Source organism: Perognathus longimembris, chromosome 9 (assembly GCF_023159225.1).
Source record: "Perognathus longimembris pacificus isolate PPM17 chromosome 9, ASM2315922v1, whole genome shotgun sequence".
Lineage (NCBI taxonomy): Eukaryota > Metazoa > Chordata > Mammalia > Rodentia > Heteromyidae > Perognathus > Perognathus longimembris.
The window spans coordinates 61386928-61531106 of NC_063169.1; positions in this window are offsets into that span (position 1 = coordinate 61386928).

Below are 144179 nucleotides of genomic sequence, written 5' to 3' on the forward strand. Positions count from 1 at the left end.
AGGTTCTTACCATATTCTAAACACTCTAAAAAAGATGGCGTCCTTCGAGACTCTACAGTCTCTTAAGCTCTTTCCAAGATGGCCTCGTGTCCCCCTGGGTGTGTCATCTGATTGCTTATTCAGGTTTTCAACCTGAAAGTTCTTTTAAGTCACATGGTGCTGGTGAGGCCTGGCACAATCAGAATGCTTACTCACAATGCCAATGTCCTCTTTCCAGCCAACGTGCTGAATAAGGAGTTGCCATTGGTTACCTGTTCACTTACTGTACCTTAGGCGTGGTATGCATCAGGTCATAATTGCATGTGGAAACAGCCTTTCTATTTTCAGATCTTCTATTGCTGGTCCTGTAATAGCAGTTTTTTTTTTTCTTTTCATATAAAGAGTGAGTCAGAAGCAGATAAAAAGAGAAGCATTTGATTGCCCTCATTCAGGCTCTGGCTTTGGCTTGTCATTAAATCGAAGGCTTATTTGAGATTCGTTCCATTATTGGCAGTAACCCATTCTTACCCTGCTTCTGTGAGAATCGAGTTTGCGTGTAATTTCGTGTTTTATTTGTTCTTCATGCACGACTTCCAAGATGTGCTTATTGTTATGCACTGTTCCTGGGGAGTCTCACCTTGAAGCATGCTTCAAAAGCTGGCAGAAAACGTTGATTCAGTCTGTGGGTTAGCCATGTGGAAATGACAGTATGAAAATCAAATTGGATTTAGAAGCTAAGTTCTTTATTCCTTGCCTAAGATAGTGACTGCAATTTAATGTTAAAATGGCATCATTTTAACAGTTTTTACTTTCTTTACATGTGAAGTAAGTAATGCTCTGAGCCAGTTGAATCATTAAAAACCTTTTCTTATTTCTATCCAATTTTTCTTTGGACTAAGAAAATGTGACTACCTCAGACAGTCTTCTGGTGAGAGCTTAGAGGAGTATATATTTCACTTCTATAATGTTTGATGGTTCCTCAAGAATATATCTTATAAATGTATATTTGTGTGCCCATGAATGTGCATGTACTTTCCTATTGAATTATTTCTCTATGCCCAGTCTCTAGTGCCTGCTAAATCTCTCTCCACCCATGCTATTCATGTTATGTATTATCGTAAGTAAATAAGTGTATATGTTAAGATCATTTCTTACTCATATGTCACCTCTAACCTTTGTGTAAAATGTCCTTTGCATTAGCATAAATATTAAGAAGATGCCATTTCTGCTATATATAGGGCTGCCTTCAGCTAATCAGTTTTTCATGCATTTAAATAGGAATATTAGAATGATGGTAATTACTTTAGTTTTCCATGAATGACCCATCAAGACATTGCATTTCACTAGATGGGTATTGCTCAGGGTTGGGAGGACAGGATCAGTGGTTTCCTGGGTGAGAATATCTTCACTGTTCTGATGGTGACTTGAAATAAATTCATTCTTAAGTCTATTATTTTTTTTTCCTAAGAGTAAATGCATGAGGAAGATTAGGATAATCTGAAGTGCCTAGAGACCAAGGGGAATTGTAATTAATTATAAAATATGACCTATTTATTAAATCTCTGAGAGACAAAAGATTTTTGAAGAAGATAAAACCACACACACACACACACACACACACACACACACACACACACACACACACACACACGGTGGGGGGAGGAATGTGAGAGAATTCCTATGATTTTTGAAAATGTGCCTTATAGATTTCTTCCTTTGCACAGGCACATGTAATTTTATAATTTTCACACACAAGCCAACCTTAAAAGGGTGAATTTTAAATGCCCTGAACTTCTGCATGACATCTGCATATCCTCTAACTAGCTTTACTCTGCTGCAGTTAGATGCTACTCAGGACAGAATATTTTAAACCATGGCTGCTTAGCACTACCTAGAGGCTGATGACTGGGTTTTCACTGGGTTTTCTGTGATGCAGAGCAATGTTTGTTTACATCAAGATATGGAAATAATTGCATACTTTGCTTCATTGTCTTACAAAAATTAGTAGGAAATTGGAGAAAATGATTGTTTTGGTACTGCAAAAAGCATAGTCTTTTAAACCTACAATCCAGAAAAGGGAAGAAATCTCAAAACATCTTGTAAGTAGCAAATATTTAGCTCAATGAGATAATTGTTGGACTAAAAGAAGACAAATAGGTATTCAATGAGTAAGAAGAGCAAAAGTGAGACCATATTTTCAGATTATAGAAAGTCATACACAAATTCGTATGTGTAATGCTTATATATAGAAATAAAGGTTTATTCTTATAAATACATAAAATAGAATAAACTAGAATGATAACTGATTACCCCTGAGGATGGGGTGAGATTTGTGTAGACTGTACAGAAACTTTTCCCTTCAGTATTGACTCTTTTTGTAATGCTTCTTTATATGCTACTTGAATAGTTTAAAAACAGTAACAAGTAAATAACTAAAAGGACATGTATTTAGATAAAGCTTTCAAATATATCCACAGTTTCCGTCTGTCTGTCTGTCTGTCTATCCATCATTTGTGTGTGTGCTGGTCCTGGGGCTTGAACTTAAGGCCTGAGCACTGTCAGTGAGCTTTTTCATGCATGGCTAGTGCTCTACCACTTGAGCCACAGCTCCACTTTCAGATTATTAGAGATAAGAGTCTCAAAGAGTTTCTTGCTGGGCTGGCTTTGAAATGCAATCCTCACATCTCAGCCTCCTGAATAGCTAGCTTTACAGCCGTGAGTCACGAGTGCTTGGCAAGATTTTATATTATTTACAATTTTACTTATTTTATTTGGATATACTGAATTTGAACTCAGCCCTTGTGCTTGTTTGGCTTGCTTGCTTAGCTGGTGTTCTATCACTTGAACCATGCCTCCAGCCTGATTAAAATTTTTAGAATACTTTCCATAGGTCATAAAACACTCCAATCTCTGAGTTATTAATCTCTTACTTTTCTCAGGAATGGTCAATGCACAGAACACCTAAACTCCCTACACATGAAACAAAGTCGGGTCCTCTTCACATTCTTATGGGTCCAGTGCAAAGTGTAGTGATTTTTTTTTGTCTTTTGGGGAAGTGATGACATTGAGGCTTACCAGGATTGTCCCCAAATTCATAGGTAGATGAGCTCAAAGTGAACCCATGAAGGCATAGAAACATAACAAGAGCATGATCTTAAAAATTAGATAGACCTGGATTCAAATTCCAGCTCTTCCAACTTAAAACTGTGGAACCCCTTCCTTAGCTCAGACCTCAGTTGCCTATGAATTACAGTTGTGCTTTTCTAATGGCTTCCACCTGATAGCACCTGATAACATGAGACTGGAGATAATGCACAACACATTGTTATGGCTTGGAAATGAAGTGCCTGCCCCCCAGTAGGCTCATCGATAACAGCTTGCTTGCCTGCTTATGAGAACCAAGTGAATGGATAGTGAGTTGATGGATGGATTCATCCACTGATGGATTCATAATTGAATGGAAGTAGTAGCAACTGTAGAAGGAAGTGGGTCACTGGAGGTGTGCCTCTTGTCCCCAGCCTCTTCCTCCATCCCTCTTTCTCCTCCCAGCTGTGATGTGAAGAGCTTTCTTCCCCACCCAATTCTACCAAGGTGCTTCAGTCTCACCCAGAGCCTGCAGCCGGGGAGCCTGCCCATCATGAATGTACTCTTTAAGCAACAAGCCAAACCAAACTCTTCCACCTTGCTGTTTTTCTTTGTTCTTATTTACTTGCTTATTCTGAAGTGGGGATGCTGGATCTAACTGGCGCCATCTTGGCCACATGGTGGGTAGGGAATTGGGTTACACTGACACCAGTGGGTTTAACTGACACCATCTTCATAGTGGAGGAAGGGGACGTCCCACCTCCCAGGTACTAGGCCTGCCTGAATTCCTAGAGGCAGAGCCAGGGACTTGAACAATAGATTACTGGACCTGCCAATCTTGGGTCAGGAACTCTCAAGATATCTGTGTCCCTGCCCTCTGACCTGACCTATTTAGGCCCAGACCAGCTCAGACGCCATTACACCATGCCTCGTGACTCCTGTGTCTCCTGTCTTCTGTCTCTCCTCTAGTCACCACGGTGTTCCACTCCAGCTCTGCACTGAGGTTGACTTGGTTTGTTGGTATTGTTTTTCTTCTCTTTCTTTGCTTTACTACTGTCACGTCTCAGTTTTCTAACAGTGTTAACGGTATTCAGGGGGCTACAGGTCTGTGTGACAAGAGTCTCCCTATAGTCATTGGCTTCCCAATAGAGACTCCCAATTTGACCACTCAGAATTTGGCGCTGTAACAATTCTGTCCTCTGTAGTTTTGTTTTCATCAACAACTTTTACATAGTAAAAAGCTATTTGATGAATCATATCCCAGTGGCTCATGTCTGTAATCCGAGCTACTCAAAAGGCTGTGACTGGAAGATCCCAGTTAGATGCAAACTCCAGGCCTAAAGTCTGTGAGATTCATATCTCCAATTAACCACCCCAAAAATTCAGAAGTGGAACTATGGCTCAGATGGAAGAACTCCCAACTTTCAGCAAGAGAAGTTTGAGTGAACACCACTGACACCCAAGTACAATCCCTAATCCCTACACAAAAAGAAAAGGGAAAAAAGGAAAGCTAAGTAATGCACATCTCAAATGGCATGTTACCCAATAAAATGGTACGTCACTATCCTTTTCCCTTTCAAATTCATATATTTTTGCTTGATTTTTTTCCCTCTTATCTTGTTCCTTTGTATGTTTTCCCTTTTCATGGAAGTTGCTCTGTTATAGTTCACATTTCTGAACTGGTTTGATTTTAACAAAGTATTTTTACCTAGGCTCCTTGTATTTGCTCTTCTGACAAATGGATCATTAATTACCAGTCCTTGTTATTAACTTTCCTGTTGATCTCCAGTTGCTCCTCTGTCACTGGGATCTAGAATATTTACTCAGAGATACAAATTTAGTGTCAACATAAAGCTCAAGAGACCATGTTTTATGTTCTCTTGGGTTTCATGTCATCAGCACATTATATCAACACTTGGAAAAAAGTTTAAGTAGCTATTGGCTTTTGTTGCTGATACCAAGATTTATTGGCTCAAGAATTATCGATCATGGGCAAATCTCAGCCATTATTATACCTTCAGGACAAATAAATCTTTATCAGCTGAACATGAATCGATATAATTATGCTTCACTTAGGCATATCTTTTTCCTAACCATATTGGGTTTTCAACCAAATCATGAAATATGGGAGAAACTATTTAGGGAGGCAGTTGTGAGAAATTATGCCAAGAATACCCAGCAGTGCCCACACTAGCTCAAGCCAAGCCTTGCCAACTCTGGCTGACAGAATTGCAGTATTCATTACAAAATGTCTAGCTAATTTTTGAAGATAGTAACTCAGAGATGCAAAAGCATCATAGAACAGAATAGGAGACTTCCACAATGAGAAGCAAACACATATGGCAAACACATCGTATGCTAGGAGAGACAGCCAAGAGATGTCTACAATAGGAAGTCAGAGAAACTGTGTAAAGCTAGAGGATCTGAATTTTATTCTAATCCTTCCTGGGTGACTCTAACATGTAGCCTTCAAGGAACGACTTACCCATTATTAGATGCAAGAAATAACCTTCAACATTTCCTTATGTTAGCATAGGAGGCTTTGATGTCTGGTGGGGCTAATGCAACAATATGTCCTTGGATGAAATGGAACTTTCCTCTCTTCATTATATGATCTCTACCCAAGCTAGCTAATCGTAGCTAGGTAACTAGTAACCTACTGCATGCACATGTGCACTAAAGGCTAGATTGCTTTTCTGTCATATTTCAACTTGACTTTGGTCTGATGTTTAAGCTGTGAAAATTCTTTTGTGTTTTATTGTCAGGATAATTCATTATCCTTCCCAGCCTCATGCCACTTAAGCATTTGGTTATCTTCTCTCTCTGTCTCTCTGTCTCTATCTCTCTGTCTCTGTCTCTCTGTCTCTGTCTCTGTCTCTGTCTCTCTGTCTCTGTCTCTCTGTCTCTGTTTCTCTCTCTCTCTCGCTCACTCTCGCTTTTGCTCACTATCAATCCAGTTACTGATAGAAGAAGTTGGAAATGTTAGCAGCAAAGTCTTGGGTTTGTTGTTGGTGGTGGTTTTTGTGCTGGTCTTGAGGCCTGAACTTAGGCCTGGGCACTATCCCTCAGCGTTTTTTGCTCAATGCAAGCACTCTGCCACTAGAGCCACAGCTCTACTTCCAGCTTTTTGGTGTTATTGGTAGGTAAGAATCTCATGGACTTTCTCTGCCTGGGATTGGCTCCTGACTTCCTTCTTCAGATCCCAGTCTCCTAAGTAACTAGGATTACAGGCGTAAGTCACTGGTACCTGACAAATTTAACATAATTGTTTAGGAACTGATAGGGACTTCTAGCCTGATTCTCCACTCTGTGTAGATGTTAAGTTTTATAAATTGCCATACTGAAACTTAAAAAAAAAATTAATAGGGTTGATGGTTTTCGAGTTAGCATCAAACTGCTTGCCAAAACTTGCACATAACATTAACTGCATAGAAGTGTGATTAATATTAGGCAAGCAATGCTGACTTCTTACATACAACAAATCTCTTTACTTTTCTACATATCCTACTGTCAAGTTCAAACTGGCTTTGTTGTCAGTGTCTTCTGATCTCTAGTTGACCATTGACCCCACAGATAACTTTGAAACCAAAGCTAACTGGCCCAGAATTACAAATGGAGGCTGGAAAGGCTTTGTTATGTAGAAGTCTGTTCTTAATCATTTGCCTTGCCCATGATGTAGAGCCGTCTACAAATGGCACAGTAACCTTATGGGGTGTAATGTCCAGTTCCTGGGATTCTAAGTAAAGAAAATGAAGAGACAAGAGGATTAGCCATGTCTTTACTTTTATCTCTTTTTTTTTTTATCGAAGATGTTCTTTTTGTGATGCTTAGAAATCAAAGAATACATTGTACTGCAAATGTGGATGGCCACAACGCTCAGCTGCGGGTTACTGTCTACTTAGCCAAAACATACAAACATACTCAGTGGAGCCGGAAAAAGGCACAAACCACAACTCCACCATTTCTGTAGCACCTGGCATTGGCCACAGAGCTTTATGAACTGGTACAACAGTGAGAGAGAAACCAAGGAAGGTTCTAGAAAGCCCAAGACATCTTAGGACGACTGCTTTAGTAGTCATCGGTACCATCATAGTAAAACCCACGGTCAAGTTTTACATTCATATACATCCAATCTGTCTTCCTTACCTTGCTCATTGCTTTATGGCAGGCGTAGTCCTTTTGTACACATTCACTTCCTTTTTTGAAACTTTTCTTGAGTTATCATTTCACTCTTACAGAGCATGCTGACGTTCATGAAACCTGGAGAAGAGCCCCAAGACTCTCCGGGGCTGACCATATACCCTAGATTGAGATTTCTAGTTCTCTCATTCCTGAAATGCAGCTAGCTCTCGGCTTCTCTAAGTGATGTTTTTCTCTACTTATTCTTCAAATATTTCTGAATATTTCAAAAGCCATTCAGACATCCTGCATCCCTTTGTCTCCTTTTGGGACAATGGCAACCTGGAATCCAATATTCTCTCAAACATACTCACTGTCTCTCCATCTCTGTCAGGCCCTTGTGAGAAAGAGCCTGTGCGACCGGCTGGGTACACTCAGTGGGCATTTGATCCATTCTCTTGATGCCCTGTGAAGTCTTGATGCCCTGTGGTGCTAGACTGTGTGCAGACATTGCTTTCACCAATCTTAGTCATTTTGTGGTGTGTTTATCTGTTTGCCTACTTAAATAAATGCATAGGAGGTAATTAGTGTGCTTAGAAAGGAATATTTATGTAATGTAGGGTCAGAGAAAGCCCCGTACCAGAGATTAGATTTGTAATGTAAAATTGGGTGATCATTTATGGATCTTGGTGAGAGAAAGGAAAACATAACACACACACACACACACACACACACACACACACACACACACACACACACACACACACACCATAAGGATTAGAAGGGAGGGAGCTTCTGGGACTTCTGGTGTTACAGAGCACTGGATTGACTGTCAGGCACTCAGGTTTTAGAATATGCCAGTGCTGAGCCTATATGCTGGGGCTTGGTGAAAAATCACTCCCTTCAGTACTGTAGAAATTTAAGATAAACTTGTTATACAGTATAAATGTTCTGGAACCATAATGATACATTTCTGTTGTAAATACTGAATCCACTTTTTAAAAACCCCATGAAACATCTTTTAAGGTAAACTTATAATATTCCCTTTGAGTGCTGTTAACCATTCTCACACTGGAAAAATAAGGGGATGTACCATCTTCCACACAGCATTTATCTTAGGTAGACCTAGGGATGGGATGTGTTTTCCTATGCTGATCTCTGCTTGATTCCTTTTCTCTCTGCTGGGGTGGTAAGCCTGGGCTTCATTAATAATCACAGCTCATGTGAGAATGAAGAATCAGCATAAACCCATCCAACCTCCACTGAGCAGCCCCCAAAGTTAATTCAGAGGTAGAGCGTTTCCTTCACTCCTGGTCATGTCCAAGCCATTGAATCCATATTTCCTAGCTTGGATTAAAGGAATTGCTTCACGAGATTTCTGAGGCAGAAAGTAAAAACATGTCTCTGTCTTAAAAGCGAGTAAGTGCTATCAAACCACTTTAGTAAGGACAGTGCCATGGCTCTGAAAAGGCTGAACACTGTCATAGAGAAATTACTTGGATGGGAGAAAGAGCAAATGAGTGATGATGGTTCATGATAAGATCATGTCGCCACTGCTTTATAAACAAAAGCTTTTCCACACACAAAAAAAGAAAAAAAAACAATGTCAGCAAAAGCTTCACGTCTTCTTGCTTTACTGAGCATGAAATGGGATTTAAAGATGGCACTAAATGGATTATTAAACTGAAGAAATGATGTCCTGTGATCTTTCACACAAAGCCCCCCCTCTGAAAAAAAAAACAAAAAACAAAAAACAACTTCAGATCATTGTATGAGGAACCAGAGCAAACCTTTCAGTGGGCAAATGGGAAGTTCTATTTCTCACCTCCACCCTAGAACTGTGACTGTTTGCAGGAGTTGACTATTGTGCCAGTTATTGCTATGTATGCATTCCCTAGAAAACAAATATTTATGACTACTTCTACACTTCAGACATACAAAAAAACTTCTCCTTTCCTGTACTGAAAAGGAAATATTTTTAAATTCATGACTATTTGTTTTTATTTGTACCATTTTCTTTACTATTTTTTTTACTTCCAAAGGTCCCAGGTGAAAACATAAGCAATGTGTATAAAACTTTGGTTCACTCGGGCATCTGTAAATGAGTTACACAATGAAGTTCCACATAATAAACATACAAAAAAAACTAAAAGGATAGAATTATTATTATCTCCTACAGTTCTACAGCAAAAATTGCATTAATATGTATCAAGGATCCAGACTACAAAATGAGGTTAGCAGCAACTACATACTTTCCTGAATTGTTTCTGAAAGTTGTAATCATTTTAATATGATGAGTTCGTTAAACACAAATGCCAACCCCTATGGAACTGGGAATGTGGCCTAGTGGTAGAGTGCTTGCCTTAGCATGCATGAAGCCCTGGGTACGATTCCTCAGTACCACATACACAGAAAATGCCAGAAGTGGCACTGTGGGTCAAGTGGTAGAGTTGCTAGCCTTGAGCTAAAAGAGCTCAGGGAAAGTGCCCAGGCCCTGAGTTCAAGTTCCAGGACTGGCAAAGAAAAAAAATCAACCCCTAAAATGGTTTCCTAAGTCTGAAAACTTAATGTGTGTGTGTGCACACACGCATGCATGCACACACATATATGTATGTGTATACACATATATTGAGTCCTTTATAAGACTTAGGAAACCATTTTGGGGATACATATATACAGGACTTGTAGTTTTTTGGATGATATCATAATAATAAACTGCACAATTTGAATAGATACTCCCTCTGAAAAAGAACTAAAATTAATAGAATTTCTAAAACACTTGAAAATGCTATTTAAAAATTGACAAAGATCCAAAAGTACTTGAAGTAGAAAACAGAGATGCAGACTAATTACTGAAATCAACAGCTAATGGGAGGATGTTTGTTGAAGCTGACCATGGTATGCAAGTGAACAAGAGTTACAGATAAGGAAGGGCATCTCCTCTATGCCAGTATTACCCGTTGGAATTCCTCTTAGATTAAAATGTAAAGACAGGGGTGCTGGTGGCCATGCCTTTAAACCTAGCTACTCAGGAAGCTAAGATCTGAGGACCATGGTTCAAAGCCAGCCAGGCTAGGAAAGTCCCCGAAATTCTTTCCAAAAATGTACTGAAATAAAAAGCCAGAAATGAAGCTGTGGTTCAAGTGGTAGAGTGCTAGCCTACAGCAGAAGAAGTTCAAGGACAATGCCCAGACTCTGAGTTCAAGCCCCAGAACTGGCACAAAAATAAATAAAAAATAATAATACCGATCTTAATCCAGCAGTGCATAAGAGATATTGGTAAAAAAATGTTTGCATTAAATAAACTAAGTTTATTTAACAATATTATATCAATTATCATGTAAGTGATTTTAAGAATAGTATTATTAATTCAAAAGATATAGAAAAAACATAGTTTCTAAGAATCTTAACAAAACATGGAATTTTCTTTAGAATGCAAAGGACACTGCCCTATTATGTAACTGTACCCCTTTTACACAACACTTTGTCAAAAAATTAATTAATAAATAAATTTTAAAAAAAAGAAAAGGACAGAGATCTTAGTTTTTTGGCTGTGCAGGAAGGAATTGAAAATTTAAGAATATGGAAATATTTATTTAGTAATAGAAATATTATCTCCCATCCCCATAGCTTGGCAATAGTTATAAAGTTTTATTTACCAATCAACTACTTTAAAGTTTTTTTTTAATGGCCATAATGTAAGGGGGTTATTTCTTAAAAAAAAATAAACTAAAATAAACCCCAGAGTCTCACACATTTTATCAAGGATATCTTTATTAAAACGGTTTACATGGGCTGCGTGCTGATGGTTCACACCTAAAAATCCAAACTACTCAAGGGGCTGAGATGTGAGGATCACACTTCAAAGCCAGCTGGGGCAGGAAAATCCATAAGACACTTATCTCCAGTTAACAGTTAACCACTAAAAATGCCAGAAGTGGCGTTGTAAGTGGTAGGGCACAAAAGCTCAGAGACAGCCCCTAGGTCCTAAGTTCAAGACCCAGGACCAGCACACACACACACACACACACACACACACTCACACACACAATTTTAATGGCTTATGTATGGGCCATAGGTAAGCTCTCTCTCTCAGATAGATAGATAGATAGATAGATAGATAGATAGATAGATAGATGTTAGGTAGGTAGATGATAGATAGATAGATAGATAGATAGATAGATAGATAGATAGATAGATAGATATGCACACACATATACATGCACATATACATATGATTATATGTAGGTAGATTATATATGATACAGATGATAGATAGATAAATAGACAGACAGACAGGACAGATAGATCATATCTAATCTGGACAAAGCTCTTTAGGGCCCAAATTCATTGGATAGGCTTCAGCTCTGTCTTTTACTTGTTCTCTGGTTGAGGTGAATAAGCCCACTTTCCACCAGCCCAAGTCTTTCTTCTTGATCCAATTCTGAGCACTTGCATTGAGCCTGTATAGGACTTTGTGTCTTTATATCAAATAAGTTGAAGGCACTGTTCAAAATCTGCTTCTATGGAGAGGGGGCTGGAACGTGGGTCAAGTATACCTTTGATGTACTGCTAATTATATTCGGATAATTTATTGAAAGAAGAGAGAATAATTTGGGGAGCTTTGGCAACCTGCATGAATAGAATTGATGATGGGGAAAAAGGCTTATTATAAATAGCCTTGGAAGTGGAATATATTTGAATGGGATTAAAGATATTTATCAGCAGGAAGGGCGACAGTTCACAGAGTGATTTGCTTGGCTATTCAGCTACTGAATGTGATGAGATCCCTCTAACTCGACTTCCACAGCTCCTCTCAAATTTCATAGCTTAAATGCCCACAAGCAGTACGATTATCATTAAAAAACCAACTTCAGCAAAGAGAGAGAGGGAGAGAGAGAGAGAAACAAGAATGTCAGCAGAAATGCAAAGTTCTAAATTATGTTTGAGAAATTATTATGTAGGATTTGGAACTATATGAAGTGTACTTTCAGATTGTCTTGCTCTCTCTTTCCCTTCTTCCTTTCCTCCCCCCTCTCTTCCTCCTTCTCCCCTCTCCTTTCCTTCCTCTCTCTCCCTTCCTGCCCCCCATCCCTGCTCCATGATTATGGGTGCTGTGTTTGTTATGTTGTTTCTGACCTACACCATGCACCTAGGCCTACCGTGGCTGCATCTGACCCGAATGACGAAATATACACACATTTGCTCTTGTCACAATTCCCTAAGCAATACAGTGCAATACATGCACAATACATGGTGCATATGATGTAGAAGGTATTATAAATAGAGATTGAAGCATATGGGAGGATGTGAGTAGGTTCTATGTAAATACTATGCCCTTTTTAGAAACAAACTTGAGCAACTGGGGTCCTGGATTCAACCTCTCTCAGATACCAAGGGAACACCATACATTATAACTAAATATACATATATCTATGTAGATTTTTTACCTCGATATTTTATGTTGTATATACATATATATAAATAACATAAGCAGTTCAACAATTTTTTAGAAACTTTACCCATCACTAAAACAGTTCTGACTTTGATTGGCTTCAGTTAGGATTCATCTAGGATCCATGAATTTAGTTGGTGAGTGGCTGGGTCTAAAGTCCCTTCAAAGAAATTCCAGACCCTAGGCGGTGTCCCCCGATCCTAGTGAAACTTCACTCATGTGTCTGATTAATATCGGCTCACCTTTGGGATCTGCTTTCAGTGGGTCACCTAGAGGTGCTCTCCGCTCCTTCCTGTCCCAAAGCCTGGGTTCAGAGCTCCAGCATCCCAGGAGAGATGAGGGCGAAGCTCAGTCTTTTGACATGACATTTCTTGGAAGTTTCACCGCTTACCTCCAAGCTCAGAGAACCACAAGTAAGAAGGGCACAGATGATGGAAGACTCTGTGGTGTACCTCTGGGACTACACCCAATATGGCCCAGGTCTAGTAATTCTGTACCTTACCTATATGCTAAGGAGCATATAGTCCTAAAGGACCATCCCTTTCTTCTTGAAAAACCTTGACTACAGAGAAAGTTGTCTTTCCATGCACACACCATGACTGCCATCACTACCACCACCACCCCCTTCCTTCCTGTACCAATCCACAGTAATGACATAGACTTGATCACCATTATTCTTGTTCTTAATGTAAAAGGCAGAAGCTGGAAGTGCCCACTAACTGTTTCATAGCAATTGTGACATCGCTAAACACACATCATCATTCATACTTTTTTTTTCAGTGCCACTGCCTTGTTCTCCCTGGCTTTTGGGTCTGTACTCTAAGCCATAAAGTAGTAACTAAGTAGATTTCTCATAACCTGTAAAAGATGGTGACTTTCATTCACTGCTGGTGACTCACCTCTGCAGTCAGTGACTCAGAAGGATCATGGGTCCAAGCTAGCCAGATACCACAAATCCAAAAGACTCCTATCTCCATTGAATCAAAACGCCAGAAGCTGGGGTATGGTTCAAGTGGTATAGCACCAGCCAAGATCAGAAAAGACCCAGTGAGAGCATTAAGGTCTGGAGTTGAACCCATAGTACACACACACACACACACACACACACACACACACACACACACACACATAATTGAAGTTCCAGCAGCTCCTCTTCATTTATTAAAGTCTCTATCCTCTTGGTACAACTCAGTGGTATTTTTGCCAGACAGTTCTCTTGATAACTTTGTGTATATGTGTGTGTGTGTGTGTGTGCGTGCGTGTGTGTGTGTGTGCTTGTGTGTTCATTTGTGTTCCACTCCATTACGAATGGTTGTAGCTATAAATGTCAGAGATAAGCCTTTGTCCTATTTGGGATCCTGGTAAGAATGAGAAGGGACAGGGCCTTAATGTGCCAGAGAGAAGTGGTTTTTAAGATCTTAGCAAAGACTTTTTATAGTCACACTTTCAGCCTTGCTCACAGGCTACTTTTCACTGAAACCTTTTGCATTTTCAACCCTGGATTTGATCTCTTGAAAGGCATTCCTTAGATCTATAATCAAATGCTATCTAGGCAGGTAAAGGAGAAAGAATATCATCTCAAACCCAGCAAATCGGAGTCCTTTCAATGAAACCATGCTTTCGGTCGCCGTTCTCTTTCCTTTTGTGTTTTGTCCTAGACCATGAGAAGCCAGATGGGGGTTTCAGCAATTTTCCTGGGAATCTTCTTCCTCCAGTGTCGGGCCATTGAGTCTGCCTCTGGGCTGGAGCCTCATGTAAGCTGCTGCCAGGAGCACCGCCCTGTACCCTCTCCTCCTGGCCTGGACTTCTCACAGGCTGGGACCAGGATTCTAAGACCAAGTAACATCAGAGTCACCTCTCTCCCTGTGTACATTCAGTCCTGCTCAGATTTGAGGTGGGGAGCCCAGACCTCCTCTTCTGCTGTAGCATTGTAAAGAAAGCTTGTAGAATGGCATATCTTGGGAAATCAGATCTGCCACCCAAGTGATAGCCACAAAGCCCTTATGATAATTCTTGGTTGTCTATTTATAATCCTTTAGAAACTTGTCAACAGAATTCCAGATGATATTCAAGGGGCTGGAGGCCTCGCTCCACTGCTAAAGCACTAGCCAATGAGCAAAAGCACCAGGCACTAAGTCAGAGTCCCAGTCTCAGACAAACAAAAAGAAAGAAATGCAAATTTTTCCTGATTCTCTGCCTTGTATACACATTGTAGTATAAAATAAGTAGCATTTTCCACATATCAGAATAAACAGAAAGGAATGGATGAAACTGAAGGAACTGATTTGCCTTTTATGTTTTAAGGTATAAAATAAATCCAAGGAAACTCTGTGTGTATGTGTGTGTGTGTGTGTGGTATGTGTGTGTATGTATGTCTGTGATGGTATTGGGGCTTGAACTCAGGGCCTAGACATTGTCCCTTATCTGTTTCATTCCAGGGTGTTGGTCTACCACTTGAGCCATAGCTCTACTTGGGTCTTTTTGCTGGTAATTTGGAGCTAAGAGTCTTATGGACTTGGGCTGGTCTGACTTTGAACTGCAATCCTCAGATCTCACATTACTGAGTGACTAGGATTACAGATGTGAGCCACCAGTACCTACCCCCAAGGAACCCTTTTGATGAAGGTCATTTCCAAACTCAGGCAGTAGGGAAGTGTCCTTTATATAACTGTGTCTCCTATAATCCTTCCAAATAAGCCATGAGGAAGCACCCAAAATTGGATTTGACCTCTTGCTTAAAAACTTTCATGAAAATGTCCATCAAAATATCCTAGTCTAGTCTGGGCCAAGTACCAATGACTCACGCCTATAATCCTAGCTATTAGGGAAGCTGAGATCTGAGGATCGTGCTTTGAAGACATCCTGGGCAGAAAAGCCTGTGATACTCTTACTTCCAATAAACTACTAAAAGGAAAACAAAATGCTAGAAGTGGCGCTGTGGCTCAAGTGGTAAAGCACTCACCTTGAGCTCAGAGATAACACCTATGCCATGAGTTCAAGTGACAAGACTGGCACCCGAAAAATAAAATAAAATAAAATTCCAGTCTATAGATGGGTTTTCCACATTTAAAATTTTCAAGTATGAAACATCTTCTGTATTTGAAACCTACTCTAGAAGAACCAAAATGAAGGCAGAAAACTGTGACAGGAAGCCGTTTGTGAACTGCCAGACACACAGGTAAATCTGGAGGCCTGCTGGTATGGATGGGCTCCAGGTTGAAGCTTTCTGAATCTCCAGGCTCATGTCTTAACCAAGCCACCGGCAGCCACACTGAAATAATTTCTCCCATTTCTGAGCTAGCAAAGCTCAGCATTTCCAGAAGGTTTCATTCATTTGAAGCGTCCCCGGGGGCACACATGCTAATGAAAACTTCTTAGACTCTTGCACTGTGGCCTGAATCTGGGAAAACAGCCTCGTTGAGCAGAGAAAGGAGAACTCGGGCAGGGCGCTGCGCATTAATTCTCCCAAATAGAAAGACTATAACCATTCTTCTTTTTAAAATTAAGCTGGTTCTTTCATGCCAGGGATCATTTCATTTCTATCAATACCTCTTAAAGGAGAGAATGCCTGTGAAATAAGTCCCTGTGCTTAAAAAAAAAAAAAAGGCTCTTTATTAAACTCCACCAACAATTCTTCAAATGTGATTGTGCACTAAGCACTGCAATCTCCATCCCTCCTCCTCACACTCTCAAATTTCAGGGGACACACATGGCAGATGGTTCAGCCCTGTGAGAATTTATCCTCTAAAGGAAGATATAAGTACAGGATCTGAAATGACATTAACACACATGCTCGACTGTCAACTATCGTCTACCGTGGTACATAAAGTCAGATCTACTTTAGGCCCGGCTTAGCCTTTAAGTATTATAGTATTCTAGCGAGGCGCTAACCCCTATAATATTAGCATGGTGGTAATATTACCTTTCTCATTGATTTTTGTGTCAAAATCCTGAAGATGGTACATTTGTAAAATGCTTAGTACATGGTATGTACTAGGCTATCAATAAAAATACAAATTTCAATATGGTTTTGTCATAGTGGTTGGTACTGGGAACACTTAGAAATGCTTTGTAAACTTTGAAGCAAAAACAATACAAGGTATTTCCAGCCCTCAAAGGGATAGGGTGCAGCATTGAATAGATAGATAGGAAGCTTATCATTTGTGGCTCACCTTCCCAACTTTCCCACTTGCCTATTTCTAGAAGCCTTGAAAGGCTTCCGGGCTATAACTATGTGTCTTCCTTCCTCTTCCTGAACCCCCTTAGTCACCTTTCCACCCCATCCTCATCACTCACAGCCCAGTTCAAAGGCCAACTCAGCTTTAAGTTAACCCATGACACTGAAGTCCAGTGTCTAGCCCAGCCCTGTAACTCCCTCTGCTCTTTATCTACACCTTGAGTCTAGAGTGGCTTCTCTCTTCTTCCTTCTTGGATCCATGGTGTCTAGAATTCCAGGCTGCCCATGATGAATGCTGAGTATAGCAGATGGTAACATAGCAGGACCTATAATGAGAATCGAAGGAAAGGTATGTGTAATTCACATGCCATAAACCCTGACACTGACCCAGATCTGTTAAGAGTTCTGGGTTCTCCAGGCTTGCTCTTGGACTTCGGACCAAGGCCTTTAAATGTGTATCTGAAAAGTTACTAATGATAGAGAAAATTTCAGCAAGTTACAATATCCTCACAAGCACCAGAAAGACTCATGGCCGCCCCTCATCCATGGTTTTATCTTCCATGATTGTGATTACCCATGGCCAACTTGACCTAAAAGTATTAGATAGAAAAATTCTTAGAATAAACAAATTCTAAGTTTAAATAGCTTTGTATAAGATATTGCCATAATTTTCCTTTTTTAAAAAAGTTGTTATAGTTAATTACTATGGCTAATTTACAAATTGGACTTTTATCAAAGATAGGTATATATAGGGGGAAAACACGTATAAGATTTAGGTCTTGGACTATATCCTCAACTCCTGGCAGATAAGGTGAGAGAGTCTTTGCTCAGAGAGCTTAAGCATTTGTTTCTGTATCGCACAGCTTCTAAATGCCGCAGCCAGGACTTGTTCTATAACTCCACAGGACCTTCTTACAACCTGTCAGATCTGCTTCTTTCTGAATTCCTACACATCCTGATGTCATTTCTCTTCCCTACCTTCTTCTCTCCATTTGCCACAGGAAGACATTCTAAACCTGCACCTTCCTGTCCTGTTGTTTAGTGTTAGGAAAGCTGCCTCTATTGACTCACTGAGGTCAAAACCATTAGGCCCCCTTGTGCTTTTCTCCCCAAATGGCAGTTTCTGGGGCTCCTGCTGGGGGTGGGGTGCTTAGTAGGGATTGACAATGGGAATCAGATAAAATTCCCTATACACAACACGACCACTGTGCTTTTTTTGTGTGCTTTTCTCCTGGACACTTGTCCTGAAGCAATGTATTAGGAATTTCAGTTTCAGTGAATAATTTAAAAAGCATTCAAGATAAGCCCGTCTCTCAGTCTTAATGGCACTTGGGACTGGAAAATTCTCAATGGAGCTAGAGGGGCTGCACACGGTAGGATAACTGTGCTCCCTGGCTTCTTCCTACTAGATACACTGTCGAAGCATCACCGTGTGTTTTTGAGGATGGGGTATGGTGTGTGTGGGCGGGGCTTACTCCCATTTCCCTGCCTCCCAGCTTCCTCGCCCCCACTTGGGAAACACTGAACTGAACTGAATAGTCCAGGTGAGTGGAACTCCATGCACTATTGTGATGGACTCTCTCTCCAATAATTGTGTGTGCCTCTCTCTCCAATAATTAGTCATTGACATCTAAACCCAATGTGATGGCTGGCATGATGAGATTGTGAGGACGGAGCCTTCGTGAATGAGATTAGTGATCTTATAAGGGACAAGAGTACTAACTCTCCTTCCCTCTTCCCCCTCCCTCCTCTCGTTCCTCTCCTTTTCCCTCCTTTCTTTCCTCTCTCTCCCCTTTCTCTTCCCGCTCTCCCTCCTCTCTCCTCTTCCTCTCCCTCCTCTCATTCCGTCCGCTCTCCCTCCCGTCCTTCCTCTTCCTGGTCTCACTCCTCTCTCTCTTCCTCCTTTCTCTTTTCCTCTTTTCCCTCCCCTCCTCCTTCTCCCCTCCCTGTCCTATTCCTCTTCGTCCCCTCTTTCCCTCATCACACGCCTTCTCTCTTCTTTCCATCCCCTTCCCCATGAGTGGGTATAACCCAGAAATCGCCCCTCGTCAAACATACTTTATTGATATTTGGGTCTTAAACTTCTAGCTTCCAAAAAAGGTGACAAATCAGTGTGGTATATAAGCCTCTCCCCTCCCCCCATCTTATGGTACTTCGTTGCAGCATCCCAAGCTGATGAAGATTACTCTCATAGAACCCAGAATCCAAGGAATGCCTCTTTAACAGAAGCTAGCAAGAATGAGTCAAATGGGAAGCCAGTTCTCCTCTCTCCTGCTCTCCTCTGCCGGGAATACAACAATCTAGGGCTTTGTTTTAGGAGTGTGATACATAATCATTAAAAACCCAGAGCAACAGAAGCAATGTTCTGGTTTTGCTATGCCCACGTGTCGCTGGATTTCAAAGCTACAAGTTTATCAAGATGTATCCCGACCTGTCACCAGGGCCGCGTTGTGTTGCCTTTGACTGCGAGGAAAAGACACGGAATGATTGAGTGGAGGGGGTTCAGCTCATGGATTGTACCTGAGTTCTGTCTTAGTCTGCTTCCTAAATAGAATAATCAATGCCATTATCTCTTCCTCTCTCATCTAAATCACATCAGGACCCTACAGTAGATCGATAACTACAACAAAGAAGGCCGAGACTCTCATTCCAGGGGGACTCATTACTCTGCTGCCCAAGATCGGGGTGTGGGTTCTACGTGAGGTTATCGACTTCCATGCAGGAGTTAACAACAGCTGTCAGTTATTAATCCCGAGCTGCAACCCGCCCACTGGGATGCAGGTCCAGAACCACCGCAGCTTGCTTCCTCCTTCACCTTCTTCGCTTCCTCCCGTTTAAGACTGTCTCACCCAGCCATCTCCACTGTTGGGGAGTTCATTGAGATTCTTGGCAGGTACAGGTTGCATTTAAGCAGTCTCACATCTGCTGTAGTATTACAAAGACTAATTAAAATAAATTCAGGTCTTAAATTAGTCCTTTCAGTAACATTTATTGCCTAAGCCACTGGGCAATAAAGTATGGGATGTGGCGATGCTGGAGAGAAAGTGGAATTTTGATTGGATTTCCTGACCAGCCCCTCCCCCTCCACCCCCCCACCCACCCAAAGCGGAGGAAGGTAAAAGAATAATTCTTCTCTACCTCAGGGGGAGGCAACTCTTGCATGGCCAATTGGAACTGGTTGGTCCTTATTGGGAAACAAATGCAATGAACAGATCAGCTTCCTGGTAGAAAGGCTGCTCAGCTCGGCCTCGCGGTCCCTACCCTTCTGAGGTTCTGAGATGACCAATGTGCAGGCCCTAGATCTCGGAGATGGATCCTTGTTAGGAAAGTTCTGGAAATCACATAGGCTGAAAATTACATTGCCTCATCTTCAAACCTCTTATGTGCCTTTGGGTGTGCATCTGTGTGTCTGTCTGTGTCAGTGTGTGTGGTACGGGTATGTGAGCACTACTACTCTATTTGAGCTATACCCTGCAGTGCCTTTGGCTTTAGACATTTCTCAGATGGGTTTTCACTTTTTCTCCCGAGCCACGATCCTCCTATTCAGGCTTCTTGCAGTTAAGCATCATGCAACCTAATGCTTATGGTTCACATGTGGGCTCGTGAAATTTAGCTTCGGCTGGTCTGAAATCATGATTTTCCCAATTGACACCTCCTGGGATTACAAACATGTACCACTTCACCCCACTGGATTTCTTCACCTAAGTCTAAATGCCCCCATTCTGGTGAAATGAGTTTCCCATAGACTTCAAAGACCTAAACTTTGGTTGTTATTGTTTTCCAAGAGGAGATTCACTCTCAAGATCAAGAAAGTTTACCAGAGGTCTGCAATCTCTCAAGCGCTCCTATTCTGGCCTATGTCTATTTATTGCTCAATTGGGCTACTTTTGAAGAAAAGTATAACCCCAGAACAGACATGCCATGGCATTTTTACCTCTCTACACAATCTCCATGGAGTCCCTTTCCAGTACTGACCAGCCAAATTCCCTTACCATTCTCTGAAGCACTCTGGTAAAGGCCCCAGCAGGAGGGCTCCCCAGCAGTTGGGTGCACCCCATCTGTTGGCAGTGGTGCTGCTGTTGTTGGCTGTCTTGAGGCCCTGGTCCCCTTGGGATCCTTCTGTTCTGACACCTCAGGGAGGCACGGACCCCTGAGCCCCTGGATACACAGGGTAGAGCAGCTCTTCATCCTCTCCTACCAAGATTTTGTGGAGTGCAGAGGTCTCTAGAAGTTCAGATGTAGACACATCTCTGTCTTCAGGCCATCTGGCGAATGGCTGACCTACTGGCAAATTTGGTTAAGTGGAATTGAAGTCATTAAGAAAATATCTTAAGGTATGTCGTTTCTGCAGAAACTTTTGCCTCTTAAAAATGAGACATGTGTGCACATGTATGTACCTGTGCGCTGATCCTAAGGCTTGAACTCAGGGCCTAGGTGATGTTTCTTAGCTTTTTCACTCAAGGCTAGTAGTACCTTACTACTTGAGCCATACCTCTACTTCTGGCTTTTTAGTGGCTAATTAGAGATAAAATGTCACTGATTTTCCTGCGTGGGCACACTTTGAACCACTATCCTTAAATCTCAGCCTCCTGAGTAGCTAGGATTACAGACATGAGCCATTGGTGCCTTGCTTACGAAGAAGCAGGTCCTTTCTGCTTCATATGTCATAATGTTTTCTACCAAAAATGACTGACATCATATTAATTGTCCATTTACACTTGGCTTTAATTATTCAACAGCTGTGCTTTCTTGTGTGTCTCTCTGTTGCCTTGTATTTCTATGACAGTTATTCCAAGTTGAAGGATAATACTGTATACTATAATATTTTCCTTTGTGATTGAACCCAGGCCCTTTCCCAAAGGAAGCAACAATAGGAAACCTTCTGTCGAGTGCGTCCTGTGATCACCCCCCCACCACCACCACCATTAATCTGACTGTGAGGAAGACCTTTGGTTTCTCTCTACTGCCTGCCCCACTCTGGGAATCCTGGCATGATGATCTGCCCCCCCCCCCCGCCCGTTAATCTCTTTGCATATATGAAATATTTCCATTAGACATTTTTCTTCCTAATCACCTGTCCTGGTATTAAAAAGATGCTCCCTGCCTTCCTGTGGTGAGAAAAGAAGAGTCGTGGTGGAAGTCTTCCTTCCTGGTTACTCATTTGATTCCTATGGAAGCATTTTATTGCAAGAATTATTTATACCCATTTCTAATTTATCCTGTAGTTTTCTCCTGAGGAATAATTCTTCTTAAATTGCAATTAGAAGAAATGGAGTGCGTAAATACACACACACACACACACACACACACACACACACACATTAAACCATGCATTTAGAAGCAATTTTGGAATAAGAAGTACTTCCTGCTGTTCTGCTCTCTGTTGCTTTAGGATAATAACCAATAAGGGAACTGTTGGGATTTCCCCCCTCATGGCCTTTTAAGAAGTTCTTAATTACAGTTTATTTTTTTAAAAAAATTAAAAGCTGTCAACAATATTTATGTAGAAAATGTCCCAAAAGTTAGAAGATGAAGAAAGAAGTTGGTATCAGAAAAGCCCCTGGCCTAATCTCACCCTTTCTCCATCAACACAAATATGTGTTACCCTGACTCAGGAGTTTAAAAACGGGGAGGGGTGGCATTGGACTGGGCAAAAAGGAGAAGGTTTTCTTCCTTTCTTTTGTCTTCTCTGTTTCGTTGTTGTTGCTGTTATTGCAGGTTTCTGGCATGGTATTGACTGCGCAGTGTCTGCCCACTTCCCTCGGACCAATTCCTAATTAGAGGCTGTTTAATAAATTGGAACCGAGCTGCCTGCAGCTCTTTGACCTTTGCTCTCCTATTAGCCCCTTCCCCTCTGGTGATGGAAATCTCTAAATGTGGGGAATTCAGCGAGTCTGGTTCCATTTGTGGACCTCGGAGCTGGCTCGACCCTTTAGGAGGTTTCCTTGTGCTAATAACCATCTGTCATGGCCCTTCTTTTACTGCGTGGCGCAGGCTGCTGGAACCCCAGCTAGAGCTCTGATCCTCCCCCTGTGTGGATCTTTAAATCAAAGCATGATCGTTAAGTAACACCACCACCCCAACACCTCTGCCATATAAAGCTGCACCATTACTTGAGATGTCACGCTTTAACCTTTGCCAGGTTGTAGAGGTAATAATATCAGAATTTGGCTTCCATCCCTCAAGGGCCCATAAATACTCTGTGTGGATAGCAAGCGATACCAAGTGATAGATGGCAGGTTTGTACTTGGTACTCTGGCTTCAGATGCCTCTGGTTATGCCTTAATTCGGCACCTAGCAAATTGTACTGCTCCCTTGATGCCTTTCTGCAATTCACCTCTTCCTGTTCCTCTGACAGTGTTTGCTGTCAAAGGGAAGACAGCTGCTCAAAAACCCCAGAGTGCCAAGAGCAATCCAGGATGCTGAATGTTCCTTCCTTGCACTCTTTCCTGAAGGTTTTTTGAGTGACTTCTCAGGAAGCACTAGGGGCTGTCCATTTGGTCCCTTGTCCCATGTCCCCTTCTCAAAGGGAAGGAGTAACGAGAGCAGAATGCAAAGGTGATACTGAAAATCCTATTGCATCCATTGCTGCTAGGAAAATTGAAATAATTCCAGTCCTTCCTTGGAGGCAAAGGTGTTGGGGAACAGATTAACTGTCAAAAGGTCACATGTTCAAGAGCACTGAGAGTCACTGTAGCCCCAGGACAAGTGTCTCCGGGAATGTTATACATATAAGCAAACAAGACATAAAAAATTCTGTCAAAATCTCACCATGAACTATGTATCTCTCTCCTTTCTCGCTCTTCTTCCCTCCCTTCCTTCTTCCCTTCTTTCCTTTTTTCCTTCCTTCCTTTCTTTCTTCCTTTCTTCCTTCGTTCCTTCCTCCTTTCCTTTCCTATTCCCTCTTTTTTCTTCTCTCCCTTCCTTCCTCCCCTCTTTCTTCCTTCCTCTTTACTTCTTTTCCTTTCTCCTTCACTCCCTCCTTTCCTTCCATCCTTCTTTCCATCCCTTCTTTCTTCTTCTTATAGCTCCTACCTCTACACACTTCTGAAAACCTGCTGTTGCAACTCTGTCACCTTCTATACCACTTCTCAGTCCACAAAGGTCTGGGTTCCACTCCCAACAGCTTCTTTCCCTAAAATCACACATGGCACTGCCCTTCCCTGGGAGTTCCAGGAGATAATTTTGAGTTCTTATTGGCCTCCACATTGTTCAAACTAATAGATTATTTCTCCCTTTATAAAGCTCTGTTTCATCAAAGTTCAAAGTATCAAGTTTCTCTCAGTGCTCACTAACTACCCTCTGTCAGTTCCTCTCAAGGGCTCTGTTCATCCTTGCCTGTTGGGAAACAGCACTGTGTCGGCTCCATGGGCCCATACTGGAGTAGATCCTTGGTCTCTAGATGACACACGAAAACAAAAGCAAAACTGTGGGAGATGGAGTCAAGAGCACAGGTGAGAAGACATAGGATTCGGAGGAAGGATAGCTGGAGAGCAGGAGTTAGAATATCTCTGGACACTTAGGGGCTGAGTGTGGCGTTTGGGGTTTTCAGAGTGCCTTTGAACCCCAGCACTGACAGCAAAGTAACAGCCTTTGGCAAGTGACTTAAGCTAGGGAGCACTTTATGAGAGTAGTTATTTTGATTTCATAAGGTTGTGTTGCAGACTAGTCTTCTCAGAAACTTCTCCTATTCCTCATCGTTTTTATTGTTGCCAAATATGTACATGGTGAGCATTTGTTCATCTGCCCACTAGGTGTAGACAATAATTCTCAGAGCTTATAAGAAAGTAGTGATAAGGAAATAAACATGCAGCTTTTATTCATTTTACCTATACTAAATCTATCTTGTGCAATAAATGAATTATATATACTTACAGACCACTGATAGGTAGAAACTTCTTCCTCCTCTCTACTTCCTCCTCCTCCTCCTCCTTCTCTCCCGCTGTTCTCTCTCTTTCCCTCTACATGCTTTCCTCCCTCTCCAGAACTAAGGCTTGAACTCAGGGACTTGTGCCCATTTGACTGACTGACCTATGGCTGGTGCTATACCACTTCAGCCACATTTCCAGCCTTGCTTTTTGCTAGTTAATTGGAGACTCTTGCGTACTTTTTTTTTTTTTTTTTTTTGGCTGAGCTAGCTTTGGACTATGACCTTCCATATCTCAACTTTCTGAGCAGCTAGGCTTACAGACTTGGGCCACTGGCACCCAGCTTAACCTTTAACACATACGTTCAAGTTGTACATTAACTATAAGAAAACTTCCAATTCTTTTTTTTTTCTAAATAAAACAATAGCAAGAGAAACACCCGAGTCAATGACCTGCTCGCCTCTCCTTGAGGAACACTGGAGGCCATGCAATCTGTGGAGAGAGAGAGAGGAGTGGAACATAGTATACGGCAGGTTAAGGTTTCCGTGGGGAAACGTGTGGGACTGAATTGGAGAGAGAGACGCAAGAGTGGCAGCTTTTGAGGTCCGTTGCCAGTGAAGGGAAGATGGAATGAAGGGGAAAACATTGGTGAACAAAAATCAGTTAGAAGAGTAGGAGCAGGGGATGATGGGAAGTCAAGGGGAGGAAGGGAAGACAAGCATTTGTGATACCATCCAAAGAGAAGTGGCCAAGCCTATTAAGGTTGACATATTTAAGTCTCTCGGGGAGGCCAAGGAATACAGAAGTTTACTTACAGCTCAAGCAACAAGGATATAAAATTTAAAAGACAACTAAGACGGTTGAGCTCCTAGTAGAATCATATATGAAAGAATGGCTAAAAAAAAAAATCAGTAAAACAGATGTGTAAGAATTTTTCAGTTCCAAATTGGCAGGTGATGGGCAGATTAATCAGCTAGGCTTTCTCCTACTCTGTTCGTGAGAGGCAGAGATGCCAAGCGCGAATGCTTCCCCATACAGAGAGGTGATCACTTGAAGAGACTTGGCTTGCTGAAAAGCCTCTCTTCATAATCACACTCTTCAGTTTCAGAAAGCCTCTGGATCGGAAGCCTTGTCATAGCTGCACACGTACTGGATGCAAAGGAAAACACCTGTGAGAGAAAGTTCCAGGCCCCTTTTCTTGGTTCTCATTCAAATTTTCCAACTCAGCTTTATCCATGTAGATGACTAGTCCCTCAGCACAGAGAGAACAGTGGCTACAACTTCCCACCCTTAGTGGCAGAGAGATAAATGGCATCCCAAGGAGATTAAGAAAACTCTCCTTGTTGGAGACCAACTGTGTATGTGGGGTGTGTGTGTGTGTGTGTGTGTGTGTGTGTGTGTGTGTGTGTGTATGTGATATTAACATGGAAATAGTATTATATATTATGTCTTATTGTACATAGTATTATATATATTACATATGTGTGGGTGTATATCTATTATCTAGGTATAAAACAACACTGGATTCACTATCAGTAGTTTCTGACCCCAGGATGTCACATAGGACTTATGATTCAGGAAAAGTCCCATGATACATTTTTGCATATATTACATCTTAGAATCCCCATTGGTAATTAAGACATGTATCACTGCCTATTGGTCCTCGAAAGAGACAAAGAATAAAAGACAAACCAATGCAACAGCAATACTTACAAAACTATATGGTGTAAACCAACTGTACAACTCATGGGGGGAGGGAAATGGAGAGGAGGAAAGATGGGGGAGGGTTGGGAATGAAGGAGGAGGTAACACTGCCTTATGTATAAAAGTGTAACCCCTCTGTACATCACTGTGACAATAAATAAATTTAAAATAAAGAAGACCCATTCCTATAGCACTCTGATTCATTTTTTTAGCATAGCTGTGTAGACATGAAAATTAGAAATGACAAGGTAAAGAGTTCTGGGAGATACACTGTACATTTCACCTGGGTTTATGTAAATATAGTTGTTGTATGGCAATGAGAAGAAATCAATAGCTTCTCTTTGTCAAATCAAGGACAGAAATGACTGTGTGCTCCTAAGAAATGTGTTCTCTCTGTATGTGATTTGATTGTAATGGCTTATACGTTGCCACCCTAGTTTCGCATAATACTGTAAAGTTAATAAATTGCTTTTATTTAGCCATCCTCAGCTGAGTCTCAGAATGCCCTATCCAATCGGGAACACCAGCATTATTTGCTCTTATTTTTAAATTCAATTCAGAGGGTCTACATTAGCCCAAATCCTGCAGCTGAAAGCATCCAATGAGAACTTGGAACCTAGGTCTTGCCTGGCTCCTGAGCCCAGGGTCTTTGCAGAGCACCGAGACTCCTCCGTCTGGCAGGAACTCTTGTTGTCCTAGCCAGGCAGCAGCAATCCCAGGTGAACATCGGGCCTTAGGGAGGGATGTCAGGAAGTGCTGATGTGACATCTGAGGAAGTCAGCGGTGCCCTGTGCAGGCGTCTGCTGGCAGGGACAACACAGCCCTGGGGCCTCAGCTGAATGAAGGTGGAGGACCCCAGTGACTACATACACCCCAAAAAGGAGGCTGTGTGGCTTCTGTTTGCTGCTGCAGATGTGTTCTCCATGCTTCCATGCCCTGCTCTGAAACACAGATGCAGGATCAAAGCACCCCTGCTATCCAGCCTGCTGCTGCTTCATGCCAATGGGAAACACCCGCGGGAGGTCAGAGGTTGAAGGAAAGGAAGCGGGAGTGTGTGTTTCCTCAGATCTCTCTCTGTGGGTTGCCTGGCTGTCTGCAACCTCTATCTCCTGAAAGGCATCTTCCATTCTTTTCTTTTCTTTTTTTTCCTAGTCCTGGGGCTTGAACTCAGGGGCTGGACGCTGTCCCTGAACTTTGTGTTGAAGGCTAGCACTGTACCAGCTTGGGCCACAGCACCATTTCCAGTGCTTCCTAAGTAGTTTATTGGAGATAAGAGTCTCACGGACATTTCTACCTGGATTGGCTTTGAACCGTGATCCTCAGATCTCAGCTAGGATCCAAGTAGCTAGGATTACAGGTGTAATCCTAGCAGGTGTGCCACTGGCACCCTGCTTCCCCCTAAGTTTTGTTCCCACCTTCCTTGCTTCTCCTCGCCCTGCGCCTATACTCTTTCTCATGTCTTCCCTACACCATTCCAACACATTTGCACGTGGTCTTTATTGTGAACCTTGCATCGTTTGAGCATGTTTTCTGCTTTCCAGTTGGCCCCTGGATGGTCAGATATCATCCCAATGGGCCTAAGTCGCAGATAGGAACTGATGTCTGGATTTAAGCACATTGGTAGGAAGGGGGCCCTGCCATTAGAACTGCAATTACTGTTAGGACCTAAAACCAGAGAGGCTGAGTCAAGCATAACCTCGTGGACCTAGAGATAAGGATGAAGTAGATAGAAGTGTGGAGAAATCTGGTCTAAGACAGTGGGTCAGGATGCTACTGGAGAGGCTCATCTGCTCTCCCACGGGCTCCATGAGGGGCACGGCTCTGCACAGATGCGGGGAAGGGAAGACAAGGGAAGGGGGCAGTGAGAGCTGGAGAGATTTGAGAGGCTGAAGCCAGGGACTGTGGTCTGACATTTGATGGCTTGAGTCTCATGGGCTGCCGGCATAGATCCTGAGATGGACGCTGCAGAATGCACGGTGCATTCGGCTCTGTGTTCTAGCCTTTCTCTTCAAAGTAATCATCATGTGTCCTGAAGGCCCACTTGGCACCACGTACCCTGAGACTTTGTGCTGTGATATACATTAAGATGGGGGCTTAGATAGTGCTGTAACTAACGTAGACCTCGTGCAGCACTTAGGCAACCAGAAAGTTCTCAATAGTAGACAGGGAGTGGTTGCTGATCATAGGCACATTATCAACCCCACAGACATATTAGCTGTGTATGCTGAGCAATGGAGAAAGTGCAAAACTCCCAAGGAATTCACCTAATATCTTTATATTCATAAATATATATGCCCAGAGCACATAGATATATGCATCTATGTGGGTATATGTAAATGTGTGTGTGTGTGTGTGTGTGTGTGTGTGTGTGTGTGTGTTCTGTGTTGTATCCCATGATGATTCTTAAAAGCAGACTGGGTTTGCATGTCAGGAGATGTTTCCCAGCGTCTGCCCCTCTGACATCCTTTTATGTGCATTCTGTCTCTCAGCATGAGTCAGTTACCCAACAACTCCTGTGATCATCTGAAATCCCCTTCAAACACAGTTGTTGGTTTTGTTTTTTTTATATCCAGGATAATTTCTAAGGAAAGAAGAGAAGAAAACAAAAGCGCATGCCTCATGTATCATTATTCACGGATACCGATTACACAGCATACTGTTTCGAGTCGAACGATTGTTTGAATAGAGGTTACCTAGAGCGGAACAGTTTTGTCTTCTCCAGGCCATCCGTGGGCTTGTGCAATTTTGTATTTGTGGGAGCAAACTGTCCCCGGGGTTGGGGTCCTAATTTGAGGCCACAGTGCGACATGCTGATTTCTGGCTCCCCGTTCTGAGGGGCAGAGGAGGGGCCGGGAGGGTAGCGATGGCAGAGCGGCAGAGGCTTCTGGGTCCTGATTCTCTTGTACTAGAAATTTCATTACACATCCTTTTGCCCAGGAAATGCATTGTTGGATGGGAGTGTGGCATGTTTCCTCGCAGATGTTATTTCAGATTAAGCCACAGGCAGCAGGGAGTGGACGTGGCTGGCATTTTCTTCTCTGCTCCCCGCAGCATCCTAGCACCAACAGTCACGTCAGAGTCGCATTAGTTGCATAACAATTGAGCCGAGCTGATATTTTAGGTAATGATGTCAAGATATATTATACTGCAACCAACTGACTCTAGGACCACAACAAAAGCCAAAGAAAAAGAATGATTAGGGCCGAGTTAGGATGGAAAGGGACCTGAGGGGAAGTCATCTGTTAGGAGAATCTTAAAAGCTTCTAATGACCTGCTATTCCCAAGTGGCTCGTGCCACTGTGACTACTGAATTTATTTTTGCTAAACAAGCTTTGCATGTAATGCTATCTTGCTTTATGGTCTAAGACCCCCAGTAATTTATTTCACCTTCTTCTGAATGAAATATTTGGTTAACAATTTCATATGCCGACACTTTTTTGTTAATGCTTCCATCCCTATCTTTAATATTGTCATACATTAAGTTTTTCAGGAATTTTTCTGTAAAGAGACTTTTCTGTTTAAGAACGTTTGAGTGGCTTTATCTAACAGACCAAGTATCATCATTTTGAAAATATGTGTTACGTCCTTAAGCTGAAGATGTTGTCCTTTAATGTTTTTCATGGTATAAAATATACTGAGAAAATTACAGTATAATATTACACTAAATCTTTTTTAAAATAATGACAGTAATCTCAGCCAATCACAATTTTAAGGTAACATATCACAAGAATAATACCACCTCTCTTCTTTATAGTAGATTATGTCTATTTGATCCTTGCTCTACATAGTAGGTATTTAATAAATAATTATTGGATGGAGCGATGGATGGATGAGTGGATGGATGAGATGTGTGGATGAACGGAATGGGATAGAGTAAGTGAATGGATTGCTGAGTGGTAGTAGATGGGTATATGGATGGATGAAGATGGATAGACTAAAGAGATAGATGGATGGAATAAGATAGATTACAGAGAATGGATAGATGGAATGGTGTAGATTCGATGGATGGCAGGTGAATAGATGAATATGTAAATGTGTAACGTGGGCTAGGAGGCTGTATTTTTCTGCAAGCCCAGACTTCAGTGAGGCTGTTCACAATTCTGAGCTTCACAAACATTCACTGGAAGTCAGTGTCCTGCTGTTCATTTGAAGAAGCCAATGTGCAGTGGGCTAATGAACTCCTAGGGTGAGAACTCGGCTCTCTGTGAAGTGAAGGCACTTTTATTTTTGGCTTGTAGACTGAGTTCGAATTTGAAGTTGCTTTCTCCAAAATGGTTGCCATCTTTCCATTTTAAAGTAGCCTCCTCCTGGAAATTGGAAAACAAATAAAAATGCAGAAAAGGCCATGAATCTGATTTAACAACTGAAAATGTTCCTCCGTTTGGTGAGGAGGCCTGCAAGGATGGAACTAGGCAACAGAGGCAAAAGTAGCCTTTCCGAGGTTCCCTCAGGTGTGTGTTTCTAAGAGGACAAATCACTTCCACCTGCCTTGAAAAGACTTGGTTAGCTAACCCCAGTATGAGCTGTGAACAGAGCCAAGAAGCAGAAATCCTGTATTATTCTGCTGGACTTATTAACATCTGGGTAGGAAAGGGTGGTTTCTTCTTATAGTTAGGCAGCATTTTAACATGCACATTATAGATGGTGGCTTTTTTATTTTTTTTAACCAAAACAAATGTAGCTGTCCCCCTAGCGGGAGTAATTTCCCTTCATATTTCTTGCAGCTCTCGTCCCAAGAGGCGACAGATGAGGATGTGATAGCAATACTGATTCTGGTGCTGAGATGCCATCTGATCCACTGGGAAAGCTGGTGGATTCAAATCAATGTCAGCTCCTGCCTCCTGGGCAGCCTTCTCTCAGTGCAGGATTTGCTCTGTGGATCAGAAAAGCAGCTGGCGACTCACAATCTGTGTGGTACAAAAGGCCTTGAAAATGTTTTGTTGTTCCAAGCTGTGGTGCCCTGTGAGTCACTTCAAGTACCTTTTGTATTTTGTGCCCCTTTTTGGCAAAGTGAAATCCTATTACACAACTGGTTTAAGAAAAAATTGAACTGGAGTCTATAGAATACTGAGGTTTGTAAGTAGCTAGGAATAAGTTTCTGACTTAACACTCATTTTTAATGTAAAACTATTATCTCTTGCAAACATTCATTGAAAAGCCAAGCCTAAAGTTAGTTGAAAAACATAACTATGTACAAAACAAATCATCCTTCTGGATTATTTGGAATTCTTAGGAAGCAAGAACTCCCACCCAGTTATTTTTCTCATGTTGCAGTGTGGAGCTATTTGTTTTCAGGACATGTTGTTTGTATATGATAGAATTTTGGACTCTCTCCTCTCTTATACATCTGTTCAGTCAAAGATGTATAGAAGGTGCATATTAATATTTGAGGAAAATACTCAGTGATTCTTTTAGCTAACCTTCTTCTCCCTGCTGAATTATGTTTGGTTCTTATATTTGCATTTCTCATGCCTTTTTTAAATAAGAATTTTGTTCACTTGAAAACAAATTTCATTTCCTGTCTCTAGGCCAAGGTTCTGGTAATAATTCGTTTCCTCAGTACCAATATACTATATCTGTCTAGCAAAGGAGACAAAAAGGAAATTAGCAAGGTTCTTGGAAGTTGTAGATTGCCTAAAGGAGAAGGAATTTGAAGCCTCCTCAGTTGTTTGATCAATTTCAGACCAGCTCCTCAATATTTGGTATCAATGGGTTTCCTAAATTGGACATGCATTAGTCAAAGTATAACCCAGACATTTAGAGCTAGTAGCAATAACCTTAGATCCATCCAGTCATAGTTGCCGCTTGATAGTTCCCAATTGCTTTCTATAGCTCTCGGTTGAATGTGTTGGTGAAATAATTAAATAGATGCCAGCCATTCCAGACATCTCTGTGGCTGCAGGACTATGTGAAGTACTGCCCTATGCAATAACTGTAACAGCATGAGGGTTGGCTCTGTCAATGAGTCTCTTGATGTATTTGACTACAAGCCTACTTAGCAGTTTGTTGTTCAGTGTGCAAAGAATTTTGATTGATGATTGATTGGGCTGGGGTGTCGGCCTTGTCAACATGTATAAAAATATCCTACCAAGTTCATCCATCTTGCTGAGCGATTTTTTACATATACTTAAGTATTCCCAAAACAGTCATGTCCAGTGCAAACCATGGCTTCTGATGAATTAAGCAAGCAATTCATAAAGAAAGATGATATTTAAAGGAGGGAAAGGAATTTACCAGATGAAAGAGTCAAATTGGTTTTCCTAAAAGCTATCCAGAAATACTAATTCTTGGAAAAATTAATCAGATTTAGAGGGGGAAATGAATAGCACAGAGAAAGAAATTGGAGAAATATTGAAATTCAGCATATGTATTTTTTTAATTCTTTAAGTCAAATGTGAGATTTTAGAATGCATTGAGTATTATAGATCTCAAAGAGCAAACAGTGTTAGGCTGAGCTCTCCCAACTCTCCTGGTGGGACAGCTCCCCTGTATTCCATTCCCTGGGGTTTCTACCAACAAGTATTTGGGGAAACAGCCTTCTTGTTTGCTTGGTAAACATGGACTTGTAAGTACTACTAGAGATCATTGCATTAAATCAAGTTGCCTTTTCATTTGATTCACTTTTTAACCCATCATTTATTAAGGACCTGCTAAGTGCCAGACACTGAGCTAAATCCTTATGCATATGTCAAAATTGGCAAAAGGGCCATGAAATGGGTGGTTTTTCCCTTTAATGGAAAATGAATTAAAGCTTACAAAAGCTTAGTAACTTTCCCAAGGTTGCAGAACTAAGAAGTAGTGAAAGGGGGATCCAAACTTGGACTAAAACGGAGTCTGTTCACACTACAGTGAATAATCTAATTCAAATTTGATTCTTAGAAACAACACTAAATCTGACTCTTAGTTAGAAACCCAGAGACCCAGTGTGGTGATGTCACTTTCGCAATGACACACCACTGAGTAGTGAACAGTTGGAAGCTAGATTCATACCTGTTGGACTTTCCTTTGATGCTAAGATATTATATCATTGCTAATGGCCTTTAAACAAGTTGACTGCAGAAAATAAAGGAAGTCATTGCTTCTTTTAAATGTTTATAGCCATTTTTTTAACAGATAGTGGGATTTTCTACTGACTTCACTTACTGCTTCATAGAGAAACAGGAGACATTTCATGTCAGAAAACTAGACTGTAGATAATCTGGATAAGAGACATTTTTGCAATTATCTGTGTGTCCACATGAGTGATAACTATGGAGTCAGAGAAAAACAATATTAAGCAATGATTTTGCATAATAAATGACTGAAGTTGATACATAGACTTTTGTTTGGTGGGGGAGGGGGAAATCATACTATGAGCTTGGCTTTCCATATGGAGTGATTGTCACCTCTACAATATATGATTTGAAATGTGACAAGGCCATCTTGCTACACTTCCATAATTCCCATTTTTACATGCATCGCATTACCTTAAAGCAATATGTCTCATTGGCCATCTGCTTAACTGAAAATAACTTAAACAGAAATGCAGAAAGCAGGCTGTCCAATATGAAACCCAGAGATAGTGAGTTTGAACTCAGCATATCTCCCTTTTTTTTTTTTTTTTTTGGTGTCGAGAAATATAAAAGAATATAAATTGTAATGGGGAGGAGGCTCATGGAAATGGTCCAAGAATAAAAGAATGCTCAAGGCAGGCAACCTGAACCTGAGTCAATAGTAATGAAGAGAACATGGAGGAGAGAGGTATTAGGTGAGATTATTCAGAGGAACAATGTTCCTAGGAGGAAAGATTGGACAGTACTAAAGACCATATTTTACCATTCCATGACACACTCCAAACTCATGAATTACCTCTTAACAGTGGAGCTTTGTGTATTTTTTTTAATGGCTAACATACAAAAACACTGGGAAAGGCCAGTCTGGAGGAACAGGACGCCAGCACTGCCCTTGACCAGCAAGCGTCAGGAGTGGCAGCCGCTGGGTATATGGGAGACGTGGAGGATGACTGGGAAATAAAACATGTCGTTCCAATGTGATCTCCTGAAATAGATAGAAGCCTTGCAATTTCACACCAAGATCCACCGCCTGGCCTTGTTTTCTAGTTGCAAATCTGAAATAGCAGCAATCCATCTGTCAGGCTGACATCTTTTTATGTTCCCTTTCAATCACTCCCAGAGGAAAAGAAAAAAAAATTTCTCTAGATAGATTCTGATTTGTCAGGTTTCTTATTGCCTGACACTTTAAAGATATTACAAGAGAATAGGAAAATTTCATTTTCTCTGATCTTTTAGGTGTTTAAGGTTGGAGTGTTACCTATTTTATTTGGGTCCTAAGAACAATAAGTTACAGATAACTAGTAAAAAAAAAATGCTCAAGTGAACAACTATTTGCTTTTATAACAACTGTAAAAGATAATAGGTTTGTTCAGTCATTAAACAAACATGAACCAAGCATATCCCAGAAAATTGAAAAGTGAGATTCTTAAGAAGACATTGGGCGCTGAACAGGCTAGACAAGAAGCAGCAGTGCAGAGTCTGGAGCTGAGGATGAAGATGATGAGCGGTACCCCAGGGGTGAGGCAACAAAACAGAACAACAGAACAGGCTCTTGGTACTACAGAGATCCCACTGCAAACCCTGGTGGTGGTTTCCATACAAGTAGCTTATTGTGAAGAGGTCAAAGAGGACCACTGGATTCAGAGCACATGGAGACCAGACTGGGGGAGCTGTAGCATCGGTTTCTGAACAGCAAAGCCGGGTTCATGACCTCCCAGCCTGAGGATAAACTCTTCTCCACCCCCCTTCTCCCTTTATTTTGCCTGTTGCTTTAAGGTGATGCACCATGATCTCATGTTGCGGAAGTCCCGTTTGTACAATGCAGAAGTGCACATCAGAACGTGTGACTGAAAGTGGGCAGAAACACCGCACGTGGAAGCGGCACAAGTGCCCGTGAGCATCATGCCAGAGCCTGCTTCCGCCTGGGCGCTGAAGGTCTCAGACTGTGTCATGGTAGGGAGCAGGACTGTGCTGGGACGTGTAGGGGTGAGAATAGGAAGCCCTTAGCGAGTTCCATCTTCCTGTGCTTGCTTAGAGATGGGGAGTACTTTGGGGTTTGGCTTAGGGTTGGTTTGGGTTTGGGTGTTGACATTCTTTTTCCTTTCACCTTGTGCCATAAAAGTTACACTTTGTGATTTGGAAATCACAATCTTTTCAAAGCTGGGTTTCGTGTGTGTGTGTGTGTGTGTGTGTGTGTGTGTGTGTGTGTGTGTGTGTACTCGTTGGGTTCCTTTTTTATTAAAATTCCAGCTCCCAATCTAATTCTCTGTGCCTCTATGGCTTCCACACACACGTAACACATGCTGGCACCATGTACGAAAGGAGCCAAGTCACTGTGCTGAGACTTTGCCTTTCACTTGGGAATCTGATTCATGGCATCTTTGAAAGACTAGGAAGCCACCTGACACCCCGGCAGATGTACGAAGTCCCATCTGGATGCACAGTCCTCCCCGTCTCTTCCAGTGGGAATGAATGGCACCTGCCTCCGGCACCTGATGCATTGTTTCATCTTGTCACAAAGCTAGTTCACTTGGATTGAGAGTGCTCTCAAAACAGAAATTAGGTCATTTGTCTTTGGATCCTTGGAATCTGACATATAATTAATGCCCGGTGTGTTTTTAATGAAATCAAGGAAAGTAAAGATGATGATAGTGTAGTGATAAGCAAGAGGAACTTGGGGCGACGGCACCTTAAAGGGGAGAAGAGAGCAACTCAGAAGAACAAGGAGAGAGTTCAAGCAGGCCTAGGAATGCTTTGTTTGGAAGAACATATTCAGTCATAGAACAGGAAGCTCCATACAGAAAGGGCAGCTTAGCGTCATTAGTGGAAAACCAGTGCTGGCTGGGTGTCATTTTCACGTGGGGAGTCATGCCTGCTTTGCCATTACGAACCCCTAAGCATAAGCAGCAAACAATTCGATCCTAATTTCTCCATATTTAATCTGACATGCCAGTATGTACACCTACGAGATTAGGGCATCATAGGTGGTTAGGAATTTTTTTTCTGTTTTATTACAACTTTATTGAGATAGAAACTATCATAAAGTTCATCTGTTAAGCAATACAAGCTCAATGCATTAAACTCATTGAGAGCTGTACAACCATGACTGTGGTCAAACATTTGGATAATTTTGAAATAACGAAAGGAAATTGGCTATCTATTCCCTGCTAAACATGCCAGGTTCTGTGTAACTACTAATTGACTTTCCTCTGTAGCTTTGCCTGCACTAGACAGGTCATGTGAATGCTTAGCACAGGACATATATGACAATGGTCATACAATATATGCTCCTCCTTTGTGACTGGCTTCTTTCACTTAGCAGTGCTTTGACATTCATCTGCGTTGTATCATATGTCAGTGTTTTATTCCTTTTTTACTGTCAAATAGTAGTGCATTGTGTGAGGCTATCTCGTTTTCTCTTTCCTTTCATCAGTTGATGGATAACCTCAGTTTTTGTGTGTGTGTGTATGTGTGTGTGTGTGTGTTTTGGTTTTTTTTTTTTTTTTGCCAGTCCTGGGCCTTGGACTCAGGGCCTGAGCACTGTCCCTGGCTTCTTCCCGCTCAAGGCTAGCACTCTGCCACTTGAGCCACAGCGCCACTTCTGGCCATTTTCTGTATATGTGGTGCTGGGGAATCGAACCCAGGGCCTCATGTATATGAGGCAAGCACTCTCGCCACTAGGCCATATCCCCAGCCCTGATAACCTCAGTTTTTGACTATTATAAGTGCTTTGCTAAAATTCATTGACCACCAGTCTACAAGCTCATTTCTAGATGTTCCGTTTTATTTTATTCATTTACACATGTGCCTAAATATCAATGTAATTTTAGAAATTTTAAAGGAATTGGTAAAGAAATAAAAATTGGAAGTCTCCGTTTATAAAAGACATGATTTGATATGTAAAAAAAAACCACTAAAAATGTCAACAAAAAATGCTAGAACTAAGAAGTAAATATAACAATGTTGAAGTGAACTAAGTGACTTTACAAAAATTAGTTGTACTGCCTTACATTAACAACCTAACAAAAGAGAAATTGAGAAAATAACGGTATTTATAGTAGGACCAGAAAAATAAAATATTTAGTAATAAACTTAATTAAGGACATGCAATGAAACATAAAATATTGGATCAGGTGAGGTTGTTCCTACCTATAATCTGACTAGTATAAAGGTAGAGATTTGGGAAGATCATAGCTCAACACCAGTCTATGCATCTCAACCAAAAAGCCACACCTTGTGGTTCACATCTACAATCCAAGCTATGTGGGAAACGTAATAGAAAGACTGCAGTCCTAGGTCAATCCCAGGAAAAACAACATGTGGGACCCAAGAAGAAAAATAGCACAAAGAGCCTGGTGCGTGTGGCTGGAGGAGCAGCGCCTATTCTGTGAGCATGCAGCCTTCAATGCAAACCTCAGTACCACACTAAAAAGAAATTATAAAATAGTGATGAATGCAACTGAAGAAGACATAAGTAAATGGAAAGGTATCTTGTATTCATGGAATAGGAGAATCAATCATTAAAAGTGTCCATATTACCCAAAGTTATGTCCAGTCTCATTGTGACCCTTACCTAAGTTCTAATGACAGTTTGCACAGAAATAGAAAAAAAAATGCTAAATCCATATGGAGCCACAGAAGAGCCAAACTTATCTCATGCAATCAGCCCTGCATTCGGAGACAGCAAGTCAGTCTATCCCTTCTTCTAGTAGCTTGGATGGGAATCCCACTCAGGCTCTTAGCTACATTGGCAATGCTAGCATTCCTGGTTGAATGGCCTACGACACCAGCAGTTGATCACTTTTTTCCTTTACCTAGCACTGAAATCCCGTTACTCCCTAAGAAAGGTTTCAAGACAGTCTAAATTTAAAGTATCAATCTCAGCGCTCCCGTTCAAGGTTCAACGATCTACCCATGCTTATATTTTGATTCAATGGGATTATTTCCATTATGGAGTTGCAAAGGACTGATGAACTTTTAAAAATGGCCATTACTGTGCAGCTTTTTTGTCCTACTCTGGCCACTGCCTATTTTATTACTTGCTTTTTGTCTTGGGAAAGATAATACAACTGATAAGAATAAAGCACTTAAGAATGAATGTAACCAATGAGGTTTTTAACCTTTATATTTGAAATCACAATGATCTGTTAGAAAACAAAGCAGAAGTTTCTCCAGTAGGGGGCATAATAGCTGATTTTTACACTGAAGGATTCAACATGTTTAAGCTATTAATGCTCTCAAAATGGCTCAATATACTCAGTGATCAATATACCCAATCCGGAGCCCAGTAGGTTTCCATGGAAAATGACAAGCTGTTCAAATGATGTGGCGCTGAAATGAGTGCAGTACTCAGATTCTGCACTTCCACCATTTTCAATCGCTTGTGTGACCTTTGACCACTCCCTGACCTTCTTCCTGACTGCTGACATTTGTTCTTTGTTCAGTGTGGTATTTCCCCTTGTTGTAAATGCTCTGATTTTCTGTAAATTGTTGTACTTGTAGTTTTTCAAAGGAGCCACCAACCACAATCTAGAAATAGACAATATCAAAATTTGGCATTTTCTTCAATACTCTATTTCTCCTTTCTAGTAGAGTATAACAATAATAACCTGTTTCCCATAATTTCTGACAAGATCAAGTAAGATTATGGAATCTAATTACCATTGTCGCTAGCATGGAATAAAGATTCAATAGGTATAAATTGTCAACAGGAAGAGACAAGAGAAAAAATAGACACAAATGGAAATGGAGTCCAAACACTGCCTTTGTAGCTTATAGAATATTGGCCCTTAAATCATTAACCAAATCAATTCCTAGTCCTGACATATAGAAAATGCATATAAAAATATAAATAAAAGAAAGCCAGGAGCTGGTGACTCATGCCTGTAATCTTAGCTATTTAGGTGGCCAAGATCTAAGGGTTCCAGTTCAAAGCCAGCAGATGCAGAAAAATCTGTGAGATTCTTATTTCTAACCAGATTTGTGGCTCAAATGATAGAGTACAGCTTTGCGTGAAAAAGCCACATGAGAGAATCACACACACACACACACACACACACACACACACACACACACACACAAAAGGATTGTTTCATAAAACATAAGCACTAACAGATGATTGGGATTCAATCAGATGAGCACTGGTAGCTCACACCTGTAATCCTAGCTACTCAGGAGGCTGAGATCTGAGGATCTGATCTGGATCTGAATCTGAAGCCAGCCCAGACAGGAAAGTTTGTGAGACTCTTGTCTCCAATAAACTACAAGAGATGAGGGGAAGCCAGAAGTGGAGCTGGGGCTCAAGTGGTTAAGCACTAACCTTGAGCAAAGAGAAGCTCAGGGATAGCACCCAGGCCCTGAGTTCAAGCCCCAAGAATGGTACCAACCTCCCCCCCCAAACCAAACTTCCATTTGACATGGAAAGCTGGACATGAAATGGGTAGGACTAAAAAGGCCATTTCGAACATGCAGAGTTAAGCAGAATCCACCAGACAATATGGAAACTTCTCACAGGTATTCTCTGAACCTGACCCTGACAACATAGGTGAGCTGCAGATGAAACTGTCCCAGGACTCAAAGAAGCTGATGCTCAGCCTGACTGAGCTTTTTTTTTTTTTTTTGCACACTAACTGCTGGCATCAACACAGTGAGTGTGCAAATCAATGACAATGTGCCTGCACCAGGTCTCAGTGTGGCACCCTACCTTTCCAGCCATGTTGGTAGTCGCTTCTCTATCTTTCCAGTCTTATAAAGGTTTTCAGGTAGCCATGTGTATGTTGCAATTATATGGGGAAGGGAATGCTGGGAAATAATTTCCTGCTTCACCAAATTGTCATAAGTAAAACCATCAGAAATACAAAGAGAATCCTTTTCAATAGTTTCACTTAGACCATTTCCTGAGGCCTGTGTTCCAATTTCATGTCTTATTTTTATCATCAAGCATTCAATCTTGTGATAAATATATAAGAATAAATGCTTTGTGCAATTTTGAGATATTAAAAACTGTCAAATACTGATAAATAAATGCATAAAAGAGAGATTTTAAATATAGACATATATTGCCTTTCAATCTATGAGCATGAGCTGTCTTCTTATTTATTTAGATCTTTAATTTCTTTCAACAGTATCTTGTAGTTTCCCTTTTCTGTACTTCCTTTTGTCAATGAAATTGATTTCTTAATTTTATTTCCTGTTTATTCACTGCTAGGGTATAGAAGTATAATTTGGTTCTGCATATTGATCTTGTACCTGCAATGCTACTGAACTCATTTGTTCTTATAGTTCAAGAGGATTCTTTGCAATATTTTTCTCTACAAGTTCATGGCAGCTGCTATTAGGGGATGCTTGGAAATTCACAAAAAGTTAAACTTATTAAGACATATTAAGGAAAAGAATAAATTAAATCTTTGTACCTGTGGAAAAAAATAACAACCAAGAAAACACATTAATAATCTCTTCTGGAAAAGCCAACAATGAAAATCAGAAGGAAATGGTAATGAAGTTCATTTATGTAGGTTTATCCACGATAAAGATGACTGAAGAAAATCAGAACGGTGGTTGGGAGAGCATCTCTAGGAGTTGATTCCAGAGCTCCTGCCTCCTCTAGCACAGGGATGCCTCTTTCCTGCTGCCTCTTTCCTCCTGCTGGCTTGGCCCTCTTGGCCCATGTTGGTGCCACTCAGGTTCTTGATGCTGTTGGAGGCTGAGAAGGAGGCTTTGATGAGCTGAAGGAAGGGCATGTTGAGTTTGTGGTGCTTCTAGAAAATGCAATGGAAGTCTGACGTGACTGGTAAATATTAATATTTACAGATTTGGTAAGCACATGTAGACTGAGGAAGAGCTGTTAAGACGAATGTCCAAAGTAAGAAGAGAGCTGACTTGGTTTGGTTGATGTTTTGTTTGCTTGTCGTGCAGGTACTGGGAGTAGAACTCAAGACCTCACAATCTCATTTAGCTTTTTCACTCAAGGTGGGCACTCGACCAGCTGAGCCATAGTTCCACTGCAAGCTTTTGTGTTTGTTAATTGTAGCTAAGAGTCTCGTGGACTTTTGTGCCTCCACCTGTTTCCGACCTGATCCTCAGATCTCAGACACCTGAGTAGGCAGGATTACAGGCATGAACTACCAAGAGCCCAGCAAGGGAGCTCATTTTGAAAGAAATACAGTGAGATCAGTTTTAGATTCGATGCATTTCAGAAGATAAAAGGACATTAAAATTCTCACTGATTGGGGCTGGGGATATGGCCTAGTGGCAAGAGTGCTTGCCTTGTATACATGAGGCCCTAGGTTCAATTCCCCAGCACCACATATACAGAAAATGGCCAGAAGTGGCGCTGTGGCTCAAGTGGCAGAGTGCTAGCCTTGAGCAAAAAGAAGCCAGGGACACCAGGGACAGTGCTCAGGCCCTGAGTCCAAGCCCCAGGACTGGCCAAAAAAAATTCTCATTGATTATTCAGTCTTTTATTTTGTTTTGTTATGTTTTGTTGGTGTGAAACAAGTTTGTGCTATGAAACCCAGGCTAGACTCAAAATCCATATGCATCTCAGGTGGCCTTTGAATTTGTGATCCTTCTGGCTTAGCCCCCTGAGCACCATATTACAGGTATGAGCGATTTCTGGCCTTGGTTTTGTAATCTTCAGGATGGAAGTGAGGGTGAGTCTGGGAGGCTGCTCCAGACTGAAAGAGACTAGAAGTCAGGACGATTAGATAGCACAGGACATGGGAGCCATGCTTTTCAGTCTGGAGTGAAGATGCCTGGATCTTTGGAAAAGGTATGCAGGAGTTCTCTGTATTATTCTGTTTCTTTCTGTACTTTTAAAATAATGCAAAGTTAAAAAGCAGAAAACAAACTAGTAATCATGTGTCTTAGTACAAAAAGTTGTCAGTGCCAATATAGTTGAAGTCATAAATATTGAAGTCATCAAGATATAGGTAGCCTATCATTTTATCTCTCCTTTATCTGATCTTCCTTGATAATGAAACAGGTGTGTGTATGTGTGTGTGTGTGTGTGTGTGTGTGTGTGTGTGTGTGTGTGTGTGTATGTGTATCCTGAGGCTTGAACTCAGGGCCTGGTCACTGTGCTTAAGCTATTTTGCTCAAAGCTAGTGCTCTACCACTTGAGCCACAGCTCTACTTCTGGCTTCTCCTTTTTGTTTTTTTTTTTTTTCACGTAGTTAAGCATCATCTGATGGAACTTTTCTGCCCAGTCTGGCGTTGAGCCGTGATCCTCAGCTTTTAACCTCTTGTATTGCTTGGATTACAGGTGACAGCCACCAGTACCATGTTGGAACATATGTATATCTTAAAATTCATATAAGCACTCATAAACTCTAACTTAATGATTTAGAGTTTAGACTCTGCCCTGCAAAAAGAAAATAGTTGTGTACATCAACATATTCAAGATAACATCATTCAAAATTGCAGTCTTGAAAATCACCAAAAATATCCAACTTCAAAGGAATGGCTATGTAAATACTGGTCTGTCTATGTAATGAACACTAACTACTCCACAAATGTTAAAGTTTGATATGATGGCTGAATATCAGTATGCAAATGTGATTGGTTTAAAATTAAATGAAAGTAGAATATAACCTAAGATAATAACTAGGATTATCATGCTAAATTGTAAATAAGAGATACACCAAAATAATATGAAAGTTTCTTAATAGCGACAACTTTAGTGATTTCCCCCATTTTCATTTGTTTAACTTACAATGTGTCTATGTTGCCTTCACAGTTGTAAAGGCATTTGAAATCAAAAAGCCAAGTGTAGTTAAGACAGTACCAACTCAGGACCGGTGATTTGCATTTACAATTATTTCCCACAGAGAGATTTAACCACAGTGGCCAAGCCCTTGAGGAGTAAAATAGAGAGGGAAAAAAGATTGAAGTGGTCCAATAAGGAGTGGCAAAGCATTTCACACTTACAAAGGCATGCGCTGAGTGGATGAACTAGAAAGGGGTATGTCTACTCTTGGTGTGAAAGAGAATGGACTTAAAGACTATCCACCACTAAAAACGACTGAGAGAAAACCAAATGAACGAGTTGCCCACATACCCAAACATTTCCCAATGAGAACAACTGGCTTTTGTAACTCGACCCAAGCACAAATGGTTTTGGTGTTTTTTTTTAAACATAATTCCATGATTTGCTTTGAGTCTTAGACATGAGTAATGAGGTTGAGAAATTGCACCTGCAAGATCTTCATGCTGATAAAATGGCACTGAACATGTCCAGTGACCTTGGTACTGAAAGAGACGTTATTATGTGTCAGGTTCTGGAGCGCCCTTCCGGCAGCATGTTATCATCAGAAAATGGCTCACTTCATAAGGTTTATAACCTTCCATAAAACTGTGGAACATTTTATTCTTTTTTCATTAAGCTACCTTTGGAATCATTTGGGTCCCTTTATAGTCTCTTATTTAATCTGTTTTTTCATAGACTAAGGGGAGAAAAAATTCTATCAGTGGTCAAAACAGTAATTAAGTAGTATAAGTCAGAGTCTAATGGCTGGAAAGCACATCTACTGACTAGTTACCTTCTCCATCTGCCTTCATCAGTGAATTCTTTTAACTCCCAAACACGTCTTTACCTTCTTCTTACACAATGGGCAAAAGAAATTACCAAACTGTGCATTTTCCCAATTACCAGGCTTCCTAATGTTTGTGTTCTTTTGCTAAAGTATCATTCTATGGCATGAAAACCCTCTTCCCAAACTGTAAGGGAAACACAAATTAATAAAACATCAAGAGATTTTATTTCCTATACTGGAAACTCTATATTTGCATAAAATCAACCACTGAATATTTTGGAATTTAATCACAGAAAGAAGAAAACCTGACTACAAAATCAAACTTAAAACTACAATAATGGTTGGGGGGGGGAGAGGAAGAAAATATCAGCTCTACTTATTCCAGAAGGATTTTTCCCCTAATCTTTTAATTAATGACAGCCCTTAGGGCATGAAGCAATTGTTAATTAAAACAAGGAGGAAAGTAGAGGAAGTAGGCAAAAAAAAAAAAAAAAGCTAAATAAAATGAGCACATTTCCTTTTCTCTGCAGGAGAGTGGCATGGCCAAATGAACATTAATAAATAGGAATACTTTGGAGAGAAAGTATATGAAAATGTTAAAAAGAAATTCTAACTCAGCCTGGCACATGCTAGCAGGTGCATAAATTAATTGGGGATCCTCAAGGATGCTCAACCCTGGGGTGTCACCTTTTGTCTAATTGACTTGGTAGAGACCTCCCCAGCCATGACAGGATGCAGTGCGGGTCTTTCTCTTTCTGGGTACAAGCTGACTTCTGTCAGGGGGGATCATTTGATCAAAGGCCTTCTAAGGGATTTCATTCGCTTTCATTCTAGCAATGGGCGGGTTATTCATATTGACAGCTACCATCATTATGAAACATTTCTTCAATGGAACTATGCTGGCAGCCCATTCGATTCATTGGCCTTTCCCTTTACAACCATTAAATTTTTACTTAAAAAAGAAATAATTATCGGGCATTGTGGTTCACCTCCTGGGCTTCCCTAATTTGAGCAGACTATTAGTGATGACATCTCCCCTCCCTTCTTCCCCACTACTCCCCACCCACCCACATGGGGGAAAAGGCTTTTATCTTTCTCCTTTGCTCAGAAATCTCCTTAACAAGCAGAGTTTTAGAAGCCAGGAACAACAACCCAAGAAAGAATAAGAAAATGTAATTCTGACTTTATTTGGAAGATGACAGAAGCCAGACCCCTGTAGGGTGTTTGTTTGACATAAATAAGTCATTCTTTGAAATTAAGACAATCTGAGATGGCTTTTTCCACTTTTTTTTATAACCCTCATTTTACATAATCTTATAGGATTTTTTTTTAAATCAAAATTGCCTCTCAAACATAGAAGCCAACTGTTCCACAGGGTTTGGGGTCTCCTCCCTTTAGCCTGTTCTTTGATGTTTTGTATGTGAAGACATCCAGTCAGCTCAGGGTCATTGACTGAATTTTTCAGATGCCAGGGAAGATCAGTAGCTAGGAGACAACTTTGAATTTGATTTTGTTGTTTGTAGGCAGAATTTATTCTCACAAACTTTCCTGCCTGGGGTTGGCTTCAAATCATTCCTTTTAAGTGACATTGGGGTTCTGAGGTAATAGCTTAGTCTCTCCCTTGTTCCTGAGCTCCTTTGGTTCTGTTCCAAGATAGCTGAGTGTACCAGGAAAAGGGGCTCTGTAAACATATTGGTGTGTGGTGAAGAGCAACTTGGTTATTGAGTAACTCACAATTTTCCACCCAATAGCTGTCCCTGTGTCTCTGCCTGTCTCCCGCTTCCCTTCTCTTTCCTTCTCTCCATCCCTCCCATGTTTCCTTTTTCTCTCTCCTCTCTTCCCATTTCCTGGGTGCTTTTGGAATGGCTGCTATGGTGTTCTGTGCCTCTCTGCTTCTGTCTCCCAGGAATGGACACGGACGGACACATACACACACACACACACACACACACACACACACACACACACACACACAGAGCCTCTGTGGAGAAGTTTGCCCCTCACCACAGTAAGCAAGGCTCCTGGATCTGTTTTCATTCTCAAGACCCAGACAGGGCCCGCACATACCACATGCATACCGAAGGTGCCCAGCAAAGCTACGCTCCAGGCCTCCCTGTGCCTGGTAGTGGCAGTGGGTAAAGATGCAGCCTTGTAGGCTTTATCTTTCTTATTTACAAGGTGGAGATTGAGAGAGATCTTTCCTCCCTCCAAATCCCCCATCTCAATGGGCCAAAGCTAGGACCCACACTCTTGTAGCCCTAGCACAAGGCAGCAAGCCACCCTGCCTCAGTTTCCAGCACAGAGCACATGTCTTCACCCTTTAGGCAATGGTCGCCCTCCCCCCCCTTCCCCAATGTGTTTAATAATGGCTGAATAGACTTCAGTACTGAGCAAATCTCTCTTTCTTGATTATTTTGTTCTATCTAAGTCTAGGTCTCACGATGGAGCCCTAGAATTCTCAGTCCTCCTGATTGTTCTGGGATGACAGGCATGAACCACCAAGCCCTGTTTGCTTCTGACTTCTCATCCTCGCTCCCTGTTCCAGAGAATCAGCACTGTGACTCAGCCTCAGGGGAAGAGGGCACAGGGCAGCCATGGGGAAATGAAGGTGTGTCCATCTAGTCGCGGGACAATATGTCTCAGCATTTCTTAAACTGTCCAATAGCTGAATGGCTATGTGTAAATTTGACTGGGCCATGAAGTAGCTAGCTACTGGCTTCAACATTCTGAGTGTTTCTGTAAGGGTGATTTGGGATGAGATTAACATTCAATTCAATAGACAAAAATGTCACTTGCCATCCCTAATCCAACCCAATCACTTGAAGGCTAGAATTTAAAAAAAAAAAAAAAAAAGGCTAATCCTCTCCAGGATAGGAAAATATTCTTCCTGCCAAACCTCATTCGGGCTCTCAGGAATGCTTCCTGAGTCTCTAGCTGCTGACTTTGACCTTCAGACAAGACCCATCCCAACAGCTCTTCTGGGGCACCAGCTTGCCAGCTCCCAGTAGTCGTACAAGCCTCCACTGTCATGTGAACCATTGTAATCATTCATGTGTATAGAATATTTTCTATCAGTTTGTCAGTGATATATAAACCTATACTATACACTCCTGCCACAGCCACCTCTTGGGATGTATATTCTTAATTCTTGTCCTATTTCTTTGGAGAATTCTGACAAATGCCTACTGCTTTCACTCTTGGAAAACGTCTTTGCCATTCAAATATCAAGCAAATATTCATCAGTAGCTCCTTTGACTTTTAAAAGATGCTATTCCTTTTTCAAAATTCTTTAGTCCATATGGGATATATTTGAGCAAATGCTGAGAATTAAAAGTTCAGGCCGGTTTTTTTGGTTGTTTTTTTTTTTTAAGCAAATAGTGTTCTCACAACCTTTAATATATTCTCTTCCTCAGCTGACACATGCTATCATTTTTGAGTAGTTTGTTTTTCCTTTTTCCTTTCTGCTCCTAAATGTGGCTGTCCCATATGTCTCACGCTTTCCCATCCACAGTTTTTCTGTCAGCTAGCTGTTGGAAGTAGGGATTGAAGATGCTGGAAATGGGGGAGGTTGTGTTTTGATCTACCTGTTACACTTTTTCTCTCGGTTCTTCCCCCCCCCACCCCCGTCTTCTCAATGAGGACACATGAGCCAATATTATCATTGTTAATTCCTCCTGCTCACAAGCTGGGCTCCACTCTCTCTACTTCTTACCTCCCATTGCTTCCCCAGAAAGCCTGCACCCCTCCTACACTTTCTGGTGAGTTTCCAAGTAGGTATGATCAATCCCCTATTTGTGACATGTGAACTCCTGGATTTTCTCATCCCTTGAAATCTCAAACTGTTCTTGGAGCTACTTTAAAAGACAGCTCCTTTTGGGAAATTTCCTTGTTTCGATTCCTTCCCCTCTCCCCAATCAAAGCAATCCCTTTTTGTTTAAATTCTCATAGTACTTTGTACTTTCCCAATAGGACTTAATGTCCCTTGACAACTGGACTTTCGTCCTTTGACCTTGTATGATAGGTATTTATGTACGACAGTGTATTGTTCTTTATTCTATGTATATTGTTTGTCAAATTTCAGTACCTTTCAACAATGACATAAAAGGGATCCTTCTTTTTATACTGAAATAGGTTGGCTATTTACATAATAAGGATTGGGTGAAATGATCTTACAAGGTTAAGGTGAAGGTCACAATCAGTCCTCTGAGGACAACATACATCTTCTCCATTGGTCCCTCCCTCTCTCCTTTCCTCCCTCCCTCTTTCCCTTTCCATGCATCAAGTGATGAACTGAATCTGCATTTGATACTAGTCTCATCTTGGTTGTCCAGCCTGAAGCATGGATGTTCCACATACCTTTGGTCAAAGCATGAATGGATGAGTAGAAGCAATGGTCTTCCACAAAGTAGTATGGGATTTATTGGTACAAAAATCACAAGCTGCATATTTGTATTTGTAAAGGTTCTCCTCTGATAGCCCACTCTCTTCAGTCGCTGGGTGTTTATCTCACCCGGCCCTGCAGCCCCCAGGAATCCAGCAGAAAAGGGGAGACCCTTTTCTCTAGGTCTCATTACTCGTAGCAAATTTTAGGGATTATAAGAAACAGTTTTGTTCCTAAAAATAACAAGGGGTATGGTTGTTGGAGGTGCAGATAAAGAGCTGTCAGAGACAATAGATCAAATTAACACTACATGTTCAAAATTAAATGTGACCCCCTCAAGCCTCCCCTACCTTATGACATTCATTCCTGCCAGGAAGTCAGCCTGAGCTTTGTTATGGCCTCTATGAGCCTTTATACTTCTAATCAATCTGGGTGTTAATTAAGGGTCACTCAGATAGGCAGAAATGGCCTAGGGAAAATATTAGCATGCATATGAACACCCCCTCTTTAGTTAAGGGAGCCATCCCTCCACGAAGTAATTGCTCTCAACCAGAGGTGTAAATGGGCTGCTAATCAGAAGGGCCTCAGGACAAAGGTAAGTGGGATAAATTCCTATTTACTGAATTAATATTACTGGGTCCCCAGGTACCTTTCTCCTTGGAAGCATTTCTGGCAGTCTGACTTGGGATTTTTATCTGGCACTGTTCTGAGACTCGGGGCTGGGGGGGCCTATGTTAATTTTAGATCCAATCTGTGGGGATTAGTCAGTTCGAGGAACTCTAATGTAGTGGTTGAAATAGTTTGTAGGCACAAAGGTGCTCCCTTATCTGATCCCATACTCTTGGTATGAATTCTTTGCTAAGGACAAGTATGATTAATTCATTACCCAAGATTATAGCAGTATGCTAAAAGCTACCTGGAGGCATTTCTTTTGGTGTGAAATATTAAAGATTCAACATTTATATCAGTGCACCTAATTCATATTCCTGAGCCTGTGGGCTGAGAAATGCACTTGGAAATATTCAGTCCGTTTTTTTACCCTCAGTTTGTTAAAACGTTTAAAAGGATTATTGCTTTAACTATCTCTTTGATAAGAACATGGAGGACTCTATTCAGAAAGGCTAAAGTATAAAACAGAAAAGCTATTGTCTCTTCTTTCTTAAAAATGATATAGAAAATGTCTTGACAGTAGTGTACAGTGGGTTACCAGAACAATAATACTAATAAAAGCTTTTCTTGACAAAGAGAATGACTACCACTATCCAGTCACTAGTAAGAACTAAAATACAGAATCTCATGAAACATAAATCCGAAAACATGCTGGATTGTCTGACTTCTTATTTTTGCAGAGCAAGAAAGAGAAGTTTGAATAATATCATTGTGATCCTTTAAGGTAGCTGTGGAAAAATGTTTTGATGCCTAGATATGTGTTGAAAGGTGACTGAAATTTACCACCATTTCAAGTGAAATAATAATATAATTAATAGCTGTAATAATTATTAATACCTGATTTTCTCTACCCATTGAAATATTAAAAGGAAGGGAAGTGTTTAAACAGAGTAAGCTTGGTTGAAAGTGGAAGGAAAGCTGTGAAAGAAAGTAGCTAGACTCTCCATCTGGAGAGAGGTCTGGAGAGTCCAGTGGAATGGGCAGTTCATGTAGCATGGGGCTCCTCCCACATCTCCTCCTCTGGGCTTTGCACTGGTGGCTTGAAGGTTCATGCCTGCACTGCCTGGCTCTATTTATTGGCTGAATGGACACCCAGGACATTATGGAGGAAGAAGTATTAGAGCAGGAGCCTAAGGCACTATGAGAACAAGAAAGGCCATGGCGGGACAAATGTTATCAGAAGCATGTCAGGTCCCTTTGTACCAAACAGTTCCCCTTTTTTCTCTCTGAATATAGTCCTTAGAAAATGATAATGGACTTCCTCAGCTTTCCATCAGAGATCCTTGAGATCTGTGTGTAAAAAGAATTTCAGGGTGTCTCATAAAAAAGAGAGAGAGAGAGAGAGAGAGGAAGCCTCTCAAGGTAAAAGTTTTAGCCAGGATTTATTTTAGTATAACAGGTTAAACATTTCCTGCTTCCCATGCAGAAAATGGGAGTTAAAGACTCAAAATGGCAGCTGTTACCTGCTGCTTTATTCTTTCGGAACTGGGGAAATGCTATACCTGTGTGGTGACTTGGTCTAGCAACCTCTTACCATTAGACTAGGGTTCTGGGTGGCCAGGATGGATGTTACTTAGATTCTAAAATATGGAGGTGTCTCCGGACTATCCAAATCATAGGGATAATAGGTAAAATTTAGGTCTTCCTTTCCTTCGATAAACCTCTTACTCTGCCATCTCTACTGATTCAGAGACTTGCCAAATTTTTACCATTTCAAAGGACAGGGAAGTTTTAGATCGCTGGGCCCTTTTACACATCATAGCCCTTAAAAGTAAGCATTTAAATGGAGAGAAAATTAACTGCTTTGTTATAGTTGCTTCCTGGCTCCAACTTCTGAGTCTGACTCTTTATTAAAAGTGATAAGATTTCCCTAACTCCTCACCTATCTATCCTGTGTCAATATGAAAAATTAATTTAGCTGGAAAACTCTGGGCTTCCCAGTTGTGCCCATGGGCTATGGGGTCTGCTAACGAAAGTGGAGTATTGAGCTGACTTTGCCAAGGTAATGTGGCTAATGGTCTTCCTGCCACTTTGGTGAATAGGGAGGAATATTATTACATATGGAGCTAAGTACTGTTTCCTTTTCTTTTTTAAAAATCAAAACACATGGGGCTGGGGATATAGCCTAGTGGCAAGAGTGCCTGCCTCGGATACACGAGGCCCTAGGTTCGATTCCCCAGCACCACATATACAGAAAATGGCCAGAAGCGGCGCTGTGGCTCAAGTGGCAGAGTGCTAGCCTTGAGCGGGAAGAAGCCAGGGACAGTGCTCAGGCCCTGGGTCCAAGGCCCAGGACTGGCCAAAAAAAAAAAAAAAAAAAAAAAAAATCAAAACACATGCATTGAGGAGAACATATAGAAGGTATTTGTCAAGTTGAAAGAATAATTGTAACATATACATGTGCTACTGCCATCCATTCAAGGAAGAAAGCCAGGTGATCCTTAGCATTTTCTGCTAAGATAGAGTATAGTTGAGTATGTCCCCCAGAGTTTGCATTCTGCAAGTTTGGTTCTTGGTGTGGTGAAGTTGAGAGAAGGTAGAAACTTTAAGAAGCAGGGTAATTAGGTCACAGGGGTATGACCCTTAGAAGGGCTTCATGCAGCTTCTACAGAGTAGGGTAGTTTGAAAAAAAATACTCTGCTAGCCGAGAGCTCAGCAGGGTCAGCTCACTCTGTTGGTTTTGGGGGTTTTTGTTTTGTTTTGTTTTTTTCCAGCTCTGGGGCTTGAACTCAGGACTTGGCTTCTTTTTGCTCAAGGTTAGCACTCTACCACTTGAGCCACAGCGCCACTTCTGGCTTTTTCTATATATGTGGTGCTGAGGAATCGAACCCAGGGCTTCATACATAGGAGGCAAGCACTCTACTGCTAGGCCACGTTCCCAGCCTCTCAGCTTACTCTTGCTTCCTGTCTTGTCACATGACCTCTCCATCTCACCACGCTGCTGTCTAGCAGAGGCCCTTACCCCAGCCCAGCAGATGCTGAGACCTTGGGTTTCCAGTTGTTCTCTGTCATGTACTCCGATGCATGTATTTAGTCATGGCAACACCCAATAAACTCAACTGTGCACATTTCCTCAATTTATAAATTATAGAATTATGAACTCTAATTCCTTAATTATAATCATTTCCTAGAAACTCACATAGAATGATGATTACATTTATTGCTCTTTTAAACCATGCTCTCACTCAAAGTCCTTGCTGAGCCAGAGATCGTGTGAATAGACCCACATTCACTAAACATGAAACAATATATTCTTCCTCAAATGGTTATTTTTTTTAAAGATTTCCTAAAAATCAATTCCTTTCCTAGTCATCTTAGGTCATTTATTAAAAAACCATGGAAAAATCTGGATAAAGTAAAGTATATATAAATGTTTTAAAGGAATTCATATAATGTGTACTAATTCAAGTGCTCAATTATTGACCCTTGTATTTGCCAGGGTTCTACACTGAACCAATAGGATATATAGCCTATATCTGCATTAGCATATATTCAGTGGGATAGGGGGGGATAGATTATTGAAATTGAAATTGACTCCATATAAATATATGTTGTATATATTACGTACATATGGAGATTCATTATTGGAATAGGTTCATATGATTACATAGGAAAAAATTCAAAATCTGGTATCTGCAAGTGGGAAGAAAAGCTGGGACAGTAATTCAGTCCTGGCCCCAAGAACTAAGAAGTGGGATCACTGATCTCTGATGACCGGAGAAGATAAATTCCAGTACCGAAAACAAAGTCACGGCCTCCTCTGTCTTTTTGTTCCATCTTCACTTCAACAGATTGGATGGCACCCACTCAGATCTATGAGGGCCATGTGCTTTTCTTCTTCCACCAATGCTAATGTGAGAGACAGGCTCTCATAGGCCTACCCAGCAAGGACAACTTACTTACCTGGGCATTGTTATGCCAAGTCGCGAGAAGACCACCAAGAAGGCCACGGAAACGCAGACGTTCAGAAATGCAAAAGCAAGGCAAGGCTTTATTCAAGTGAGCTGCAACTCGGGCCTTGTCCTCCTCACCGACACAGCAGAGGTTAGGAGGAAGCCTCGAGCTGCGATTGCACAGGACTTATAAAGGCAAAGAACAAAGTTACAGCCATCAGGTGTTCAAGACAAAAAACAAAGTTACAGCAATCGGGTGTTCAAGCAAGCAAGATTAGGACACGGGTACAAATCTGATTGGCTCAGGGCTCCAGGCACAGGGCTCGAGGCATTCTGGGGGCGGTTAGAGTTAAGCTTTCCCAGCGGTTAGAGTTCTTGACTGGCTGGGCCCTAATAAGCTTGTCCTGGGTTTGCTCACAGGGCCTGCTTATCTCAGGTTCGCGTGGTAAAGTGGGGCCAGACTTCAAAATGGCTTTAGTCTGGCTCTTCAGGCATCTGCTTAGTCTAGTCGGTTGTCACATGAAATTAACCAATGTAGATACTGTGTGAACACAAGACATTTTAGAGAGACATACTGAGACATTTAAAGAGATATATTCTCTGTGTTTGTGTGCGCGTGCACACAGGCACGCACCCGTGCACATATACTGGGTCTGGGACTGTCCCTTAGCTTGTTTTGCTCAAGGAGGATAACATTCTACCACTTGAACCACAGTGCCACTTCCAGCTTTCTGCTGGTTAGTTGACTTTCCTATCCAGGCTGGCTTCAAGCACGGATCCTCAGATCTCAGCTTGCTGAATAGCTCACATGACAGCATATGCCACCAGAGCGGGGTGCCAATTTCATTCTTGAAAGAGGTACACAGCCTAGAGTAACTTCAAGTTTTCTAAGGATGGGAAATGGTCACGAAGACTGATGTTTTATAGACACACAGATATTTGTAAAGATCGCCACATCCAACAGGAACTACACAAGGAATGAGAACCCTGGGGTAGGATGGCTTGTTAAGTATGAAGAGCTTCTAGCCACCAAGAGCAGTGTAGAATACGTCTGGATGGTTGCTCCCATCGGAACTGACCGCTGGCGGCGCACTTGGCTAGAGCAAGTCCTGGCATGGATGCCCGAGGCCCTCAGTGATTACCTCAAGCAACCAAAATGTCACATCCCTTGCTTTCTCCAGGGCAAAATGAGAGATTCCAAAGGTATTATTTTAAAACTACCTAAATCAATGTCTTAATCCTCTTTTTACTTATGAAAGTATCTCAGCAGACAGGCTTTGATGTCATAGTAAATGACCATTAGCTAAAAGAATTCATGAAGCAGACTATGACATTTTAAATTTAGGTCGTTGGCTTTCACTTAAAAAAAGAATCACTGGACAATGGTGGCCATGCCTGTAGCCCTAGCTACTCAGGAGGCTGTGATCTAAGGATTATGATTCAAAACTAGCCCTGGGCAGGAAAGGTCATGAGACTCTTATGTCCAATGAACCACCAGAAAACCAGAAGTGGAACTGTGGCTCAAAGTGGTAGAGCACTAGCCTTGAGCAAAAACATTCAGGGACAGTGCCCAGGCCTTGAGTTCAACCCTCACGACTGACAAAAAAAAAAAAGAAAGAAAATTCTACCCCCATTTAATAAAATGTTAACACCTTTGTAAAATCTAAGTTAAATCAATACAGGGTATTTTTTTTAATCATTTACTGTGATTTTGCCGGGCTTCCTTAGAAGGTATGAGATGAATTGGAACCAACTTTCAGCAAGCGTGATATGATTTTGTACCACCATGCTCCTCACAGTGCATAAATAATTAGTGAAGCCTTATCAGACCCCGAGGATAATTTGTCAAAATAATGTGTGGGTTTTTTTGTTTTACTGTTAACTCCCATTACATATTATTAGTAGATTATTAACTCAGTATATAAACAGCTTAGGGGAAATCATGCAGTTAGATTTGTTTGTTTTCTAACATTTTAATGGGGCAAGGAAACATGGTTTTAAACACTGAGCGGTTGTGCACAGTTGCTATACTAAGTTCACTGCTAAAAAAATATCTGTTCTTTCGCCTCTTGGCCTCTTGGCAGGGGGAGTGTCAGTGTATACTGCCTTGTCACAGACCCAAAGTGAAAAGGTCGCGTGCTCCTGGACTGGAACTTGTTTGTATGTGTGTTGGGGTGGGGGAAGGTGTTAATGAGGCTTGAACTCTGGGTTTTGTGTTCTCACTCAGGGCTGGTACTCTACCACTTGAACCATGCCTTGAGTTCTGGCTTTTATTTTTTTACTTCTTAATTGAAGAATCTCTTGTGTTGTCTTCCCAGGCCAGCTTGCAAGCATGATCCTCAGATCTCTGCTTCCTACATAGCTAGGATTACAGGTGTGAGCCACTGTTTTACTGGCACCTCTTAAACTGAGAATCAAAATAACCATTTACTCTTTATTAAAAACATAATAGCTGGCCAGAAAGGGTATTATTTAATCAATTACAAATTATGAACTCTAAGAAAAGAGATTCCAAGTCATGGCAGTGGCCACGTCCCATGGAGAATGACAGTTGGAAAAAAATGTGAAAATGCAAATGAGAAAAATACGTATTTGAGCATCTCATTGAGTTAGGACATAGTTGATTAAAGCACCATGTTTCATTGGCTCAACTTTATCAAAATAATGACTTCGGGTTGTGCTGGCCTTTCACAAATCCTAGGGCTACCTTAGTTGAGAGAGAATGGAAAGTGTGATTTCGCATTTAGCTGAAATATTCCATAACTTTATTTTTCCCCGAGAACTATGGTCTGGGCATCATGTGCTTTGGGGACAGGAAAATACCAGATCAATTAGTAATAAAGATCTGCTTTCAGGCTGGAGCCATGACTTTGGGGAATACGGCAGAGATCAAGATGCATTTTCAGTGAGCACAGACAAGCAAGACAGATTGCTCTGGAATGGTTGATAGCTTCGCAAACATTGCTATTTGAAAAAAAAAAAGGAGCAATGATATTCCAGGAGTGGATATTTACAAATGTAAATGCATTCAGCTATGTACATGAAACTGAGCACCTGGCACGAATGCTATTTACCTCTTCAGATAAAGATTTACTATTAAGAGGAAAGTACTGGAGAAATACCTGGAATTTGTAGTATCAGAAGTGAATTAAGAATATATGTTGTGTTTACAGAGCTTTTTAGCAAAGGATTTTTCAAGACATCAACAAGATAAGTTAGAATTGTCCACAGGCCTTGAAAGGAGAGATGAATGGCAAGGTGAAATTCGTACTCTAGTGTTGGTGTCAATCAATAGTGGGGGGGGCGGGTCACAGAATTTTGATTATTTTTCTAATTCCCCTCAGTTTTGCTACCAATTTCTCCTTTCATAATGTAAATAAGTCATGGAGTACTCAGGTTCGCACCCATGCAAGAAGGTACATAGATGAGCTCACTGCTCAGACAGGATAGCACTGAGTTGCCTGGAAATGCATGGCCATTGGATTAAGCCAAAAGAACTACCTAGTTACTGTACAGTCATTTCCTCACAGTATAACACATCCTTGCACTGTGTGTGTGCACGCGCGTGCGTGCGCGTGCTGGGGTTCAAGCTCAGGGCCAAGGGTTGCCCCTTAGTTTTTTTGATCCAGGCTGGCTTGCTACTACTTAAGCCCTGCCTCTACTTCTAGTGGTGATTTGGAGAAAAGAGTCTTGAAGATTTTTCCTGTCCCGTCTGGCCTCCAGTTAAGATCCTCAGATCTCAGACTTGTGAGGAGCTAGGATTACACACATGAGCCACCAGCACCCAGCTAAAGGAACGTGTTACTAGAAGTTACTTTTAAACAAATACCTGCATATAATAACATCAATCTACCATAACTCAGAATGAAGCACACTTGATCTTCTCTCTTGGAGAGAAATTTTTCTGAAAACTTTAAATAATTAAAATGAAGTATCTACACTGATCTATTTTAATCCAAATTGCCTTCATTATAAAACTTAAATGAGGAGACTCCAGTTTAAAACAAATTACTCCTCTATAACAAAATCACATTTGAGAATAAAGCCAGATCATTAAAATATCTATCTATAAAAATTTAAACAATGTAGGTTGTAGATAAACATTAAAATTTTGAGAGGAAAAGCTCCCTATAATTATAACATCTTAACCACTATTCAGTCTATTATATCTAGTTTATAGTTTTTGATCAGTATAAAGTACACATGTGTTTATTGACATATTTTCACACAATAAGTGTGCTCCTATGTTGTGTTTTAATAACCTGCTTAGTGAAAACACTGATGGATAAATACAGTAAACTAGGCTAAGAAGTCTAGTTTATAAGTCTACAGGTAGACAGGATCACACCTCTTAAAATGGATACTTGGCTAAGAGTCGATCATCATTGGGAAAGGAATTGTATTCATCAAGCAGCATCATGAATGGACAATCTGACTGAGCTACACAACAAGCGCTGGCCCTCATCAGGTGGTTTTCCCATAAGCAGATGACCTGCTTTTGCTTTCCCACAGAGTGGGTTTAATTCTTGGTGGAACTGTATTTTCCTCTTCCAGCCTCTATTACCAGCTGAGGAGTGAAGAAAAGGCTTCTTCTGTGTCTATACACCTTCAGTTATTTCAGGAGGAGGACCCACTGGGGTTTGAATTTAAGGCTTCGTGATTGCTAGGCAGGTTCTCCACTGCTTGCGTTAGCCCTCAGTCCGTTTTGCTTTAGTTTTCGGAATAAGGTCATTTTTACCCAAGCTGACATGGCCCGCGGTCCTTCTATCAGTGTTTTCTGGGTAGTTGGCATGGCAAGGCACATACCACTGTGCCCAGCTTTTTATTGATTGAGAATAAATTTTGCCCTGGCTTAAACCTCAGCCCCCCAAACTCAGCTACTTTTGAAACTTCATTCCAGTATCTTGTCATTCTCGCTTTCCTTTATATGATCTTCCTTGGTAATGAAAGAGGTAGGGGAGTCTTGGGGGGGGGGGCACGGGTACCCATCAGTCCTGGGGCTTAAAATCAGTCCCTGAGCTTTTTTACACACGTCTCGTACTCTACCACTTGAGACACAGCTCTGCTTCCAGCTTTGGGGTTGGTAATTGGGGTAAGAGTCTCATGGACTTTCTTACCCAGGCTGGCTTCAAATTGTGATCCTCATCAGATCTCAGTCGCTGAATAGCTGGAATTGAAAGCATGAGCCACAGACACCTGGAAAGCAGGTAGATCTTTAATGTGGAAAAAAAAAAACAGTCGGTAATGTTGGCAGTGAAGGCAATCTTGGCAGTGATATGTCTCCCACTACACTGCTCTTGTAGAAAATTTAAAGTGGAGCCCTAATAGGCCATAATAGCTGGGCCTTTTCTCCTAGCACTCTGTGAGTGACCTAATCCACTAATGTGTGGGAAGATCTCAGAATGGTATTCTGGCCAGCTAAACATGATAGATAATTCCTTCTGTGAATGAAAGACTACTAGCACGACCATCTCAACGGTCCAGTAGATGAAACTAGCTCTGGGAACACAGTGTGAGAATCGGCAGATACTGTGAGCATCTCACAAAGCTCCACTTCACTAGATCCAACCCAGTGTGTTCTAGATTTATCTCACTCAAGAACTTTTTTTTTAAAATATCAAACTATTATTTCACTCATTGTGGAACTCATGTCTCTAAAGCCCACAATAGAAAACACTCATAAACCATGTTATGGAAACGATTGTTATATCACAGTTGTAATTACTTTCAATGTACCATGTGTATCTGTAGCATCTATTTTAGATGATGTTCTTGTATCACCTTCCTGTGGTTTTCCTACACTATCTCTGTAACATTATCTGAATATATTGGAAACCATGTATACTGGTATTAGAACTAGGAAATTGAAAGGGAATACCAAAATTGAGAGACTCAGGGTAAAAAAAAAGAAAAACAACTACAAAAGCAATACTTGCAAAACTGTTTGGTCTAAGTGAATGGAACACCTCATGGGGGGAAAGGGAAAGGGGGTGGGGGGAGGGGTATGAGGGACGAGGTAACAAACAGTACAAGTAATGTATCCAATGCCTAATGTATGAAACTGTAACCTCTCTGTACATCAGTTTGATAATAAAAATTTGGAAAAAAAAAAAAGAAAAAAAAAGAAAGCACTCATAAAAAGCAATGCTGCATTTTGAGTGGGTAAAATAAATGACACCCTCCTCACCATTCGTATTTCTGTTTCAATGCATTAGAAACACTTCTGGTTTGCAAGGGCCCTGGATTGAATTTGACCTTCTTCTACCATCTCAGCTTTGATGTTCTCTTCAGCCAGGGGGATTCTGATGGTAAGAAAAATGATGAAGAGCCTGGAGCACCTTCAACGAGAGGCGGGAGGGAGCCTTGCTTATGTGCAAAGTGCCCATGTTGTGTCCCGCAGGGGAAGCAGGCCAATACAGAGAACCTCACCCACCCACCAGCAAGTGCCCTCATCTAGCAGTGTCCAGGGTGTACCTCTTCTGGGGTGTGGGGGCGGTTACACTATGCACTATGGTGTTCCTCTCCTTTTGGCCAACCCAAATATAAGACTAGACTCTGGGCGTGAAGCCTAGTACTGCTTTCACCACAAGGGACTAAGAGGATATGGTAAGGTCTATTCAAAGAGCTGGTAGAAGATGATCAATGATCTAGGACATAGGAGTTGAGGAAGGAGCATCAATGCCTTGGAATGTTCCCTGGAGCTCTGACCCCACCCCCTAGGGTTTTAACTAAATGGCTACTTCGTTTATTGGATTTGCCCACGCAGCACATATTTAAATGAAATGGATGGAGGAAAGAACAGCCAGGCTACATGACAGAGAAATGACAAAAAGCTTTTGAAGGTCAGGGTACAAAGCACAATCACTTTAGACTACTAGGAAAATGAAATTCTTCTCAAGACCTTGTAGACCTGATAGCGCTATCAATTTTAAAATGGATGCAGGGCTGGAGGAGGCGTGCATTTCATACTAAGTGATGAGCACTGAATGTTAAAGCTTTGAGTGCTTAATGAAGGAGGCACATGACATGTTCATATCATAATACTAGAAGAATCATTTATTGATTACTATTATCACATATGATAAAGCAGAGCTTCTAAAATCTTTGGCAAAAAAATGGTTTCATTTTGTTTCATATATAGGAAAGTTACAGTAAGACTGATGTGAATTAAGGAAAAGCTGACAAATTATAAAATTCATATTAGCATCCCAAATCCTCTTTAATTGTCAGCCAGTCTCATTATCAATATATAATCCTGTATAATATAAAATATTTGAACTTTCTTTACTCAGCTGGGTAGACATAAAGGAAAATGTGTCTATCCTGATGCAGTTTTAAAACAAAAAGGATAGTTACCAGAGTTAACCTCCATATTTTACCATGAAATGAAAACACTGAGCTATTATTATTAACAATAATAATAATAATAATATGTTAAATCCTAGTATCATCTAATGATGCCATTTTCAGTATCACTTGTTGGGAATCCTTCACCTAAAGAAAGGCATAATATTTGAGTTCATGTGTATGTGTGTGTGTGTGTGTGTGTTTGTGTGTGTGTGTGTACAGATAGACACATGCTTTTCTGTAACAAAAAGGGACTTGTGTGGTTATTTTCAGGATAGGGCCCACTTGAGTGGAGGAGCTGTAGAGTTCCTGCTTAGCAAAGTACGAGGCGCTGAGTTCAAACTCCTCTACTGCCACATAATCTCCACTTGGTAGTACATTCTCGGGCGTGGCCTGACATCAGGCTCCAGAAGGTTATGTAACCTACCCCACATCATGAGGTTAGGTTTTCTAATTGCCAGATCAATCTTCTTCTGACAATACCGTGTCACCTGAATACCATCTGGTTATATTTTTTATGGTGTTCATGCAAATGGCACTTTCCTATGGGCTTACTTGACAGGTAAAGGTTCAGACTTTAACGAGACTTTGGGACGAATCTTTGGGATGCTGATGCGAACCAGGAAAGACGAAGCCTCCTATTTGTCATCCCTGGATGACACCATTTTTTTCTGGCTAATATGGTCTCAAGTATTCTCATTTGTTCTGTAATATTCACAGCAGAAGCTCTGCTTGCTCTGGGTTGGCAAGTCTCAAGTAGACAGAACTCAGGTTCTGGAAACTGAGGACATGTCCTCAACAGCTCACGAGAGCTGTCTGTTTTGCTCAACATTCTTGATGATTTCCATGGGTTTATGTCCACTTCCAGAATTGTACACTGTACACGTGAAGTACGTTGTATGCGCAGGGAGTGCTTTTCATGCATGTGTCTTTGGATGTCACAGATTCAAGAAGCCCAGTGTACAGAAGGCCAGGAAAAAATGACACCTCTTATATAACCTTGCAAAGTGAGTGTCTATTTGAGAATAAGATTTGTTTAATTAAATGTCCCAAGACAGTTGAGAAAGACGAAGAGTATCTTCAGTTCTGCCACTGTGCTCTCATTTCGCCCTCCTCCCTTGTTTGAATGACTCCTTCTCCTGGGTTGAGGATGGGAGATGGGACAGAGTTGCCTTTCCTAAAGAGGAACTCTTCTTGCCATCACTTTCTGGCACTCAGCTCACATGTGTGTCTTTTTTCTACCCTTGACACCTATAAGTCCCGCCGTCTACAAATGTACAGGATTTCCATTGGGGATAATCATTGAGTTAGCAACTATTTTTTTTCTTTTTCTTTTTGTTCTTTTTATTGTAAAGTGGTTGTACAAAGAAGTTACAATTCCATATGTCAGGTTGTAAATACAATCCATCGTTCTCCCCCTTCTCTTTCCCTGCCATCCCTACCCTCAAGTTATGTAGTTCTGTTTTTACATAAGGTACAATGAATGTAATGATTGCCTTTGCCTTCTCCCTCCACTCCTCATTACCTTCCCCTCCCCAAACATATTGAGAGTTAGCAGCTATTTTTGACATCAACTCTTTGCTAGGCACCACTCCCAGAACCTGAAACTGCTTTATTTATAAGTAATGATTAGAAGTTGAAATAGAAAAAGGAGAGATGTAGTGGCTCCAATGATAGATTGCCAGCCTTGAGTGAAAAAGCTAAGGGACAGTGCCCAGGCCCTGAGTTCAAGTCCTAGTGCCCCCAGCCCCCCCTCCCTCCCCAGAAATTGAAATAGCTCAAGTAGTGAAAATAATATTTACCTTATAAAAAGGAATTGGGATAGATGGTGAAAGATTGGCAAGATGTAGAAGGCTATTGAAGCTCAGTGGTAAATCTGTGGAAACACATTGTTTAAATGAATTCTTTATGACATAATCATTCTTTCAGTGTGTCTTTGAACATTTCTTATAGAAAATTTTATGTAATTTGTTCAAGGTGTGTTATAAATGTCAAACATATATGATTCTCAGTAGCTCAGATCTCTAGGTAAAAATTCCAATGTTCAAATCTAGATCACTAAATTGGTGAAGAAATATAAGAAGGGCAGACTCTGGCTATAGTATACAGAGGGCAAAAAATAAAATAAAATACCCCTAAGAGACTAGTGTTCTAGTGACTAAATGCAAAGAGGAGCTAGCAGCTTAAAGCACAACCAGGTTACAGTTGTTGACTGTATGTCATTTCTGGAGCTCAGTGAGTATTACCTGAATGAGATATGTGCTGCTTACTTTATAATGTAATTCTCTTCACAGTACACGGCCTCCCCTGCTCCTCTGGCCTCTTTACTTTCCCAAAGATCAGAGGCTTTATTTAGCTCAACATCGCAGCTTCAACAATTAAATCAATAAGGGGCACATAGCAGATGCTTAAAAAGCATCGTTTAATGAATGGTTCCAATGTCCTTATTTAAAAGTTCTTGTTCTCATCCTTTCTCGGGAGGCGTCTGAGCTGCTGACCTATCAGCACCTCTATGTGTGGTTCTGGAAGCCCACGTGAGCGGGGCAGCTGTCCAGGTGCTCTCCAGAGGAGAGCTCCCCCAACACCCCCAATGGATGTCACAAGCTTCAGAGAGTCCCACACCCTGTATGCACTATTGCTTTCTCTATATGTACATGCCGGTCATGAAGTTTGGTTTATAAATTAAGATGATTAACAAAAATCATGAAGGAATAGGAATTCTACTAGAATGAAAGTTATGTATTACTGGGAGCAGTAGCTCACACTCATATTCCCAGCTGTCAGGACACTGAAAGCTGAGGAGCTCAGTTCCAAATCAGGCCAGGTAGAAAAAGCTCATGAAACTTTTCTCCAGTGAATCAGCATAAAACCAAGACGTGGAGATGTGGCTCAAATGTAGCACCACCCTTGAGGGAAAATTTTTAAGAAGCTGAAGGACAGTACCCCAGCCCTGAGTTAAGACCCCAGTACTGGCACAGAAACAACACAACCACAAAATTACAGGGGTGCCATTTCTCTCAAAATCTTAGCGTACTTTTCCCTTTTTTGCTTAACGGTTGTGCTATATAGCATCTTAGGAATATGAGAATTAGTAGCATACCTCCTTTTTTTTTTTTTTTTGCTTGGAGGATATTATTAAGTAAAGTAAAAGTCATCTAAAAACCAGCAGTGGGATTCTATGACCATCTAATCAGAAAGGCGACTGTAAGTTACTCAGTGGAGGGTAAGGTATGCAGAGCAGACACTCTGGACAATGGGACAATTCACCGGCCAGGCAGAGACATGGAAGATTTGTTGTGACTCAGAATAGTATGCAGCATAAAACGTGCTCATTATCTGTTTCTAGAATAAATAATGGAACATTAAATAAACGGACTATTAAACAATTCCATTGAATGTTTTTGGAATTATGGTTGATTTTAGGTAACCAAACCCTCAGAGAGTCAAACTAGACATAAAAGTGGTTTATTATATGCCACAGTAACTGTTCTCACTGAGCCGTGGCTTCCTTCTCTCTAAGCATGAATTAATGTTTCTCATCATCTTGTTTTCTGCTCTGGCACTGGAACCGACGCTGAGTTTCAATGTCCACATGTTTGATCTTAGACAGCCAGCTGTCCTGTGTGCCGGTACGGCAGCCACGACTCCATTCACGCAAGGTTTGTGAGCGTGCTGTAATGATGCCGTTGTTGGCCTCATTATTTGATGACTGGCCAGGGAGTGCTCTAGGATGCTCTAACCTGGAAATCGAATTAAATGGCATTTTTATTATTTTTGAAAAGACTCGTAGAAGTCACACTGTAAGATTTATAGAATACTGCTTTGGGTCCCTCGTCAGTGTCCTCGTTGCACAAAAGAAACAAGAGAAATTGCGTTTTTCTGTGTCAAGCGTGGCACCTAGTTTGGCATTCTAAGCCTGAATCAAAATCAGGCCCCTCTCCTTGAACCCTATTTTTTGTGTTAATTTAAACTATGATTAAAATAGGTTGATAACTAGTTTATAGTCTCTGTTATAGAATTTTTGTTGTAGCTCAAGGCCTGGAAATAGCAATTAAATTAGAGACTCACAGTCACGCATTTCACAGTGATAAATGCCCTGTGAATATTTAGACTATTAGCAAAGGTAAAATATTTTTAGTCTGCCTTCAGTGTATTTAATGTTCTTCTTTCTTGTGATCCACTTTTGCCAGCCAATTTCAAGTGATTATTCCAATGCTGATGAGATTTTATTTTGAGGGGAATTCTCACAGGTCTTCTCTGCCCCTCAAAAAGTTCATGTTGTCAAGAAAGTTCACAATTGTATTTTTTCCCCATAGAAATCATTGACAATAGAAAACTAAAAGAAGTAGATTTGCTTTTAATTAAGATTGTAATTGCTATAAAGCTGGTTATATCCCTGTGTGTGTATGTCTTGTGCATACCCACTTGACTTCAAAAAGATGCATGTTTTAAATATCCAGCTGTCACATGACTATTTCATTTAAAAATATTCCGATTACATGAATTTATAGTGTTCCTGAGAGTATTTTTAGCCTATTATTCAAACTCTTTAATGAAGGCCAGGGAAATCAAACTAGGCCATGTTTTTATAAACAAAGGCTGTCAGGCCTGTGGCTTTGGCTCCACCAGAAATGGCAGTAACCCCAGGTTTGCATGGCTCATGAGTTTACACAGGGTCCCCATGTGTTTCACATATGTGTTCCCACGCAGACATCTCTGGTACCAGTTAGTCCCTTCCACTTTCATGTTCTCCATCTGTGCTGAGCCTTCTCATGTGCTGAAGGTGTCCCTGAGCTACTTTACTGCCAGGCCTGGAGAGCCTTCCCTCAGCAACTCTGACCTGGGGGCGTGGCCTCCCAGGCTGGATGGCAACCCTGCCTTCCTATTGGCTCGTGACCTGACCACCCATTGGTCCTGAGGCCTGTGGCCTTCCTGTCCCTCTGCCTCCCACTGCATCCACCTGCTCTGCTTCCCACACAGGACTCCATTCTAAGAGTGGACTGACAGAGCTTCCAACTGCTTACCTAGGCGTTTGTGAAGCCGCCATTAATAGTGACTTGCTTTGTATTTTAGCTCCGTTTCCTTGAGTCTGGTACCCTGTGTCCTGGGAGCATTGCGCCCATAGTTTCTTGGTATCCAATCCGTACTGTACAAACCAGGATTCCCTTTGTTTAGAATGTCAACTGAGAATATAGCCTTTTCATTCATGAGCTTATGAATCCCGAAGTCTATGTGCAATGCTGAACGTTCTTACTCCCAGGCACAACCTCAGTGGCCTAAAGAGGAGCCCCAGCTTCTAAAGGACACGCCATCTCCTGTGAGCACCACCACCCTATAGACCAAGCCTTTCACGCATGGCCTTAAGGTGAATCCGAACCTCTAGACTGTAGCATGAGGTGATTTTATTACAGGAACCCTTAGGGCCTCTCCCAGTTGAAGAGGCCTCCTTTCTTAACACAATTACATCAGGAGCGTGTGGGTTTTGTGATGCTGGGGTTTGAACTCCTGGCCTAACACTTGCTTGGTAACTGCTCTACCAGTTAAGACATACCCCCCCCCACACACACACCCTTATTTGAGTTAATTTATTTTTCAGATAAGGTCTTGTACTTATGCTGAGACCTCTTACCTTCACTTGTGACGTAGCTGGGATTATCAACATGTACTACTGTGCTTGAACCTCTCAATCTAGGATACATACAAACCCTAGCAAATGGGCAGTCTTCTGTTTAATTTCATACCTGTACAGGTGCAATGGTATTAACTATAGTCCCATTTTCACTTTCGTCAAATCTGTCAGTGATTGTTCAAGTTAAGGACAACTCGACATTTTTATAACTTTAAAACAAAGCAAAACAAAACAAGAAAACTTCCTGCCTTGAATCAGGGTCCCTAATTGTCTCAGATTTCCTTGAGGGAAACTCTGTTGCCCAGTTTTATGGGATTAAAAAAAAAAAAGATATTTACTTTACAGAAGAAATTTTTTTTCAGTTGTGTGGACAATATATGTTACAATGAATGCAAACATTTGGGAGATTAAACATGACATGTTCGTAAATAAGGCTTGAGTTTAGCTCACGCCTGTTGAAATTTTGGTTTTTCGATATACCATGGAAAACACAGCGCTCTCCAATTCCTGTTTATGAGGAAGTCTTTTCCTGACCATGTTCATCTCCCTCAGAGAACAGTTAGTTCTTCAGGAGAAAGACTTTCCCAAAGGGGGAAAAGACCCTGCTAACCCTCATTTGCTGCCTGCCTTTCCTTTCATATTGTTTCAACTTCAGTTTGAAATGTGTGCTTAGATGAAATTTTTGTTTCGTGGGAACCACTCGATTTATGGCTGAAATGAGTCTCTAAGAAACAAACCTCCTGCACTTTCGAATGTACGTCTCACTGGTTTTAGTAAAGAAGATTTTTTGTTATGTGTGTTTTTGTATAACCCTACAATCTCATGGGAGAACAATGGTGATGCGTGTATTTCCATTGACAAATTCCTGTGAAGTAGAGACGTGCCGTAGACCTAGTGTTAACCGTTGGCTGATCATAGCTGTGTTCAGAGGCTTTGTTAGATCTAAGTGGCTGGCACCTTGCTCTGCACAGGCATAGGCCCTCGCCCAAATCTTCTCCTTCTTTATCTCCTTCCCCCCAGTAGTAGTTTATAGACTAATTAGACTGAGAAGGGGGCTTCTGTGTGGCTGGAGTGAGGGGATCTTGGTGGGCATCACCCAAGCAAAGCAGAAGGCCAAGGTGAACACAGTCTTACCCAAGAGGAGGCTTTGCATCTTCGTCTACAAGGACTGCGCCAACAAATACCCTAGATTAGGTGGCTTATCAATCACAGATGTTTCATCCTCATAGTTTTGGAATCTGAGAAATCCAAGATCAAGGCACCCACGGGCTGGTGTCTGCAGAGGATCCACTTTCTGCTCTGAAAACATCTGTCTCCTTGCTTTGACCTCATGGGGCAAGGCAAGGCAGCTCTTTGAAGCTTCTTGCATAGGGACATTAATCTCATTTGTGAGGGCTCCTCCCTCGTGACCCAGTCACCTCTCCTAGGCCCCGCCTCCTACCACCTTGTCATTGGGAGACGAGGTTCCACACAGGATTTTTAGGGGAACATGGTGATTCTACACTGACCTGCTACTTGTATTATCCAGATCGTTCTGTCACCCTAAAAGGTCGAACTCCCTGCTGGCTGATTATGCCACAGGACATCTGAGCTACTACGAAACACTGGTAATCATAGTAGCTGGCTTTGCCCATCTCTCTGCAAATAGCAGTCCTTAAAGCCATCCTTTTTTTTTTTCCACTGAAATGTTTTTGTCATCACTGGAGTTTGAACTCAGGACCTCAAGCTTGGTGGCCATCTTCTACCACTGAACCATGCCCTCAGTCCCTCTCCCCCTTTTTGGTTGTGCTGTTATTTTTTCAGGCAAGGTCTTATCTCACATTTTTGCTCAAGGTGGACCTGAGACCACAATCCTCCCTACCTATGCCTCCCACATAGCTTGGGTGACAGATGCCCAGCTTATTGGTTGAGATGAGGTATTACTGACTTGCCCCAGTATGGCCCCCAACCAGGCTCCGCCTGCTCTCTACCTCCTGATTAGAAGCATGAGGGAGCCTGTGGCTTCCTTCTTGGGAATCTTTGTCCAGAGGGGCGGGAGATGGGCTTGACCTGCGTCATCAACCGTTCATAACTGCAGGGAGGCATTTCTCACACTGATCTCCCAGTGCTGAGGCTTTAGCTCCCTCCTTGGGAAATATGAGTCATTATTTACTTTATGTGATTAGAGCAGGCTCTAATTCACTTCCTCCTGCACTGAAGCCTATTTGTTACCTTTTAATAATTACATCCAAATGCTCTTTGAAAGGGCTTCATTTTCCTTTTGAAGCTGTGGAGGGAATTTTCCTCCCAGACTCCTCTTTCCTGAACAGCTGAGCTGTCCAGCTATGCAGCCTGGTCTCTAATGCTGGGTTTGGTCAGCTGTGTTCAGGAGCAGAGTCAGGACTACCTTTCCAGAATTACACTTTCACAAGTGACTCCTGAATCTTTCATTGGTTTTTAGGCAGTAATTAAATGAGAGGCATGATTCGTTATTCTCATCCTGATTCATAATTCTTAAAGGGATTCAGGTCTGTCCTCCAACTCCAGCAGCAAGGGCTCTGGGTTTCTTGTCATTTACCACACACCTTAGACTTGTCTCACTCAGGTTTCAACTATTCTGGCTTATGCTCCTCATACTGTGATTCTCCTCCGTCTGCAAGATATAAAGGGGGAAAAAATGGATTGTGTAAGGGTTGGAATTCCTGCAGAGATATTTGCCATATAGATTTAAAGCAGAGCTTCTATTTTCCTAATAGCTATAATAATAAAAATAATGGCAAAGTGGTTTGTGTGAGCTATTTCTCAGGGTATTATCTGTGCCTGCCCCTGAATAGCAAAATGCTGCTTCTCCAACTTAGAGAGCTGCCTATGAGCTGGATACATTAGGAATGCTGCCGGGTCAGCTCTTACCTGAAGTCAGTGCATGACCTACGACCTCTGCCCATGGCCTAGAGAAGCCTTCCCAGACAGCACGAGGCTGCCAGTCTCAGGTCTGCTTTCCTAGATTAAGTGTACCTTGCCAGACGCTAGTCCTGTTATTCCTTACATGGGGGAAAACATGTAAAACTTGGTTGACCTTCAGGATCAGGGCAGAGGACACGGTGGAAGCTGTACTGAATTTAATTTAATGTTCTGTAACAAACAAGGGGGAAAGATATAGAGATAGTGATTTTGAGGGAAATGTTAATTATCCCAAGCTTAATTACAGATAACATCATGAGAAGAATACATAAAAGGCTTGAAGAGCAGCCAACGTATTTCCCTAAGAACATTAAAAAATGATTGTTGTTTACAATTCACAAATCGCACAGACATAAAGCTGAAATGGGAGGAGAGAGAGAGAGAGAGAGCCAGGCTTGCAGTAAGACTTGCTATTTTCCAATCAGTTCAGGAAAGAAGTGTTAAGATTTGTGGTGAGTTCAGTGTCTTAGGAGCCAATGAGATACTCTACATCTTTAAAATAAAAAATTAGCAAATCACCAGCACACACACGCACACAGGCTGAAATAAAATTCTAAGAGACGACACAACGCAAATTAAAAAAATAAATAATTTATGAGGTCTTAGGCAAGGGAATTACAAGTAAAACAGAACGTGCTGACATTTATCTCCTTGTAAGTACAATAGGAAGAAAAGAAAGGCGAGGCGCGATCTGTTCCTGTCACTTCAGTACTGAATCCAGTGATAGGAAAATCTGCCTTTTTGCCCCAAAGTAATTATCAGTCACAGCAGCAGTGAATGACTTGTATTATCTATTCTCCTCTTTCTATATGCTATTTTGTCTAGCTTTTTTTGTGTGTGTTTTGCTTTGTTTCTAAACAATTGGTATGTGCTACTGCTTTGTTACTTCTAAAAGTGAGTTTTGAGGTCATGGGCGTGGCATTTGAAAGGTTGGGTTTAGAGATGTTTGAAGAGCCATTGAGGTTCCTAATCCCTTGGAGCCAAAGAGACCGCTCTTCTTGTGATGGATACCAGCCTCTGTTCAGGGCCTTGGGGTTCTGGCCTGGGACAGTAGGTCCCCAGTGATGTGGCTTTCTATACTACAGGCCAGGTATGGGACAGGCTTGTGGGATTCGCATGGCATTCAGAGGTCTCAACACTTGGTACTTTTTCCAAAGAATGACAAGAAGTGGGGGGAAGAAGGGAGGGCGCGGGGGCTAGGGGAGTGTTGGAGAGTATAAGTCATAAAGGAAAGACAAATGGGCAGATTAATTCATATGTTTATTGAAACATGAGAGATACAGCAATGCTAATCTGAGTTTGAATTGAATGAATGAATGAATAATGAATGGCCTGAGTAAGTGAATGATGAAGACTAGCTTGGAGGTTTCTACTAGATGACAGCATTAAGGGGTCGCTCTTTTTTGTTGTTACTTTGTAAAGATTTTCCTTCCCGTTGTGAGCTCTTTTTTTCTCCCCTCTCTCTTTTTGTTGCCAGTATTGGCTTGAACTCGGGGCCTGGACATTTGTCCCTCAGCTTGTTCCCACCACAGTGGCTCTCTGCCACTTGAGACTCAGCTCTACTTGCTGATGAATAGGAGGAAATATACTCATTGCAGTGAATTTGTTTGTATCACATGAAGTTGATCACAAATGAATACATCAGTGGCATTTACAATGCAGTACAACAGTCACCGCTGTCTGTTCCTAAACCTATCTTTGGCTCCAAAAAAAGGCTTTGAATACATTAAATTTAAAAAAACCACTCCCTGTTTCTTCCTCCTCTGTCCCCTAGCAACCACAAGCTGCTTGCTGCCTTCCTGGCTTTTGCCTTTTCTGGATATTTTATATAAATTGCATCCTGCAATATGTCTGGATGCATAACTTAGCATAATGTTTTCAAATCTTATCCATGTTATTATATATATATATATGTATCAGTTCTTAAATCTTTCTATGGCTACATAATATTCTGTGTATGAATGCACCAATATTTGTTGACGAATGTCTGAGTTGTGTCCATTTGACTTTTGGGAGTAGTGAAATGAAACCTTTTTGAAAAAATGTTTCTTGAGATGTCATTGGAGGCCAAGATTATAGAATCAACTGGGAGAAAGAATAAAAAGGTATTTAAAGCACATTAATACTGCACGAAGAGAGTCTTTAATTCAGAATGCTTTCAGCAGTCTCTCTAACACATGGCTTACAATTTTTCATTATTACTTGAAAATCTAAAATGGTCTCTATTGATCTGGGTATAATACCAGATTTGGGGGTGCAATCTCCGACGGTCATAAGGGACACTCACAAGAATCTTCAAATCAAGGCCTCATTCAGTGGAAATGTAGAACTCAGCCCGCAGCAGGGCGCTGTGACCCAGGGCCTGCACAAAGTTGTCCAAGCAACTCTAGAGCTGCCCTGCATACATGGGAGAAGCCCTCCACCCCATCGCTAGCCTCTCAATAGGAGGAGCCTGGCACATCTCGCTCTCACAGACTCGTCCGAGGAGCTCAGGGGTCCCAAAAGCAAAGTCATGAAAGACATGATCACACACACACACACACACACACACACACACACACACATCAAAGACGCAACACAGACACACACTAATCAAAGACCACACACACACACACACACACACACACACACACACACCCTACTCCTTCATAAATCATCGAGTTGTAGATGTTTGTTTCCTTGCGAGGTTTTCTGGGCTATCACAAAGGAGGGCCGCAGAGGGCTGGAGTGACTTTGTTGATAAGTGATCAATTACAGGGGTCTGAGCTAACTGGATGTTTTGTTTATTAACACATGCTAAAAGCAGAAGCAATTTTTCCTCAATTTTAAAGTCAGGCTGCTTTTGTCAAGAAACCATTATGTACACTTAAGTTGGAATCCAGGACAGAGATGAGCTATTAGTTAGGTCACTGGAGGTGTGACCTTAAAGGCGATGCTGAGACCCTGGTCCTCCCTCTTGCCCTCTCGGCTTCCCCATTGCCAAGAGTTGAGCAGCTTCTTCTACCACAGATGCCCCCTTACCACAGGCCCCCAAAACTACAAGCCAAGTGGCCATCAGCTGAATACCCTAAAACTCAGAGGAAACATTCACCTTTCCTCGTAACGTGATTTGTCCTGGGTATCTTGTCCTCACAGTGGGAAGCCGACTAGCCAGCTGCATGGCTAGCTGGGACGGCATGTTTGGCTTTCTCTCATTGGCAGAGACAAAATTTAGGGAAGTGATCACTAATTCAAGTTCTGAAGATTTGGGGGTGATGGATATCTGGGGGCTTCCTGGATTGTTAGCAGAAAGAATGATCCAGTTTCACAGAAGTCATCTTCCAGTCCACAAGCAGCCTTCGTGGGCTGGTGACTGCAGACAGTGGGTTGGTTTTCTGGACTCCCAGCTGCGTGTTGTGACTGGCTCTAGGTTTACACATGGTCTGGCCATTGTCCAGGCATATGTGCAGTCCTTCATGTGTGCTAACCCCCTCCGTGGAGGGCACCTCATGAAGAGTTCATTTGTACTTTGGAAACCAGGTCCTACCAGGCAGTCCCTAGGACAGCACCCTCACTGGTGTTGGGTGAGGTGACAAAGCAGAGATTTCATTATCTGTGAGCAGAGCTGTCATCTGACAGCTCAGCCTGGCATGGGGTACCACATGCCAATCCCTGGCTGTAGGGGCCTTTGATGTAAGTGGCTAGGGCTTTATTTACAGAACTATAATTCAATTACATGTATTGAATTCTTACCACACACTAGGCATGATAATAAATACATCCATGCATTTTCCCCACTTATTTCACTCAGTAAAAATAGGAAATGGATTCTACATCCCAACCTCAGAGCTCCCTGCCGGGTGGCTGATAGTTTCCATGAGGGCACAGAGCCTTCCTCTGCCCATCGGCTTCCTTTCTGTGGGTGCTGATCGCAGTGAAACACAGTGAAAGTCCATGTGGAAGCTCGCTTGCTGGAGAAACTAACCTTGGATGTAAAGAAAGGGCATGAAGTCACTAAACCACACTGAATACTTGGGGACTCTGCTGCTTTGAAAGTAGGAGATGCTTTGGGGGTGTTCCTTTCTGAAGGGTCGTCTGGTAATGCTGAGGACATAGCCAAGACAGCCATTCCTGTGGATTCTGAATTAGATAAAAGTAAACTTGATTCTCTTTTGCATCTTGAATGCAGCAAATCATAGCTATTAAACTGTGTATGTACATCCCAACGATATCTCATTTACACTTATACAAGTAGCAGTTTATGTAGAAATTACCTCTCAGGGTTGGAGCTATGCCATGTGTACAATTTGCTTTTTAATTGGGTTGTGAGTGCTGGTCCTGGGGCTTAAACTGAGGGCCTCGGCACTGGCCCTGACCTTGCTTGGTTTTTTGCTCAAGGCTGGTGACTTACCACTTGAGCCAAAGATCCAGTTTGCTTGCTTGCATTCTCTTTCCTTCCTTCCTTCCTTCCTTCCTTCCTTCCTTCCTTCCTTCCTTCCTTCCTTCCTTCCTTCCTTCCTTCCTTCCTTCCTTCCTTCCTTCCCTCCTTGTTCCTTCTTTTTTTCTTTTTGTGCTTAATTGGAGATATAAATCTGATGGACTTTCCTGCCCAGGCTGGCTATGAACCTTGATCCTTCAATCTCAGCTTCTTGAGTCACTAGGATTATAGGTGTGAGCCACAGGTGCCTAGCTTTGAATGTATAATTTTTGATGGTTTAAGTGAATTTCAGTCAATTGAAGAAAAAAATAGATTGTTTTTGTAATTAGCCAAGCTAGAATTGTCTTCAAAACTTTCAAAGAAACTGGGAACATGGCCTAGTGGTAGAGTGCGCACCTCATATACATGAAGCCCTGGGTTTGATTCCTCAGCACCACATATATAGAAAAAGCCAGAAGTGGCGCTGTGGCTCAAGTGATAGAGTGCTAACCTTGAGCAAAAAGAAGCCAGGGACAGTGCTCAGGCCCTGAGTTCAAGCCCCAGGACTGGCAAAAAAGAAGAAAACAAAACTTTTAAAGATATATAAAAATCATGTTTTAGAAACTCCTTTAGTGAAATATTTTTTAATCCTTTACTAAAGGGGAACGTTTGAGACATTGCCAAATAAAATAAAGGTTAAAAAAGTGAATACAATTCCAACCTAGAAACAAAATAATGTATCTATATATCTATCTATATGTGAAGAGAAGATTAACATGATAAAGCCTAATATACCAACAGTGATTGTGTCTGAGTGGGTTATGAGTGAGTTATAGTTCTTTCTATATTTTCCTCATTGTCCAAACAAAGTGTCTACACATCTAATTCTCTTATCAGAGACTAATTTTGGCATAACAGAGCTTAATCTTTAGATTATGAATACAAGATGAAGACTTATCTAGAAGGTAAGGAAGAGGGTTCTTTACTGTGGAATGCTTTAGTTCCCTTCCTATGTATTTTTTTAACCGAAGAAGTAGCTTCTATATTAATTATGGAAAACCTATAGCCTTCGGAGACTTCTTACTTTTCTTGAATGTTTATATTTTCTTTCTGATCCAAAATAAACTTTTCAGTGATCGTGAAAATTGTTTTCAAATGGAGGAAGAAAAGGTTTCTCTCATTTGTAGAGATTTGCACCTTCTGTTGAATTTTATTTTAGTGGCTGAAGTCTGAATTTTCATCTGAAAAATGCAGTTACACAGAGACCACTTGCTTCTCCTCTGGAATTTCAATGTAGTTCTGTGTTTACCAGGAGAACCATGTTGTTTCAGTGTCGTCCGTCCTTCGAGGCCTGTGACTGTCAATGCCCCCTTTTCTCATGCCCAAAGTGAAAAGCTCAGATGCAGGTTGTAGTCCAGTGTTAGAGCACTTACGTAGCTAGAGTGCTCGGAGACCTGGGTTCCATTCCCAGCACCACAAAGTAATCAACCAATCAGCCAACCAATAAAATAGATGCTCAGAGAAATGTGAAAATACTAAATGAAATCCTAGATACCAAAAGCTCCACCGAGATGCTCACTCTCCCGAGGTCCAATCTTAAAGGCACATCCACGTCAAAATATTTGAAAATAAAACAGTAAAAGGAATTCTACAGTTACTTCAGTTTAATCTTTTTTTGATTACTTTTTTCTATTGTAAAAAAAAATCAATTCACATTTGGTGGAAAACTTGTAGAGTTTCTTTTACCTTTGTCAAAATTGACACTGAGACAAAGACTATATTCTCCTGCTGTTTTAGATTCATAATACCAAGCTTTCACATTATGAATTATTAAGTCAAACACAAACATAATCTGATTGTCTTGCCAACATGTGATAATCAAGATGTGATATGAAAAAACTATGAGTCAAAGAGACTCTTAACTCTTCAAAGTAACAGCTTCTTGCCAATGGTAACATATTGTTCCTCTTAAATGCCATTGTGTTGTAAACAAATTATTTTATGTTCAGAGGCTCCTTTTATTCAGTTACTATTCGTGGTTTGTACCATATGCATTTTCCATATGGTTCATATATGTTTGTTATTTTGATTTTTTTATATTTAAGAAATAACCTAAGTAACTGTAACCCCTCTGTACATATATATACACATATGTACATATGTATGTATATATATATATATATATGAAACATCCAACAGATCAGTTGTGCTATAAGTATGATTAAAACAAGTATTCTCGGGCTGGGGATATAGCCTAGTGGCAAGAGTGCCTGCCTCAAATACACGAGGCCCTAGGTTCGATTCCCCAGCACCGCATATACAGAAAACGGCCAGAAGCGGCGCTGTGGCTCAAGTGGCAGAGTGCTAGCCTTGAGCAGGAAGAAGCCAGGGACAGTGCTCAGGCCCTGAGTCCAAAGCCCAGGACTGGCCAAAAAACAAAAAACAAACAAAACAAGTATTCTCCATCCTCATGCCCTCTGGCTCCTAATTTTCCACTCTGCAGAGACCTCTTCTTTCAGAGCATTTGTTCCCATGTGAGCACCTTACTTGCCTAAATGGATGTACCTTTACTTGTTAATTATGGGTATTATTTGTTAATTATAGACATCATGGGTTGACTTCCTTCTTACCCTACCTCTCACACACACAACATGTTATATTGTTACATGTTTATAATTAGGTAAGTACTATTTACATCTGAGTCAAGTAGCTTCCTACAATTTCATTTCTGTTCTTATTCAAGGTCTTGTTTTCTCTGAAATTAATGATGTCCTTCCTCTCTTAGTTTTACGTGCTTATTAGCTTAATTTTGTTTATATTCATCACTAATTGCAGGCCTAACTTTTCCAAAAGAACTGAGGAAGTTCTTACTGAGTTTGTGACATTATGAGATTATCAAATAATTTCGCTTTTTCTTTGTATGCTTTCCTTCTTGCTCTCACTCAAAACTAGGAGATTCCCATCAAGGCCCCACTTGTATTTGCTTGTTGTATTTACTTCATGGAGCTCATACCCGTTACTTGATTTACTTCTTCATTTTGGTGGAGCACATTTTTTGGTAGCTTCCTCAGAATGATTACAAAGGGGCACATATTTTACAACCTTTTTCTGTCTGAATATAGTATCTTTTTATTATCATACTTGACCAATATTATATTCTCTATGACAATTCAGCTACCTCCGGTTGTGCATTCAAGGCAAGAGAACTGCACGTTCAAGGCCAGCCTGGGCTACAGAGGAGACATTGTTTCAAAAGAAAGGAAAAAAGAAATCAAGGCTGCTTTCTGGTAGCTCATACCTGTAATCCTGAGGTCTGAGGGTCACAGTTCAAAGTCATCCCAGATAGGAAAGCCTATGAGACTCTTCTCTCCCGTTAATCACCAGGAAACCAGAAGTGGAGCTGTGGCTCAAAGTGGTAGAAGGCTCACCTTGAGCAAAAATATTTCAGGGACAGCACCAAGATCCTGAGTTCAAACCCCCATGACCTAAAAAATAATACTTCAATGACAAGTTATTTCCTCTAGGAATCACTGAAGCCCTTCCTCTGATGTTTCTAGCTTTCCAGTGATATTGTTAGAAATCATTGATAGCCTTCCCCTCCTCTCTCAAAAGTTCTAGAAAGTGCTTTGTGAGCCTTATTTATTATAAAATTTTTTTCTATTCCTATTTGGCTTTCTGAAAGTCCTGTTAGTTATATGATCAAATTTGATGTGGAGTTCTCTGATTTTTCTTACCTTTTCTCTCATATTTATCCTCGATTTGACGTTTTCTCCTGGGAGATGGTCTTGGAATGTCATTAGGGTATTTGTGGTAAGGCTCTGGGAATTGTGTTGTGATGCCTGAATTAGTCTGGCTCCTTAGGGTTCCATGTTCTGCTTGGGGCTTTCTTTCAGGTCCCATAATCCTTGATATCTTAATCATATCTAAGAGTGAGTGAAGTATTAGCATCGTCACCCCAAAATGCCAGGCACTCCTGGCCACCCAGAAATCTGAAATCTGTGGAGGGTAGTTTGAAGTCAGTCTGGTACAGAAAAGTCCATGACTCTTACTGGTAATTAACCAGAAAAAAAAAGTCTTAAGGCAAGCTGTGGTTGAGGTGGTAGACTTCCAGCCTTGAATGAAAAAGCTAAGCAAGAGCATGAGGTCCTGAGTTTAAACTCAGTATTGGCAAGAGAAAAAAAAGAATCTCACCACAAGCTCTTGGTGCACAAAGCAATGTGTACCCGATCAGATGACGTGAGTGTCGCTTCAGGAGACCGCCACACTAATCAGAATCTCTCCTCCAGACACTTTAGTTGATCCTCTTCTCAGGGAAAGTCACTTCTCCGCTGCCCCAGGGCTGTCAGAACTCAGATTACAGCGGTCTGCAAAGGCACTGGGACCGGGGTGGCAACCCCAGTGCTTCCATGACTGGCTGCTGCCTATCTTCAGGCAGAGCTGTGGTGCCTGCAGTCTACTGGGCGAACAGGCCTCTGAAAGGGGGCGATGAAGAAGAGCTGATTTCCCAGGCTGGGGACCAACAATGCCTTCTACAGCAAGGTCACGGTGAGCCCCAGGCACCTGTAAGCAAGTACCTAGTTCTGGGGTCCCCTGCCAGCTTTTTGAGGTTTGGTTTCTTCTCTCTGCTATGTCTACTCCCCTCTGTGTTTGGCTACCGTTTTCCAGAATTTCGTTAGTGTCTCTTGTCAGTATTGTCATCCAGTCATAGTCCTTGTGTGTTTCCTGATTTTTTTTTTGAAATGTACTCTTTTGTTGTTGTTGTCACGGGGCTTGAACTCTGGGTGTGGGCGCTGTCCCTGAGCATTTTTGCTCAAGGCTAGTGCTCTATCACTTTGAGCCACAGCTCCACATCTGTTTTTCTGGTGGTTAACTCCAGATAAGAGTCTCACTAACTTTCCTACTCAGGCTGGCTTCGAACCATAAGCCTCATATCTCAGCCTCCTAAGTAACTAGGATTACAAGTGTGAGCCACCAGTGCCCGGCTTTACTGAATTTTGTTACTACCTTTTGGGATAAATAAATACATCTGCTAACCTAGCATGACTTAATTTAAATGTTTACCCCTCTCTTAGATTTATACTATTTATTTTACCTATTAGGATACATTCAAATTGCCTTCCATGTCACAACTGTGTTCTTCTTTTCCCCCTGGGGAAAATGAGAGTCCCATAGTGAAGGAATGGTGCCAACCTCTTGCTTCTGGTTTCCTTTGTGTCTTCTGCAACATGGTCTTCATTCTGAGCTGATTTCTGGTCATATTTATTGTGTATCACCAGCTACACTTTCAGCTTCCATAAGGTCATATACTGTGCTGTCTTCCATTTTCTGTTTGCTATAATATATATTAATCACAGAATGGATAATGTCTGCTTAGGAGGGAAGGAGGGAGGGAAGGAAGACAGGACATGCTTTCTTGTACATGCATAACATATCCCGTGTGACTAGTGTGTGCGTGCATGTGTGTGTGTTTCTCATCAAGCCATTCATTCTCCTAGACAAATAATTTTGTAATGATGATCAAACATAGTAGAAATACTGCTATTAATAAATGTATTTCCAGTTCAATATGGGTTAAATTGATTTTAGGATTTACCCTTGGAGGAACTAATTATCATTTCTTAAATTGTTTCCACGGGAGAATGCCTCTTGAGTTCCAAATGTATCAACTTTGGAATACTGCTTATTCACATGTGAGGGACTGATTCTAGTGTATTTGTGGTCCATTTGGGGCCAGGCGAACAAAAGGAAAATCGAATCGCCAACTGGATAATACCACAAGTGGGAGCCACAAATCTAAAGTAACAAAGTAGTCTGTAATGTGGAGTGTCATATCAGAATCAAAATGAATGTGTTTTACACAGTTTGTGATATTTGTGGGCCAACATGGTGTCTACAAGAAAGAATGTCTTAAAATTTGTATTGCATGGTCTAGTGAGACTGTGCTTGATTCTGTCCCACGAGCTGAGATTGTAGGACTTCATTATGACTTCTGGAAAATGACGTATGGTTATTGTGCTATATGTATCACCTTTATAGTGGTCTAAGTAATTATTCAACACAATTTTTTAATTGTCACTTTATTAATGGACTGACAGTGGGTAGGTGGTGAAACAGAACCCATAGGTTAACGTTTTCTCTGAATTTTAGTTATGTTTATTTTTTATTGTGAATTCATTGATATTCAAGGACTCAAAGAGAAATGAAGATAGAATTCAGGACATTCAGGCTTCTGGTGAGAAAAACATTTAACACAAGGGGGCGCAATGGAGCCAGTGCTATTGGTTCCCAAAAATCAGTGTACAGGTAGAAGAAAAATGAAGTACACAGGAAGGCAAATTCCTCCTAAAATTAAAATTGTACTGCCAAAATCTGTATGTCCAACCACATGTGATTTGAGTCGCAAGAATTTTTTTCACTTTATATCCATATTTACAGACTGGATATTATTTATTTTGCTAAAGCTTTAAGAACTCCTTTAAAGTTGTTGTGAAATTATTAATTATGTTCACTTCAAACCTCAGAACATTTAGTTATCATCCAGGGGCTATATACACATATGATTATAGTTGACAAAAATGATACAAATTTATATTTAATATATAAATCTATATTATAAACATAATTTATATACAGAATTTATATATGTAAATTAGGTATGTATATAGTTTTTTCAACTATGCTACATAAATGTCTATATGATTTATATATGATTTTTGATATAGGTGTGAAGCTAATCATGAAGTAAATATTGATTAAATGCTTGGGACAGATACTGGTCTAGGTTCAAATTTTAGATATTAGGACAACTAAATTTAATATTATTCTTTTATAATCTATTAATAGTGAGGTACCAAAAAAAATGAAGTGATCTTACAAATTAGAAATCTATAATTACCAGTACCTGTTCTATTGAAAACACTATTCCCTAAGTAGCCCTAATGACTTATATAGTTTCTTGTACTTTATATTGTTTTCAACTGAAGGAAATTTAATCATCTTTCACTTTTTAAAGTAGAGCCAAATTAGAGGTGTCCTTTAAGTAGTATTATTTGTTACCAAATTTACAAGTCAGGTAAACTTTATTGTATTCTCAAATGAACAAGGAAGACTAAAATACCAGCTACTAACCAGCTAGTTCCTAAAATATAACAGACAGATTTAAAAATATAAAGAACTCTGATACTCAGGACCCACTGAGGCACAGAAACTCAGTAGTGTGTAGAGGGTGATAATCGTAAATATGTTTTTCTTGACAATGCTCAGAATACATTTCCCAAACGTAGTGGTTCTACACAGTCCGTAGAAGAAAAATCTTAGAGCAAAAGAAGCAATCCGCGTCAGGGACTAAGGCTTTCATGTTCAAGTACAAAAAGTTTACCTGGCTGTGTCTCCATCTTTAGAGAGCGAGGCGGGGGAGGAGGAGAGCTGAGTCAGCTCCTAGCTCTGACCTTCACCTGACCTCTCTCAGCAAACCTGATCCTTCATCTTTAGCATCTGCTTAGCCCCAAAGGTAAGCATCAATTAAAGATGACGTGACCTGTATGTAAGCATTCTGTAAATGGCAGGATGGCTTTTTTCCTTCTCATCATCGTCATCATCATCTCTTCTTTGACTCATTTCCTGTCCTGCCTGAGAGGCAGGCACCTCTAGATGTAGCAGGGCACTCGGGGGGGGGGGGGCTCTTAAGCTTCCTACCTTCTGGTGCTGGGGCTGACTCTGCATACATCCTGTTTGGACGACAGACAAGGGTGAAGGAGGACACCATGGAGTCTCTCCTGGTTACTTTCCCCTGCCCATCACTGACTCCTGTTTTCAGACAGTCATCTCTGACCTCTTACACACCCTGGAAGTCACCTTGACATGGTGCTTCATCCAGACCATCCCCTCATCCTAGGTTGAGTGTGGCCATGAGTGAGGGGTGTGAGAGAAGGGAGGGGAAGAGAAGAGGCCATGAGACACAATGTAGTCCAGCTCTGCTGGGCTACACCCCACCCTCCTCCACACAGCTGATCTCTGAAGAAGGGATTCGCTCTGGAGTACATCCTTTAAACGTGGTAATTATTTTTTTTTCTTGGATGGGAGAAAAGCAGTAAGTAGCACATGCTCCCTCCAACATTACTGCTTTTGCTCCCTGATCTCAACAATAGATTTGGGCTGATTTCCTATTCTCAGGCAATCAGCCATGGGAGAAGAGAGTGCCATTAGCAGGGGGTCCCGGATGACCTTCTGCTAAATTATTCTTCTTCTTTTCCCTTCCTGCCTTTCTTTTCAGTACATGGGGGGTTGGGGAGGGGGTGGAAGCCACTCGTGGCTGAAACAAAAAAAAGGAAAGAAAACAGGTGTTTGGCTAGAGTTGTCTGCCAAAGAATTGTCATCAGGAACAGCATTCTTCCTTGTCAGCTGGATTGTCACACCCTTTTGTCTCAGTCAATTGGAAAATTACTTGTTAGAGCTATTCATGGCCGAGATATATTTGATAAATATTTGTTGGACTATAAGTACACTAGATATTGCTTTAAAATGAAGTTTTGTGGGTTTTTTAAAATATTAAAATGTTCAAGGCAAAGGTGCCATCCAGTTAGCTTTGGCATGTAAACATAATCCCTGCCAGTAGCCTTACCAAACAAAATCCAGCAAGCAAATGACAATCGGCAGCTTCGAGTAATGTTTTTGACTCTGGCTATGGAAAAGAAATCCTATCCGGAAAGAAGATGAAGTCAGAAATAGCCAGAGCTCCATTTGATGTCATTCCAAATAACTCTCAAGTACAGTTTGAAACTTTGATGCAAGTCCATCACTTTTCAACAACTAGTATCGAAAAATCTCGTGCCTGACAACTAGAGTCATTTGGGGATATTGGATGTTCTCTTGTTATAACTTTCGGTGCATTTTATGTCACTCCGGGAAATCTTAGAGGTGTTTTCCCAAGGTGCTGTGTAAGATGAATTTCTCTTAATGGTCTATCACATTGCTATTGCACAGGAGTTCAGCGTGAATAGTCATGGAGGAATATAACTGCTAATAGCACTTGCTGCTAATGGTCGCAGAGAAGCTTAGGTTAACAGAAAAACAGCTAGGTGATGGTGCGGGGCTGACTCCAATTAACATCAAGTAGAACTCAAACAAGAGAAAACCTATAAACATCCATAATGACATTCTCCACTACATTCAAAGGAAGCGTGGAGAACTGATTTTTGTTAAATATAGTACTGTTACTACAAGAGAGAAAATCCTCATATAATTAACATCTTGGTGTCAGTTCACCTAGAGCAAGCCTGCTTTGTGATGTCCTCTACCTGTGATGTTTATCTCCCTGAACTCACTACTTGTTGCTGAACCAGGATATTTTCATTAATGCATTATGTATAAAGGCCATTTTTGTTGTTTAAACCACGTTTGGTTTATATAGCTTTATATATAAGCCAGGCCTAGTGGCACACACACCTCTCATCCCACTACTCCAAAGGCAAGATGATCACAAGTTTGAGATCACTTGGGCTACATAGTGAGACCTCATCTCAAAGACAAATGCATGCATGTATGTATGTACGTGTGTATGTGTGTATGCACATATGTGTGTATATATATATGTATAACACATATATGTTTAAGACATGGAATTTATATTTATTTATTTATAAAGCAGGAATGCTTCTGCAGAGGAAACAACACAAAAAGAGACAACCTATAGTAGAATGGGGAAAAAATTGACAATCTAATCATTTCATAAAGGATTTATATCTAGATTATATAAGGCACTTTAATAACTCAATAGCAAATAATTACTCAAACCCAAGTAATTATAATTAGCTCATAAATGGTTAAATGTACTGGATAGACATTTCTGGACAAGAACCATACAAATGGCCAATAGAAACATGAGACAATACTCACTAACTCTAAGCAACATATAAATGCAAATCAAAACCACAATGAAATATCATCTCACCCCCAATTAGAAGTGAGTATTATCAGAAAGACAAAAAGAAAAAAAAGCAAATAGTGACAAAGATGCAAGGAAAAGGGAGCCCAGATTTACTCCTGAGGGTATGTTAATTATTACAACCATTGTGGAAGACAGTATGGAGGTTTCTCAAGAAGCTAGCATTCCCATAACTAAATTCAGCCAAAGGAAATAAAACCAGTACATCAGTGGTATCTGCACTAGTATTTTCACTTCAGCACTATTCACAGCCTCCAAAATGTGCATTCAACCTAAGTGTTTATCCATTATGAGTGGATAATGAAAATGTGTCGCATACACACACACACATACACACGCGTGCGCGCACACACACACAACAGGCAATATTATTTAGCCACTGAAAATGAAATACTGTCATAGCAACACAACTGAAACTGAAGAACACTGTAGTAAATGAAGTAAATTAGACTCAGAAAGACAAATAGTGCATATTCTCACTCCTGTGTGAAAGTCAAGAGTTGGTTTCATAGAATTGGAGAACAGAATAGTAAGAAAGGAGAGATAGAAAGAAAACAGTTCATGACTACAGGGTGCAGGAGGATTGAAGGAATAACTCCTAATGCTACAAAGTACATAATAAAACTATCACTCACCATAATTGTATACTTCAAGATAGCCAGTAGAGGAAAGTCCCAATGTTTCCAACATAAAGAAATGATAAATATTTCAGATGGTAGATATAGTCATCTGATGATTATACACCGTAAGTGTGTTTTGAAAAGCCACACAAATATGTACAATTATTACATGTCAGTTATAAATAAATATGTATAGAAAAACATTAAAAGAAATCCATGATTTCATTGTTCACTCTAAAAATTAGAAATTTACCTGTACTGTTAAAGTTGTCCAAAAGTTTCTTCCTCTTTCTTATCCCTCCATTTGAGTTCATTATTGTCCTGATTTGTTTTTGTTTGTGTGTGTTTGGTTGTTTGTTTTGTCATTTTTTTTGTCAGTCATGGGACTTGAACTCAGGGTCTGAACAATGTCTCTGAATTCTCTTGCTCAAGTCTAGTGCTCTACCCTTTTAAGCCACAGTTCCACTTCTTTTTTTCTGGTAGTTAATTGGAGATAAGAATCTCCCAGACTTTCCTGCCTGGGCTGTTATTGAACCACAGTCCTCAAATCCCAGCCTCCTGAGTAGTTAGGATTACAGGCATGAGCCACCAGCACTGGACTGTTTTTGTCTTTTTTGTGGATGTGCTTTTTTAATACTTGATCTACATTATCATTCATCTGTCATTTCCTATATGATTTGCATAGATATACGCAACTCTACATAATATACATATCATATTATTAATGGCCTTTTGTTATTTGTTATTATTATTTTGCCCAAATTACACAGACACATACAGAAGGAAATAGTGTTCCAAGTGGACATTTTTAAAAAATTACTATGTGAAACCGTCTATACTGGTATTAGAACTAGGAAATTGAAAGGGAATACCAAAATCGAGAGACACAGGGTAAAAAAAGACAAACAACTACAAAAGCAATACTTGCAAAACTGTTTGGTGTAAGTGAACTGAACACCTCATGGGGGGAAAGGGAAAGGGGGAGGAGGGGGGGAATGAGGGACAAGGTAACAAACAGTACAAGAAATGTACCAATGCCTAACGTATGAAACTGTAACCTCTCTGTACATCAGTTTGATAATAAAAATTTGAAAAAAAATTACTATGTGGCCCCCATTCCCAATTTCCTACTTCCCAGACTCATTGTATTCAGCTCTCTAATAGATTTTATTAAAGTGCCCAACTATATGTCTTTACATAACATGCACACTTTGCTACTATTTGGATTTTCTCTATTTAGAGTATGCCATTTTTTCCTTTTAGTTATTACCTTTACGTACATGTACAAAAAGAGTTGAATTCAACGTGTCCGCTTATGAGTTCAGTGCATCTTGATCAATGGCACCCCTTCCATCATCATCCTCATTTTTACCCCACTTTTGAGTATGAACACAGTGCTCTGTGATATGCATCCTTTTCTCTGTGTACATACGCATTTCCTGGGCTGGGAATATGGCCTAGTGGTAAAGTGTTTGCCATGCATACATGAAGCCCTGGGTTCAATTCCCCAGCACCACATATATGGAAAAAGCCAGAAGTGGTGCTGTGGCTCAAGTGGTAGAGTGCTAGCTTTGAGCAAAAAAGAAGCCAGGGACAGTGCTCAGGCCCTGAGTCCAAGCCCCAGGACTGGCCAAAAAAAAAAAAAAAAAGATCCTCATAAACATTCCCTGCCTCACCTCCACCCTCTCATTATAGATTATATTTTGGTTCGATCACTGATTGGAGTGTTCATCATTGTAACTATGGTGACTATTTTTTAAAGCCTAGCTAAGTGACATGCTGCAGCTTTTTCATTTCTGTACTGAATTTTCCTTACAATGAACCTGAAACTTTTCATTCACTCAGCTCTCTCAAATGTTCTCCTAGTTGTATTCATCCCCTTTCACAATGTCTAGGCTTATTTAATAATCCATTATGTTCACTTTCTTTAAGAAGTTTCCTGATCTCTTCCAAGATGGACAGCCAAGAGTTGTCATTAGTTGGCTAGCACCACTGCATTTCCAGGGACATCCCCACCCCTTTACATCTCTGATCCTTTGGAGCTCACATTTTCTGGGTCCAAGCTTTTCCTTTCCTTGTTTTTCATACCCCCCCTCCCACTTTAATGGAGCACATGTACCAGTCGCTTTGTAAGACAGAGTTGCATGGATGACAAAACGTTTGATTTGTGAATGTCTCGCGACATTTTTATTGGCCGTTTATAAAAATTACAGGTTGAAAATAATCATTTTCCCTGGGAAGTTTAGAAATTCTTTCTACTTCCAATCTTGCTACTGAAAAGCCCAGTGCCTTCTTGTGTCCTCATGGGTGAGAATTCCAAGACTAGAATGCACCCATTTGGTGGGCAGATCGGCCTGAGTAGCCGGGGCTGCGATGCATGCGAAATGTCAGAGACAAAAAGAAATGTGAGCAGCTTCAGTGACAAATAAGCGTAGGGATCGCTCCAGATCCAAAGAAACTGAGTATAAGTGCTAGGCGGGGTCTTGGACACACCTTCTCTAAGTCATTCATTTTAGAGATGAATAAACTGAAGCCTGTGTGGGACTGTATGTGCATAAAAGCATAGAGGAATAACTCCCCTGGGTCCTTGCTTAGGAAATCACTCCAGCTTACCCACATGGAAGCAGACTAAAGGAAGTTCGTTTAGGTTCTAATGTTGCCTTGCAAATAAGTTCCCCATCCACTCGCCCAATGAAACAAGCCTTCTTACTGCACTTAATGGGGCAGCCAGGGCTCTGCTTCCCCTCTCTGCTTGCACCGGGAACAAGATACTTGCTCAGTACTGCAAAGCTGTGTGTTGGTTTCAGAAAGGACGTTCAGACTCACCTGCTGGTAGAATTTGAGCTGCCAACTCATCCCAAGCACCTAAGAGCCCTCAGAGGCTGGCTATCATTTCTCTTGCTTAACAAGTGGCAGTTGGGTTGAAGTGGACAGAGGAAGAAGATTTCAATAATGGAGTCAACCGAGGAGGAGTCAGTGCCCACTGACAGCAACTCCGAGGCCACACTGTCATCCTTCTTCCCCAGAAGCGGCCGGAATAGGATTCTTGATGCTCCGTGTCTTGACTGTAAAGGTTTACCTGGAGTCCACGGCTGCAACAGGTGCAACTTTGCCCTGCCAGACTTGAAGTGAAATTGAGTTCGTATTGGGGAGTGGGGATGAGGGAGAGGCAAGTGGCCTCTTCAGACCGGAGGCAGGGGTGAGGAGCAAGGGGGGAGGGGGTGTCAGATCAGCCTCTTCGGGCTTGGAGACCACAGTGCCCACTGGACCATCCCTCTCAGTGGCATTTCCAAGTGCCACTTTCAGCCTCCTCAGAGAGGGAGCAAGCATTCTTAAATAAATCACTAAGACAATAGCATGCACCGTCTTCTTATTACGAAGGCCATCCGTGCAGCCCATGCGGGCCCATCTCTGTACCTCTGCTTATTTCATCCTGCAACGTAGCATCACTTATTTACATGCTCGTCTCCTAGGAGACGGAAAACCTTTGAGGATAGAAATGATATGGTAATAGTTTATGGATCTCCACCTTTATTTATTACAAGCTGCCATCTTTGGCATGCTTTCACTTCCTCCTGGGAAGCACACCCAGTTCTACAAGCTGAAGGATTGAAGAGGAATTTTAAAACCTACTCTCCTGCATTTAGATTTCAAATTTTTGTTAGAATGTAGCCTTGCTATGGCAACGCACAGAATTTCACAGGATATCTGCAGGTGGTTTGTGACATGTATTACACAAAGAAAGGCTTCTTTCTTACCCCTTTCTTCCTCCACCTTTTCTGCCTTCTCCTCCTATTATTTTTCTTCTTCAAATTCTTCTTCACTGGTACCCGTTCTTCACCTGTTTCTGTACCTTCACAGTAGAAACCTTAGGCCAAGAATGTTCAAGAAAATGGACCTTTGTGGATAACATATCCATGAATACCTTCCATGCAAGCCCCTGCTATTTTGATCGACACAAAATATTTGCATGTGTTTCTGAATTCCACTGTTATGTTTTACCATCAATGTGGACTAACTACTCTTTAAGTTTGGCATCCTTTATGGTGAATGTACTCAAAATCATTTCTTCTAACTATTTTGTGATATATAATGCATGGTTGTCGATTACATTCAGCCTTCTGAGCCATAGAACACTAGTATGTAGTCCTCCTATCTCATCCCAACGTTATGCCCATTGACCAGCCTCTCCTTACTGCCTCCTGCTCTTCTTCCCAATCACTGATTGCCAACATTCTATGCTCAACTTCTGTACATAAACTTTTTGTAGATTCCACCTAGGAGTAAGATCGTGCGGCCCTTTGTCTTTGTATGTCTGACCCATGTCACTAAGGTAGTACACTGCAGTCTAGCAATGTTGTCAAAAATGGCAAGGTCTCATGCTTTCGTGGACAAACAGTACTTGGCTGTCTCTGTGTCTAACACCTAGAAGAGAGGCTACACTGTCCACTTAATGTTTTCACGCCCACAAGCAAGGTGTGAAAGTCAGCCGGACACTGAACAAACTAGGAACCCTCTCTTCTGTCCATGGCGGGTTTGAGTCTTTGAGGGTAGTCCCACCATCTACCAGAGATGACACTGCAGCACAAAAGCTATTCCAGGCAGCAGCTGGCTGCTCAGAGCCGGCTCTGTGCACGGCCCTACCAAGCTGCTTGGCACTGAAGCTGGGGCATTCCTGTGGTTTTTATCAGGGATAGCCCACTCACCCCTATCTCAGCTCTGAACATACAGTTCACCCCGTCCCCTCTCCTCCTCTGGGACTGGTCTCACCCTTGCTGCCTTGCCTGAGTAGCAGGTTCTCACCGCCAGTGTCGGCATCATCTGAGGACTTGTTGGAGAGGTAAACTCCCAAGTCTCACCTCAGATCTGCTAAGTGAGAAGCAGAGGACAGAGCGCGGCCCGCCGGCCCTCTGAGAGGTTTGTGAGCCGGTCTGGAGAGGACAGGGCAGGGAGTTGCTTGTATGGAGAGTTTTTCCCAGATTTTTAAATGTGACTCTTCAAGAGATGCTGCCGGTTACCCCGTCAAGATGCCACAGTGGCCGGGCACCAGTGGCTCATGCCTGTAATCCTAGCTACCTAGGAGGCTGAGATCTGAGGACCATGGTTCAAAGCCAGCCTGGGCGGGAAAGGCCAATCTCCAATTTGCCAACAGAAAACCGGAAGTGGCCCTGTGGCTCAAGGGTTAGAGCACTAACCTTGGGCTGAAGAGCTCAGGGACAGCACCCAGGCCCAGAGTTCAAGCCCCACAAACAACAAGAAAAGATGCCACAAATAGCAGCCTACACACAACAGGGCCGGCCCAGGTTGCAGGAATGATGTAATCCCATTACCCAAATCAGAACCCCAGCTCCCACTTGTCATTGAGAAAAGCCTAGGAAGACACAGGATAATGAGAATCACAGAAGGAGCTTAGTTCAGAAACCAAGAGAAGATTAACTCATGACCCGTGACTTCAGATATTTGAAGGGTCACTATTCAGAAGACTTGGAATTGTTCTTTATAGATTAAGTGTGGCGGTGCATGTCTATAATCCCAGACTGAATCAGGGTGGTCACAGCTTTGAGGCCAGGCTGGACTATTACATTGTAAGACTTTGCTTCAAAAAAAATATTCTTCATAAGTTAGAAGTGGAAGCAATAAAGAGTAGTAGTATAGAACATCCGGATTTATGCCAGATGATAAGGAGACACAGAACACACACCTAGAGTAGGCTGCATGGGGCGGGGGGGGGGGGAGAAGGGGGTGAAGGATACCTCCCATTGCTCACTTTTCTTATCAAGCACCTGGGTGAGAAACTTCATGACAAGACAAGGGTCAGGTTTCTTCTGACATTCTCAAGTCTTAACACCTGAAATAACAGTTACTCAACACGGACAGGGAAGAAGGGAAGGAGAAGTGGAAATTATTTAAAAATCAATCCTCCCATGAGACTTACATTTGGCATTTGTTTGTCTTGTCTAATGCCACATCCACTTCCTATTGGGTGTTGTGTTGGTGTGGGGTTATTGTTATGATAGATACACAAGCATGAGCACCTGTGAATGAGGATGGAAGCAAAGGGGTTGGCTCGTGCATTGGTGCAACGGCTGCAAAGAAGCTTCCTGAGCCAGCTACTGGCCAGGCCAATGGTGAGGTGCAGGAAAAGGCCGGAGGAGGCTTCTGCACCCTAGTGCTCAGGCTGGGTGGAGACCTGGCATAGTAGACAGCTCCCTCCGCCCCGTAGGGACCCCTCCTGGGTGAGAACTTAGAAAGGGCTGCATTCAGAAAGGTTAATCCAGAGGCAGAAAATTAAATTCGCTAATCCACTAAACCCCGTTTTCCTCTTCTGCGCCTTGCAAATTAATTTCTACTCCTTGCCTCCTTCCTTTTACCATGTCTTTAACTTGCAATGCCTACTTCTAATAATCAGGTACCTGGCTTTTCTGTGTCCTTGCCATTTTATAAAAGGTATTGTTTTTCACCATTACCTTGATTTCTTTCAAATAAAAAGGGAAAGTCGACTTAGGGGGAAGAAAAGAGAAGGTTGCACAGTACTTTCAATGTATTATTGGTATTAAAGAAATAGATTCTTTTTTTCTGAGACAAGAGCCTCACTATGCAGTGCAGGCTGGCATTGAACTTAAAACCTCCCTGCTTCCATGTTTCAAGTGCTGTGATTACAGGTGCGCCCCACCAAGCTTAACTGAGACGAATTCATTATTGTTGGCCCATTAAGGAGGTCGATGGTGGCCACCCCGTGTATATTTTAGTTCAGACTCTCTGTATTTCCAAAGCCACAAGCCTCTCTAGAAAATCCGGGAAAGCATAGACACCGTGGAAGATGTTTGGAAATCAAATGCGGATTGCTACCAGTTGCTGCAGATAGAGACCGGAAGTTGAAAATGCTCAGAGGGCCTGGGATGAAGCTACCATATGCCCAACTAGGTTAATTTTACAGATAGCACGGATGAATTACCTGATGTAGGATTCTTTCTGCTTCCTTCACTGACGAGCATAGTGACAATGGGCCGGCTCTAGGTGAAAATGTCCGCCTCCCTTTCCACTGCTGGCTCCTGAGTGATCGGAGCAGTCTTCAGTCTCTGACGGGTCCACAGCTCTGCCATTCGCCCCTCCGCCATCACCTGTCACCGTGCAGTGCTGTGGTCCTAGAGATTCGCCGGAAACTGTCCAATTTCACTCTGTGACAGCCCTGGAAATTGCACTCCTGAATCGTGCCCTGATAACTATTTGTTGACTTCACATTTATCCTTTTTTGCTCAACAATTCAGCAAGAGCCAGGTAGAGAAAATCCCCACCCTGGCGTTCCTCCTGCTGTTAAGGTAACAGGAATGTTGGGCTGGGGGTTCAAAAGCATCGTTCAGCCTCTGTCCTTTCACTTGTGTGATTGGCACTGGGGGCCCTGGGGACCAGGCCCACTGCTTCCTCATGAAGGAGAAAACGCTGATCTCAGGGCTGGATATGTAGCTCAGTGGTAGAGAGCTAACCCAAGCTTTCCATCTCATCACCAGCACCTAAAATTTAAAAACAAACCCTCAGAGCAAACCCCATATGAAGCTGAAGCCAACCCCACCCAGGACGCCACCTGTTTTACATCCCATTCAATATGGCATTGAAGAGCCTTCTCTGCCTTCTCTGACAATGTTCAATGGAGTGCTATTACATGTGAAATGTCCATGGATTCATAGTAACAGGGAAAGACTGCAAACATCCATGACAGTCATTCTGTTGAGATGATTTATCCAAGTCTTTCAGATGACTTGAAACAATCTTCTTGTCCGTGACTGAAGTGCTACAAACAATGCCGGTATAGCAACACTGTATGATCTAAGCTAGACGGAAAGTCTGCGGGCTGCTGTCCTTACCATTCTACACTTGCGACCTCATCTTCCCAGCAGTGTGAAATCTTCTCCTCCCCCTACCTCTCCCCATTCCTCTCTGCCAGCACCCCAGTCCAATGTGTCTCCTTTCAGTCAGAGAGCAGGTGCTGGTCTGCTTGACTTGCTAATCTCTTCTGCATCCATCGCCCTGTCTACACCCTGCCATGTCGCAACCAGCCCTGTAGGTTTTGGAGCGGAGAAGAACGACCTGGTCCAACCTGGGTTTTTTTTTGTTGTTTGTTTTTCCTTAATGAGGAAAATGACATAAAGAAATGAAGCTAATGGTCTTGGCTTTCAAACTGCATCTTGAACATGATCCTATCACCGCCTCTCTCCAAATCTCTACAACATCACACAGCAAGCCTCTCTCCGATTCAATCCATCAAACACGTCTTCCAGGCTGTTCTTTCTGAACCACTATTGCTCCAATACTTAGCTCAAATACTTCCAGTGATTCTTCATTGCCTCCAGAATAAAATCCAACTTCTAAACCCAGCGTTCAGCGCTCAAGCTCACTGCCTTGCCGGTCCTGCCTTTGCAGGGTACAAATACTTTGCAACCAGGCAAACCTATCTGGCCATCCTGGTCCTCCACTCCTGTCCTGCCCGGGATTTACCCCTACACCTTTATGCCCATTCATCTCTGATTCTCCTCAGTTAAAAATAGTCTCCATCTTTTAGTAACAGAGCCCTTGATCCCTAATTCCTTTAAGTTGTCCATTATGTCAAATAACAGTTGTATGAACATGCGTCTATACCCTGTTGATTTAAAGCTTCTGAGAAGACTATGCTGGTGTCTTTGATTCGGTCATCTAAACTCTCACTCATGGTGCTCGATCACCTCGGAACTAGAGTGAACCAGTATGTCCATACATTTTCACATTATTAGCTAGGAAACTCAAAACTTCAGAATCTCTCCAAGCCCAATGTTACACCTTTCTGTCCATCCCTTTTTGTCACACACATTGTAGGTGGAGACCAGTATGTTATTTTAGTTATGATGTGAAGCTTAACTGTTAGGATAAACACATATAACTATTGCCTACATTTTAAGTTAATTATACACTACTGGGCTTATCTGGCATGAACATATAAAACATCAAAGAAATACATTTTTCTGCTAAAAGTGTCCACATACATACACCCACATTCACACACAAAAGACTCAAAATTGTCCTAGAAACTCATCAAACATTTACTGCCACCTTGTGGACAGACAGAGGGTAGCAACCCTCCTAAATTGGGTCCAGTAATCCTGTTTCCCTGAGCATCTCGTGTTTAAATGTTTTGTGATTCAACCCAAGGAAGCAGCCTTCTGATTAATGACATTGTCTACACAGAAAGCAGTCACCCAGACGCCTTTGTTAGTTGTTCTTTTATCATTACAGAACCCTAAAACGGTTGTTAGAAATATGTGTACAAATACAAGGGATTTTCTCATTCTTCATCTCTAGGAAGACTGGGGGAAATAACATGAAAAGGTGAACAAGTGAATTTCTGTTGGTTTTTTTTCTTGAGGCAAGACAGCAAAACTATTGCTTCAATTAATACATTAGCAATGAGCTCTCTGTACCCCAGTATGTCATTTACTGCGGATAATCCAATAATCTCCTTGCTGAATTGCTCCTGATGAGGTAGACATCAAAGCTAGAGAAGTGCCTTTTCCCACATTACCACTCAATTGGTATATCCTAGAAGGGATGACTAGCAAGCCAAAGGATAGCCGTTCACATATTACAAGTCAAGTTAATTCCTAGGAAATGTGCATGCAAACATAATAGACATTAAACAGAAGTCTTGTCCTCTCTCTTACCAGAGAAAAATCTGTTGGCTTTTCCTGAACCTCTGTTTCAAAAAACATAGGTGCTTGGACTATTTCCCTTCTGTGTTCTTCAATACATCCTTACAAGTGCTAAGCCAGATCGTAACTACAAACATCTTCATGCTATTGTTTTATCTCTGCGATGCTTTGTTGCCTTCTATTTGGCCTGTAATGAAACATTACATTTAGCATTGAACTAGTTTTAAAGAAATGATTTCTTACATGAACAACACTAGACCTGAAAGAGAACCCAGTTTGCTTAGAGCACATCCCATACCTATGGGCTGCTCCTTCCCTCTCCCTCCCTCTGTCCCTCCCCCCCCCCATCCCCTTCCCTTCCTCCCTCTGTCCCTCACCCTCCTTCTTTAGCATCTCCTCTCCCTGCTGGGGCTCTTTACTGTCAAGGTCACTGAGTCTTGCATTCCTTTCTCTCATCTTTCCTTGCCTTTGTTAATCATTCTAGAAAAGTTCTCAGGAAATTTGCTGTCAGATTAGGCCAGCCCAGTGGCCAGAGAATTGAATATGAACTTATTCACTGAACCCAAGTGATTGAACAGTTGGTCGGTACCAGGTTGTATAGTCACCAGAGGAACTTAAAGGTGGCAAATCCTCTCCTCCATCAGCTCTGCATAAGTGATAGAAGTAGAAAACAGTTACAGAGCAGGGGTGGCATGTGGGGCTGGGAACTTACTCTTGCTAGGTATAAGAGTCACTGGAAGTGAAGGCTGATGGGCCTGGAAAAGCAGCCAAGCCCTGTGATAAAGGAATTGTCTCTTTGTTGGGGACTTGACTTTTTATCCACCAGGAGAGTGGAAACTGGTGATGGTCTTAAAGCAGGCAAGGGAGATGGCCAAACGTTATTTGATTCCTTTGGGGACCAATAGAGAAGATGAATGTGAAGGGGTCAAGATTGGAGTCAAGAAGACTCCTGATGAAAGTCTTCCATTAATCTCAGCTACAAGGCCAAGCCCTGAGCTGATCAGAGGAAATGGAGCAGGGAGGGGAAGTTTCTCTGTTTTTCCATGTAGAAACAGCAAGGTTTGGTGGGATGAGGTATGCAAATGGCGGGCAGGATGATGCCTTGATGTCTGGCTTGGGTGAGAGTCAAGTGTGGTGCTATGGGAGAGAAAAATCCTTTCTTTCCCTCACCATAGCAAAGTCAGGCTGAGGCCCAACAGTAGAAACCTTCATTAATGAAGACCCAAATAAATAAGGATGTCTATATTGCTTTCAACAGCCATGCCAAAAGAGCATTAAAGAAATGAAAGAGAACGGTCTAATGGGTTGAAGCCGGGGGTGGGGGGTGGGACAGAGGGGTTGGGAGGATGTAGCCAGGACCACGAGGGTCAGATTCTTCTCTGCATCTGTGTGACATTCCATCCCTTGAGTATAAGACCTTCCACATGAGGGTCTTCAGGGCAGAAGAGAGGGGGAAAGTCAACAAATGGTCTTCCTGGAAGAAGGGTGGAAGGAAGGGGAAAACAGCCTTCCAGTTTCTCAAATGCCCCAGTGCAAGGTGCAATATTTAGACCTCCAACAGTGCTATTTTAGTAAGTAGGGAAAAATGTAACTTTTTTTTTTCTTTTTTTTTTGGCCAGTCCTGGGCCTTGGACTCAGGGCTTGAGAACTGTCCCTGGCTTCTTTTTGCTCAAGGCTAGCACTCTGTCACTTGAGCCACAGCGCCACTTCTGGCTGTTTTCTGTATATGTGGTGCTGGGGAATTGAACCCAGGGCCTCATGTATATGAGGCAAGCGCTCTTGCCACTAGGCCATATCCCCAGCCCCAGGAAAAATGTAACTTTTGAGAAACAAGTGTGCAGGTCAAGGCAATGGAAATTATGTGCCTCAAAAGCCAATGGTAGGAAAATTTCAAAAAGGAAACAGAATTGAACCAAGCTAGTGGTAGGAGGCTATGAGTAGACCATGGTCATTTAGCCAGACAAATCTTAGGCAACTGAAATGATTCTGAACCAGAAGGACAATGGTTGAAGAATAAATAGAATAGAATAGAATAGAGTGGAGTGGAATGGAATGGAGTGGAGTGGAGTAGAGTAGAATAGAATACAATAGAATAAAGTAGAGTAGAATAGAATACAATAGAATAGAATAGAATAGAATAGAATAGAATAGAATAGAATAGAACAGAGTTTCTAGTCTACTGTGCTGCATATTAGAAACCATCTGAGCGGTCCAAAAGCTGCCAGTGGTCAAGCTTGTCTCGGGCCAATCAACACTGCAGGGGGTGGCCAATGCACAGTTAGTGCAGGGCCTCTGGTATAAGCTCTGTTCTCCAGAAGTTGGAAGGACAAAGCAACTAAAGAGTATTATAGGGGTGATTTGTTTGTCTGTCTGTCCATTGTAGGACTTGAACTGAGGGCCTGGGCACTGTCCTTGAGTTTTTTCACTCCACCATTTTGAGCCACATCTCAATTTTAGTTTTATAATGGTTAGTTGAAAATAAGGCTCTCATGGACTTGCTTGCCCCTGGTGACATTGATCTGAGATCCTCAGATTTCAGCCTCCTGAGTAGCTAAGATTATAGATATGAGCCACCAACACCTGGCTATAGGGGCAATTTTTAAATTTTCTTGGAGAAAAAAACAACAACAAACTAAGAGAGTTGGGCACCCATGGCTCATGCCTATAATCATAGCTACTCAAGAGGCTGAGATCTGTGGACTGCAGTTCAAAGACAGTCCAGGCAGATAAGTGCATGCAGCTCTTATCTATAAGTAACCAGCAAAAAGCTAGAAGTAGAGATGTGACTCAAGGGGTAAAGGACCAGCCTTAAGTGTAAAAGCCAAGGGAGATTATGAGGCCCAGTATTAGCAATAATAATAATAATAATAATAATAATAATAATAATAATAGGACTGTAACACTGGCAGGTAAAAGATTAAGAGGAACTTGGAACAACCAAAAGATCTTTAAAATCAGCTTTGATCTAAGCAGAAAGAAAAAATACCTGGATGGGAAGTTAGAAGTAACAATGTGTGTGCCTACAATACAATTTCTAGGTAGAAAGGTGAGAAGGCCATTATCAACATGACAGTAATTAAGTACATCCTCAAACAGGTCCATCTGAACACCGTGAACAAACAAAGTTGTGAGGAAAACAATCTCAGGAGACTCAGGGCAGGAGAGCGGGAAGGATGGGTGGATAGAGTCCGCCTTCCTCCTAGCCTCTGCTTTGGCATTATTACCTACCTAATACTCGCCCTGCCCGACGTTGCTCCATCTTTGACTCAGAGGGGATCTTGCAAGCCGTTAGTGATGCTCTTCCGGCATCATCATCTTCTTCATCATCAATGCCAATGTGCATGAGCATCTGACTAGATTCATAGATCCATACTAGGTCTGTGGCTCTACCTTCTTAATTTTGTCCCATGGCAAAGTGTCCAGACTCCAGTTGCAGCTCCTTTTCAGGCACTGGATTCTGATGTGTCCGCTGCTGCTATTACTTAGACACCAGCAGCTCTGCTTGGCTTTCTTCCTCCATGTAGCATCCTTTGCTGGAAGGTCTTGCTGGCTCGTGGCTCACTCTGCCATAAATGCAGGAAGTGGGCGCTGATGCCATCAGCCACTTGCCCTTTTCTGAGCAGCCAAGCCAAGCTTCGAAGTCCACACAATAGCAGGTCCATAGACCCACCTGGTTTAGGATGCTGGGGTGAATGGTCAGTTCTGGCTCTCTAGTAAGCTACCTTAATTGGCCAGACTTCTTCATGAGGAAGGTTCCTTCATGGTTTCCAGCCTCCTGAACTTTAGTTGGAGTGGCTCACATACGATCAGAGGGACGCCCTCTGCTTGTGAATAGGTTGAAACCTGGACTCTTATGAAGATCTATATTTTCATTTCATGAAATAAACATGATGCACAATGAACTTCTGCGATCCTACACATGATCTAGTTACAAGATTATCATCTCATTTTCCTGATGCCGTTAGCCAAATATCCTGGGGCATTGGAGAAATGCGTAAAGAAAAATAATGCTACCGGGAGTCTATAATACTAGCTACTTAGGAGGCTGAGATCTGAGGGTTGTGATGCCAAGGCAGCCTGAGCAAGAAAATCCATGAGACTCTTAACCAGCTAGAAACTATAAGTGGAGCTGTGACTCAAATTGTAGAGTGCAAGCCTTGAGGAAAAAAAAAACTAAGGGACTTTCACCCAAGCCCTGAGTTCAAGCACCAACTGCTGACACCAAAGTAGAAAAGCAAGAAGTATCACCCTGATAGAAGCCAGCACTGTTTTCTTAGTTGTCCTGCAGGCTTTGCTATGAAAAAACAAAAACAAACACAGCAGTCTCTAAGAGGTACTTGCTACTTCGGCTCAAGAGTGAAATATTGCAGGTAAAGCAACCATAAGAACACCGGCCCACAGCGAGGAGACAGGAGCCTGTGTTGTTTGTGTTCATATTTGTAAAGACTTCATTGAGGGCTGGGAATATGGCTTAGTGGCAAGAGTGCTTGCCTTGTATACATGAAGCCCTGGGTTCAATTCCCCAGCACCACATATATAGAAAATGGCCAGAGGTGGCGCTGTGGCTCAAGTGGCAGAGTGCTAGCCTTGAGCAAAAAGAAGCCAGGGGACAGTGCTCGGGCCCTGAGTTCAAGGCCCAGGACTGGCAAAAAAAAAAAAAAAAGACTTCATTGAGGGAAGACAATGGGAGGGAGAAGTGGGATAGCCTGTCTGCATAAAAGGAAAAACCAAGGCCTTTGGTTCTACAGCGTGCCTGTCTGTACCTCAATTAATGAGGGTTTTGTTGGTTTCTCAGTCTTTAGAAATTGCTGGTCATCCCAGCAAGCTGACCACAACAAAAATCTAGGATGATGACATGCTATCTTTTAAAATCCAATCTTATTGTTCTTATTAAGGTGTTGTACAGAGGGGTTACTGTTTCATAAGTCAGGTAATGAGTACATTTCTTTGTTCACCCCTTCCTTTGCTTCCCCCAGTTTCTCTTTCTTGTCACTGCCCAGAAGTTACTTAAGTACTCTGTTTCCCACATAGTCATGACATGCCATTATCTTCTGGCTGGCTTCCTTCCTTCCTTCCTTCTTTCCCTCCTTCCTTTCTATTGTAACACTGGGGATTTAAACTCAGAAGCTAGCCTCTTTTGCTTTGTTTTTTTTTCCCAAGGGTCTAACTTTTCACCCAGGGCTAGCCTTGGATCCCCTTAAATCTTCCTGGGATCCCACATAATTGAGATAACAGGCACATACGACCTCATCTAGTCTGTTCGTTGAGATAGGGTTCCACTCACTTTTAGCCCAGGCTGGTCTCAACAGCTAGGATTACAGGTGTGCTTTAGCACACACAACCCTGGCATGCTATTTTTATTTTAATAGTCATCTCATTCCTGATCTGATTTTCATGCACTTTTTTCCTCTTTGCTTCATTTTCACTTTTATTTTTAAATGTATTAGATGTATTATGTACAACTATGCAAGCTGCTTTAAATCACTTTCGAATAAAGAATATCCTTGATCAAAAATAAATAATGGATAACCCTATATATCTGCATTTCCCTCCCTTTGGGGTCTGGTTTTGAATAATCTATTATTTATCTTAGAACTCAGCAAATCAGAATCTTACTTCAAACCAAAAAATATCACCTAAGAGTTGCTCTAGAATGACTGCAGAGGTCACCTTTAGGCATGGCTGGACAATACATTTTAAATGGCCCGTTCGTTCTGTCCCTGGCACAGATGCTGTTGTGGTTAATTATTTTGATGCTAATATATGTGTCTAGCTCTTCTAATGTGGATACCAGACTGAAAAATTGGGTTGAGACCAATAATCAACAGATGGTAATCACTCAGGGTCGTGACTGCCCAGGGCCAGGTTTCCACCAGTGGCTCTCAATTACGCCGAGCCATCTAGTCCCGATCTGGCCTTGCAAACACTCGCCAATGTCTGCACACCTCCCCAGAACCATCCCACTGCGAACGGCCGTGAACTTGCTCCGGAAAGGAAAAAAAGAGCTTCCTGAACATTCCCTGAGTGGAGATGAAGGCAATCTTCTCCCCTCAGTGACTTGAAGTATACCATGGTTTTATGATGTGTCGGAAGTAAAAGTGTCTATCACATGGAATATCATTTGAGAAGAGCAGGAAGAAATTAGCATCGGTAATTGCAAAAGTTGATTTGAACTGCATCCGTCATATTTGAACGGTTTATTTAATTTCACGTTTAGCGCTTCTTATTTTTTTCCTCTATGCCAGCACTGGGGCTTGAACCCAGGGCCGCGTACTCTTGCTTGGCTTTTTCTGCAAGAGGATGGTGTTCTATCACTTGAACCACACCTCCAGTTCCGACATTTGGCTGTTGAACATGTTTTCTTTTCATGGCAGTGTGGACTCCAGGTTGTCATCCTTCCCCGGCATGGGTTTGTTTTGTAGCCATGATCTATCATTTGTGAACTGTAACTATTTAGAGCCACATTGGTGCAATAGTAGAACCAGCAAATGACAATTGTCACCCAGGGGGAGCTCAGATCAATTCCCAGATGCTAGGAGTCTTGGTTTGGCCCTTCTCTAGAGAGTGACAGATCTTATTCAACTTGAGTGAAGCAAAAACAGAGAATTCATTGGCCAATGTAACAAACAACTCCAGGACTGCAGGCTTCTTCCTAATGCTTTAGTCCTGTGTCTCAATATGTCACCTGTGCCCTGTATGTTGTTCACTCAGACTCTGCCTTCCCCATGCTGACGTTACCCTCAGGCAGAAGTTTCTAGCGGCCCCACCAACTTCTAATTTCCTCACAGCTAGAAAGGAAGGGAGCTTTTGACTTTTCCAATGGCTTCATTCCAAGTTCTGAGATACAATGCTTCCTGACTGGAGCCACGTGACCGTTCCTCTGTTGGTGAAGCAAATTAGGTGGGTAACAGGACAGAAATGCATCAGCTCGCAGCTCTGTAAGTCCAGGTTTGAGGTAAGAACAGGCTTGGCTCTTCTGAGGACTGTGAGGGAGAATCCTCTATGCCTTTCTGCTAGCTGCTAGTAGCCTTGCCCCTATAGCTGATAGCTCCCTGAGGCATCGCATCTGCATGTCCACATTTGACAAGAACTTAAGTTATTTTGGGTTAAGGACCATTCTAGTCACCTCATTGTAGCTTGCTTACCCCTGTAAAGATGCCGTCTCCCAATAAGGGCACATTCAAAAGTACTGGGGAGAACCTGCCCCATATTTTAGGGAAGGACATCATCCAACACACTAAAAAACTCCTAAAGCAAATGCAATACAAGAGAGACCAAAGTATTGATGGCCAGTTCCGGATCACTTGAGTACTCCTAGGGCTGAGAGCGAGGTCACCTTTAAAACCGTAAAGGGTGAGAGTGAGAAGAGGCTGGTTCGCTTGGTGACAGTCAAGTTATTATAGCAAAAGAAAGGGGACTGGATGCTAGGTGAGAAAAGGTGGTATTTGTTAGACTAAATATAGTAAGCAAAAGTGGAAACTTACATCTTATACCCATGACTTCAGATGGCCTATACATGAGTAGCCGAATAGAGTACCAAGTAAGTGTATATACTGTTATATGACTCAGAAGGAATTGTAGCAATCCAATGTCTAATTCTCTCCAGATTAAGAGGAAACCTTTTATTGCCTCATCATTTTAACAATGCGGAAGCACCTTCACTGTTTAGATGTGGGTGAGAGGGAGAGTAATACAAAAAGGAGAGAATGCTCTCAGTGGGCATTCATAAGTTCCCAGAGTACAAGGTCCTGTAGTTAAGGAGGAGAGACACACAGAGCATCACTGCTGGCTTGTATCTACCCAGGGATGATGCAGGAAAAGAAGAATGCAGAACCCAATGCATCCCTATTTCATGTCCCAGGGAATCTCCAACATCTGTCAAGGCCCTTGTTGGGCTCAGAATCCAGCTTGGGTAGCCCACGTGACTGACATGCTCACAGTTGAGCAGCGTGCATTTCCACACCCACATGGATTACTGTGTGTAATTTCTTCCCCAACCAGGCTCTGGGTAGCCTTTACCCACCCCAGCCAGAATCGACTCAAGAAATTCAAACCAGCTTCCCTCCCATTCTCTGGTCTTAAAGCCTCCAGTGGGCCTTCTAAGCCATCTGTCTGGGAGTAGGGGATGGGAATAGGGTTTCTCCACCTGAGCTCCATGGTGCACAGCTCTTCAGGCATACCTATTCTATACACATACCAATATCAACAGGACATAGTCACCATCAAGTAATGATAACCTGGTAGCATCCCATACGTTCCTTGGCTCGATATCCTTCCTGTAAGAACCAGAAATGATATTCTTTGTCAGTAAATGTGTCCACATACTTGCAGTTTCTAGAAGTTCAAGAATGCCTTTTTCTAACCATTGTTCAGGACCCAGGCTGGGATTTTGCCAACTTCCTTGCTGTTCATTCATTTCCTTAATAGCATCTTGGTGAGAGTCTTTTCAGAACCCAGGGACTCCAGCCTCCATCTCTTCTATTAACTGAAAAAATCCCTGAATAACCTTCCATATGGTGCTGCGGTGGCATTTGATAAATACCTTGCTGATTATTTATCTGACTGTACACTTGTTTTGACAGGTTGATCACATTAGTCCGTATTGAAACCACGCTTTTGCTGTAAATGTCTTCCCACAGCTCTCCATTGCTGTGCTAAATAATATACTGAATTTCTACCACTGCAAACTTGGGAAAAACAAGAAAAAAAAAGGAAAGTGTTTTCTAATACAAACACAGACAGAAGCAGTTCTGAAAAGCAAGGAAAAGGACAGAGCTGTAGCAGAGGTCCGGGTGAATATATTTGTCCTTCTGTCAGCATGTCTCTAGACTGTAAGCTGTTTTAACTACCAGGATCAATACAGGGCAAGGCTGGGAGATAGTAATTATGCTAATTGGTAGTGACGGGGAAGCAAGCAGGCTGCAGGGTAAGCAGACAGTGCCTGGGAGAAACACACACATTTGTTAAGGAGGGCGAGGTCTTGTCTCCTTCCTCAGGCTTTTCTACACAGTATTTGCTTAGAAACACCCAGTGCATTCACCCACTCATGGGTCAGCATCATTTGATGAGCTTAGAAGATGAAACCTGACGCTAGAGAACAGGGCAGAGAAGTAAATGACTCAGCATGCACCTTCAGGACATTTACAGCTTAGGTCAGTTTCTAGCTGTGCCCAAGTGCACGCATGTGAGCACACACACACACACCCACACACCCACACACACACCCGTGAAAATCATCTTCAATGTGAAAAATAACCACTCAAGGCCTAAGAACGTAAATACCAGAGTGCTCTCATGAAGAGAAGGGACCAGGCTGGGGGGGAGGGGAATCAATTGTGCCTCTTGTCACCAGGGTCAGGAAGAGAGCTTGGGCTAGAGAGCATGGAAGCATGTCCACAAGACTCTGTGCTCTTGTGCTCTTGAGTTTCTGCCTCACAAGCATCCATAGGTCTTTGTAAAGTCACTGGGAAAGGCCTCCTATTCACTGTGGAACTTTAAAAATTCTCAATATCACTCTTAGTGGCTTGAAAGTTTCTTTTCCAAAGTATCCATAGTTCCACACCCCTCCCTTGTATGTTGGGCCTTTGAAAAGTAATTTGATGTTGAGGGTAAGAGCCCCATGAGCAGGCAAGTGGCCTTCCAGAAGGTGCCCCAGAGAGTTCTCCCACTTGCTTCCTTCCACATTACAACATATCAGGGGGACAGCGACGTACCACTCAGACCTTAGGCCTCACCAGAACCCAACTCATAGCTGCTTGATGTTGGACTTGCAGCCTCAAGATCTGTGAGAAACAAGTTTCTGTGGTCCGTACACTGTCCTGTCTGCGGTGTTTTGTTAAGCAGCCCCAACAGAGACAGATGCCATCTTGGAACAGACAGCTACTTGGCTACAGTGTGTGGATATTGACTGAAAGGCTGCAGAAGTCAGTCCAGTTGACTTAGATTATTTTTGCCAAGCTACTGTGAGATTCTGACTTCCAAATGAACGTTGGACAAGATGATTTTTAGATGCAATTTTCTTGATGATTTGAATTATATATGAGATTCAAGTATTAATAAACCCTAAGTAAAACTCAGTTTAAGTGCATGAAAACGTAGAGACTATTGAATATACTCACTGCAAATGCCACATTCATTTTTCTTGATGACACCCTCAAATCTGTAGGTCCAGTTATAAAAGAATACTTTTCCGAGAATATTTATTATCCTGAGGAATAATAAGTAATGTTTTCTTATTACTTTTACTCCTTGAAAGAGATAGGGGAAGTCATAAATGCTCATTCTCAGGCTCATATGTCATTGCGTAAGGGGAATTGAGTCAGTTCTAGTTAAACAAGTCTCATCCACAGGGAGAATTTGTCATAGGAGCCCCAGACTTCCACCCATCTTTTTATGTGAACAGACATTAACAGCTGTCCGTTTTGGAGCTTTTATTGGGTGTTTGTGAACTTGAGTGGTGGACTGGCTGATGTTTAAATGAAGAGTTGTTTCTCTTCCCAAGGTTGGATGCAACTTCCACCCTTTGGAAGGGGTGGGATCAGGCAGAATTCATTTGGGGAACTGTAGAGTGGTGAAATGTTTTCCCACAGGCATTGACAAGAACAACACAGGAAACCTCTGCTGCTGGGGTGGGGAGCTGCTACCAGTAGGGGTCAGCACTGCTCAGATAATTTTTTCTTGCCCTTCCTCCTTTAGGAAAACCTATGCAGAAAGGGGGATTTGCCCCCTCAGCACTTTAGAAACGTATCATTGGGTTCAAAGCCAAAGGCTGCCTTGGCCTTAAAGAGTTTCCAGAGGCAGGGCTCCAACACCTACCCAACAAAGGTGCTGTCAGTGAGAACAGCTGAGAGGGAAGAACTCTTACTATAAGCATTTATCTTTTGTTTCATTATTTTGCTTTTCAGGTTCTTGTTTCAATGCTTTCCAGAGAGTTAAGTCTTGAAGGGATATGTAGGGTTCAATGAGTAAATGAATGAGAAAATGAATGAGTGTTTCCTATGTATCAGAACACATCTAATGACTAATAATCAAGCAAGAGCTGCATGATGAATCCATTAATTAGCAGTCATTTTGGAGTATAAAGGCTTACCCCCAGGAAAATTAAGTACAAATAAAAGTACATTAGAAATAATGGCAATAGGGAGAGGGCTGGGAATGTGGCCTAGTGGTAGAGTGCTTGGCCCTGGGTTCAATTCCTCAGCACCATGTATACTGCCATCTATACAGAAAAAGCTGGAAGTGACGCTGTGGCTCAAGTGGTAGAGTGCTAGCCTTGAGCAAAGAGAAGCCAGGGACAGTGCTCAGTCCCTGAGTTCAAGCCTCAGGACTGGCAAAATACTGATGATGATGATGATGATGATGATGATGATGATGATGATGATGATGATGATGTCAGTGAGCAAGCTTGTTCATTACTAACTGGAGACAGAATATAAGGTTGGCGATGAGGAACTCAGTTGGGTTGATTCATGTGCTAGGAAGTCCTTTTCCCCAGGTATGGGATCCACACTGAATCCAGGAGATTCCTGGAATAAAGATAAGTGCTGGTTCATGCCTGTAATCCTAGCTATTCAGGAGGGTGAGATCTGAGGATCACAATTCATAGCCAGTCTGGGCAGGAAAGTCTGTGAGACTTTATCTCCATTAACCACCAGAAAACCAGAAGTGGTTCTGGGGCTCAAAGTGGGAGAGTGTTAGCCTTGAACAAAAGACCTCAGGGACAGTTCCCAGGCCCCACAACAAAAATAAAAATTCCTAGAATGATCATAAAGGTACTCTAGATGTGTAAGAAATTTGGGAAACAGGGTGGGAAGGTAGAATTGTATATAATGAATAAGAGATAAAGATTTTGCAGTGGAGATTGTTACTTTGAACATGATGAGGAGTTAAGTGGACAATCTATGAGATGAGCCAGGGCAACAAGGTATACAAAATCTAACGTGATCATTATAGACCCCAATAGTCCCTCTGTGGGGAACCAGGTGTGGTCTGGAGGCAGGAAGGAGGATAATGAGCTGAGAAGTCTCAGTTCCTTGGGTTAGCAGTATGTAAGTGTGCTATATGTTGTACTTCTGTTCTAAATTCTATCCAGGAGAGTTGTAAAGTGGAGCATCTCAAGGTACCTCAGAGCTTTGGGATGGGACTTCCTTTAGTCTGTGGTCCATGAACACCCTCGGAGGACCTTCTTTTCATTGTAGTCTTCAGTCCATCTGTCAGACTGATAGCAGATGACGTGCCCAAAGGCACCTGACTAGCTGGTGTCCAAGCAAAGTCAGGTCTTCTATCCTACCCATCAGGCTCAACCTGAACTGTTTTACTCTCTCTTGATTGTCTTTTTCTCTTTGAGGTAAGGTCTGTATAGTCCAGGCTGGGTTCAAACTCACAATCCCTAGGGCTGGGATGAGAGGTTGGCACTCCCCACACTTTCTCGGTTTTCTTTTGTCCAGAGTCCCCCAATGTCTCCAGATGACCTTGTTTACAGAACAAAATAACAGGACAGGGCTGCTCTTTAAAGTCATTTTTGAGAAATGGCATAGTACTTTTTGTAAGAAATAATGATACTGATTGCTAGCCCTAAAATAGAGTATGTCTATCACCGAAATAATTCAAAAAGCTATTTTTGTGGGTCACATTCTATGTGATAAAACCCGTCATTTTAGCTGGCTTTAAAGGACACATCCCTCTTTAAATCCGTACAGCATGCCGGATTCTGTCGGCTGAAAAGTGACACATTCTGCAAAGAGTGTATAAATGACTCTGATTCAGAATGGAGGGAGGACAGATAAATAAAGTTGACAGTTCACAGATAAAGTCTTCATTACTAAGTTATTTGGGGGAGGTTTCGTAAGTCAAGAAAACTAATCTGCCACTAATGTCTCTTCAGTATCCTGTCTCCATCTCCTCACATGGATGGGAAGAAGGAAGTACAGAGTGTCACCTCCTCTTCATCAATAGCAAATGCATCCTCTGTGAAATTGCACTGCCCATGGGCTACCCTGGACTGCTTTGTGAAGTCAGCCTCCACATTCCGTAGGCACCTGGGTCACCTTAGACAGTGACAGCCACCTTCCTCATGTGGGGACAGCCAAACCGGCTCTACATGTGGTCTGATGGGAGAGAAAATATGGAGGGAGCCACGTATCAGGCCACAAAACTGTTAGTCCATATTCCACACTATTGATCTGTACGAGGCAAGCACTCTTGCCACTAGGCCATATTCCCAGCCCCACACTATTGATCTGTAAAGGTGGTTTGTCTTACATGACATGGTTGGCCACTTGTACCCATCGAACCAGCAGCCTTCTGCCCAACTCCAAAGTGACCTCTTACTGAGGATTCTGTTAAGAGAGACGGATCAAGGGCCTGCTATAGTACAGATGGCAGAAGACTTGGTGCGGCCACACCAGGGAGGCAGGAACCATTTGTAGACTTCCAGTGAAATCCAGTTCTCTGTGGACAGGCTTCGATCTTGATCCAGCAGCTAGGAAGAGTGCTGGGCATTTGTACTCACATGGGATAGAAGGCCTGCAAGGATTGTGTGTTTTATTCTCCACCCTTTCCTGGGTGACCCAAAGGCTTAGTGCTGACAGATATAGAAGAGATGTTCAATGGAAGTGGCACTGTGGCTCAAGTGGTAGAGCACTAGCCTTGAATGGCTCAGGGACAGCACCCAGGCCCAGATTCCAAGCCCTACCCCCATCCCCCCAAAAAAGAGAAGCGATGTTTAATTTGAAGTCTTAACGAGATGACCAAGAACAATTGTTTATAACAGAAATGAACTGTTAAACTAACTGAAAAAAATAGAGCTGCATAGTTATAGGATATATAATTAGAAGAAAAACATATCAAGTGAAGATAATCTGTATTTTCCCCTTTGATTCTTATTTATGACATCCCTTGCAAACAGTACTCCTGTGAGAAAACTCTGTTCACTTGGTGTCCCTTCATAAATATTATGGGTATAGTTGAAATGACTTGATCAGTTTCACATCTTCCCTTTTTTGTCCTTTGTAAGTCAGTCTAATTTCCTTGTTTTAATAATTCCAGAGAATAAACGCATGGCCAACACTTGATTTATAACATTTTGATTAAATGCTTCATTTTCTTTTGACCAAATTATATCCTTTGAAGTTACTAAAAATTAAAGGCACTATCAACTATTTGATCAGGTTATGCTTAAAAGTTCATGAATTAGTCAACAGTTTAGATTAGTCAAATTCCTGCTTTTCTGGAAGATCAATGTAGAGATATTTTAAGTTTGGTGCATAGCAATGGATTTTATGTTTTTGGAAGTATACAAGAAAGAAATGTGTATTTCTTAATGGTCTCTGTATTTTGAGGGGCCCACTGTTAAGGAGAAAGAAGGGACGACTTGGTAGATGTTAGTAATTATGAGTATGAAACATTGTGGTCCTTCTTTGTAAGAGTTTACATAATGATACCACACCAAGTACCTGGTGCTGATACATGTAGTAGGAGGCACCTGTCTTCTCCCTGTCCAAGGTGTAACATTTCCCCATCAATTCTCAGCTTTGCATTGGAGGCAGAGGGAACAACTTAACACACTAACCCAACAATGGCTAAGTAGTCTAAAGTGTGTTGAACTTTAGAAGGCTGAAAATTGCTGGTCCTCTCACTTGCTGTACTACTCACTTCTCCATTAAAAAAAAAAAAAATATTCTCAACCAGATGCTGGTAGCTCATGCCTGTAATCCTAGCTACTCAGGAGGCTGATATCTGAGGATCAAGGTTCAAAGACAGCCTGGGCAGGAAAGTCTGTGAGACTCTCGTTGCCAATTAATCACCTAAAAACCAGAAGTAGAGCTGTGGTTCAAGGGGTAGAGCTCTAGCCTTGAGCACAAAGTCTCAGGCACAATGCCCAGGCCCTGAATTCAAGCCCCATGACTGACAAAAAGAAAAGAAAAGAAAATATTCTCTTGAATATTACAAGATGCTGGTAGGTTTTGGTGTGAATACATTCAAAAATTTATTTAATTAGAATTATTAAAAATTGATACTCATGACTTATAAAAGCAATGTATGTCCCTTCGAGCATGCCCTTTGACAAGATGATAAAATGAAGGTATGCTGAGATTTATTTTTTTTTATGGTTGAACCCTCCTCTCCTCTGTCTTCATTGCCTTCATTTAAGTGCACACACACAAAAATGAAAACCCAGAAAAAGGCCAGTTCTGTATCAGAAGACAGAGGCAAAGGGGAAATTGGCAGAATGTAAAGATTGATTTTAGTCTAGACTTAGGCAGAAGAGTAAATGATGTTTTTGTTGGCTCAAATCTGTTGAAACTAAGTAACAGTCCAATAAACTATACTTCTCAGTCAGGCTGATACCAATGCTCTGTCCTTTACATTAAATGTCTTTTGGAGAACTTCCATGAAAGATGGTGTAGACCCATTGCCAAGAGTTACTGTGGGAATTAGACATTCCTATCTAAACCCTGATCATTCCTATCTGTGTCCATCTGAAACAGGGTTAGAATACATGCTGAATGGAGACAATTGTATCATCACAACATGGGACCAAATTGTACCCTTTTAGATTCTAGATCAATGCTAATTGTGGGTAGAAAAATTATTGTCAAGAAATGTAGACCCTTTTGTGGCAGCATTTTGTTGTTGTTGTTGTTCTGGTTTTAGAGCTTGAGCTAGAATTTTCTGGTTAATCTGAGAGAAGAGGCTCAGGAACTTTCCTGCCCAGGCTGACTTTGAACTGCAATCCTCAAATTTCAGCCTCCTGAGTAGCTAGGATTATAGGCATGAGCCACTAGCACTTTACAACAGCTGCCCATTTTAAACAGAATTTTGCTTGTCTCTTGTTTTGTTTTTAAGTATGGTTGGATTTAATTGCAGAAAGATATTTTAGTATCCAGAAACAAAGGAACTTTCTAAATGAAAGGTAAATTGTTTCAATATGAGTGCTTCTTATTTCACGTGAAGAGATGAGGAGAAAGAATGAAGTAAGAGAGAGATGTCCAAATAGCAACCCAGTGGCAGCACAGTTTTCCAGCATTCACAGACTCCCAGCCACGTATGACCCTGGACAGGCCTAGTCCATAGCTGACTTCATAGCTAACATTTAAGCTCCATGGCATTCTGATTCTCTAGGCACGAATAACTGAGGAATCTTCTACTTCACTAGTCTTTTGCCATTTTTAATGGCACTGTCACTAATATTTATACTTTCAGCTATAAAATATGAGGCAGAGCAAACTATGAAGAAATATGAATTCGTAATTATGGAAAGATCAGATAAAACTGGATACCCATTTTTCTTACCTTCCACTGTTGCCTACCATCATTTCATCTAGAAATATAGAAAAACAAACAAGCAATTGGACTTCTCATGGGGAGGAGGGCCTTCCCTCAGTCTTCTCAGCAACTTTTACCAACTTTGATCTCAGTGTGTGTGCAGTGTTCCCAATTTAGGCTTTAATCATTGCAGTGTAAAAGGGTGGTGATTTATAACTGAGAGAACATCATGATAAGATGGGAATGCATGAACTTAGAAGCAAACCAATCTGAGTTTTAATCTAAATGAACGCTACATCTTTTTTTTTTTTAAGCATTCCAGGAGTGTTCATTTGCCAAAAGGGACTGCAACCTTCCTTAGCCCTGGGGCAATTAAATGAAATAAGTCTATAAAGCTCTAGTACATAGAGAATTTGAAGTCAACCCTCACCCCAAAATCTCCACTAATTCACTTGTGTATCTCCTGCAAGCTGAGAGACTGGAAAATACAAGGAACTCTCTTGGCACTTCATTCCCTCTTCAGTTAAAAAAAAAAAAGAAAGAAAGAAAAATAGTAATAATGTTTACCTCCCAGAGTTGACATGCTAACAACTATAAAGTGCTAGCAGCATGGCAGGTGTTTAGTGTATTGAGTTGGAGACCTTTCCCTCTTTCAGGGAATGCTGGAAGCATTTGTTATTCCCTGGCTGGTAGTTCCCTCTGATCTTGAGATTAGCTTGGAGACTGCAAGGGTCACATTAAATCGGCTCTAAAGACGTCTGGTTCACGTCCAGAAAAGGATTCACACACACTTTCAAGTTGCCTAGGTCCAAATCAATCTTTGGACTGTAAAGGAAGCAAGAAATGTGTATGGAGCATAAATATTCCCCTGAGTAGATCCTTTCTCCTTTCCTTCAAGGACCTTCATGACCCAGGGTGTTGGGAGGAGCGTGTGCAGAGAGCATTATCTATCTCTCTCCACCTCTCCTTAGTGTTCTGCCTGAGGTCTTTCTTCCTGTTGCTGTGTCCTGGCCTTGTGCACCATCTCCTAACTGAAACACAAGAAAATAGATCATCCATCCATGCACACTGAAGTCTTAAGGTGGCCCCCAATGGCTGCCACATGAAAGGCAGCTGTCCACAGCAACCTGACAACTGCCCACTTCTTATGGTGTGTGTGAAACAAGACCCAGTTTCTGTGTATAATTAATCTTCTATCTTCACCACACCTGTCCACTACCCCCTCCTTATTCTTTCTTCCTTACAAAGGTCAAGCTGGTTTATCCCTCATCTCGGTACATGGGTATCTTTCTAAAGTGAGAACTTGGATATATATATATATATATATATATATATATATATATATATGTATGTATGTATGTATATGTATGTATATATACATATATATACACATCTACATCTACATATATATGTATATATAGCTTTTTAGAGTTTAAGATTCAGTGTGTTTGATGCATTGGTGCTTCCATGGATCATTTAGGCAAGCATGATTTTATAGTGTCAGGCCAGCTTCAAATCACCCTAGCAGGGTTCTGTGGATTGTTGTTGTTGTTGTTGTTGTTGTTGTTGTCGATCTGTTGTATCTGGTAATGAACATAAGTAGTGTGTATAGTACATTTTTAGAACCTTGGAAGAGCCAAGCCAGATTGACTTAGGAAATGACAACTACGTGCTCCTGGTCCTTTGATACCTTGGATAATTCACCCTAAAAGGATCATTTTCTCTGCCTGGGAGTTTTACTTGATCAGGATATGGTATCTTTCCTCCTTAATGACCCCAAATTTAGGATTACAGTATACGTGATAACCACTTCTAATTCATAAAACTCACCAATTAGTGTTCAACCCAGAGCTGCAAAACAGGGCCAGAAAAAGGAAGCAGTAAGTGATCGCCGCTGGAGTCCAGTGGTGAGGGGTAGCAGTACCACCCAAGCTGCCAGGCTTCTAGATGAGCCTGACGTAGGGCTGAGCTACACACAGCCAGATCCAGTGGCTCCTGCTGTTGTCGGTCTGTGCTGCTAGGGACTTAACTTCTAACTCTGCCTGCTCACAGAGGGGAAAAAATGGCAGACTTCTATGTATTTCACATCCAAATAAGGAGCTGATATGAATGGTTCTCCTTAAGCAAGGATTTCCTTTAGAGCAATTGGCACCTCCAGTGGCATTTCATTTTTGTCCTTATTGGGCTCACATAGTGCCTTGAAAAACCAAGAGCCTTAATTGTGGCATCTGCTGTGATCTCTCTGGCAACTCCCCTGCCCCAGCCCAGAGTGGCCTGTGGATTCTCGGGGCTCCATAACCTTCAGAGGCAGGAGAATTCTTGGGGAAGCTAGGAATCTCCCTTCTATAGCTTCCTCCACTTCCCAGACACACCTGAGGTGTCCCATGCTGACCGCAAAGCCAGGGGGCTATGCTTCCCTGGGACCTCTGGCCCTTCCCCTGTGTGGGGACCCACAGGAAGCTTTTCCTCTTTCCTGCCACGTCCTGCACAAAGCTAGTCTGTTCCTTTCTTCCCCTGGGGAAATCAGGCTTTTTGAAAATAGAAGCCAGAAAGCTTGTAGGGCTACACATGGCTTCTGCCATCCCAAAGCTATGAGGCACAGAGGCACACAAAGAAAAAGGAGAAATGCAGAGGATGAAAAGGAAATCACAATAACCACAATAGCCCAAAACCTAAAAACTTCCAAACCGTATCATTAACATCTGTGACACCAATCAACACAGCACTGCCTTCTACCTGAGGGCCTCCCTGGTTCCTGGAGACAACGTGTGGTCCTTTTACAAAGAAGGAAACTTCGGTTCACCGTTTCCCTGCTTTTGTTCAAGAGAGTAGAGCAGGGGTCAGGGGTTTAACTCTCACTTTCAAGGCAATGCAACTGCACCCTTTACAGATTGCTCTTAAAATCATTCCAGTTTGCTGGGGATGATGAGTGGAATTCTCACCATTGTTTTCTCATACCTGAACGTGCTATCCAAAACACGCTTTCCTTACCTGCTCTCTGTGAAAAGGAAGTTTCTGGTTTGTCCGTGGAGTCACTTTCGTGTTCCAGTGACCTTAAGTGAGTCCATCTCAGGCCAAATAGAATGAGCTTGGAACCCTCAATTTAATAAAATATAGTCTATAAAACCTCACACTTGTAAAACATTCATTTGGCAGGTAGTTCTGCAAAAGTTGTAAAAAAAAAAAAAAAGACACTTGAATATGTCAAAGGATTCCTTTAAGCATCAAGATGTCCTTGACTTTTATATATAGATACAGATATCCTAGATAGTGCATAATATAGATATCTCAGATATCCTATCTCTATATATGCATACTACCTACATTATACACATACACACACATACTGAATATATACTATATTTAGATATAGGGGTAGGTAATTTCCAGCCCTTTTGCCCAGTAAGGCCCCCCAAATAATTTGTTACAGTCACAGAGGTTTCTTGCCAGCCTCCTATATTAACAATTTTGTATGGCTCTTGAATGATGTTATAAATATTCAAACAACTTTGGGAGAAAAAGGTTCCTCAACCCTGGAAGAATGAGTTCCTATGTAGCTTTTCAAAAGTATATCTTTCTAAAAGTCCACATCCCTGCAGTCAGTAGAATGCATATTAAGCTGGGTAGAACAATAAAATTACACTAGTAGAAAAGAAGAAAACTCCTTGTCAGACCTAAATAGTTGCTCAACATGTTCTGGGAGAGTTGCCGTGTGTGTGTGTGTGTGTGTGTGTGTGTGTGTGTGTGTGTGTGTGTGTGTGTCTCAGAGACCACAGACACCAGGGCAGAAGTGGACTGGTTATGCAGCAAGACCAGTAGGACAGGTTCTGAAGGTGACTAATGGAGAGTGGAGATAAGGGCAGCCTTCCTCCCACAGGCTTCCAGCAAAAAGAGTAATTTAAGCAAGGACTTTTAGATATTCCCACAGCACCCTCATCTTTTTCTTTTGCACAGTTGGTGTGCTTTGACCTACTTTCCACAACCCTGAGTCTCTTAGTTTGTAAACATTTGTTTTATTATCATCTAAACAGTCTGGCAGAGGTGATCCTCATTTGAGGTCCCCAGGAAATAGAGAAAATGTACCAAATAAATAACTACTCTCCTAGCTTAAAAAATAGTTACCAAATTAAACACTGCAGAATCCCATGTTGAGCTAGGCACTAGGGGCTCACTCAATCCTAGCTACTCAGGAGGCTGAGATCGGAAGATCCTAGTTCAAGGCCAGCCCAGGCAGGAAAGTCTGTGAGACACTTACCTCCCATTAATGGCCAAAAAATAAAGGGGGGAGGGTGTTGGAGATGTCATTCAAGTAGTAGAGCACCATCCTTGAGTAAAAAGCTAATGGTGAGCACCCTGGTCCAGAATACAAGTGCCAGCACAAGAAAGGAAGGCAGGAAGGCAGGAAGGAAGGGAGAGAAGGAGGGAGGGAGGGAGGGAGGGAGGGAGGGAGGGAGGGAGGGAGGGAGGGAGGGAGGGAGGGAGGGAGGGAGGGAGGGAGGGAGGGAGGGAGGGAGGGAAAGAAGCCCTGTTGAGAGTTGAGATAGGGAATGCATTTCGTTGCAGGAAGAAAGCCCACGAGTCACACGATGGAGCAACCTGATGTCAGCTGCTGGTTTTCCACACCAGGCTTTGGTGGTGGCACACAGTGTGTCACCACAGTTAGGTTTTACTTTAAATGAGCCAATGCACAGAAAGCCCTGTGTAATCAGAAACTGACTTGGGAAGGGCCAGAGCACTCAAGGAAATGCGATTAAATTGAGGCAGTCTGTGCATTTTAGTTTTACTGTTCATCATAAGCTCTGACAACCTCTTTGGCTCCATATATCTAAAAAGTGTTTATTGAACAGGCCATGAGATTATAGAAAGAAATGATCAGAATTCTTCTATGTGTCTACCATCAGGCTTTGTCTAGGCTCTGCATTTCCTCTCCTTTGTGCTGGAATAGGGCATATTGGACTGCTATAATTATATTGACTCTTCCAGTGATGGATCATCAAATTCACCCACATGAAAACAGGAGTGCTGTGTGTCAGAGTTGTGCTGAAGATAAAACCCACAGATCTAATTCTCTAGGAAATTCTTTTTTGTGCTATCACTAGGTCTTGAACTCAGGTCCTCATGTTCTCCCTTAGCTTTTTCACCCCTTAACTTTTCTGCTAAAGGGACACTCTATCACTTGAGCCACACATCTTACTTCCAGTATTTTTGCTGGAGATAAGAGTATTATGGACTTTTCTGCCTAGTCTGGCTTTGAACCATGATCTTCAGATCTCAGCCTCCTAAGTAGTAAGGATTACAGGGAAAAGTGAGACTATCTAAGCAGTATAACTTTACATAATTTTAAGCATCTTGCCTTTTCCAACAAGGCGCCATAGAGAATGGATCCTTTGGTGCCCTCTTTGGTTAATCTTGCTCGCCAACATGCCAAAAGTTGTCCTCCTGGACTTGCAGCCTTCTGTTTGCATTCCAGATGTGCATTCTTCTGTACTGTACACACCTTAAAGTGAGATGAGAGATGTATAATTACGAAAGTCTGCTGTGGAAAGAAAAAAAGCCAGAAGAAACTTACACCACCCACTAAAAGATTGTTCTGGGCATGAGAGCTGAGGCGTGGTGCGTTGTACACTGGAATATAAGTTGTCGTGTCATAAATGGCACTAGTGCTAGGGGATACTTTTTTTTCTTTGTGTTGTTATTACCCGCCTGCATGGGACCTATCTCGATTTTGAATCCTAACTGTGGGAAATGACCACACCCCTCTCACCCCAACGTATGTAAATTCCATTGCTCCCAAGATTCTCAGCTATGAGAGAATGCGGCCGTCAATGTTACGAAAGTGGTTCAGCTGACATGTTTGCTTTCCTGTGCTGGGTCACTTGGGCAGCTCAAGTGACCCCTCTGTCCAGGCAGAACAAGCAACGCACTCCTTCAAGATGGAAGCACTCGCAAGAGAGGCTGAGTTTTGGAGTAAATTAATGGTAAGTTGAAATGAAGTGTTTAAGTATGAAGGACATCGTGCTGGGCATTTTTTTTTCCTTGTGGCTTTTTATAAAATGAAGATGAAAGGGGAATTTATAATCAAAAGATTGCCGTCTTGCTCATTAGTTTTAAGTGAAACATGCCTTCTAGGTACCAACTGGTGTTTAGTGATAAATGGCTTGGAATGAATCGTTGGGGTGTAGTTCTTTTTCTAATTTTATTGATGAACAATACTGAACAGTTTGCTGGCATGCAAGACATCATGACCTTATTGAAGCTAGAAGGCTTACTGAGGGAAAGGAATTCTAAAGCTGGGCTATATTTGTGTGTTTCCACAATGAATTGTTCTTGGAACTCTGTGTTGGATTGTTATTTTTAGTTGGTCTTTTAAGAGTTTAACTACACATGTATATAGACAGATGTACATATATGTATGTGTATTTGTATGTTTAATACAATCAGAAGAGCATGACAAAGAGCATACTAATGTAAGGCTAACTTTCATGGTTTTTGAGCTGGACAGATTCAGACCTGTCATTCTTCCTTTATGTCATTGAGAACTGTTGTGGTCAGCTCGGATGAAAGGTTAGAATTCTGAAAGCATCACAAGATGGCAGAAATTCCCAGGGCAGGCTGGTCCTCTCATGTTGTAGCTGGATGAACTGAAATCCTCCTTGCCAAACACTTCATAGGCAAACTAGAGAACCACACAAACACATACCCTAGCCCTCCCACCAGTGTTTATTCACTTAGTTTAGTCTTTAATCACATTATCTCACAGTGTAAAGTTTCATTTTGTTTCCTCTTCTCTAATGTGTCAAGCTTTATGAGAAATAGAAAATTCCTTTTGAAAATGTAGGATTTTTTTTAATATATATATTGTTGTTACTTATCTCTTAGAGGCAAATATGTGACTTATTTAACTCTGCCTGTGTGATCCCAGACTACCTTCTTGTGTGGTATGAACTTGATTCCAGAGAAAATTATAACACTGGTTCTTACAATGGCTCATACTTGTAATCCTAGCTAGTCAGGTGGCTAGAGGTCTGAGGATTGCAGTTTGAAACCAGCTAAAACAAGAAAGTCTGTGAGACTCTCACACAAATAAATGCACACACACACACACACACACACACACACACACAGTAGTGGAACTGTGGCTCAAGAGGTAGAGTGCCAACCTTGAAAAGAAAAAAAAAGTGCAGAGCCAGCACCTAAACCCTGAGTTTAATCCCTAGAACCAGGACTTGAAAAAAATGAACAAACACTGGTTTCTGAAGTAGTTACTTGTGGTCACTCCATCATATATAAGCTGGCAAGGCAGACTGTATGATGCTTTTGGAGGAAAAAAAATGGTTAAAAAGAAATGTACTGTTTCCAAGCGTCACTTCAAAGGTCCAGTTTTGAGATCAGCATTGAAAGCTTTGGTACATCTGCCTTTACTTAGATGATTCATTCAGTCACTTAACCAGCAGATCCAAAAGTTGAATTGCAAAAACTCAACCATTTCTATGTCCTTGTCATGAGTTGCATGATAGAAGTGAGGGTATCTGAGGGTCTCCAAGGGAAGAGGAGCTGAGGCAGCACAGGCTTCTCTTGGCTCTAGGATCCAAAATCAGTCCGTAGGCCCAGTCACAGGCCGGAGCTCAGGCACAAAGGTCAGGCCCTGGTCCTTCCTACTCAGTACCAAGTCCTCATCCCTGGGCAAGGAATTCCCACTTAAGACAGTGACAGGAAAGAACTATACAAATGACAAGGTCAACATCAAGGAACACTGTTGTTCTGTGAAACCTTGACTATGCCCATTGCCATCTTGAAAATTCTCTCCTTGGCAGGAGGATGGCTAATCCCCATGAGAGAGCCAGGTCCTCAGCCCTAGCACCTGCCTTAGGCCATTGGCAACAATCCGGCCGCTTCTCTCCAGCCCCATCCAGGCCAGGTGATGGATGGCAAGCCTGCCAATTCAGACATCCAGGGATGGGCAGGAGGACTGAAATCCTTTATGAGCCAATAAACAACTCAGGAACCTGTGTGAATCAAGAGAAGTGGATTTTTAGAGAGCGCTATATTTTCACTGTGCCTTCCTATTATAATTAATGTGCCCAACCTCTCTTGGGTCAGCACATCATTATCTCCACTGCATAGGTTGGAAGGCACACAGAGATTTAATAACAAACAGGGAGCAGATAAGAAGCTTGAGCCCAGGAAAGCTGGTGGTTTCACCCACAGTGCTGGACATCATCCCCCACTTCTCTGCCACCAAGGGCAATTTCTCTAGTGAGAGTTTCCTAGTTTTCTTTTGCTTCCAAGGGAGTATGCATGAGTGCTTCCCTATATGTACTTTTATAGATTTATTTCCATGCAAGATGTAACTGGGGCAAAATATTGTCTCAAAGAGGGTAAGAGTGGACCCTGGGAGTTCAAATTCAGGATCTGGTCTCCAAGTGCAGTTTGAAATCACCAAGGACATTTAGTAAACCAGGCCTCTGGCCTACATAACACATAGCATAATAGCTCAACCTGCATGGATGCAGCAAGCAGGGGATGTAGTCTACACACTAATCTAGGGGAAGTGGACTGACCCTGGAAACTGGCCACAAAGTCCCATGGGGTCCTCTCTACCTGTGGCACCTAAGACATATTTCTTTTTTTTTTTTATGTCTACAGTCCTCATTTGCCTGGTCCTCTTTTCTCCAGTCAAGGGCACGTGGAGACCTTCCTTTTGGAAGCTTCAAGTGAGTGCATGCTCGGTGTGCACGCTGAGCCCAGCCTCCATATTAAATCAGCTGTTCCTGCAAAGAACACAGGAAGAAGATGTGCTGTTGATGCTTGAGGGTCAAACTATAATTGGGAGACCAGATACATGCACATGAAACAATTAAAGAGCAAGGTCATATGTAATTGAGTGGCAGAGGACAGGGTGTGGGAAATAAGTAGAGTAGCCATGCAGATATCAGGGGTGTCTGTCAGGCCTATAGGAAGAGCCAGTGAATGATTCAGGAAGCAAACCGATAGAGAAGGAGGGATCTGATCTGAAAAAGGAGATGAGCTAGGTGACTGGCTAGGGGATGGCTTTAAGGTAGAGGCGGCCGTGGTCACAGGACTCTAGTGAGAGATTGGTTGGGAGATGGATAGAAGACAAAGTTTGACAGATACTGAATCTAAGATATCTCCAATACCTGTTGGAGGTGTTGGAAAGCCACGTAGAGGAAATGGGAACCATGGAAGGTACCAGGACATGGGAATGGCATGAGAATAGTGTTTAAGGAAAATCAGGCCGGTGAGGCAGACTGGGCTCTGAAGATTCCACAAGTTGATCTGAAAGTATTTGTTATTAGACCTGCCTCAGGAGCTGGCAGTAGCCCCAAACTTGGATGATACCTGTGGAACATGGAGGAAGATAGGTGATTCTCAGGGAAAAATGTGAATCCTTAGTTGATTGATGGAGTCCTGTAAGAATACAAACATCTTTTAAGTTAGTAAACATTGGACATCTTGTTTAGGTAGCAGTCCACCATTGTTCACAGTCACACAATAGCCTGATTTTTCTCCTAAAACCAGCACACCTGCTCACACATCCCAGTCTGTCCCTTGAGTTAGCTGAGCTCATCCTGCATGCACTGGAGAGTTCAAGTCAACATTTATCTCTGGCAGGATTCCTGCCACCTGGACGTTTTCCCTGTCAAAGTTCTTTCTTTCTTTTCTCCAGCTGGACATGCCATTCCATGTGTCCATTTCTGATGAATGTGGAATGTATTTCTCCTTTCTTTCTCCCTGTGTCAGCTTCTTTCTAGTTAATATTCACCTCCCATCTGTCCCTGTTTTTATTCGCATCAACTTTTCTGCCCACTGGTATTTGGTTAGTTGGCAGCAAATTTTTGTTTCAGAGATTAACTTCCTGTGCATATATTATTTAGTTTTATCGGACAGGGAAAAGAAGTTCACTGTCCTCTTCATCATTTAGAAGGGGAAGCAGGTGACCGCATCAGATATACAAATTAAAAAAAAAAAAATCAAGGGGTTGTGAGTGCAGACTGACAAGGCTAAGAAAGACTTCAGGGACAAATGGGAATCCTAGAAGATAAGAATTCTTGGGGAACACAAATATGTTCCATTTGACTAATAGATGTTTTTGTGCTCGTTGATGTTGTGTCAATGTTTTAACCATATTTTAAACCTAGAAGATTCCATAGTAACAGTTCAGAGACAGAATTCCCTTGCAAAAGAATCAAAAGATCCCATAATCAGGGCCGGGGATATAGCCTAGTGGCAAGAGTGCCTGCCTTGGATACACGAGGCCCTAGGTTCGATTCCCCAGCACCACATATACAGAAAACGGCCAGAAGCGGCGCTGTGGCTCAAGTGGCAGAGTGCTAGCCTTGAGCGGGAAGAAGCCAGGGACAGTGCTCAGGCCCTGAGTCCAAGGCCCAGGACTGGCCAAAAAAAAAAAAAAAAAAAAAAAAAAAAAGATCCCATAATCATCAACTCGGATGGTAGTTAGCCTTTCCCTATAGATGAGGAAAGGGTTCACCTCCTTACTGATTTCTTAAAGCATTCCCCAGGTCCTGTGAACATTGGCTCTTGTGTCCCATGAGCTGATCAATCTCCCACTTTATAGAAAAGGAAACTGAGGCTCTGAAACATGAATAACTTTTCCAATACCACCCCCAAGAGATGGACAGTCCTCCAAGGATTAGGACAGAAATGTATTATGAGTTCTTGATTCTCTCTTTGTGGGGGAGGGGCCACTATGCCTATTTCTTGCCACTATGCCTATTTCTTGACAATAGGCATAGTAGCCCCTCCCCGGCAGGAAAGAGACTCTTATCTCTAATTAACCAGCAGAAATGCCAGAAGTGGAGCTGTGGCTCAAATGGAGGAGCACCGGCCTTGAGGGAGAAAGCTAAGGGACAGTGCCCAGGTACTAAGTTCAAACCCCAGGACCAGCACGAAAATAATAATGAATTAATAGCTTTTTCCCTTTCCAATGAACTGTTGACATAAAAAGTGGACTTGGAAATATGACAGCTGTGACAAATTTTTCACATTTGTACTGAAAAAGATCCTCATTTTCTACATAGAACTCAGGGATGGGAAATATTGCTATATTATTTTCTCACGTCCCCTTTCCTCTCCAAAGCTCATTTCTTTCTTTTTTTTTTCTATAACTCTGGCTGGAACTCTTGGCTCAGTCCGTCTCTGTCTTGAATAAAGTGACATTGGCTGTTGGCTGGAAGCGTGGCATGGCACTGGGAGCCGCCATCGGCCCCCTTATCATTATGGATGTGACCTCCACTGTGTTCCTGTCCAGTGTGGTTCTGGATGATGTTCAGAAAACACCTGCTGAAATCCTTGCAAGAGGCCTGAATGTGTGCCAAAGGCAGGGTGATTGGTGTCGCTCGTGAGCAATGTGAAGGGCAAGTTCTTGGCGCTCTGCTACAGTTCTTTCCTTGACTGTCAGAATTCTTTCCTGAGTGACTTTCAATACAGACCACTTACAGGCTGCCATTTCTGTCTTGTGCTTATATAATGATGTTCAGAATAGCCCTTTAGCTAAAACAGGAGAAGAAAGGAGATGTTTCAGGGCATTCAGAATTAGAGGATAGACAATGAAGAAAGAGAGAGAGGGAGAGAGAGAGAGAGATCTGTGTTCTTTAAATTACACTAAAGCTTTAGAACTAATGTTTACTCTCTCCCTTCACTGTTCTACCCTTGTTCTGCTCAAAGATTTGCTTGTCCCCCTGGTACTGCTTTCTCTTCTTTGGAGAGGCCTGCTTTTCTCCTCTCCACACACCTGCTGTTATCACAGGATCACTTTCTTCCAGTAGCACACAGGTTCCAGCCCGGCCTAAGCTATGGCTTTCAATACAGATTCTCTATTTCTATCTACCATGTAAATATGTGAGATATAAATAAGAGATAAAAACATTGTGAGGGAACTGGGTGCCGGCGGCTCACTCCTGTGATCCTAGCTACTCAGGAGCCTGAGCTTGCAGTTCGAAGCCAACCCAGGCAGGAAAGTGTGTGAGATTCTTATCTCCAATCCAAAAGATCCAGAAGTAGAGTTGTGGCTCCAATAGTAGAGCACCAGCCTTGGGTGAAAAAAAACTAAGGGTCAGTGACAAGGCCCTGAGTTCAAGCCCCAAGACCAGCACAAAAAGAAAAAGTAAAATAAAATAACGTTGTCAGGATGTTTGCCTCTAAGAGTTGATAGTAGAAACTGTTCATGTATAAAAAAGATTCTTGACCTTAGACCTCACACAATAATAATAACTAATAGATGACAAGTTTAATAAGTACCAGATAGTAATAACAATACCTAATTTAATTGTCACAGCACTCTTCTATCCTTGTGATGCAACCCTGTATGTGGGTTAAGCTTTGCTTGCAGGCACCAAGGTAGAAGAAGCACATGGGCAAACAGGTGCACACTGGCAAGTGTAGGTGGAATCAGCTGAACATAGCCCGGATTCTCAAAGGTATGCCTTTGAGACTCTACTTGTGGCAGACTCTACCTGAAGGCTGATTAACAGAGAACGTTGGGCCCAACACTCAGTGTCTCCTACCTGAGTTCTTGATTCATGGTATAGCCCAAAAATTAGCATTTGTGCCAAGTTGTCAGGTAAGGCCTGATTCAGAATGTGAACTCTGAGAACCGCTGATCTAGAGCTCAAAACTGTACTGATGTGAGCAGCAGCATTTTCTAGAGAGTCTTTCTCTCTAGAGCCCAGCTCTGGAGCAACATTAGTGGAACGGGCCCATGGTGGCCACAGACCTGAATGGCAGAAAGACAGCTGAGACCCATAACCCTTTCCACCCTTGCTAGAAAACAAGACAGCTCTGGGGAGCCCAGAATGCTTGACTCAGAGGCAATGCCCGAGGCTCAGGAGAAAGAGAGAGGCGAGGGAAAGGATTTTGTGAAGGTGCACAACTTTTGGAATGAAAAAAAAAAATCAGATGTTCCAAGTCCAGTGCAGCAGTCGATTAAGCCAGCAATTCCAGCTTCTCGGGAAGCTGAGGTCTAGAGGTTTGAAGCCAACCTGGGCAGAAAAGGTCTACAAAACTCTTCAAAAATAAAAACCAGGCAAGAGCTTAACTGGAGGCACCATTCAAGTGGTAGAGCATCAGCCCAACAAGCAAGCTGAGTTTATTTGAGGCCCTGAGTTCAAACACCGGTATCAGCCTGCTTTCTTGAGACAGTCCCATGAAGCGTTGGCGGAACAATTCCTGGGAGCCAGACGTGGTGGTGCGCGCCTGTCGCTGCGGGCAGGAAGATCGTGCTTGGGGTGCAGAGTGAGACCCTTTCTCAAAACCAGAATTTCTGCGGGGGGCAAAGAATTAAAGGAAACAGAAATGAGAGAAGTAATAAGATCCATTTCAGAAACAGGAAATCTAGGTAAACTGAACGAGAATCGCACTGACTGTGAAGGGCACGTTGTCCTTGAGACGCTTAAATTCAGAGCTAGCATGAGAGCTGTGTGTCAGGAAATTCCTTCAGTAACATGTCTACAGGGCAGGATTAAGTCTTTCCCGCCTTTTGGCGGCTGGGTGTTGGGTGTTTTGATCCGCAGGCAAGCACACTGCCTTCCCTATCATGCAAGCTCCGGGTGGAAGCAGCCAGTGAGATGCTCTCCTTCCAATCATTTTCCCACTCTCTCTCTCTTTCCTTTCTTCTTCTCCCTCTTTTCCCTTCTATTTTCTCCTCTATCACATTGGATGAAACTTGACTATGAATAAGGATAGAAAAACCTGGAGAGGCCTGAGGTGCAGATTTTTTTTTTTTTTTGCAATAATATCCTTGACAGGTAATATTTTTGCACATACAGGGCAAGTCATTTTCTTATAACGGTGATCAGGGACTGTATTCCTCCCAGGAGGAAAAAAAAACCCACACTTATATTGACGTGTTTATGTTTTGGAATAATAATATTTGTCCATGTGAAAATACGTGTGATTCTTTCCCTGCCACACCATATGGCTCATTGCTATTCATAATCCAAACAGTAGCAGCTGCTGCAGAATTGGAGAATGACTTTTCTTGAAGTAAAAATGGGCTAACTATTGCATGCCACATGGAGTTTCCACCCTATCGCTAATTCTTCACCAGAAACTTGCAGATCCATCCCTCTCATTCATCCACCACGGTTCTCCATTAGTTTCTCCAGAGTTCTTTTTTTTTCTATCCACTTTCATTCTATCAAGCAGAGAAACTCCCTTCAACCCCCCCTCCCCCCCCTCAGCCAGTGATCCTTCTACTCTGGGACTGTGAACATGTATTATCCAAAACTGTTGGCAGCTGAAGATCTCAGTTTGGGGTTTTGTTGGCTGATGACAGCTGTCAGGAAAAAAAAAATTGCAGTGAATTTTCACCCTGGCTCACCGCCGTGGCAGGGCTGAATGGCATTATGTATTTGTGGTTAATCAGACACGTGGGAGCATTGAAGCAGCTAATGACCCCCACCACCCCTAACCCCACCCCCAGGCCTGCTTGGCACGACTCTGACGTCATAGAAGATGTAGAGTAACACCTTCCACAGGCAATTTGAATGTGGCTTGTAGAAATCGTGGAGGTTAAAGGAGGAAGTGACTTGTGAAATAGGTCCCAGATGCTATAATAAAAATAAGCACAATCAACAGTACCTCACAGACTGGTTTCATGGCAGGCAAAATATCTCTAAGACTTGTTTAGGTGCCTACATAGTCTTGTGAGTTCTACAAAAAGCTGAAGGTTGCAGGAAAGCAAAACGTTCATTATGCTAATCTTACACATGCAGAACCACTTAGCCTCAAAAAAAAAAAAAATCCTGACCCAAAGCTCCAAAATGGAGCCCCAAATGGAAGTATACGGTAAATGACTACAGTTCTACCACAGTGGTTTGGTCATAATAATACCTTGGATTTGCATGATGTGTCATGGTTTTCAGGGCATTTCACATATGTCATTAGTAATTGAGATTTTTTATTTTCCTAAGACTGTCAGGTGACCCCAATCAATGGACATTTCGTGATCCTGGGATAGTATCTCCGACGCTTTGTCCTGTTCTTTTCACAATAGGCATCACTAATTTCCAACTTGTATCCGTTGTCCCCCTTGCAGCCATTTGTCTTTTTCAGGTGTCTATCGGTCAGTTCTCTAAGCACCTGCTACTTTTATCACAAGTTATAATAGGGTGATTTATCAATGTCAGTCCCTTCCCTCGGCAATCGGAGCACAGCCGTGAGATCCTACAGAACAGATCCACACACCCAGCCTGCAACTGCATCCCTCCTGCTACAAGAGGCCCTCACAGGGCCTGCCAGGGGTCTGGGAGTCTGCCTCAACTTGCCCTTGCACCTATAGGCCATCAGCTTTTGTATTTGAGGTATGCTACGTCATTATTTCATACACTCCTTTTTTTTTTTCCACACACTTCTTTTTTCTGCAAAGAGTATCTGACAGCACTCCCAGGCTATCTTTTGCTTCTCGTTTGTGTTTCTTACAATCATGACCAGCCTGACTTGTTTTGATTACAATCTTGATTACAAACTAGATTTTTTCCCCCAGATTCTTGTGACATGATTTAGGGACAGGTAGTCCTAATAGTTCTTCCTAACAGAAGGTACCTTACATCTACTATGTGTCTATTCTTGCCTCTCTCCAGCCCCTAGGAAAACTTTACCCTCAAGGCTCCACCCCTGGGACTCCCCAAACAATGCTGACAGCAGGTACTCATCATCTGGATTATTCCTGCTGTCCTTGGCCTGCTTGTCTGGTGGGCTTGGACTGAGTCCAAAGCATCCTGACTGCTGACCCACAGCTCAGCTCAAGCCCTACCTCGGGCTATGGAGCGATGTGTACCATTTCTGCCTGATACAGGAGTCTTGCCATGCAAATCCAACTGCCCCAGCGCCCCCTGGTGGTAGTGCTAAGCAAACTCGACCCCTCTGAGTTCCATTGCCTCCTTGATCTCACTTCTAAGGGAATCTAGAAATGGGTTACATTGTGATTTTCCTGAGCACTAAACGCTTTTTTACTTTTGTGAAAGTCTTCCTCCATTAAGAGAATATTTAGTAATTGTGTCAGTGTAAACTAAATAGTATATGTTTAGACATATTTAGAACAAAAAAGATATCTGTTCTTCTGACTTTATTTAAATGAAATTAACATATTAATTAAATTAGCATATTAAAAGTATTGTGCGCCTCAGCATACCACCCAGAACACCTGACAGATAAATCATCCCTACCTGGAAATACAGCTTACTTCAGTCTTACTCAAACTTAATACTTTATAAACCACATTTAAATCCTTCTAGGAAGGGTATTGAACCCAGAAGTACTTGTTTGCCAGGCAAACTGCCTGTCTCTGAGCTACATCCCTAACCTCATTTTTTTAATCACATTGTATTTCAACAGGACCAACTTCCAGATAACATTTTTCCTTTGATTTATCTGCTTCACATTATTGATAACTATTATAGAAGGATTGTGTCACTGAGCATATGCCATATGTTGAAAATGCAAACTACAAAGGATAAACATAAATGCAACTTATATTTTCAAATATTAAAATTTAGTATGGCCCGACAATGGTGGCTCACTCCTATAATTCTAGCTGCTCAGAAAGTTGAGGTCTGAGGATCACGGTTCAAAGCCAACCTAGGCAGGAAAGTGTGTGAGACTCTTATTTTCAATTAACCACCAAAAACAAAGCCAGAAGTGGAGCTGTGGCTTAAGTGGTAGAGCACTAGCCTTGGGGAGGATGGGGGAGGGGGGAGGTGGTGGGAAATCAAGCAAGAACTCAAGACCCTCAGTTCAAGCCATAGTACTGCACCCTGCCACCAAAATTCAGTGTGTGCGAATAGCTAACTCTTATGACTTTAGACCTCAGCATCGCATCCCTTTCCAGCCCTGTGGGGTTAGTAATCTAGGGCCATCCCTAGCTCAGACCTGTGCCCCCCCCCACCCGTTCAGTGCTTTTATGTATTCACTGTGCACCCACAGACATCCAACCACTGACTAGATTCTTCTCACTCCAAAACCGATGAACCAACCAGACCTGCCCAGGTAGCTGGCACTAACAGAGCATGCCCACTGGCCAGGCCAGGCTCTGCTGGTGGCCCCTGTGCTGACTGGCACTTCCCCGTAGGGCGGTCTTGTCCCGGGGAGCCCTGTGCACTGCTGGCAGCATCTCCTCTCTGTGCTGGCGGACCCAGAGCACTCTGCTACCTGCACCTATGGACTGGGACAGGCGGCGCGTGTGACTGGAGAACGGAATTCGTCCCTTGATTTGATTGGAACTCACTTAAAGTTGGACACTGCGGCCATGTTGGCACAGGGCAGCATTCCCTGCTGTAGTTTTGACTGGCAATTATCCTTCCTGGGTTCTTTTTTTTTTTTTTTTTTTTTGGCCAGTCCTGGGCCTTGGACTCCGGGCCTGAGCACTGTCCCTGGCTTCTTTCCGCTCAAGGTTAGCACTCCGCCACTTGAGCCACAGCGCCGCTTCTGGCCGTTTTCTGTATATGTGGTGCTGGGGAATCGAACCTAGGGCCTCGTGTATCCGAGGCAGGCACTCTTGCCACTAGGCTATATCCCCAGCCCCCTTCCTGGGTTCTTGATCTTTGTTCCATAAATAATTCTAAAAATGCTCATTTTCCCACAAGTCTCCCATGCTAACGTCTTATTACCACCCGTTGGTAAGCATGTATGAGTTACTGACACCTTACAGTGAAAGAAGGCTCTAGAAGGAGAGGAGAGAGAGGAAGTTGCATGGAATATGGGAATGGTGTGGGCTTGAGGGACCCCAGGGTAGGTGGAGGAAGCAGAATGAAGAAATAGAGGCATCAAAGACAATGTCCTCCTATTTTCCAGTTATACCACAATACTCAATATGTGAGCTGTATTAATACTTTATTTCTTAAATCTGCTTCTCTGTGTCTCATTTAACACAATTGTACATCCGGGTCAGAGGTTTGAATAGATTGTAAGCAGGCTGCTCATCCTTTGCCATTAACCTAAGTAGCCCAGAAACTGCAGTTTACGCTGGCCATAAATCCCAGGCTTCAGAGCTGAGTCTGTGGGCCAGTTGCACTGAAGCAGCTTGAAGAAAAATTCTGATGCTCTTTCACCCTGCAACGGGGCTCCCCGCATCCCTGACAGCATTAAACTAGGCCTTCGAGAGCCATGTACAAAAGCGCACATCTGTATGACTATCTGCTATGTGGGGGGAGGGGGGGTGAGTGTGTGTGTGTGTGTGTGTGTGTGTGTTCAGCATTGAAACTTCAGAGTCAAGCTTTTCTAGAGACTAGGGAATGACAGAGTCTTAAATAGAGGGTGGTTTTGGCTTTCTCTCACTTGGTAGACTGAAGAAATTGCCTTTCTTACCAGCTTATTTCAGGAAGATCTGTCTGCATAAGTGACTGCCAAACATTGCCTTCTTTATTTTTTTCTTCATCTTTGACATGAGAATAAAGAACTAAACAGGTGTTCTTTTCCTCTGCATGGAAACTGGCTGAACACAGTGGATAAATGCTGAACTAAATCCTAAGTAGCAAATTAGAAGATGTGACCATTCACTCTATGCCTTTCATTATGAGTACAGAATGCAGTGTTACCTGCTTCTCTTAAGAAAGAAGCCTTTCTCTGCTGGGCACAGAATATTGAACGCTTTTTTAATGGGCCCAATTCTATTTCCATTGTGGAAAAATTACAAATAGCAGTGGCTTTTGCCCCCCACCGGAAATCCTTCCGGGAGTCTGTCTTCACTAATGTGTGTATCCGTACACATGCATATCGCTCATTAATACTAATAGAATCTAATGCGGATGTATAAATCACCTGAATTTTGATGTGTTGTGAGTCAGATGTCGGATGGTTCAAGAAGAATTCACAAGACACACGTGTCTAGGAGCTATTCCTTAATACACCTTCATCCCACCGCCGTTCCTCTCCTGTGACTGAAATATTAATCAGGCTGTGGCTTCTCTCCCTCTTCTCTCATCCACTCACCTATCATCAGAAGAGATGAACTAGACTCATCTGCCCCGGTCAAAGTCAAGGTTATAGTGAATGAAGTAAGGTGGAAATAGATAGAAAACAGATATTGAGAGAGAATTTCCTTTTTATGGGGAAGAATGTGGACTTGGCTAAATGAATTGTACATGTGTTCTAGAATCCTGGAACACGTGTCAGGTCACACGGGCCAGCAGGAAGGAAGGAGTATACACGTTCTTGTTCTGTGTTTTGTCTGAAATCATTGTCCCTGTAGAGTGAGCGTCTTACCTCGCCATATGTGACATCTTCTGGCTTCAGCGGGCTTTTATTTAACCTGCAGCCTTGTGCACTTACACAGGGAGACATTACAATGTCTATCAGCATGGGGAAAGAACTTCCCAACCTATATCTTGCCTGTCCCTGTTTCATCTAACTTCATTTCCTTTTCCTTGCCAATAGTCTCCTTCACTTCGATTCTGGTCACGGTTCTTGCTTCAGTGATCGTCTTGGGTTTTATTCTATTACAGGCCAAAAAATAAAATAAAAAGAATATGTACATTCTAAGAAACTCACACATAGCATTCCAGTGCCTATGCAATGTTTCTTTGAAGGATAGCACATAGACAAACCAGACAGAAAGAGAAAGGAAGCTCCTTTTACCTCCTCTCTACCGCTGAACCACGGAATGGAACTATGGGGAATTCTCACTAACGGGATATATTACTCTGTAAGTCTAAAAGTTGTGTTATGAAAGAAAAGCATATGGAAGGAACAGCCTGTCCTCACGTCTGAGGGAAATTGGACTGCTTGGGTATTAAAGTTATGATTCAAGCAAGCTCACCCTCATGACCTCTTATCAAATGTGCCTGTTAGATTTAGACAGAACTAAAAGTATGCTGTCTAGCTCAGAAACAATTAGTGTCTTTCCATTTAATCAGTGACTTATTACATATCCACTGAAGGTCAGGTCCTGGGATAGAAATAAGTACAAAGAGAAGCCAGGTCCCCCACCCTGCCAAGATCCCTGCAGATTACTAAAGCAAAGCCTTTGGAAGAGCCCTGAAGAAAGGGAATATTAGCTGTATTTACCGGGGCATCTCTACAGGTTATCTTTCATAATCCTGTCACCTAGAGCCTTAGACCGATCTTCCACCCAGGGCCTAGAAATTTCAAGTAACTTATCCAAAGTCACAGAATATGGGAAAGAAATAGGAAGTCGACCCTCATCTGTCTCCTTCTCCCCTTTCCACGACGCCAACGTTAAACGCGGAGACTTCAGCACTCTACAGGCCGCACAAGTGGCCTTCAACAGCCGCCATCTGCCGGGACTCCCAGCTCAGCCCTGAGGCGTGGCCTGAGGGCCACTCCTGGGTTGATCCGGAGCCCACATTCCTTCTCTCAGGCCCTGGGAATGGGGAACGTGGAGGAAAGTGCCATCCTCGAGTGGGCTCGCCATGTCATCGCCAGCCGCCTGGAAGCGGCTCTCTGTCATGCCTGAGTGACGGAGGCATGTCACCTCCCATCTCAGGGGAAACGCTCTTCTGACCCGGCCAACCGGCCAGCACTGGGAGGGGAGACTGGGAGAGCTGCAAGGGGAGATTGGGAGAGCTCCGGACACCATTCGGCAGCACACCGCTCCTGTGGCAAGGAAGTAGGAAGCAAGAACGAGAGATAAAGGAGAATCTTCTCCAACCAGAACACCAGCAAGACACTGGCCAGGGGGCCAAGAGCAAGAGAACTGGAATGAGCAAGAAGGTGAGGGCTGCATCCGGTGGCTGTTCCGCCATGGGGCTTGGGCTGGTACCTGTGCTGAGCCAGAGGGGTACAGTAGGGAGCAGGAATGAAGTTAGGATGGTGGGAGCCCAGGAGATGAGACTTCTGCCAACAGCTATGGAGCAAGGACAGATCCATAGTTGCTTGCCCATCTCAAAGTAGAAGATTCTGGAACACTGAACATGTTTGGGGTGGCAAATCCTTCCCAGCATGCTGTAAGGCTGTCTGTCATCATGACTCCTTCTTCCCCCCCCCCCCCGTGAATATGCATGTCCTTTGTGGCAGAAACATTCTGATGTTTGGTTGTGGGTGATGTTGATGGCATTAAGTAATAGAGAGGGTAGGAATGCATCCCTTTCTTTGTGAAACCCTGAAGCCTGAGTTTTAAAGCACATCTGGTCCCAAGGTTTCAGATGGGGGAGGTGTGTCACGTGCATGCATCCTCATTATCTTATTTAATGTCACTGAAGTCTTAAGAGGCAGGTGTCATCTTGCCCGTGTTACAGATGAGAGCCGGGATGGGGAATGGATTTGGCTGGGAGCCCACAGGCAGTGGAAAGCACGGGTGCAGAGCTGGGGCATTGTGTCACTGGGGAGTGCGGAGCAGGAAGCTTGACCCCCAGAGAGGGGCACAGAGCTGCTTCTGGGGACAGGACAGCTTGGGCCTTGTCTTCTGCCTTCCACATCTCTCCACAGCTACCTTTCTTTTCTCTCTCTCTGTCTCTCTCTCTGTCTCTCTTTGTCTCTGTCTCTGTCTCTCTCTCTCTGTCTGTCTCTCTCTCTTTCTCTCTTTGGTTGTGGAGCTTGAACTCTGGGCCTGGGCATTATCCCTGAGCTCTTTTGCTCAAAGCTAGTACTCTACATCTGTGAGCCACAGCTCCACTTCCTGTTTTCTGGTGACTAATTGGAGATAAGAGTCTCACGGTCCTTTCTGCCTAGGCTAGCTTTGAACCTCTATCCTCATATCTCAGCCCCTTGAGTAGCTAGGATTACAAGGTGACCCACTGGGTGCCTGGGTACTTTTCTTTTTATAAAGAAGAAAGTTCTAGATGTGTGAGATAAACAGGACTTCTGTGGAACATTAAGGACTTTGAAGGACATTGGAGGACCTTTGGGGCAACAGCGTGATTCTGATTTCTCTATGAATCTTATGAATTCTGTGAATGCTCTCCTTAGATGAGTCCATGTGCGATTCTTCAAAGTCGCTATGTTTCAGGGGAGCCTATCTATGAACCCCAAATTCAGAATTTCTGTTTGACCTTGACTCGTATCTTAAGAAAACAGAATCCAAAGGAAGGGAACAGGTCAGCTCTACCTTCCATAGGCAATGACGGTTTATTGAGATATAGCAGTGAGGGACAGAGTCTTCCTGAGGGCTTAGATGCTGTACAAAGAGCTGGGACAGGAGCTGGGTTTTTATGAGGTCTGAGCTAGGAGGCAGGAGTTCATGAAAAAGCCATTCGGTCTAGGGAGGTGAAGTTTTCGGTTGGGCCCACAATGCAATGTTCACAGCCAGGGTTAGGTAGACTGCTCTGCCTGCGTCAGTTGGAGCCTATCTTTGGTGGCTGGCATGATGTCTGTATGCACCTGGGAAAACAGGGTGGGGGCCAATCCTTCAAGGGGCACCTGGCGTGGCCTCTTGGGTTCCTAGCTCCTAGCATTTAGTGGCCGTCTCTTTGCAGTATCCTTTATTTGCTGTTTGTTTCAGAAATGATTGGCCTTTGTGGAGGCTGGTAATTCATGCCTATAATCCTCTCTACTCAGGAGGCTGAGACCAAGCTTTGTGGTTCAAAGCCAACCTGAGTAGAAAAGTCTGTGATATTCTATCTCAAATTAACCAGCAAAATTATACACTATAGGTATGGCTCAAGTGGCAGAGTGCCCATCATGGGCAAGAAAGCCAAGCAAGAATGCAAGGCCCTGAGTTCAAGTTCTTACTTCAGAAACACACAAAAACAAAATGAAGAATATTTAACCACTGGGGAGAAGTAATGCTGTTGATATTTTGGCCGATAATATTCTTCAGGGTGTAGTATACATGTGCATATTTTTAAATGCTTTATGAAAAGTGAAGTTATTCTCTATAAAATACTTTATAACTGTCTTGTTTCCTAGCATATATTTACTTCCTGTACCATTCAATAACTACCCCATTAAAAAAAAAGAAGACAAAGAATCTCTAGACTGAGCTTGGATGGGATCAGTACATTTTTTCCATGACAAAAATTAACAGCAAAGTCTTTCAAGAGAGACGATCATTCTAATTAATATCATTCAGTGATTCAGTTTAGATATAACTGATACCGAAGCCTGAAATTCCCTAGCCAAAGGGAGGGGGGAAAGAGGAAGGGGAGGGAGGCAGAGGAGGGGGAGAGGCAGAGAGAGAGAGAGAGAGAGAGAGAGAGAGATTAGGAAAGACTGAAAGTGGTCTCATCAAACACTGTGATATTGGCCTCTCCTCTTACAACCTACTGGCCGTCTTGAAGGTAGCAACTACGTGTGAGGTCATTAGAGGTCATTTTTAGTTTCTGGATCTTGTGAGATTTTTTTTTAGGCCTGGATGTGTTTGGATACCTTCGGTTTCCTTAGAAAATTCCTTCTCATCATCTGCCATCCGAACACTGCTTATAAACCACAATCAGAGCCAACTATAAAACATCTCCAGCCGGCATCTTAACTGTCTGGCTGATTTTTCCTCTCTTGCTCTTTTGATTTATTAGGGGTATAAGCCATTATTTTTCAAAACTAAACGTTTCCTAGTCTTTTTATTTCTCTGCTTTGATAGTGATGATAACCTGCTCCCAAGAGTACAAAGCCGAAATGACAGATAGAAGTGTGTTCATCATTAACCACAGCAGAAAAGAACTCCTCAGAAATTCACAAAGTTCATAATGGCAGATTTTGTTTTTTTACATGATTACCTTTATGACAGTTCTGTCATTTCATACCAAGTGCAAGAGATTCAGGCTGGCTTTTTCTCTGACAGGGGTATCCATGGCTCCTGACACTGGACTGAGCTCTGTTTCTGATTTGTGTGTTTGGTAATTGATAGAAATTGATGGTGCATGCATTTTTGGGAAGTTTTTTTTTAAGGTATGTTTCTATAGAATGCTTCTACATCCCTCATTTCCCCCATGTTCATATAAGATTAAAACTTGTAGCTGGGCACTGGTGGCTCACACCTGTAAACCTAGTGACTATTCAGGAGGCTGAGATCTGAGGATCAAGGTTCAAAACCAGTCCAGGGAAGAAATTTCATCTCCAGTTAACCACCAAAAAGCCCAAAGTGGGGCTATGGCTCAAGTGGAAGAACACTAGACTTAAAAAAAAAGCTAAAAGACAGCACCTAGGCCTTGAATTTAACTCCTAGTTCCATTCTTCCCCCCCCCCAAAAAAAAAGGAAAAAAAAACTCTGCGTGTGAGTGTGTGAGAGAGAGAGAGAGAGTGTGTGTGTGTGTGTGTGTGTGAAAAGTGCAGTTTAGCAAAACTTGCTAAATTCTTATATGTAAGCAAATCCAACATTAAACCTAAATCCATCATTTATCAGCTAAATAACCGTAGATAAACTGCTTCATCTAGGCCTTGTTTTTTGGAATTAAAGACAATACTATCCCCCAAAGAGCAGTTTTAAGGCTTAATTGAGGTAATACACATCAAACATTGAGCAGGGTCTGATTCAGTGCAAGTCTGCTTTCATTAACGTCAGCTCAGGATCATGGTGACTTCTCAGTTCTGTTCTACTCTGAGATTTCTCTCAGCATTATTCAGACCTGTGCTCCTCTGTGTCCTGAGATGGGCCAAGCTGTCTACTGATATTTCTCCCAGCTCAGAGATCTCAGAGAATAAAGGGGGGAAGATGGTGTCGTATTAAGTCACGCTTGACCTAACAGGGAAGATTCCCAACACCATGCTACCAGCAGCTCCTCCGGTCATACTATAGGTACCGTAGTCTATGGGGTGGCTGTGTCTCTGCTAAACAGGGAGACGAGAATGCAACTAGGCTGGTCACCTCTGCCCACACTCTGAAGCTTCCTGGCTGTGACCCTGGGGCCATCACTGGAATGGAGGTGAAAAGATCTGCCCTGGAGCAAAGCATTCTGGGAAGGCAGGCGAGCCCATCCCCCCACTCTTGTACCCCAGGTTCACCTGGGATCGCCCCAGCGACGCTGCCAGGCTGTCACCTGTTCTGCAGAGAGGAGGACTGGCCAGCGGGAGGGGCTCCCATGGCCGCAGCGCAGGCTGGGCGCGAGGCAGGCGGGCTGGCCTGACGTGAAACCTCCTGTCTCGCTGTAAATGAAGCCCTGTCCATCTCCGGGAGAAAGTCACCCCATTTGGAAAGCAGAAGGAAGTGCTGACAGTATTTTTCCCTGTTTTGGCCACAGTGGACAAAGCTCAGTGTCTTGAGAAATTCATAAATTCTCAAAATGAGCATCACACAGAGGTAGAGGCTCTAGAAGAGAAAAGCTGACCAGACAATCTTTCCATCGGCATAACTAGGTCCTTGTACAGTGTCTGGCAAAGCTGCAGATGGGGGTTCTTGGATTTGGGATGGGTGCTCTGGAGATGAAAGGTGTCTGTGTGTGTGTGTGTGTGTGTGTGTGTGTGTGTGTGTGTGTGTGTGTGTGTGTGTTCTGGTACTGGGGCTTGACCTAAGAGACGGGGTGCTGCTCCTCGGCTTTTCCATCAATCAAGGCTGGTGCTTGCTCAACCTCTTCAGCCACAGCTCCATTTCTGGCTTTTTGTTGATTAACTGGAGATTTCTTCCTGGGCTGGCTTTGAACCATGATCCTCACATCTCAGCCTCCTGAGTAGTTAGGATTACAGGCATGAACCACTGCACCTAGCTCAAGGGCTATCTTCTTAAGCAAGCACACAGTGTCCCTTGGTCTTTCCTTGTGGTTGCGTGTGAGGAAATGTGTAAAGGTTGAAGTCCTTAAAAGTGAAATTCTCAGTAACAACCTACAATGAGCAATCATAGCAAATACCTCTTTGTTTTTTATGAGTCATGGAACAAAGGGTCCTGCTGCTTGGCCCTCCCCAAGTGCTGGGATTGCAGGCATGTGGCAGCACACCGGGCAGAAAGCAACGTTTTCATGGTTGACTTATTACTCATGGTAACTCTTGGTATGGTTTCATGGTTACTTCCACATGTGAAGTTCAAATGTAAAATCAGTTAGAATGGATGTGCAGGGCCTGTCCGGGCTTTTCCCCAAACAGCAACATTTTATTGTGGTATACAGTGGTCAGAACTAACAGAACATGTATAGTTCCAAAAACTATGGCAGAACTCTAACCTTCTAATATGTAATACCATCTAACATCTGAACACAGTCATTTCCCAGAATATGAAAACCATGAAGGAATTTGCAGTATTACTTTCTCCCATGTTGCTTTGACTTTGTAGCTTTTTGTCTACCGCTTTTATTGTCTTTAAAAGAAAAGAAACAACACTGATTTCTTGTTTACTTATCCTTCTATCCTTGTTCTATCCTGGTGCTTGTGGAAATTAGGTTTTTAGTATTTATTCATCTGGGTGACTTTTTATTATTATAAGGCATGTGGCTGGAGAGGAAAAAAAAATCATGAAGTATATAAAGTTACTGCAAGTGGCAAGTGATATTGTTATGACCATACTGTGAACGAAAACAAAATAACAATAGGCTGGAGTCAGTACACGTGGGTTTTGACTGGCGTGCTTTTCAAAACTCCGGTATCTGGGGGGCATTTATGGTCAATGACTGCGTAGTTCCACCCAGCTGGATGGCGAGGCCTGTGCCCAGCTGTGCAGGGAAAGAGGTCGAGATACTGGGCCAGGAGTCGACCCTAGAGCCTGCCCTAGGGGCCAGCCTTTCCCCAGAGCGAATTGCCTTTCTGACCTTGTTCCTGACCCATCTCTACGATGAGGACCGCAGTGGCCGCCCTCTGCACAGAATGAGGGCAATGGGGTAGGGAGGTTAGAGAAATCCTTGCTGTAAGGGCACCCCACACAGTTCACACTTGGTTGTGATGAACCACACAGTTGTTGCTAACTCTGCAGAGCAACCTAAAGAAGACCTGGAGCTAGCCCACTGAACCGCTCTGGGCACACTACATAACCTCTCGGTGCCTAGTCCATCCTATCGTGAGAGTCACGTTGACAGCATAGGATTATTGAGAAGACACAGTAACTGGGCACTGGTGACTCAATCCTAGCTACTCAGGAGGCTGAGATGTTCCAAGCCAACCCAAACACAAAAGTGTGTGAGACGCCTATCTCCAATGAACCAGCAAAGAGCTGGAAGAAGAGTTGTGGTTCATGTGGTACAGTCCCAGCCTTGAGCAAAAAAAGCCAAGAACAAGAACAAGGCTTGAGTTTCAAGCCCTAGGATTGAGACACAAAAATATTTAAGTAGACATAGTACCACCATGGGCTAGGGACTGAGGAATATCTGCTACACTCCATCTCACTGAGTGTCAGTTATTGAAGCCATGGGCCTTACCACATTGGAGCTTTTTATCCTCACCACAGCCTAGAAGAAATGTCCATTCTTTCAGAGCAAAGCTCAAGGTCACACGCCAGCATTTGGCAGAGAGAAGATTCAAAAACCCTTCAGAGGAACCTAAAGCCTGCAGCTTGTGGAGCTGGGCTGGGCCTGTGTCCCGGGGGGAAATAGCGGTCCAGATCCAAAATGCTAATGTGCCACCAGGGCTGACCCAAGACCTCAGAGTCCCAAGGATCTGGTGCACTCCTGACTGGGGCTGCCCAGCCCCCCACAGCCCTCATTTGCAAGCCAGATTCAAGGCTGTGAGTAGACCCCTGTCAAGAGGCCACTGCACACACTGCTTAAAAGTCAAGCACTTTTGAAAACATCTGCTTGAAATTGTGTGCTGCTGATTGAAATGAAAAACAAACTCAGCTGCCAAGCAACAGTGGAAGAGGGGTGGGGGAGAGAGGGAGCGACTAGTGACAAACAACTAGTTAGCATGTTGCCACAGATGGTCACCATGAGGGCCCACCCCCCAAAAAAATAAAATAAGTAAAGACTGCAAAAGTTTTCGCCAAGTTATTTTATGTTGTAATATGGAAAATGGCAAACTTCTCTTTTTCTGATTTATCGCATCGCACGATTTTGACCGTCCAGTTCTGTCTAGGGAGAGGTTCCTTTGATTTGTTGCTTCTATCCCAATCCGGCTTTCCCGGGGCATTTGCAGTGGTGAGGATCTGCCTTTCACAGCCCCAAATTCCCTGGCTTTGTTCAGCTTTTTAGCTGTTAATTGGAGGTAAGAGTCTCATGGATTTTCCTGCCTGGGTTGGCTTTGAACACGATCCTCAGCCTCCCAGTAGCTAGGATTATAGGATTATAGGCAGCTGGCCTCTCCCTGCTTGGCAGAGTGCTGGTACCTTGCATGGCGGCTTCCTGTTCTTGCTCACCATTGTCAAGACAGAAAACAGACCCTAGGCTGGCAGAACTTTAGGAGACGTTCTCTACCAGTCTTGGCAGTTCACACAGATGGCAAGGAGCAGAGCAAGGATTTCATTCCAGACAGCCTGGATGGAGATCATGCCATCCCAGCGATGTGGTTGGCTTCTCTAGGATGAATTTCACTTTATCTAGCCATGATGAGTGCGCCTGTCTCTGAAAGCACTTGTTTATCTTTTCCTGCAGTGCCCCCTGAATTTTTATAAGCTCTACAGCATCCTCCCACCCCAAGTGGGCTTGACAGAATTTAGAGCTAATGTTGCTGTATCAGCTAAGCCACAGAGTGGTGGTGGTGGGGGAATTTCCTTGAGAACCGCCCCATAGGAGGCGTGGCTAGCCGGGCCTTGCTTTAGTTACCAGAATGACGCCCAAGGCCTAGCCCACAAGCTCCCCACTTCAGAGTGGAAGAAGGAATACAGAAGGAAGCCATCAGCCAGCCGGGCCCCCACTCATCTTGCAGAAGCAGCTTAGGCTCCATTTCTCCACCTTCTTCACCCCCTACACAGAACAGATCGCCCCCACACACTGTGTAGGAATTCCATGAGCCCCCCCTCCCCTTTCTGTCTGCTTTCCATTGGTATTACATTGTGCCCTAAACTTTGGAATCACCCCTGCCAATCTCCTTGTCTTCAATGCCATGTTCTCCTCCACCCTGGCTACAGAGCCCTGACCATCTCTCTCCCCTATCCAAGAATGTTCCAAACTCCTCATGGCCTCTGTGATCCAAGTTCAAGTTCTTTATCCTCAGATTTTTGTGCCTCTAAACCCTGATCCTTAGTTACTGGCATGGATTATCCTATTCCAAACAAACTAGACTTTCTCTGATTCAGTTCTCACCCATAGGGTTTAGGCAAGGTAGACCCTTACACTGGCTCTACATTTTAGGACGCTCGCCTGAAAGGGACTTTCCTTAGGGTGGCAATGTGTTCCCCCTAAGCCTGTGTCCTCTAGTCTCTTCTATGGAATCTCACATCAGTAATTCCCTGTTCCAATGGTCCAACCAGCAGCTTCCTGGGCTTGCATGATGGGGAAGTGGGCTGAGCTTAGGGCTGAGCTTAGTCTACAGGCTCGGATGTTCACACATGCGCAGATGAGGCCAGGGCTGGTCTCACACACAACTGCCAAGTTGCACAACACTAAGGCGTTTGAGATGTCTACAATCCGACTGTGGTGATCATGAGGAATATTTTTTCAAGGTGCAAGGAGAGAACATGTATTACTTAGCAGCCCATTAGCTTACAATTCATAACTTCAAAACAGAGCACATTTTGCAAAGCAGTCTGCTGCTTGACTTGTGACTTTAAAATGGGATCTCAGGAAGTATGTAGGTTCTATTTGGATTCTTGCCCCAGGCTTACAATTGTTAGGGGCTCCCTTTTCTTCCTTACTCTTCCATCTGCTCCATTTGTAATTTTACCCGTCTTTGAAGTTACTGATCAATAAACATTCCCTGAGCACAATTTCATTTTATAATTACATGCTTCATTCACAGAACAGTCTAAAAATACAGATATAAAGAAAATATATACAGGAAATGTTCCCATTACTAAAAGATCTGTCAGCAAGGGGAAAAAAAGAGTCATGGCACTAAATAGTCACAAGCACAATCTATTAGCACTGCCTATTAGTAATGCATCTAAATCCTATCCAAATATGACACATCTTCCACAAACCCCCATGCACGACTCCGTGACTTCTGCCTAGAATTGCACCTCTGCTCTTGCCCTGCTGTTGTCTCTTCGTTTCCAGCTGCTTAAAATCCTGCTTTCCACTGCAACTCAGACGGACCCCAAATCTCTCTCCTGGCCCCCGTGAAGTTCACCAAGCCATCTCCTGCTTCTCTGCCATCATCTTCTCCTCTTCAGTGGTTTCAGGAGCCTGGCCTGCCTGCCATCCATCCCTCAAACACTGATCCCCGTTTCAGAGGTCTCTGATCTTGTCAGGACCACTTCCAAGCTCCTTCAGCCCCTGGATTTGCATGAGGCCCATCTTTTTCATTACTTATTTCTTGGTTCATTTCAGACCTTTCCAGAAAAATCTACCCTTTGCTTTCTAACCAAAACACCTTCACATCCTTTATTCTGCTACTACCCTATTTTATTTTCATCATACATTTGTATATTTACTGTCTGTTTTCCCATCTACCGTTGAATTCCAGAGAAAATAAAAATTGTTTTGATCTCACTTCCTCCCCCACAGCACAGAATAGTAACTGGCAAGCAGACAGGTGGATGGATGGATGGATGGATGGAGTTGCTAAAGGGTGTGATGTACAAGGTGACGAAAAAGCTACAGAGAAGAACCTCCTTTAACTGAGGAGACATTGTTCTTACTACATTGAGGCTTGGGGAAGAAGAGATGTCAGAAGATATGGAGATATAGATAGGGACGACAGTATAGTAGGTCATACTTCAGCCATTGCAAGATTCTAGAAGCACATGAACAGATTGGCATTTTGGAAAGATGGTGGAATAAAGGCAAGAGTGTGACAGAGTCCTAGGGAAAGCAAGCTGGAGGCAGCTTGTGATCAGAATAAAGCTCAACACAGAGAAGAAGCAAAGAGAGCTAGAGCCAGGGAATCTGCACTTGAGCCTTTCCAGCCCCATGTGTAAGCCCAGGTTGAAAAATAATAATAAGGTTAAGAGGACACCTGTGTGGAGGAGAGAAGGAGATTGCCAGCTCTGGCATGAGAGACAGCCTTTCTCATCCCAGCTCCTAGAGATAGTGTCTGGGGCTATGTACTGCTGAGTGTGCCTACCCGTCTCTCCTCCGCATCCAGAATGCTTCTACACACATGTCATGGTTGGCAAAATCAAGAAAATGAAGTCACAAGGACAGTGTGGTGGTCTATGCAGACATAGCAACATATTTGGGAAAGGTAATGCATTCAGTTGTTAACTTCATGAACTTTGAGGAGCAAGCTGAGAGAGAGAGAGAGAGACAGAGAGAGAGAGAGAGAGAGAGAGAGAGCCCTCAGGGATTAGTTGGCACCAAGCATACAAATGAGGCTGTGTAGAGGAAAGGTAAGCAAAGCAAAGACCCATGCTGGGCTCTCAGAGGAAGGGTCAACATTTAAAGCTTAGTTCAAAGCTACCGGTCAAAAGATTTGACTGAATCCTAGGTTTCCATTCCAGGCGAGATACACAGAAGAAAAAGACAGAGAAGCTTCCAGAAAACCCATACTGATGAGAGCATAGTATTGAAAAAGCCAAAGGACCATGAAGAAGATAGGGATAATCAGTCAATAGTGGCAGCTAGAACTAAGCAAACACACAGAAGTAGGCACGGGCTCAGTGACTCAGAGGCGGCCTTGTCTGATTTGGAAAAACATCTCCCATCATTTTTCCCATTTGGAAGTCAAGGGTACTCCTTTGTCACAAACTACTGTAAGATTGGCTTGTTTTTAAGTCACAGAAATTGATTTTTCACAGTTTCGAATGCTGCACAGTCTTACCATCAAGGCACTGAAGAGTTTGGTATCTGATAATACACTCCATTTCTACTCCAAGATGATGCCTTGGACTCTAATCTCCTCTGATGGGAGACGGAGAAGGGCAGGAGAAGGATGAGTGCTCTGGGCTTCCAAGGAGGACCAGAATAGCCAGAGGCCTTAGCTCTCCAGCTCTTCTCTGAGGCATTAAGCTATCCAGGAGTAGGAAGCCCTCAGGACTTAATCACTTCCCAGAAACTTCCACTGCTTCACATCACTTCAGTGGGGTTGAGCTTCTCGGTGTGTTTTGCAGGGTGTGCATTCAAACCTTAGCAGTACTTTTCTATTACGACTGCCAGCGGTCATAATGATTGCAGCGGTTGGACAGAGAACACGGGAGTGAATTACCCTCATGATGGTGGAAGTGATTTTTCACAGTGAAGTCTCTGATGGGGGCGTTACCTTGACAGATTATGATGGGCCCTTCACTCATCAGACTGACAGCAATCCATTCTAGGAGCCAGCTTCAGCAAAGTGCCCAATAGATCCCAGATCCAATAAACTATTCCTGCATAGTCCACTATTCAAACAAAACCCTTCTAGTTTCTTTTTCAGGTGATGTGAATTTAATTTGTTCTCATTTATGAATGCTACTTCCTGGGACTTGAAAACGCTCTCTACATGTTTCTTTCATTTTTACATTCACAATCCATTCCACGCAACACGCCTTTCTGCAGATTGAATCGCTTGCTAAATTCGAAAGTGATCAATAAATAACAGCAGAAACTACAGGAGGTCATTTAATTTTTTTTTATTAACAGACCCAATAAATCTAAGCCTATTTTCTTCAAATAAATCAGCTTGGAGATTTTTTTTTAAATGCTATTGGGCACTTTACAAGGTTAAATCTAAAAATAAAATTTTACTTGCATTTGTAGCTATTATTAATGTGACAGAGCTTCAACAGAGCTTACTTAGTACTGAATTTATGCCCTTATTTGCATAGTTGAATATAAGCAAGTGAATGGATTTGAACCAGAAAAGAATAAAATTAAAAATACAGGCAGTAGAGAGAAGAAAAGGTTTGGGGGTATATAATTCTGATTTTTAGACGGCATTTTTCCAGGAACACTTTATTCAGAAAATGAATTGAATCCTGTGGAATCTTCTATGTTTACATAAGCCTTGAATTGCAAGATTGATTTGATTTGAGTTCATCTAGATAAGGGGTGATATTGCTTTGGCTACAACCCAAAGCATAATTTTCCTTTCAGTGAGCTGGGGTAATTCTGAACAATGATTAATTGGCTAGTTGGAATTTCAAAGGAGAGTGGTAACTGGTGAACCAGCCGATGAAACAGGAGAAGTCCCAAGTCTATTACCACACCTGGAAATCACAGAGCCCCAGTCTCTTCCCTCTGTTCTGGAAGATTCCTCCTGAGAGTTTCCAAATTCTCCCTTCTCACTCCCTAATGCAAGCCTTCTTTAAATATTTTTCCCTTTGTTTCTTTTCTCCAACCTCTTCCTTCCCATCTTTATTCATGACTCATAAAATGAAACTGAAAAATATTAATATTTTCCTTCATAAAGGCTCATTTTCCCTCTGTAACTTAAAAGCAAGTATGAGCTCCTCCCTCTCTTAATTTAAGTTCTCTCTTGGCGCTCCTCCTCTTTGTCAGTGGGTCTTGATATCAGATGCCCAAAAAAGAGGTAATACAGGAAATAGTGGGTCCATGCACATAAGTCAACAAGATTTTTCTCAGATAGCCAGGCACTAGTGGCTTATGCCTGAAATCCTAGCTACTCAGGAGGCTGAGATCTGATGATCACTGTTAAAAGCCAGCCCAGGCAGGAAAGTCCTGAGACTTTTTTTTTCCAGTCCTGGGGCTTGAACTCAGGGCCTGAGCACTGTCCCTGGCTTCTTTTTGCTACCACTTGAGCCACAGCGCCGCTTCTGGCTTTTTCTGTATATGTGATGCTGAGGAATAGAACCCAGGGCTTCATGCATACTAGGCAAGCACTCCACCACTAGGCCACATTCCCAGCTTCCTGTGAGACTCTTATCTCCAGTAAGCCACCAGAAAAAGGGAAGTGGCACTGAGTGAGGCTCAAGTGGTAGAGCACTAGCCTTGAGCTGAAGAGCTCAGGGACAGGACCTAGGCCTACAGTTCAAGCCCACAACTGGCCAAAAAAAATATTTTTTTTTTTCCTCATGCAATCAAAATCCCTAACGTTAACAACCTAGTTATGTGATCATATTTCCTAAATAGCTAGGATTATAGGCATGGTACCTACTCAGGAGACAGATCTGTGGATTACAGTTCAAAGCCAGCCCAGGCTGTGAAACTCTTATCTCTAGTTAGACAGCAAAACGCCGAAAGTAGAGCTGTGGCTCAAGTGGTAGAGTACCAGCCTTGAGTGAACAAGCCAAGCAAGAGTGTGAGGCCTTGAGTTCAGGACCTAGTACTAGCATACAAATAGAAAAAGAGAGAGACAGAGGCAGAGACAGAGAGAGAATGAAAAAGGAGGGAAAGAGGGAGGGAAGGAAGGGAGGGAGGGAGGGAAGGGAGGAGGGAAGGAAGGAAGGAAGGAAGGAAGGAAGGAAGGAAGGAAGGAAGGAAGGAAGGAAGGAAGGAAGGAAGGAAGGAAGGAAGGAGAGGCTCTTTCTGTTTAGGTACCCAAAATCCTTTTTTTTTTTTCATCACCTTATACAGGCTACTATTGCAGGTGAGGGTTTTGTGTTTCAGGTTTTTCCTCCCTGCTTCCTTTTCAGAGTCAACTCGCTTTCTGTCCAAATCTGTGCCCTCAGCAGCTGCTGCAATGGCAACTTTTGT